This window comes from Coccinella septempunctata, chromosome 2, assembly GCF_907165205.1.
Source record: "Coccinella septempunctata chromosome 2, icCocSept1.1, whole genome shotgun sequence".
Taxonomy (NCBI): Eukaryota; Metazoa; Arthropoda; class Insecta; order Coleoptera; family Coccinellidae; genus Coccinella; species Coccinella septempunctata.
Window position 1 is genome coordinate 54,169,049 of NC_058190.1, and position 116,067 is coordinate 54,285,115.

Below are 116,067 nucleotides of genomic sequence, written 5' to 3' on the forward strand. Positions count from 1 at the left end.
TCACTTTTAGTAGAAAATTTCGTAAAAATTGGTCAACTTTGAGGAGCTGTAGCAGCCAGAAAAACAGAATTAGACATGTGCTGAATTTTTTTATGATAGATCGATCCTTTGCAAATAAAAAATTCTAATTTTCATGCATCTATCACGATCAGTTTCGATTTTATGATTTTTTCCGCGAAGGTCCAAAATTTCCGATTTTCCATCTACCATAACTTGAAAAATAAATCTTTTAAAAAATATCTGTTTGCATATTCGTTATCTACGACCTCGAATTAGTGGACAGTATAAATTTGGTTCTGATCGGAGACCAAAAATATTTTTCAAAAAATCGCAATTTTTTCCATGCATAATATGTATGGAAAATTTGAAAAATTTTTCGATCTCCCTGATTTCCCCCAAAATTGAAGTATTTACTAAATCGAGGGCGTAGATTACGAATATGCAAACAGAATTTTGCTGAAAGGATTAGTTTTCAAGTTATGGTCGATGGAAAATTCGAAATTTTGGACCTTCGCGAAAAAAATCATAAAATTTAAACTGTTCACGGTGGGTGAATGAAAGTTAGATTTTTCTATTAGCAAAGGACCAGTCTTCCACCAAAAAAATCAGCATAAGTTCAGTCATTTTTTTCTGGCTGCCACAGCTCCTCAAAGTTAACCAATTTTTCAGAAATTTTTCACTAAAATTGATTTATTTCCTAAAATACTGATCCTAGGAAAAATTAATTTGCAGATTCGTAATCTACGACCCTGAATTAGTCAAAAAAATAACTCGGGTCGATATAGTTCGAAAAATAAAAAAAATTCTGATTTAGAATAATTTCGACTGCTATTTGTTTACCCGCGCACCAACACCATGCGAACAAAAAATTATTCATTTAGCTATATCGACCCGGGTCATTTCATACACTAATTCGACATCGTAGATTACGAATATACAATTAGATTATTTCTAGGAACAGTATTTTGGGAAATGAATCACTATGCAGTTTTTACTTTTCTGTGTCTCTTCTTTAATTATACCCCTAGGAACGGCCCTGGACAGGAGAGCGGGCTGTTCAAAATGCGACCTGTTATTTCGACATCAGCCTGATAGGATAGGAAAAAAATGTCGATTGTAGTGCAATACATAAAAGTGGGGCAAGCAGTCTGGTTTTCGAGGTCGTTCGGAGATCCCGTCGTGCAGCCCTACCTTTAGCTCGTTGTCGCTTTCCTTTTCTAAACGCCGCGGTCCGTTGACGACGGAAAAGCACACCGGAGTTCGCGAACGGTTGGTATGAGGTAACAGTGGAAATACTAGAGTAGTAAAGAACGCACGTTGCTTCTCATTATCGCTTGATTAAGCCGCCTTCTTTGATCAATCAAGCCGGGGGCAACAGAATGCCACAGCCAAATTCACCAAAAATCGCCGATTGAAAGTGTTACGAAGCGAATCGTGGTCCGTTTTCATCTGTGTTCAGTTCTTGATGCACAAAACAGTTACCAGTGATAAATCGTGAAAATTGGATCAGTGAGATGATGAAAACTTACTTTACTACACCCAGCGATCAAATAGCGAAGAATTCTTGGGGGCAAATATTGCAAGAGTTGACGACAGACACCAGTAAGTACATTGATAAACGAGAAATCGGTAAATTTTCCACAGTTGCAATCGATTCGTGTATCTGTGATAACTGTGCATAGTAGGGCTTCTTTCAGACGCTACAAGTGGCGTCTATTTTCAAATAACCTGCTCACTCACAAACTTTCTCGTATCTCGATAGGCAATTTCAAATGTGGGTTAGTGAGAAGATGATGAAACTTTCATCAACGTCATGGTCCATCGTGTAGGTATACACCGTGTATACGAAGTAACTGACCCACCTTTTACTCATTTAAACGCTTCGCTCGGCTATTTAAATTTAAAAATAGGCCTCAGCATATCGCGAGATTATAGTGTGAAATGTTCGACAGATTTTCCTGGCACAAAACACGTCGTTTACAATCGGAAGTCTTGAAAAAAAGTTTATCTCGAAAGATTAGCGAAAACATATTGAAAATGAGGAAACCTCGCAGGAAAACCAGAAAAGAAAATCCTGGTTTTCCCACTGCAACGTAAATTATGCGCCATCAAATCTGAATTTTCAAGTTCGCAGTGAGTTTGGATACTCAAAAAAATATTCGAGAACACACTGTTCAAAATTTCGAAAACTGCATCTTTGGGAAATTCACAGGAAAACCGAACTGACAATCCTGGTTTTCCCAAGTCTAGTAGAAGCCTGGCTTTCAATTCGTCAATAAAAGGCATGAAATTTATCCGGTTTGGTTATGTTTTACAAGGGCAAATCTTGATTGATTTCAACAAGACTTTTATTTTACTTCGTTGAAAATTTTTTTAATCCAGAATCTGTCGAATTTTCGTTGATTATTCGATCAAGATAAATTTTTTCTCCAATGGAAATAATTTCAGGGTCTATTCACTTATTACCATTGAAACTTGAAAGTGGTGAGAAGTTTGAAGGCTAAATCTTATGAAAGTTTTATTTTGGCTCCTTTCATTTGCACTAAGATCGAATATGACTCTCAATCAAGGATTCAAAGTTGAAGAAGAAATTTCATCTTGATTGTTCGATTGTTCGAAGGCAAAAACTCTATTTTTTAATGAGATGATCTCAAAGGATCTATGCTGGCCTTGACAAGAGTCTAGCCAAGGACGAACTCATTATTTTATGAATAATTATCGTGTAAATAAGTGATTAAAGCTTCAAATTATACCGTTATCGAAAACTGTTCAATTCTCCGATCTACGTCTACAAAAATTGTGTTCGAATATTCAAAACAATGTATTATGAGTCATTATTATACAAGGTGGCGTTCATGAACAGCCCACTTGAAATATTTCCTACGAAAGAGATTTTTCCAAATAAACCCACAAGAAAAATTCGAAAGTCCAGAGATCTGTATATAGCATTTCGATGGAAACACTTCTGTGACAATTCCTGACAAAATGTCAGTCCAAAACAGCTCTCGCCTGACCAAAAATCACCATAAATATCTCACTTTTCCAACCGTTTCAAATTGCAATTTTGTTCGATGTGAATGGAATCGTATGCATCTCCTACAAACCGCCTCAATTTTAAAATTTCGATGTGATGAAACTATAAAAATCGCACCGAACTATTTCAAGGTCGAAACTATTAATTACACTTGAAATTCGCTCATACAACACTCGTTTACGATTCCATGGTATTTATGAGTTTAACTGCTTCATCATTTTTATGTTTGTGTGTTGATATTCGATTACTCGACTAGGAATATCTCGGTAATTCTGTTATGGATCTTATTTACGCTGTGAGAGCTAAAAACGTAGTTTCATATTTTTCATTTAGAAGTATACTCTTGTCCATTTGTAAATCATGCAACATTGCTTCAACGGAAAACAAGTTTCCTTTCGATCTCTTGAAAAATGTTTATAAAGCTTGATTTTTACGATGATGTGTTCGAATTAATTCATTTTAGTGCAACATAAATTCATATTGCCCTTCAAAACTGACACGTTGAAGTTGTTGTGAATTCCACACATAAAATACGGTCCTATAGGGTATGGAAAACAAAACACTGAGGACTGGCAAAGTGTTGAAAGATTTGGGTTCATATTTCCCAAATATATCAAACTCTTAGGGGAGAACTGGTCTTCTTTTTCAAGCTTTTGGGCATTAGAGTTAGTTAAACAATATTTTCAATACAGAATAAATAAATTATAATAATTAACATTTCGAAAAGTTATATAACCACATGGACAACAGTGAACCCATTTCATTTCGTTCATAATTGGTGAAATGATCAGACAATCGGTAATTAGTGCTTCCATCAACCTGTACCTACCTATTATACCCTACCACTCACCAATGGTGTTGAATACTGATAAAAATGTAGCCATAGTTATATTTGCATTCGATTGATTGCATTGCAGTGGCAGGTAGTCGAAAACCGTTACAGCCAGGTATGCGGGAATCGATTGTGTAGCGTTTCTCCCCTATTTTTAATGTAGATTCAACGAGCGGGGTCAAAAAATGTTTGATAGTACGAGGATGTATTGATATCTAGTTAGCCTAGACCAGTTCCATGCATGAAAAAAATATTGCGTTAACCAAAAGCGTGCAAGGGTAGAAGCATCGCGTTCGATCTGTTCTCGATTTGAAAACGATGTAGACTTCTTAAACCGAATTGTCACTATGGATGAGACTCGGGTACATTTCTACGATCCAGTAACAAAGTAACAATCGATGGAATGCCGACACTCTGATTCTCCAAGACCTAAGAAGTTTCGTGTCCAAAAATCTGCAGGAAAAGTTCTTGCTTCTGTTTTTTGGGATTGCCATGGCGTAATCATAATTGATTTTTTGGATAAGGGTAGAACAATAACCGTAGATTACTATTCGACATAACTGACCACTCTACGGGAAAAAGTTAAAGAGAAAAGACGCGGAAAGCTATCCAGAGGTGTTTTGTTTTTACAGGACAACGCCCCTGCACACAAATCTCATGTTGCCATACAAAAAATTCGTGATTAGGGTTTGAATTACTAGAGCAACCCCCTTATTCACCAGATTTAGCTCCATCCGACTATCATCTCTTCCCTCAACTGAAAAAAAGTTTGAAAGGTCGTAAATTTTCTTCCAACGAGGAGGTAATGAAAGCTGTGGAGGTCTGGTTTGCAGAGCAAGAAGAAACATTTTTTTTGAAAGGTCTATAGACGTTGCAGGTTCGCTGTAATAAATGTGTCCTATTAAGAGGAGAATATGTTGAGTAATAAAATATTTTGACATTGATATTTTGTTTGGTTCTATAGTAGGCTAAGAATTTTTCAATATATCCTTGTATAAGGAGGCCCTTCTGTTGCTTGATAATTAAACTGGATCTGATTTTTTTTTTCATCATAGTCTCTGGTTATATTACCTCATATTAAGCTGGTTCTTCCATTAGAACATACTTCATGGAAGATCCTCCTTGATAAAGATGATATTTTCATAACTTTCCTCCCCTCTTTACAGATTCAACATTCGGAATCAAACAATCCACGCCAAATCAGAATACCGAAATGAAAAATGAGGAACCCTTCAACGTCAGCCATCAGAATCAGAAATACGACATTCACAATTTCCTCAAGAATCATCCAGGTGGTCTCAACTACGTCAGGCCGTACAAAGATAAAGATATTACCAAACGGATGAAAGACACGCTACATTCTAAAGCCGCCTATTATTTATTAAGAGAGTACAAAGAAGATGGGAGAGATTTAACAAGTACAAGTGATTCTAGTGATTTAGAGGTATGTCGAATATTGGATCGTTTTTCCGAGAGGTTTGGGAAATTTGGAACTGATGTGGCAACGCTGTGGTTTGAGAATACCTATCTGCTATCTGTAAAAATATTGATATTTTTACAGATTTTTCAGAATGCCTGTAAAATGTGTTATTGTTATCAAGATAAAAAAGATGAAAACCAAGATGTAGATTTTGATAACTGAAATTTTGTGTTATGTCATTGAGGTACTATGTAACTCATTATAATTCCCTAAACAATGGAGTAGTAAAACACGTCACATCAGATTATGATGATTTTATTCAACATAATCTTATCTTCTTCAATCCGCTCTGTATAGATGGACGAAATCGATGTCAGACAGTCTCACCACAAAAATTCATTGTTGGAAGGGAACATCAACGTAAATTCATTTTCACCATCTGCCTCCTTGAAGGGGAGAACAAGAATGTAATGATCAGGTGCAAATCGCGGCAACGTTGCCACGTTTCTCCGAAAATCCCGGGCTTGACTAAAAACATATTTTTTTCTCATCACATTTTTTTCTTTCAGAATTTAGTAGACTGGGATAAACCAATGTTGAGCCAGGTAGCTGCGCTCGGGAACAAATACAGCGAATGGGTGGTACTGCCGGTCGACAGAAAACTGCGACTATTTGACAATCCCATTCTAGAAAGTTTAACTATCACCCCGTGGTACGTAGTTCCTATAGTATGGATACCTATTATTACATATTTCATTTATATGGGATTCAACAAATACGTCGAAATCACCAAAGGTAACTTCAAGATGCCACATTATTGTTGTTATAGCTTCTGTCGCAAAAAATTTTTCTGTATCATTATCGGTCTGATTCGTCTGGTGAAATGAAAGGGTCCCACAGAAAAAAACGATGAATACAACATTATGTTATAGCTTTTTGTCATAACTTCTCGATATAAATAGCTGAACTTGTACGAAATACCTAAATGGTAGAACATATAGAGTATGATTTTATTTTCCTCAAAATCTAGATACAAACCTATACACACGGCCATTTTTCTTGTAGAATCATTTCGTAAGATTATTAGAGGAATAAACTACAAAATTTAAGACCCTAAATCCCAGAATTCACGATATAAAAATAGAAACTGATAGATCTCGGATAGCTCCAGAAAAACCTAAATTTCAGGCTACATGCACAATCCCTGGATATTTGAAGTGTTTTTCCAAATTTGAAATGAATGGAGAGCTATCTGGAAACATCAATTCCTGCTTCAAAAGCTCTTTATCGAAGAAAGAATTACAAAAGAAACCACTCACTCCTTTTGTCTGTTTTTTTAACAAGATCACGAATTCGAACTGAAATCCACACTGAAAAAATTCAGTGTTTTGAATCCAACAACAGAGCGCACTCAAAGGTTGATCAATCGTGGAATTCAAAACACCATAATGTCAATTAAATGTTAATTGGTCGATTCTTGGGGTCCGACTCTAAAAACATCGATCGAAACAATCCTATAATGAAGTGCATACCATCGACATGAGCAACAAGTACAGTATAATTGATCATGAACTTGATTTGAGCTCCTGACCTCACTACGAATACAGGGTAGGGTTCAGTTTTGGGATTTCGATCTATTTTTTCCATAACATCTCGTGGGATTCTTTCATTTCCGGAATCGAGACCTCGAGAGCTTGATTTGTGAAAAATTGGATGAAACGTACGGCCAAGTATGTTGCTTGGAATGGCAGTCATGAATTTATATGTCGATCGTTTTCCAGATGTCAATATTCATTGAATGTTGTTTCCTCTTCAGCTTTTTTCGATAACGAACGTAGCTTCCTGTTTCCTACGAGTAATCCTGACGTCACGAATGAAAATCGAAAATTGTACACTAGTCCAGGTGACAGAATAGAGTTATTTTTTGATCTAACAAGTCATTACTCCTTAGCTCATCGGATTCATCCTTGTATTAGGAATTCCGATTTCTGTACATTAATGGAAAAAGGTTTTTCCGGGGAACTTCACCAAAATATCCATCTGGTGCTCACACAAATTGAAGTGTGTGATGACACAGGAAGATACAAACTGTATATAATGAAATTGATACAATTGCTTCTCACGCAGCTGTAAAAAGCTGGAATAAGCATTGTTTATCTTGCTTTCTTCATCGTTCTTCATTGAGAAAAGCTTCCAGGAATGGCTGTCTAATCACAAACCACCGCATTTCTGTAGATTATCTTGAACCTGTTTCATGTTCTTTTTTCTCATTTCATATCGAAAGATTTTTGTTTCGCCGCACATTTATCATTTTTGAACCTGAAATTAAATTGCATCCCTCAACTTTCATTGTTATCGAAATAAGTTGGGATTGGGAATCAGAAAATGGGACATTGTTAAGCGACAGCACGCACGCAAGAACAGTGTTGAACTTTTTCTGTTTTTAGATGAATCACCATCAGTGCCATCATTGATACGCATAGTAGGAGGCGTTGTATTATGGACATTATTAGAATATAGTTTACATAGGTGGATATTTCACATGAAAGTCTCAGGAAATTCTAAGATACTTATTTACATCCATTTTGCCATACATGGTTTACATCATAAAGTAAGTATTTTATATACCTTTCGCATCAGCTCGGCCTAGTATAATCGAGTTCTTAGGAAAGCCATTTTCGAAGCGTCTGATTGAAATCTGCGAGTCCTGAACTCGGAATTGTAAATTCAATTTCGTAATTCTGTGACGAACATTGCGAGATGGAAATGGATTATTTTATTCACTCCATTCAGTGACGAACGCTTCTTATAGTTCACTCCTACTGAAGGTCATTTATCATTATTCAATCCATACTGTTCACTTTTTCAACCTTGAAAAATGTCAGTTCGTACATCGTACTTTTTGTGATCATAGTACGTAGAAGAAAATTAAATATCAGTAAATACACAGTTAAAAAAAGAACGTGGCGTGATATGTAACAACATTTACCTTGAATAACTGAACACAAATCCCTCTTGATATATTTTATTCTCTCAGCAGCTATGAAAATGTAACTATTACGATTTTTCAGGTGCCCTTCGATCCTAGAAGACTAGTATTTCCGCCATTACCAGCAGCATTGATCGCATATGCATTATATTGTTTGGTTGCTGTTATATTGCCTGAAGAAGGGCGGCTGTTAATATTGGCTGGGGGTTTAACAGGTAGGAACGAGTTCAAAACTGGAAGTTTCAATGCCCTCCCTTGTATGTGCAACGATAATCTTGCACGTAGATCATGAATTTCGCCACTGTTTTCGAATGTGCGAAAATTTTCTTTGAATTCCTAACGTATGGATGGAATTCTGTTGAAAACATACCTATTCTAAGATCCACAAGACATCACCATTCTTGAAAAGTCATAACGATTATTATTTCAATATTGTTGTTCCAAATATTGGCTTATTATATGTCTAATTATCGTTCTTTTCACAGGTTATGTAATTTATGATATGATTCACTTCTACTTGCATTATGGTGCACCAAAAGAAAACAGCTATTTATATCATCTGAAAAGATACCACAATCACCATCACTTCGAGCATCACGATAATGGTGAGTGACCAGATGTTTTTTATATCTATATGACAGGAACAAAATCATGGTAGTGTGTGATACATATTCTGAAAGAGACTCTTTTACTGACAAATCTCGAAATTTCATCCATCTCGGCACAACTGTTCGGTCTTGAGGAAATTTTAACTGACCCCATCTTTTTGGAAATATTCAAAGGTCAACTTCGTATCTCCCAGGAAACCGTAGATCAGATCATGTGATACACATTCTGACAGAGCAATTCCTTTAGTAATAAATCTGAAAATTTCATCCATCTCGGTGCAACCGTTCGGTCTTGACGAATTTTTAACTGACCCCATCTTTTTGTGATGAATCTCGAAATTTCATCGACTTCAGTAAAACCTCACATTCGGTCTCACAATCACAAACATTAGTCACTGTAATAGAAGTTATTTAATCCTCTTTTATTTGCAGGTTATGGAATAAGCAGTGTACTTTGGGACAAAATTTTCGGCACAACAATAACCCTGAGGAAGTTACAATTCGGAATAAAATGGTGAAGAGGAAACACAATCATAATAATGTCTCACAGTGTGATTCTCAATGTGTCTTTATTTACAACGTACATTTTGACGTACTCAAATCTTCTAAACAGAATATAAATTATGTTGTTGATGCTTTCATTATTTTTGTGAAACCTGAATGTTTCTCTACGAATTATAGAGATTTATATTTATAATGATACAATAAATGATAACATTATATTGAGTTTATTTCCCACCATTTCCAAATATATTATCACAAAGAAAACAAATCAAACAAAAAAAAGAATGATGGAACATATTGTAGGTATCATATACCCTGAAAAAGTATGCAAAACGACATACTGCTCTTTCTAGAAGAAACTAACTGTCGAAAATTCTTGTTGAGCCAGAGGTATGAATTTTACATATAACCAAATGATACCAACGCTTAAAAAAGTGCTCTAGACATGCAGTATCTGTTAAAAAAAGCTAACGCAAGGATAACATAAAATATTGAATCATATAAACTTTTTTCTATTCATTAAGAAAATGAGAAACAGCTTCCAACCCGCATATGAATATTGAAGCACCCAAAAATTTCTCATCAGACCTATAAGTCCCTTTTGTACCGATGATTAAAGATATAACGATTAATAATCTTGAATTGCGAGTATTTCAGAAAATTTCACTTTCGTAGAAACAGTCAAAATTAGAGTAGTCTGTCAGAGAAACGTCAGAATTATACGACTTCATAATTATACAAATTTTTACACTTCCCAATCAGCATTCATTGTAGTTCTCTATTATGCGGAACTCAGTTATACGCTTAGGTGTTTTTTTAGAAACCCGATGTTTATAAATTGGTAAGTTTTGTCGCAATTCGCTCGAGGTCAATCCTTGACGTACTGTTTTCCAGCTTCCTAGTCCTCATGATTCTCAGTCAGAACATTCCTTCACCTACGGAAGCGAAGCCTTACTTCACTAAGATACATCGATTGAACTCAGTGAGGGACTTCGACGATATAGTGGACTGGACTTGCAACCAAAACGTCAAAAATCAGAAGCAAGAACCGAAAGGTTCCAAGCAGATAACAGACAATCCTTCTATACAGGAACGAAGTATTTCTTCAGAAGCTCCAGATGCAACCTCGAAAAGCGGCGAATTGATAGAGAAGAGGTCAGATGTTTCCGTCCATTTCGAAACAGGCGAAACGGCAAGAGCCACAGAAAGGATGCAGGTATCCATTATGCCATCACCTCCATCGAGAAAATACGCCTCAAGTGACACGGCAAGAGGCACAGAAAGAATGGAAGTATCGGAAATGCCATCACCGCCATCGAGGGAAGATCAAAAAGATGACAAGAAGAGATCTGAGATGGAAGAAATCAAAGATGTGGTAGACGAAAATGAAGATAACAAAGAAGAATTCGGTGAGGGGTTTTCCAACCTGTACAAGAAGATGAGAAACAAAATGAAGAAGAAGAAGTGTAAGACGTGCCTCACTAACATAGAGGAGGAGTTTCCGATGAAATTTGAAGACATAGAAGATGACAAGAGTAAAGTGAAATATATTCTACCTTACAGAAGAAGCGCTCCTTTGTGTCTTCTAAACGATCGAAGGGCTGCTGGATATTACCAAACCGCAGGTAAGATTTCTCATTCAGCACTCCTCAGCAATATTTCTGTAGTTTTTTGTGCAAATTTCGGATTTATCATTATATTATTAATACCAGAGACGAGATTAGTTCGCAAAATAACTGTTAAAGAACTAGGATGACATTTACTTTGAATCAATAATGTTCAATATCTTCAATATTCAGTAATAGCAAACCACCATATCAGAATTCTTCAAGGAAATGAGGGATATGAGTCCCCTTCTATACGATTGAAATAAAATCTGATTCAACTACCGGTGAAAAAAGTGATCAAAGGCAATTTAAACTCATAGTCATAGAAAACAGTTGGAGCTGAGTTCAAACAAACTTATAGTAAAAATTCAACACTTTTAGGTTTAAGACCGTGTTCCAAACTTTGCAATTCGGATATCCAGGATTTTCATTTTGGCATTCCTGTAAAATTTGAGTAGTGCTCTAAGACACATATTTACATGCATATATTTCACGAATTTTTAGAACAGTGGGAACTAGAATAAGTTATAAGGGATTTTTAAAAAAATCAAAATCAGAATATGTTATTCTCACTATTCTCTCTATATACATAGCCATAAATTCATATAAATCAAGTGAATAGAATATCCGTTGTATAAAAAGTAATTTCACCAAGACTATTATGATTCTTGTGGACTTGTCGAGGATGAGTTTGAAGTATCAGATACCACCAACCTGCTGTACAAGGACGTCGAATATGTTCAGCCTTTCGATTTTCAGCTGTTCCTGTAATTCGACCAGTTTTAATGAGCGCACCCCAACCAATATATATCCAGGGATCACCCAACGATGATAGGTCACCCCTTTACGAAGTTGAATGGCTTCAACACCCCTCAGTAGCAACGAGTGTGTTTCGAAAACGGCGCGAAATCGATAACTGGTACCCGAAACGGGCGTACCCTTTCATGGTCGACAGAGAATGTGACCACAACGACAAGGTGTCCCAAGCTCATAAGGAGCTCGTTTGCATGATACGAGCGGTGAAAAGCGAATTCCTGAACAAGAACAACCTCACCTTTCTTCCCATTCTGTTCGTACCGCATTGCGATAGTGCTAAACCATGTCCGGATATTCCGGGTTCTCCGGAATTAGGCCAACTGAGCTTTCAAAACGTGGATCCTTCTAATATGAAAGAAAAAGAAGAAGAACCGCACCAGTGTCACTGTGCTCATCCTAAGGATCCTGCGCCTAAAAAGGAGAAAAACAACGAAACAATATGTATCAACATAGGGCACATGACAATCATCCTTTTGGCGAACAACACTTTGAGCGTTGTTTTTCCTGCACCGAGCCAGGAACCTGAGATGCCTGAATGCCCTGAACCTCCCGATACGCCTGACAAACCTCAACAAGAAGCGCATTCACATCGTCCTCAACCTTCACAGTCTTGTTGTCCCCCTTTGCCACCACCATGTTGTCCCCCACCTCCACCGCCTCCGCAACCTGAACCTGTTTGTTTTCCTCCCTGTCCTAGCCCTTGCCCCTGCCCCTGCCCTTATCCATGTCGTGCTTCTGAAAAAAACACCCAATTCAAAAGAAATGTGATCGATAACTTGAAGCAGTACCTGGAGAACGCATTCAATTTCATCGACATCAGAAGAGTGCTTACCGAAGACGAACTCCACGACAGAACCTCAAGGGACACCTTCAAACGCTTTGGTAGTGATATCATACCAGGAATATTGCTTTACCCGAAGAGATACGGGCCGACCCTAGCCAAGAATAGCAGGGAAGCGACCAATTTCGATTTCGAAGAAACTGGTGCTCCGATTTCGGACTTTTACTGTTTCACAACGAATGGCAACTGTGGAGGAAAGTTCAAGAGGAGTCTCAATTCCAAGAAAATCGGAATCACAGAAGGTGACATCGCAGCCGAAGAGGCTCAGCTAGAAATCGAGAAAAAACAGGCTCAGCTAGAGAAGGAGATGCAGATAGATTTAAATTTGGATAAAGTGAGCGCCGAGTTGTTTCAATGATTCAAAGTCCTCTCAACGAAAAAAATGTGTTTTTTAGGAAGTGGTGGAAGCTCTAAATGTTGCATCGACAACCACCTCATTGGCTGCCTCAGAACAAATGAAAAAAGACGAAGAATATTTGGAGAAAGAAAACCAGGAAATGGTTCGTAACGAGCAACTCCTGGAAGCTCCCGATACAGGTGAAGAACCTACAGAACAAACTTGTCTTTTTACGGAACCCCTCATTACCGAGGAAATAGAACCGATATCATCAGCAACCGGTAGTTTTCCCGATAAATGTACAATATAAAATTACAATTTTTTTCAATAATTCATACACAGATTCTATAATCGAGAACATGAGTGCTGAAGCTTTGGCTATGGCTGAAGCTGGAAAGCATCTCGACGACGCAAAGGGACCCGAAGCTGAAGAGCTAGAAGCTACTGAAGAAGCCTTAACAGAAACACCTGTAGAATGCCCCGATCCATGTCCGCCAGAGGAATGTGGAGAACAAGAACCATGTCAACCAGATGACGAACCTTGCCCACCTCCTTGTAATGAACCCACTCCACCATGTCACTTACCTACAAGTGGTAAGAACCTCCAGAAGTTGAAACTGAAATTTCCTCTGAGAAAGTGAGGTATTGATAACAAGAATTTGTTCCAGATGAAATTGGAGTCAACCAAACGGATCTCGCTAATGGATCCAAGGGTAAAGCAACCAAGAGCGTGGCCGAATTCGAAAACGAGATGCTTGGCATAATAGATAATTCGAAAAAGGAAAGTCTGGCGAACGAGGAAAAACGTAAAGGCGTCTTTGACATAACGACGAAACATTCTTGGAAAGTGAAGAAAAAACGCAAGTCCAAAAGGGTCAGAGGTCTAAGGGCTGGTCAGAGAAATCGCAGGGATTTGAAAGCTACCATTCCATCGACGCCTGAATGGAAAGATCCGACGACGACATCAAAAATGGCCGTGAGGGATGTTGAAACGGAAACAACGGAACTCGTGAAGGTTACTTTCAAAGAGACCACAACTCCTGTAGCCATTTGCGAAGAGGTTGAGGACGTTACTGAGGTTTTGTTCACTACGAAACCTAGTCAGGTACACAAGTGTTGCTATATAATTGATTGAGAGTTGCTCTTTTATTGGCTCCTTCCGATGAGGGGTCTATATATATAAATCGATTTTTGTAGGAACAAATGGAACTGGAATGTAATGAGGTAAAAGAAGCCGCAGTGACTTCGAGGTCCACCACTCAGAAACTAGGTGTGCCGATCACGATAGTAATCACCAAATCTACGGAAGGGGTGTCCACTACCACCGAACTACCTTCTGTACTTTCGGAGTTTGTTCAACCCCCTCTAAGAGATGAAAATGACGAGACTGTAACTGAAAAACTTAATAGGCTGCTAAGAGATTTGGGACTTGTCAAACAAGTGCAGAGTTTTCTGCAGGGCATAAAAGATACGGGCTACGAAATTCGTGACGCGGTGAGAAGGAGGACGCAGAGGGAAACTCAGAACGATATCGGCGGGTTGGTTACCGGGAGAAAGCTATTTTCGATGGAAGTACATGCGAAATACTCCGAAACCAAAGGGCCGTTGCAACAGTTCAGAAGAAGGACGTACAGACGAAGATCGGGCGAAAGTTTCAAGAGGTATTCCCGTGACATTAACGACAACATAAAACTTTATCCGGGCAAGGCCAACATGGATCGAATTTCGAGTGAAAATAACGAGGAATCGAAGGATTTCACTGGGAGTGAGAAGAATCGAAGGTGGAAGAAGTACGCTGGAAATTGGGTCGAATGGGTACCCAATTTCGAACCTTTTTTAGAGCCCAATTATCAAAATTACCAGTTTTAAGCAGTATCGCATCATTTTTTACTTCGGACGACAGTCAGGGGACCATCAGGGATCTAGAAGAATCAAGTAATGAGGACGCAGAATACGATAACAAAATCACGAAAAGCGAAGATCAAATAATATCTAATGAAGAAGGAAACTTTTTACCGACCGAATCAGATCTACTGCTGTACGATGATCAGGGGAAATACGCAACGGATTCTAGAAAGAAGAGATCGTTTACCGTTCCGAATGACGTGAAGTCTCTCGATGATCCGGATACGACTGGAAAACATAAGGAAAGAAGAGCGTCGCCTTCGAAAGATGACATGGAGCTCGGAGAAATATCGAGCGCTCTAGAGGAAATGATGAGTACCAATTACCAATTGGAAAAACCTAACATAAACACAGATACTTCATCTATTGACGAGCTCATGACGCCGATCGAAGACTTGACAACTACAGTGCGTCATTTCACCCATTTCCATTTGAAAGTCGAGGAAAACTTCAAAGATATCCTGGACGTCGAGAAGAGTTTAGATACGACGATACCAGCCTCTACCGAAACGACAATGTCACCATTCTTGTTGACCGAGATTCCTCAGATTTCCGAAAAACCATTCGAAGTGGTTACCACGCTGGATGAACTGTTAGCGAGCGTTCCGTCACCAGCCTCTTATAGGGCACCAACTGTAGATCCTTTGTCGATCTTCGATGATCTCGATAACGAAGTTAAGGTAACCGTGGAAGATAACGTGCCAAGTGTTTCACCAACTACGACTTGTAAAGCGCCAAGTGTTGATGTGCTGTCCATATTCGATAATCTCGATAACCGTGTTAAGGTTTCCGTGGAAAATGCTGTGAAAGCCCCTAAAAAAATGTTGAAAAAATTGTTTGAAAAAAAGAAAACTACAACTACGCAAAGGACAACTACTACCACTGAGAGAGAAAGAATGCTATGGACAAATCAGGACGAGGTGATGTACCCTCTAGACATTGAAACTATAAAGCCTGGTCAGGAGGAAGAAGAAACGGTAACTTGTGTTGATAACGGAGGTCAGTGCGATATGTCACCGAGTACAACTCCAGAATGTGGATTAACAGCGAAAGGAAGGATAGCTCACGACGATATCAGGGATAACGAAACTGAATATTATGTGGATATAGTGATACCCTACGACACGGATGAGCAACAACAGTATATTGATCGATTCGAACAAGAAGAACCATCTTACTATAATGTCCTAGATAATTCCAGAAGAGTACAGAGGGAAGATGCGGATAGAAAGATATGGAAAGAGTTCAAATGGCCCGAACATAGAAAATATCAGGATTCAACCACAAATAGAGGAGCCCAAAATGAGATGTTGGTAGAGGAGACAGAGGAAGTGTCCAGTTCGGAATTGGGGCAATCTGATTCGGACGACAGGGAGATTTGGAAGGAATTTAAATTCCCAGAACATAGGAAATACGAAGGCTCTATAACAGGGTCTTCGACGACTACAAGGGAAATTGAAGTGCTCACTGAAGACGGCGGTTCTGCGATCGAAAAAACTGCCAAAGTTGAAATTGACGACAGTGCCGATGAATTCGAAGGATCTCTGACTACGACCGAAGATCAGATCGATGCGGAGGACACGGCAGAAGATAGGGAGATTTGGAAGGAATTCAAGTGGCCGGATCAGAAGAAATACAAGAGCTTAAACATCGAATCGTTGATATCGACCGAGAGGGAGCTCGAAGGTAAGACGGCGGACGAGAATGTTTGGGAGGAATTCGAATGGCCCGAAAATAAGGAACTGGGATCTTCCACTGAAAAGAGTACGTCAGTCTCGGACTTTGGCAAGAACATCTGGCGAGAATTCAAATGGCCTGAACATAAAAAGTACGGTGACAAAGTGACGACGGAAAGGGTGGGACAACCTACGATAAAAGAGAGCCAAGAATTCGACGAGTACGGAACGATGAGCTTCGCAGGTCTTGGCACTGAGGTCGCTCCTAAAAACACAGTTGGAGATTACGAATCCGAGCTGGGAATCCCGGAAATACCTCAACTTTCGGGTAATTCCGAATGGTCGCCTCCTGCCTCCAAAGTACCCCCTAAATTAGGAGGAAACACCCAGGCCGGTCCTACAGAAGGATCGGTGGAATGGAGTGAATTCAATTCACCATCCAACAAAACCACACCAAACAAATATAAGTACAAATTCGATGATCTACCGGCGAAGAAGAAGATCACACTGCCGGAAGGTGCATCGGTCAACACTGCTCCTATGGACGAAGCTGAAGCTTTCACGGATAACATGGAAAAAGCGACCAAAGAGGTTGAAGGGTTTAGGTGGTTGAAAAAAGACAAACTTCCCACTTCGGAAGGACCTCACGTTATGAAGACCGGCCTGTTGGAAGAGCTTCGTCTGCCCGTTCACGACACGGCCCATTTGAAGGTTATCTCACCGTCTACGCCGTGGACTGTTGAAAGTACTACCTACGACAGATTGGCAAGGAGCACAAGAGGAGAAATCGGGTTGTGGAACAGGTTCCAATGGCCAGAACATAAAAAGTACGTCGAGACTGTAGCAATCACCGAGAATGTTCCCCTGATGGAAACGGCGATCTGGAATAGAATGCAGGATTCCGCTCATGTCAGACTCGTCGAGAAAACCACCGAATCGAACAAAGAGGCCGAAATTTGGCGAAAATTCCAGTGGCCTGGTCACAACGAATACGCCGAAGGAAGAACCACGAGAGCGCCTCTCGTCACGGTGGAAAACAAGGAGAAATTTGTAGAGGACTCTTCTCAAATAATACGGACGGAACCTGTAAAGACGACTCGAAAGATCGAGACGACGGAAAGCGAAGACGAGGTTCTGCCGCATTTCGGAGGAGAGAAGAGGCACACGACGAAGATCATCGAGAAATCCTTCAGTCCCGAGGAACTGACCAGTAAAACTTATATACTGGAGGGCTCGGACAAGAAGACCACGACAGATATATGGGAAGCCTTCCAGTGGCCTCCACCCCGGACTCCCAATCCAGAAAATAGATCGGAATCGATTGTACAAGGTCCAATGGACGATTTTAACAAGATTGAGAATTTGACAGTCGTCTCCGACACGGAAGGCCAACAAGATAAACCAGATTCGTCGTTGGATCTATTCGCTTTTCCTCCTCACGACGCTAAAACGGAACATGACAACAATCTCACCATCTTGGATATACCGGTACCTCCTTTCCCTCCTCCGGAGGATTACGAGGAGTATTCCATGTTGACGTCGACGGATTCTTCTTGGTCGTACGACGACGTGAATCTCTTCTCCGAGCTCAATTTACTCCACGCGCAAGACATGAGTTCTACGGGAAGAGATACCTACGCCGATTTGATGGAGTCCTTGAGCTTATCCCCGGAAGGACTGTTTCCTTCCTCCGAGAGCCCCACAGAGGCCGCCTTGGAGGGTGGTACGACGGAATCCGATAAGAAGATGCCGTTTTGGGACCACGTGAAGAAGAAGATACATCGTCCCAAGACCACGACAACCGAAGGTTTTCCTACCAAGCACACCTCACCACCGACAAAATCCACAACCGTAGGTGAGTAACTGTGTATACGCTTGGGATGTTTGAGAAAATATTTGTTTTCAGGCGAACATTTAGAGCTCGTCGAAGATATAAGTTACAAGAAACACCATGGACCCAATACAGAACCATCCCTTAATGGTATTAGAGGCAGCTTTGCTTTTATAATGAATAAAATTAATATTTGACAATTTTTTCAGGCCCTATCAAGATACCGCAAGAGAGGACCATTCACACTCCAGGTATAACTTGATGCAACGCTTGGAAAATAACTTTGTCAACGTTATTAATATTTCAGTCAAAGAGAGCGAAGACGATGACAGTCTGTGGGATTTCAGAGTCCTCAGCGAAGAAGAGGTGGTCACCTTCCATTCCAAAACGAAGAGTAAGTAGGTGTGGTTTGAGAATCTCTAGAGTATCGATCGAAAATTTCAGAGCCCACCCACAAGAAGACCACCATATTCAGTTTCAAACCCATTGAGACGACCGCCGACGATTGGGAAGTCTTCAACGAGCCACCCAAGGAAGAAGTGACCAAACCACTAACCGGTAGGTCACCATCAGTTTCATTCTGCATCTTTGGTTCGAATTATTCGATGTTTCGTTGCAGAATCAACGGTAGCCAAGAAGAAAACCACCTTTTACGTCGTGATCACGAAACCAACGGAATCACCAGAGCCGCTCGAAGACGTCGGAGAGAAGGAGAAGCCGTTCAATTTGGAGCCTCCACCTCCCGTAGCTCCTCCGGGTGCCGTGGAGCAATCCACGGAATACTACGACGAGGAGGAAGGAGAAGAGTCTGCCACGCAGGACTACGAATCGGGTTTGGAGGCTATATTGTCCAAACAGGTCGAGAAAACGACCGAGCAGAAACTGGATACGACAGAGGAAAACCCGGATGTCACCGTGGGCAAGGTCGAAGACTTCGAAACGGTGACGTTCAGGGTTTCCGAGGTGTTCGTGGAGCGCACGGAACCCACGGAGTCGGAGATCGGCGAGGGCTCGGAGGAGAACGTGGAGCTGGTGACGTTCAGACCCTTCGAGAGTTACCCGACCGCCTCGATGACGGCCGTAGGCGAATCGGTCCAGGAGGTGATGGAAGATCTGAGGGAGCGGAACAGGGAGGGTTTCGTCGATTCGCTGCAGCTGGAGCAGGTCACCTTCAGGAAATCCCCCGTGGCGGAAGAGAAGGGATACGCCGAGCGTGTGATGCTGGACGAGGAGAGTCTGTCTTCGGAATTGCCCAAGATCACGCTTCCGGAGATGGATATAAGGAAGGGCGACAAGGATAACTTGCTGTACGTGCTGACGGAAAGATCCGAATCCGACTGGGACCTCGTGACAGGTGGGAAACCTTCGGTTACTGTCTCGGTGGGCGTGGGCGAAGGTACCACCAAGATCGTCGAGGGCGATCAGATCATGACGGAACCTTACGACCACCGGTCAATGTCCGTGCCCTTCAACGAGAAACTAGAAGGCGGGGCCGATATAATCAAGGAGATAAACAAGCCCAACGACCCCAACGAATCTCCTCCCTTGCCTCCGTTGTCAGACCTGGCCTCCGATTTTCTCAGGGAACAGTCAAGTTTGGGCAGGAACAGGGATCCGTATTCAGTGCTGGAGAGACCGCCGTACTCGGAGAAGGACATCGCGTTCGAGGACAGAGAACTGACGAGGAAGGAGGAAGATCAGAAGGCTCCCTTCACGGAGGAGAACGTGGAGGAGGATTACGCGACCGCGCTGGTGGAGCCCGACCTTCTAGGTAAAGTATACAGAATGTTTCGACACGTACCGCTCATAATTTTCATAGTTTAACCCCGTTTTTTCGGAAGAACCCGGACCAGCGTCCGAGGGCGAGGACTCGTGGAAGAAGTCCAAGCATCTGCTCGAAACCTCGGAGGGTTACTCCATGCTGGAGAAGCTGAAGAAAAAGTTGACCAACTATAGGGCCAAGCCTATCACGGCCGGTGGAGGAAACGAAGAGGGAGGAAGTCGCGGTAAAGAATTTCGAGTCAAAGGTGAGTGGGGATGACGTTTCGATTTGGGTTATTGCGAAAGGTTGTCTTTTTAGATAGAACGACTACCGAGAATGGTTCGTTTGGGATCAGCGTCACGTATCCTGAAGCCGTTGAAGCGGTCGTTGCTGTGGAACGCACCACAAAAACCCCCGAAACTCCTGGTGAGTATCGTTCAGGAGAAGGTGAGAGGAATATTTTCAATCAATCTTCCCATATCTGAAAGTAGAAGTATCCCTCTTCTTGACTCTACGCAAACCTTAAAGGCTCATACGCAGACCCAGGGTCGTTCCTAGGGTATACGCCGCCCGCGTCAGCCGCCCCTATGCCTACACATATAATCAAAGAGAAGACACAGAAAAGTAAAAACTGCATAGTGAATTATTAACCAAAATACTGATCCTACAAAAAGTCTGATTGCATATTCGTGATCTACGACCTCGAATCAGTCAGTAAAATGACCCGGGTCGATATTGCTGAATGAATAATTTTTTGTAAGGACTCATCATTTCTGTGGTGCAGCGCGGGCAAATAAGTAGCTGACGAAATTATTCAAAATTCTTTTTTTTTCATTTTTCGAACTATATCGACCCGGGTGATTTTTCTGACTAATTCGAGGTCGTAGATTACGAATATGCAGTTAGATTTTTCCTAGGGGCAGCATTTTCGGGAATAAACCACGTAAAGTAGGAAATTTCGAAAAAATTGGTCAACTTTGAAGAGCTATAGCAGCCAGAAAAAAGTCACTGGACATATGCTCATTTTTTTGGTGCTAGATTGATCCTTTGCGAATAGAAAAATCTAACTTTCATCCACCTACCGCAGACAGTTTAGATTTCATGATTTTTTCCGCGAAGGACCAAAATTTCGGATATTCCATCGATCATAACTTAAAAACTAATCCTTTCAGCAAAATTCTGTTTGCATATTCGTAATCTACGCTCTCGATTTAGTGAATACTCCAATTTTGGTGGAAATCGGAGAGATCGAAAATTTTTCAAATTTTTCCATACATATGTATGGAAAAATTGCGATTTTTGGAAAAATATTTGTGGCCTCCGATCGAAACCAAATTCATATTGTCGACTGATTCGAGGGCGTAGATGACGAATATGCAAACAGATATTTCTTGAAAAATTTATTTTTCAAATTATGGTCTATGAAAAATTGGAAATTTTGGACCTTCGCAAGAAAAAATCATAAAATCGAAACTGGTCGCGATAGATGAATGAAAATTGGGATTTTCCATTCGCGAAGGATCAATCTGTCATAAAAAAAATCAACATATTTCTTATTTTCTTTTTCTGGGTACTACAGCTCCTCAAAGTTGACCAATTTTTTCAAAATTTTCCACTAAAACTGATTTATTTCCTAAAATCGGGATTGCATATTCGGAATCTACGATCTCGAATTAGTCAATAAACTGTCGATATATTCGCACTATTTAATGAAACGGGATCGCGCAGCAAACCCACTAGGAACGGTCCTGCGCAGACCTTTTCTATCTCATTTCCATCGCCTGAAACAATTGTACAACCTAATTTTCCAGTTTCGAAACACGAAGACCATTCAACCGAGAAACACCTCAGAACCACACATAGAACGAAAGATAAATTCCTAGAGTTGATAGACTTGGAGAGTCAGTTGGAAAGAGCCGAAATGACCGAGAGTCCTATTGAAGAAGCTTCCACGATTCCTTACATGCTGACTCCAATCCCCGACATTGTTCACGGAGACAGAACCACTGAACTTTCCTCGTCCGAAAAGCTGTTGTCCGAGGGCATCGAAGAATCATCCGAGACTTCAGACGAAGAATCTAGTTCTGTCGGTGAACTTTCAACTGAATTATTTCCATCTGGAGAGGAAGTAACTTCTGAGATGGCTTTGAGTAGTGTAGAGTTGCCCCCTGACATTGAGGAAATCATAAAATGGGAGCATGACATAGAAACAACTGAGGTACTTGGTACTCCAAAGGAAGAATTATCGACTTCAGTTGGTACCACTCATCATGCAGTTACTCTTACCACGAAAATAGAGGAACCAACCACACTTGGAGACATCGAGAAGTTAATAGAGTTAGAGGGAGCTTTAGAAGAACCTAGCAAGATCGTATCGACGAGTCCAGCTCCTGTCGAAAAAGAATCACTCACAGAAAGTCCATCAGAAGTTGTGGAAGAGATTCTGAGAACCTTAGATGAATTCGAAATGTCTCCTGAAGTCTTCACTGAGTCGAGTACAGAAGAATTTCCGGTTTCTTCCACACATGGTACTGATGTTGTCGTCCCCGAATTGATAAGTGGGACAGAAGTAACTACGGAGGAAACAGAAGCAGCAACAGAAAGACCTATACCAGAATCAACATCTTTAGAGCCAACGTCAACATCATCTGATATTGTTGATGAAATATTGAGAACCCTGGATCAATTTGAAATTACTCCTCGACCAAACGCAACTTTGGTGACGGAAAAATTCCGTTCGACCCATGGCATTGATGAGGTCAACACTGAAGTAGAGTCCGAGGCAGAAGTACCAGAAACAACGATCGAAATTGAATTATTAACATCTACAGAACCCTCAGATATTGTGGACGAGATTGTAAGAACACTAGGTCAGTTTGAGCTTACCCCTGAAGATTACACAGAGTCAACGAAGAAAGAATTTCATTCGACACATCCCGAAGAAGAAATTAGCGCTGAAGTGACAATTAAAGAGCACGAAACGACGAGTGAAATGGAAATTCTTGAATTATCAACGTCCTCAGAAGCACCCTCATCAACGCCAGATTTGGTAGAAGAGATTTTGAGAACTTTAGATAAGTTTGAGGTGTCCGCCGAAAGCTACACAGAATCGATGAAAGAAGAATCGTTGTCGACACGTAGTGAGGTCAGTGACGAAGAAGTAGTTGGGACAACAGTCACCCTTGGACAAGCAGAAACAACTAGGGAAATAGAGGTACCGGATCTACTAACATCTTTACTATTTACTGAAGAGGATCATATCCCCACTTCTTCAGTTTCATCCGTTCATGCAGTGACTTCGAGTAGGCATCTGGTGACATCACATAAATTAAAAACGACACCAAATCTTGCAACTTCTCCTGCTTCGACGACCAGAGTGGATGAAGAAGAATTTCTGATCCCAACCTCTGTTACCGAAAAGAATACATACACACATACTTCTTCCCAACCAGAAAAAGTAAAAACTGTGAAAAATGAACAACATATAGAAAGTGTGAATGAAGAACAAGACGAAATAGAAACAAATTTAGCGCATTTACCGAAGGATAGGCATGAAACTAGTACCATATGCGAGATTTGTGACCAAACTGAGGAGAACGAAGTTTCAACGGTGATTCATAGGGAATTTTCTTCGGAAAAAATGCTCGAGCAAGCAGATGAAAAATACTCGGAAGAAGAAAAAATAGAAGAGGAAAAAGAAGAAGAACTAACTAGTTTAGTATCCATCGTGCATACCACAGAAAGAACAGCTTCGGTAGATGATGGACTCGAAGAATTCGATGCCAACTTGATGCATTTACCAAAAGAAACTCACGAAACTTCCACGATATGTGAGATATGCGATGAAGAATCTAGCGAAAGACCTGGTCATTTGGATGAAAACAACGCGAGAATATCGACTAAAAAACCAGAGAAATTGAAAGAAGTGAAGTTGTACACTTCCAAGCATGAGACGATGACATCTACGTTACCACCCAAAATTTCACATAAAGAAGAATCGGAACAAGAAGAATTCGATAGCAACATGCACCATCTACCGGAAAATACCCGACACGAAACCTCCACCATCTGCGAAATATGCAGCGAAGAGGAAATTGAGCAATTCTCCACGTCCACTGAGAAGAATATTGTTACTTGGAAGTCGCACCAAGTAACGGAAAAAATCCCACGAACCTCTGCCAGAGTAGAAACTACCTCAGAACTTACCAAGCACGAAAAATTGGAGCAGGAGGAATTCGAAAGCAACCTTCATCATTTACCCGAAAATCGCGTGCCTGAAACATCCACCATCTGCGAGATATGCACCGAGGAAGAAGAAGAAAGCATATCTCAGACGCCGTATCTCTCCAAAATTACCACATATGAACCCTCTGGTCGTGTAATCAGTGGTGAAGGAGAAACTACACTGGCCCAAACTACTATTCGAAAAAATATTGCAACTGTAGAATCTTCAAAAACCTCTGTCGGTCTTGACACCACCTCAGAACTGACCAATCACGAGAAACTGGAACAGGAAGAATTCGACAGTAACTTTCACCATTTCCCCGAGCAGAACCTACATAAAACTTCCACTATTTGCGAAATATGTACGGAGGAGGAAGAAGAAATAAGTGTTACAGACATACCTTCGTTTTCGAAGATATCAACAACTAAGGCACCTGCTCATGAGGTTAAGTCCTCTCAGAGCCCCGGAGAATCGGACAAAGGGTTTGGATTCAGTGAAGAACTCCCTGAAGGAATCACCGAATCTTCTGTAGTAACTGTCATTGAAGGAAACCTTGAAACAACCAAAGGATTAACGTATAAATTCGAAGGAGAGGAAATCCAGCAAACCATGCAAACGACCAACGGAAACGTCTTCAAAATGGGACAGCACATTCCAACTCTGGAAGGAGTCACTGGTGTAGAATCTGGCGTAACTACAGGATTCCAGACAGAAGGAACAACTGCAAAATACACAATCGAAGAAATAGGTATAACCGAGGCTCTGACTGAAATCGAAGAATCAACTTCCGAAGGGCATGTTTCTTCTGAACGCCCAGAATCAACTGCTGATGAAGGCTTGGAGGCAGCAAAAAATATTGAGCATAAGTTGGAGGAGACCATCAAGATACAAGACGAGTTAAAAGCTACCGAGCATGAGGAATTAGAAACCACAATTTCCGTGGAAGAAGAAACGGAAGAATTGAGAACAACACTAGTGGAAATATCTACACAGGGTGAATTTAGTACTGTGCTCGATCACAACGAATCCCACACAATTCCCACTACAGAAGAGGGCTTGACAGAAACCACCGAAATGCCTACAGAGACAAATTTCTATACAGAATTCAAATCATCAGTAAACATCGAGCTTTCGTCCTCTGAGGAAAATTTTTCAACTCATGAAGTTTCAACGCCAGAGGGTACGACAAAGGAAATGGTTGAAGTTCTTCAAGAAATAGAGAGTGTTGGTGAGAAATCGAGGACGAAAACTGAAGAACCCTACAAAATAACCACACCTTCATCGGGTGTGTCTACTGCTTCTTCGCAAAAGGAGCATACGATCTTAGAAGTTACAGAGTCTGGATTAGAGGATCTGGAAGAGAGGGGAACAACGCATCTAGCCAGTGACGTTTCCGCTCTATTAAAAAACATTGAGGATATCCAGGAAGAACTGTTCATTTCGACACTAGGAATGAAAGATTTCACGGAATCAGTGACTGTAGAAACATTGTTACATTCAACTGAAGAATCCAGCTTAACTGAATCGGAAGAAAAAACAACTTGGTCAGTAGAAAAAGAAGAAACTGTTCCTATGGAACATGGTGGTACCAGTTCTGAGGGAATAGGAATGAACGAAACAGTAGGAGGGGCAGAAACCACTCTCGAATCGATTAAATATGAATCAGAGGCAGTTTCATCCCAAAACGTATCAGAGGAGGCAACCTCAACCGACTTCTACACACAAATCCCTTCAGAACACTTTGAGTTAAGCACTACTCTCGAGTCCATTGGGTCAGAGTCAGTATCAACCTCAAGGCATAAAGGAACAGAAGAAGAAGGCTCAACAGACTTCTACACAGAAGTTCCTTCAGGTAACTTTGAACTGAGCGTACCTGCAGGAAAAGAAGAGACTACTCTGGAGCCAACTGAATCAGAATTGTCTTCAGAGCACAAAGTATCAGAAGAGGAAGCCTCCACAAAATCTCATACGCCTTCAGAACATTTCGAGTTGAGCACAGCTGCAGAAAAGGAGGACACTACTATCGAATACAGTGAGCTAGAGACGGAATCAACTTCGAAGCATAAAGGATTGGAAGAGGAAGCCTCCACAGACTTTTACACAGATATTCCTTCAGAAATTTCGGAGATCGAAGTTACTGAACAAAAAATAAAAACCACGCACTCGGCACAGTCAGAATACAAATCATCCTCGACACACACAGAAGGTGAAATTGCCTCAGATTTTTACACAGAGATACCTGTTGTAACCCCCGAATTGGAAATCACCAAAGGAATAGAGGGGACTTCCGTTGAGTCAATTCATTTGGAAACAGGGTCAACTTCAAAGCTGGAAGAATCTGAAGAAGAATTCACCACGGAAATAACTTCGATGAAACCAGGAATTACCAAAGGTGAAGAAGAAATAGAGGCTTCTCCTGAATCGACCCATTCACAATTACAAACAATTTCAGCTACCAAGAAATCAGAGGAAGAGGATTTCCTTGAATTGTCTAGAGAAATGACATCAGAATCTCAACCTGTAGAAAAGCCAGAAAAAGACATATCTACAAGCACTCCTTCCTCCGAGGCCAATATTCCTGAAGGTGAAGAATTAACCCATTCACAATCCCAAACAATTTCAACTACCAAGAAATCAGAGGAGAAGGATTTCCTTGAATTGTCTAGAGAAATGACATCAGAATCTCAATCTGTAGAAAAGCCAGAAGAAGGCATATCTACAAGCACTCCTTCCTCCGAGACCAATATTCCTGAAGGTAAAGAATCAACCCATTCACAATCACAAACAATTTCAACTACCAAGAAATCAGAGGAGAAGGATTTCCTTGAATTGTCTAGAGAAATGACATCAGAATCTCAACTTGTAGAAAAGCCAGAAGAAGGCATATCTACAAGCACTCCTTCCTCCGAGACCAATATTCCTGAAGGTGAAGAATCAACCCATTCACAATCACAAACAATTTCAACTACCAAGAAATCAGAAGAGAAGGTTTTCTTTGAAATGTCTAGAGAAATGACATCAGAATCTCAACCTGTAGAAAAGCCAGAAGAAGGCATATCTACAAACACTCCTTCCTCCGAGACCAATATTCCTGAAGGTGAAGAATCAACTCATTCACAATCACAAACAATTTCAACTACCAAGAAATCAGAGGAGAAGGATTTCCTTGAATTGTCTAGAGAAATGACATCAGAATCTCAACCTGTAGAAAAGCCAGAAGAACACATATCTACAGGCACTCCTACCTCCGAGACCCATATTTCTGAAGGTGAAGAATCAACTGCGATACTTTCCAGTGACATATTGTTATCGGAGAATGTCGAAAAAAAATTGGAGGAGTTGAATAAAGCAGTGAATGAGTTCTTAGTGACGACCCCTAAGAAAGGATCGATCGGAGATTTGGAGGAAATCAAAGATCAGATAACGGAGAATTTGATATTGGAGAAGGAGTTAGAGGAGTTGAATAAGGAGTTCAAGGAAATGATGCAAACGACCTTATCTGTTGAGGATCTTATCGAAGGACTGGAACAAACATCTCACAGCGTAGTTAAAGGCACTCTGGAAGAGTTTGAAATAACGACAGAGGCTATGGAAAAGACTGAAGAGATCACTGAGGAAACTTATTCTTCAGAATCGGCTTCAGGAAGTACTGAACACACGGAAATCGAAGGAACAACTATCGTGAGCACAGAAGGTGAGAAAGGTCACGAGGTTGCAAGTACATCTATCGAGGTTACAACTTTAGAAGAAATAAAAGAGAATAAGACGGAATTGAGTAGCGTGAGCTCTCCTGGAGAAAAATTTACCACGCCGATATCGTTCTCGGAACTAGAAATACAACCTTCCTCTGAAGAAATTGGAGTAAGTGAAGTTACACACAATGAAACGTCCAAATTGTTCACTGAATATTCTGCAGGGGAGGATGTGACTGCAACCATGCATCGAGAAGTAATAACTGAAAAATCTTCGTCTACTGAACATCATACAACAAAGGAACAAGAAATTTCGACGAATTTCTACACCGAGTTCGTTTCAGAATCGATTACGATGTCATCTTCTCCCACTGAGGAGTTTGAGGGAAATGAAATGACCTCTGTGAGTGAAGAAGTTCATCATCCAACTGAACAAACTCTCGCAACATCGCTTACATCCAGCGAATATGCTCTGACTGAAGGTTTGGAGAAAGAGCTAAGTGAAATTCCCACACTTCCGTCTACTAAAGAGGAATTTACAGAGTATAGCACAGAAAGTCGGGCGTTAGGGGATAAAATCGAAGAATTAAAAAAAGAGTTTGAAGAAATAATCAACGTCACTATATCTAGTGAAGAGCCTGGCATGGAGGAAGAGGAAAAAATCGCCGAAGAAAATCTAGCAACTGTTTATGAAGAAGAAAAACCTGAGGAAATCACAACTCCTTCAGCGATTCCTGAATTGGAGCTCACAAGTGTTTCTTCTGAATCTTTCGAGGGACTTGATGAATTTGAAGTGACTACGGTACATGAAGGACAAAGTGAAAAAGTCCTATCTGATAAAATAGATACGAAGTTGGATGAACTGAACGAAATCATTGGCGAAATCTTGAACGCCACATCTGCGCCCGAAAAGCATGTGGAGGGAGAGGTTGACCTGGAAGAATTTACAGAAAGTGACATACTTGAGAAAGAACTAGAGGAACTGAATAAGGAATTCGAAGAAATTCTGCAAACTACGTTGTCTTCCGAAGAAATATTGGAAGGTATTAGAGAACCAACTGAAACTGTTGGTGAAAATGAACCTAAACATAGTACCACAACATATACTGGTATAACACACGTGGCAACTGAGTCCACGAAAGAAGAACTGAAAATTTCTCTTGGTAAAGAGTCAACAATGTCCTCCTCAGAGGAGTTAAATGAAGCAACCCATAGTATGGTGCAAGGAACAACAGAGATAGAAACAACAGTAGAATCAGAATCAACTATAGGTGATGAAGTAGTAACAGAGAAGGAAATATCGGAAGACATGGAAAGCGGCACAAATTTTTACACAGCAATTGCAACTTCTTCATCAACTGAAACTACAAGAGAAAGGGAGAACATGGAAGAAAAAAGTACAGAAGTCCTTATGGCTGAAGAATCAGCAACAATATTTCCAGTTGCTTACGAGAAATCGGTAACAGACAAACTGGAAAAAAAATTGGAGGAACTTGACGAAATCATCAACGAATTCTTAACATCCACGCCTAAGATAGAGATAGTGGAAGAAGCCCTCGGAAATGAAGAACATAATACCGAAGAAGAAGACTTTGAAAAAGAACTGGAAGAACTGAAACACGAATTCCAATTGATGTTGAGTACAACTATTTCCCCTGATGATTTATTGGGAGCTGTTGAGGATGCCCTGTTTCCAACAACCGAAGGAGCTACAACATCGGGTGGCTACGAAACATCATCTGTGGCTGCCAGTACTGAAGGCGAAATTGGGACAGAAGAATTAAGTCATCCAACAGTGGTTGAAAATAATACTGAAACTTCTCACGAAGGAACAATTGGAGAAGAAGGTATAATCCATACAACGATGAGTGAAGCTGAAAAACATGAAGGAACTTCAGAAGGTGCAACAGTAGAAACAACAGAAGGTGAAGGACCTTTGGAAGTAGAAACCACGGGAAGTTATGAACTTGGGACAGAAGAATTGAGTCATACAACAGTGGTTGAAAATAATACTGAAACTTCTCATGAAGAAACAATTGGAGTAGAAGGTATAACCCATACAACGATGAGTGAAACTGAAAAACCTGAAGGAACTTCGGAAGGTGCAACAGTAGAAATAACAGCAAGTGAAGGACCTTCGGAAGTAACTCTGGAACGTCATGAACTTACCACAGTTCTAGGTCATGAAACAACTGCCCTTCCTTCCACAGATAGAGGTCCTGGAAGAGAAGAAGAAAGTACTCTCGAAATCGAAAGACCCACAGAAATAACACATCACATCGAGACGGTATCTGGAACAGCACATGTGTCCCATCCATCGACTTCGGAAAGTACGGAATTTCCAGAGAAAATTTCAACTGAAAAGGCGAGATCCTCAAGTGAAGGTGGAGGTGGACTAGAAACATCTGAAGTAACAATTGTAGAAGTTAATGAAGGAACAGTTGGCAAAATTACGGAAACAGAGACTCAGGAGGTGTCACATTATGAAATTCTCTCTGAGGAAAGTGTCCTAACGTCCTTCGCCAGTGAAGTGCATGAGGAAACTTCAACATTGTCAGAAGGAATATCTACAGAAGCAGAAATCTCTGGTACAAAATTCCCTGAGAAGAAAACCAAAGTGACAGAAAGCTTTGGAACTGAAAAAACAGTGAGTTATTCAAGGCAGAGTGAAAAGGTTGGATCAACCTCAGAAACAACAACCAGTAAAGGTCACGTCACGGAGGGTTTATCAAGCATATCTTTGCTCACTACTCTGTTGTTGTCTCTAGTCACTTCGACCACGCAAACTCCGGAGAAAAACAATACCGTGTCAAGTCAGTTCGCGCCAAACATCTCAGGGCCTCAAAACATACCCAAATGTCTGGTGGTGTTCATCACAGGCGAGAGTCCGCTTCTACCTTTGAACGGGACCAAATGGGTTCCATCGGAATGTCCACGTTTGGGTGAGGAAAGTACTACGTCTCATGCTCTCGACGTTACGACGTCAGCACAAGAAACAACATCGATATCCACCACTTTAGAAAGTGCCATAGGTATTTCTCAAACTCCATCTGATAACGAAACTCTGTCCAGTACCACAGAGCTCGTAACGACTACCTTGGTACCTGTCGAAGACCTGCCGGAGATCAGAACCAAGAATTACGTCGAGGATGGATGTGCTGAGGCGGATTTCGAAAATAACAACAAATGCTTCTGTATGCTCGATCTGACGGTCGACCACGTGGCTGTGGTCCTGGAAGGGGGCAACTCTTCGAAGACGAACAACGTGAAATGCTCAAAGTTCCTGAAGGTGAACCAGGGCCTCGTCATGAGAAACGACACGATGGCTGCGTTGAAGAGGTCGCGTAGGAGCTACCTCTACCTCAAGTATCTGAACAGGCAGAGGAGGGAGACGGTAGAGTATAACAAAATCGACGAGGTGCTGGCCAACGAACTGACCGCCACTTGCACCGGTGCGTAAGAATCGATGTTGGTATGCTCGAATATGTTGTGCATTATTTTTTTTAGACACCACGATATATAGCGCCACCGGAGGTACTGCTACCATACCTTGCGTCTATAAGGACGAGGTTATCGAGAGGGAGCACTTTATGAAGTATCTTTGGACTGCAGATGGGGACAAAACGATCATCTGTGAGTATACGCTCCAATTTGGTGAGGCATTTCAAGGCCTTCCATGTAGATATCAACTGGAATAATGTCAGGCTTAGTATCAATCGACTGTTCGTTGATTTGGTCGATCCAATCTATTGGCTTTAGGATCTTCAACCTGCTTATTGGCTAATTCCTTCTTGTAGTTTCGGACAGAATACGAGAGGCTACAGACGGAGCCCTGAAGATAGCCGAAGTGGCGGTAGATGACGGAGGTAACTACACCTGTTCCATAAACCGTCCCTTTGGCAACACTGACTCGGAGCACAAGCACTACGTACACGAGCTACTCGTCATCGAGAAGCCGATATTCAAGGTCAAATCGACCGTCATGTACGTGACCGACGATACCTGCTCGCTGAAGGATGGGGACGTGGTGCACGCCTACCTCCCGAAGATGCTGGAAGACTTGCTCTGCGGCATCCACAAGAGGGTCTGCAAGGTGGAGATGGAGCGACCTAGCTGCATCGAAGAGGTGAGTAATCGACAATCACTCTGGTAGGAAAAATTAGACACTGTTCATCCTTTTGCTTCTATAGGAAGGAACAACCTACCTCACTGTGAAGTACGTAGTTACTTTAGACGCTATAGCGACCTTAGTACCGTCGATTTCAAGCTCCGAATGCGACTTTAACTGCCAAATGAAAGTGATGGGATCTTTGGTATCCCTTCTTATAAAAAACGTTGAAACTACGAGCGTCCTAGATGGTATGTACCTGCGTCCATATAGATTCGTATGACTCTCTTCAATTTTCAGTGATCTCCGAAATACAGTCTTTCAACCACACGTTTAAACCGAGAGAGGTCAAGTTTCCGACGGATCGGTCGGCCGCTGAAGATGCCTCTCTACTGCCGAAACTGGTGATCGGGTGTCCCTCTGGTTTCGGCATCCAGAAGTCCACGAATAAGATATGCGGTGAGTAATATCTCTTGTTGTTAGATCTTTGGATTCATGAGAGATTTTCTCTTCGCAGTTGCCTGTCCTAGGAATACCTACAATTCCGAGAATAGCTCCATTTGTTCGCCTTGTCCCAGGGTCCATTATCAGCCTAAATTAGGATCTAGTAGTTGCATAGAATGCAAAACGCCGTTCGATGATAAGGCCTGCGTCGGAATGATGGTGGGTACGATAAGTTTTTATGAAATTGCTACCTATAGCTCTTTATTACCCATTTCCAGTTTGCCAATAAGACTTTCTTGATACTCTACGTGGGGTCCAGCATAGCAATCGTCTTCTTCCTACTTCTGTGCATTTTCTGCGCGCAGAATTCAACACAGGCTGCGTTCGGTGGTACTCAGAAGAAGAAAAGAGCTCAAACGCCCAAGAGACGAAGAATAGGCAGAAAAGACGTTGAAGATCCCGCAGAGAAGCCTTTGCTGCCCAAGGATCCCAGTATACCGAAGATTGTGAAAGGGCCCAAAGTACCACCGCCAGATTTCTGAGCAGAAAGTGGGGCGGAAATTTGAAATTTGTAGGATTTTGTTGTAGGGATTATTTTGGAATTCTGAGGTCCCCCTTCCGATTTTGAGGATTTTATGGATTATTCTACTCATATGGTAGCTGTAAGAGTGAAAATGTGTAATTTATACTTAGATCTATTTTTATTTTAGATATATTCAGGTTTATTTTTTTTTTGTATTTTTTATAAGTTCGAATATAAGCGCTCATTTTAGAAAATGTTGAGTTTTATTGCACACCCAAAATATCGTTGAATAACAAATGTTAGGGCCTAAATCGAACTATCAAACCACTATCACTGAGAGTATTAACAGAAATACGATTTCTCCTAAAAATCTCAATGGCATATAGCTTAGATATTCTAATAATCTTCACTTTCCTTTTTCCTTAAACCCTCGGACATTTAGATATAAATAAAAAAAAAATCAAGAAACAACAAGGTGAATATTTCACTCCTTTTCGATTCAACAAAGATTTATTTACAATTTCAAAAACTTCATTATTATCCCCATTATTTTTTCCTTGGTTGAAATCTGAAGAATTGTTCCTTCGCAATTGGAAATACTGGATCCCTAGTTGACCCAAGTTAACGTCGATACAGTAGTGTCTGCAGTACTCATATTCCTAGTGGGAGGTTCATATTTGAATATTATACTGTTTTTGGTTCCATTCACTTCATTCTTCACGTCTTGTCCATTAGAAACATTCATCTTCTTCCTGAATCTCCCTCTGGGTATCAGAGATTTGGGTGAGTTACATCCCAGTTTCTTATTCCTCGTCAAATCGTTCAGAATTTTCGATAGACGGTATTTCTTCGTTTTCGCCAACTTTTTGACCATTTCCAGATTCTTCTCGTGTCCAGGATTGTAGCCAATGCCGTTCAATTTTTCTATTTCGCTGGTGTCGTAAACACTTCTCAGTGCGGATAAGGCCCTGGACACACCGACCTGAGGGTGGAAGAAAAATAGCAAAAAAATCAAACGACCACAATCAACCTACGTTGCCGTGTCTCACGAAGTGTTCAGTTAAATCGGCGCCTAACAGCTCATCCTGTACCTCCATCCTTATCCTGACGAATTGATTTATGAGCCAGAGGAGGATGAAACTTGATAGTATCCCCCACGTCATCAGGCACAATGCTGCCAACGATTGAACGCCAAGAAGATACCAACCACCACCTAAGAATATTCGAAATTTGAGTAAATCCAGATGTACAAGGCAATTTCTACTTACCATTCAGCAGTCCAGATCTTCCACTTGTTGTGTCCAATGGATAAGGATTCTCTGCGAAAATTCCAACAGCTAGAACACCTGGGAAATGCCATTCTATATAATGCAATCAATAAATATTTACATTAGGTTTACCCCAAAGTCCCGATACACCGTGAACAGCGCTGGCACCTACTGGATCATCAATACCTGCCTTCGAATATCAGATTTAACTTGAGTATGACATCAAATAACCAAAAAAGAGTATTAGTTTTTGATGGAAAAGTAAGAATCACAAGCTATTAGCAAAGATTCGGCAAAACACCTACACCAATTTTGGATGTCGGTTACCTAACTTAAACTCGTCGTATCTTATGATATTTTTGTGGAATTTTTCATCGTTATAGCAGACAAAAAAAGCCACAGAGAAATACATAAAAAATCAATGCCTTGAAAAAAACATATCCACTCTTACCATATCGAAAAGAGGCATTGACAAGCAGGTGAATAATGCTCCTGCAGCTCCTACGATGATTGAATGCCAACCTAGATAATGAAATTTTGAATTTGAAGTCTCCGGGATTTATAAAATCTCTCCCTACCTTTGTAAAGGAAACAACCTGCTGTAACTGACACCAAAGAACCTAAGATGCCGTTGATAACATCCATAGCATCCAGTTTTCCTTTCAGACGCGACAACGAATATAAAATACTCATGGTTCCGCCCCCAAATGATGCCATCATTGTCATGACAGCTGCTCTAGCTGCGTAGTGCCATTTTTCACCACTGAGCTATTCAAAAGTCAAGATAAAAGTCGCCTTAAAGGAAAAAACAATAATTTCGAGACCTACCCCATATGTACTACCAGAATTGAAAGCCAACCATCCCCACCAAAGCACAAATAGACCCATAACGGCATTCACAGGATTCCCCAAAGGAAGAGGCTTGATTCCATTGTCGTAGCGACCTAGACGTGGTCCCAACATGATAGCACTGGCCATAGCGGAACTACCACCTGATGAAACAAAAGCTGAATTGAAAGCTCATACTTTATATCTAAAATTCTACCGATAAGATGAACAGCGCCAGATCCTGCGATGTCTACCACTCCCATCTGTTTCAAGAAACCATGTTCACCCCACATCCAGCCAGCTGGGATGCAGTATATGGCTGTGTTGAGGAAACTGAAGATGCAGTAAGCTTTGAAATTGCATCTGGAAGAGATCTCATAAGTCTTGTATATTTGACCATATCAAAAACTTGCTCCTTAACCAATTTTCGATCAGAAAAAATTCAACTATTATCAGTTACCGTTCAGCCATAGCTCCACTGACTATGGTAGTTGCCGTAGTAGCAAATGAAAGCTGAAATATGAAAGCTGCGTATATCGCTCCTTTCAGTTTTTCGTCCAAGGGTGGATCTACAAAGTAATCCCCAAAAGCAATAAATCCATTGTTCATGGGACTCCCTCCAAATGACATAGAAAACCCGAAAAACCAGTAGGTTAGTCCTATAACAGAATACGGTTGTTTGAAGGTAAAATTCATTAAACCTACTCACCACCAAGAACTATGTCCACTACATTCTTCATCATAATATTCACTTCATTTTTTATGGATACGCAACCTGATTCTAGCATTCCGAATCCTGAAAAACCAATAATTGATCCATTAAACCTTGAGTGTATAGAGGAGTTCATGAATTTTATCAAGTTCTTCTGATTATTTTTATGATGAATAAGTCTGGTGGATGCGCCAAATATGTGCTTCTTGCTGCCTCAAAAATTGCGAAAAATTAGAATTACTGCTTACCAGTTTGCATCGTAAAAATCATAAACGCGCTGGTAATTATCCAGTTCGTATCCTCCAAACTTATATCGTAGAGCCATGGTATATCTGTGTTGTTTTTCACTGATAGGGCCGAAATATTATTCGAACTCATCCTCAGCAGATTCATCTACTGATAATGTCCAAGAGATCGCAGTATTTCACACAGATCATCCGAAAAGTATGTCGTGACAAGATGTTTTAGTAAACAAGTAAATTTTTAAATGTTGACCTTCGTAAAATATTCATTGTCTTTTTCCCTCAATCTATGTGCATCGTGTCTATTGTGGGATAGAAATGTCCAATTTTATTTCCAATTGGACCTCTAATTGGAAAGTAATTTCTCGTCGTATGAATAGAAACATTCATGTATTTAGTAACTCTTCGAAGTTTTATTCGTGTTTGATGAATGATGATGATAACAGTAAATTATTCATCATTACTCAAAAAACTTTTCATTTAGATAATGAACAATGACAATAATTTCTCAAACGATTAATTTCACGAAAAAGATGCCTTTAATATTGTCATTACTTTTCTGAAGGTGCTTTTTTTGAACAATATCCAAAATACTCGATCTAGACAAATTTTTCTTATATTCTACGAGTTGAAAGTGTAAGGTGAAACTTTCTAATCATTGGCAAGGACGAAATGAGGGTAATTGTGTTTCTTGTTTTATTTCTACTCCTATTCATTTTATCCTTCAAGTTACATATATTCAGATATTATACGATGAAGAGCGTTTGAAAATGTTTGACCTGAAATGCGCATTCGCCATTTTTCGAAAATTCCTGATATTTTTTCAATGAATAATTTCAAGAAATTCAGTATTCATGCGCTTCTACTTTTATATCTGGAATATCATAATTCAAAGTAATCAAAATAGTCAGCTATTATGGATAAAAAATTTCCATTCGGGTCCTACTCGGAACAGTCGGAACGAGGCATCTGTCAAATAGTACTGAAATTTTTGACAACGTAAAGGCGGAAAAAAATTGAAAGATAAACAAAAACAATGCTGACTTAGATGAAATCCCCGATAGTCTTTAAACTTTGAGAGGAAGAGGGGATTTACAAGAAATGACTCAAAGGAAACCAACATATCAGATCGGAATTTGTGTATTTAAGCCTCCACTAAAAAAAATTTGGAATCTCGCCTGAATATAAATAAAAGATTACAAAGAAATTCAAATGATAGCAGATCATGAAGATGATAGTAGGAAAGGTAGTAGTTCTTGGCAGTCAAGGTAAGGGCTTTTGATTGTATATTGAACTCAGCTCTTTAAACTTCTGTTACAAGGTGTTGGCAAAACCAGTACATGCGAAAGATACATACAAAAACACTTCAATCATCAAACGTTACCAACCATAGGAGCTGCTTTTTACAGTACGAAGATCACAATTATGGACAAAATTGTCAATCTACAGGCGAGTTTCCCCCCTTCCCTTGGTATTCTCCTCCGGTTAATATTGAACTCATTTATTTTTCTAGATATGGGATACAGCGGGCCAGGAACGGTTCAAAGCCATGGCTCCCATGTTTTATAGGAATTCACAGGCAGCAATTGTGATATTCGACATCACCTCCATGGCTTCTTTTGAGAGTATGAAAGGCTGGGTGCTTGAACTCAAGAGGAATGTGGAAGAATCCATAGTCTTAGTTGTTTTAGGAAATAAGATAGATCTTGCGGAACAAAGAGCAGTAAGTTGTTTGGTTACCCTGTTATTGCACAAAATTATTATCATGAATCATGATAATAATTGTTTTTCAGTCTTCTAAACTTGAACAGTATCATAGATTTTCGAAATTCTTGAATTTGTCAATTATTCGATAGATGGCAGCACAGGTGAAATAACCTCTCCGAATAAATCCTTGAAAATTTTCACTCATTAATCAAAAAAAAAATCGATGAAATAAATGTACTTTTCACAGATTACTCGGTAATCTGGTGCATATCGTATCCTTGTTTGATGCATTTGAGGAGTCTTGGCCAAATTTCCATTGAGCAAAATGAAGACATAACCTAACTTTCAGGTACCTAGAGATGAAGCTTTGGGGTACTCCAAAACTATTGGTGCCCACTATTTTGAGGTTTCTGCTAAAGAAGACCAGGTTAGTTGAAGGTTCGTTGTGTAGATAAAGAGGTGGATGACTCTTATTGATTTTAGGGTGTAGAACTAGTGTTTGACTACGTGGCCAGGGAACTAGTCAAAGTATGCTCTAAAAACTCTCCTACTTTCCTCAAAAGAGACCACACCGACGACATAAACAACATTATGGCTTTTTCGAGTGAATTGGAACCTACCGATACTGCCAATGAAGAATTGGTGAACATTAGCATCAACCATATTGCACACGGGGATACAGTTTCTTCGAAATGCTGTTAGTGTCGTTAGATCAGTGGAACATGTGAGTTCTATATTCCTTTTTTACAGAATATTCATCAATTTTGACTTGTTTGATCATGTTTGACACATGTCGATCAGTCGGTTTTCAAGGTTTGAAACACATTTCACTACCTTAGATTACCAAAGAAGTCGCACCAAGGCAAAGCCAGTAGACGCAATGAACCCAAAAGAACTGAACAAGATGAATGACTTGATTGATTGTTTTAAATTGATATTGTTAACTTTTCGTCTCTTTTTGAATAACTGAAAAATGGAAGCGGAAAATATTTTAGGAGAGAAATGTGATATATGTGAAATTTCGCAAGCAGAAATGTTATTTATTTATGTAATATGACTGTACTATTTCTTTCCTTTCCTTTTTTCTTGTGAAAATTTTTATTGTGATAACTGGAGCTTTTCGTAAAGTTGTTAGCATGAAATAATTGCCATTTTCGATATTTTGTAAATTTTCTAATATATGATTGTCTAGAACTTAGTTTTCTTCATGTCCCCCTCGTTTTTGGATCATTATTTCAGATGAGGAAAATTTTGAATCTATCGGGAAAAAAATTATAACTTCGCAACGAATTCTTTCTTACTTCTGGACAGGGGTGAATTCTATCCATTAGCTACAGAGCTGAGCTGCAAAACCACCTTTTTTTTAGGAAAATGACTAATTTTTCTGGAAAACAGAGTTTCCTCATTTAAAAAAAATCGACTCCTTGATATGTCTTCGAAAATCGCAACGGAGCAAGAAAGCAACAGTTGTTTGGGTCCGAAAATCCTCGGGCCTGGATCGAGATCAAACGCGGTCCTTAAAACCGTCACTTTTACGTGTTTGAGCGATAATTTTCGAAGAAACAGAAAACGGTGCTAAAACTTCTAATTAACCGAATCGTAAATCTGTTATTTGTCACGCCTTTTCAAATATTTAGAGACATTCTAAAGGCGATAAATTCGGCGGAATGGTTCGCCTGCGAGATGCTGGATACAACAGGAATAGATGTGTTTTTTAATTGCTTATTATATTACCGGGGAGCACATGGTTCATCTCTGTTCCTCTTTCGTTTAGTGGAGAAGATCGGACTTGGGTTTAAGAATCATTTATAACTCCTAATGAGATGCTATCACTTATCTCGAAGAGGAAGGAGGAAATTATAGGGTGGTTTATGGATATTTTGAGGGGGAGTAATTGTATGATTGGTAACAGAAGTTGAGGACTTAATCAATTCGAAACCATGACCAGATTCTACTTCTTCGTTTTTTCTTTTGTAGAAATAGTACAGAATATATCGACCTGAGTTATTTTATTCACTAACTCGAGATCGTAGATTACGAATATGCAATTGGATTTTTTGTAGGATCAGTATTTTGGGAAATTAATCACTTTCAGTGGAAAATTCCGAGAAAATTGGTCAACTTTGAGGAGCAGTAGCAGTCAGAAAAAGAGACTAAGACATATGCTGAATTTGTTGATGATAGATTGATTCTTTGCGAATAGAAAGTTCCAATTTTTATTCATATCCCGCAACCAGTTTCGATTTTATGATTTTTTCCGCGAAGGTTCAAATTTTCCAATTTTTCATCGACCATAACTTGAGAAATAATTTTTTTAAAAAACATCTGTTTGCATATTCGTTATCTACGCCCTCGAATTAGTCGACAGTAAAAATTTGGTTTCGATCGGAGACCAAAAATATTTTTCGAAAAAATCGCAATTTTTCCATGCATATGTATGGAAAATTTGAAAATTTTGCGATCTCTCCGATTTACACCAAAATTGAAGTATTCATTAAATCGAGGGCGTAGATTACGAATATCAAACAGAATTTTGCTGAAAGGATTAGTTTTCAAGTTATGGCCGATGAAAAATTCGAAAATTTGGACCTTCGCGAAAAAATTCATAAAATTTGAACTGTTCGCGGTAGGGGAATGAAAGTTGGATTTTTTCATTAGCAAAAAATAAATCTATCACCCAAAAAATCAGCATATATCCAGTGACTTTTTTCTGACTGCTATAGCTATAGGATCAGTATTTTAGGAAATAAATCACTTTTAGTGGAAAATTTCGAAAAAATTTGTCAACTTTGAGGAGCTGTAGCAGACAGAAAAAGAGAATTAGACATATGCTGATTTTTTTTATGACAGATTGATCCTTTGTGAATAGAAAATTCTAATTTTCATTCGTCTACCGCGAACAGTTTCGATTTTATGATTTTTTCCGCGAAGGTCCAAAATTTCCAGTCTTTCATCGACTATTATTTGAAAACTAAATTTTTAAAAAAATATCTGTTTGCATATTCGTCACCTACGCCCTTGAATAAGTCGACAGTTCAAATTTGGTTTCGATCGGAGACCAAAAATATTTTTTTGGGAAATCGCAATTTTTCCATACGTATGGAAAATTTGAAAAATTTTCGATCTTCTCAAATTCCACCAAAATTTGTGTATTCACTAAATCGAGGGCTCACATCACGAATATGCAAACAGAATTTTGCTGAAAGGATTAGGGTTCAAGTTATGGCCGATAGAAAATTCGAAATTATGAGCCTTCGCGGAAAAAATCATAAAATATGAAATGTTCGCGGTAGGTGGATGAAAGTTGGATTTTTCTATAAGCAAAGGATCAATGTATCACCAAAAAAATCAGCATATGTCCAGTGACTTTTTTCTGGATGTTATAGCTCTTCAAAGTTGACCAATTTTTTCGAAATTTTCTACTGAATGTGATTTATTTCCTAAAATACTGGTCCTAGGGAAAATCTAATTGCATATTCGTAATCTACTTGCTGGGAAATAACTATCTTCTACTACAGTGGTACGAGAAAGTGGTTTTTCCGCACTAGTGCACGAAACTGATACTTTTAAAATGAGATAATAAACATAAAATGGAAAAGAAAGATGGTCGAAGAAAGCCCAACTTATGCGTGGAGGGCAAATTATGCTTTCGGTATTTTTCTTTGAATTTTTCATAGAATGAAGCAAGAAACCATCATGCAAATTCTAAAATAGAAACGAAGGCAATAGCGTTCATCTGAATATTAAAACTTTAGTCGATTCTTTCAAATAAAGTAATATAAACAGATTATACTGAAAGACATAATACATAAATAGCAAATTGCATAATCTTGACTGTCAATTCACATCAATTTGTCGAAATATTGAGCCAAACTCGAACTTGAAACTTGAAAAATCGACACATTCATAACAGAGTAGATCTACAATAGAGTAGAGGCGCAAAACATATCGACAGTTCATGGGAAAATGGGATAAACACGGCCTCGGCAACGCCCAGTTGTGGAACAAGAGACACGCATGATTAAGATTTTCTTCCCACATGTTTTGCGGCTAAACCAGAGGGATACATAACACCTCAGCAAGAATTTCAGCCGTTTTGGCGCCACTCATTAGACGTAATAGGGCACATCCCGTTCCCGTTAAGGAAAATAGGGAACGCTCTGCTGAATTTGGCAGGTCGTTTTCATTCATCGGGCCATCATGACCATCCTATCTATACAAGAGGCGACGAAGGGATGTCAATTTCACGATTTTTTTATTTATTTATGAAGGAATAAGTTTCTTCCTCTTGAACACCAGGGAAAAAGGTTGAAATGACAGTTAGATGTACATATTATTGAAGAAAGATTCATGCTCAACAGAAGCATAGAGAGATCGTCACTTTTACACCTTTTATATCAGATTGAAGCGAACAAAAGTGAAAGAAAAATGGAAATATCTACGACAACTGTAACAAGTTTTTGCTCGCGTTGAAATTTTTTTATGGGTGGCTTTTTTTACCTTTTGGAATTATTGGAGAGAACTAGCAATTTTTTTTGTTGATTGCCTTCTCGCCACCACAGAATTTTGCTCAATTTCACTTCTATCAGTGTTCAGATAGTTTTTAATTTTTGAACATCAAATTACTCGAAAACGGCGCATTGTATGAGAAAATTTGAGGAATACTTTTATTTCACAAAATTCAAATATTCATTAGGTAGCTTCCAACTTAGTTTCAAGAGTTGCGTTCTTTGAATTTTTGGTATTTTCATGGTACGTTATGGTCATATTGGGAAAACTGGAAGACGTGGGTGATATCTTGTGTTCAGAAAAGATTCATCAAATAAAAGAAAATCTATATTTCGAAATTCATTTCATTCAATGAAACCGTTTGTGAGATAACTAAAAATGATATTTTTTATGGTTTTTCAACAGACAATATCTTTTAAACTGAGCCTATTTGGAAAAATGGTAAAGGAAAAAAGTGTTTTTTCTTATCTCAAGAATCTAACTGTTAAAATATTTGTAGGTACAAGTCATATTTTGTATCTACATTATGAATTAGAATGAAAAACCTTCAGAAAAAGAGCGTATAATTAATATTTTCTAATCAACAGGAATTCTTCTTTCGAGAAAAGGGAACTAGAATAACAATACATTTGTTTTTCTGTAGTTGCTTTTTAGTTAGCTAATTATGAATTTTCGAAATGTTTATGAACCATTTCCTTCCATCTCGAATATTTCTGAAATGTGGCCATAACCCTTGGCCTACTGCCTGACACCCCAGCTAAGTTAAGATGCACCTGTGAATTTTAGAGGAGTCCGAGGGAAAATTAATGATCATTCGACAAATGTAGGAGCACCCTCCAGGAAATAGATGCCCGCAAATTAAAATCGCTGAAATTTTGGGAAGGAATCGTGGCATTCCACAAAGACAGACATTTAAGTGTTGGCATTTCCTTTAATAGTTCTACAAAATTTTATGTTAGTGGTTGTGGGTAGTCAAATATAAACTTCTTTTTACTGAAATGTAAATACTTAAAGTGAGAGTAGTAAGTACCTTCCTCTTATTGAAACTATCGATCATATGCTTATTATCTGTTTATTATTATTTTCTATTTATTCTTTAACATAGGCAGGTAACTGAATATCCACAAATTTTAATCAGATTAAGTATGGAAGAATATTTAAGGGTGTTAAATTGTGCAGTTAATTCTGTAAAAAAGCTACATTAGTCTACCTTCAAAGTTAACACAAAAAGAATATAGAAAAAACGTCTACTCATCTCTGAAATTCTTACAGAAAATATTTTTGGCGCCTATATGAATATTGAATTCTTTGAATTCACAATTTCAAACAAAACTGGTTTAATGAGTCTTGCCACATCAACTAATTAATCACGTTTTTAAGGGATGTTTTACAAGAAATCGCACAATAAACCTTGTGGATTCCGATATTTTTGTTTGAAATTATGTTTTTCCTCGTTTTGACCTGTTTACTAATTGGCGTAAAAAATTCTTATGGTCCCAAATTCCTACTTCTAGAGTTCAACGTCCAAATGGACGCCTACAAATACCCAATTAACAAAGCAAACAGTCAAAAATTCCCATTTAATAGTGAATCATTGGCACAAAAAATACAAGAACATATGAACACGAAACAGCTTCATAGTATATTAATAACAGCCTCGTTAAGCTATTGCCCGGTAACGCCCAAATTACCAAAAGACGAGGTCCCATTGGCTGGTTTTAATGGCTCAGTAACATCAGACTCCACCCACGCTCTCACCAAATGAACACATCGACAGATAATTGTCACTAATTTGAGTGCAGTGGTTTGCCAAAAGTCTCATCTGACACCGTCTAAGCGCAAATTGAGGATGACCGAACAGAAGACAGTCGAAGTAGATTTGAAATCCGCGAAATTTTCCAGTTTTTCCATCGACGCGCTTTTGTCAAAAAAGAGTGAAGACGATTTGAAAATTGTGGAAGCTTCAGGGGAAGTCGGAGGAAATGAAAATGCGGAGGAGATGCACAAAATCCAAAAATTGGTTAACGTACAAGACAGTGGGCTTAACTTTTTTGGGGGTAGTGATTGTGTGATGGGTGGTGTGAGTGGAAAGGGATCTGACGATTACGAAAGAATGGATGATAACGTTGTGTCTACTTCTGATGAATTCTTCCACTGTTCAAGAAGCCGAGAAGAAGGTGGGTTTAACCATTATTATACTTATTTTGGGTATCTTTATCTGGTACGATGATATATTGAAAAATTCTTAGCCTACAATAGAACCAAACAAAATTTCAATGTCAAAATGTTTTATTACTCAACATATTCTCCTCTTAATTGGATACATTTATCACAGCGAACCTGTAACGTCTCTACCCTTTCAAAAAAAATGTTTCTTCTTGCTCTGCAAACCAGACCTTCACAGCTTTCATTACCTCCTCGTTGGAAGAAAATGTACGACCTCGCAAATTTTTTTCAGTTGAGGAAAGTGATGATAGTCGGATGGAGCCAAATCTGGTGAATAAGGGGGGTGTTCTAGTAATTCAAAACCTAAATCACGAATTTTTTGCATGGAAACGTGAGATTTGTGTGCAGGGGCGTTATCCTGCAAAAACAAAACACTTATGGATAGCTTTCCGCGTCTTTTCTCTTTAATTTCTTCCCGTAGAGTGGTCAGTAATGTCGAATAGTAATCTCCGGTTATTGTTCTACCCTTATCCAGAAAATCAATCATGATTACTCCATGACAATCCCAAAAAACTGAAGAAAGAACTTTTCCAGCAGATTTTTATACACGGAACTTCTTAGGTCTTGGAGAACCAGAGTGTCGCCATTCCATCGATTGTTGCTTTGTTTCTGGATCGTAGAAATGTACCCAAGTCTCATCCATAGTAACAATTGGGTTTAAGAAGTCTACATCGTTTTCAAATCGAGCACAGATCGAACGCGATGCTTCTACCCTTGCACGCTTTTGGTCAACATTCAAACATTTGGGGATCCATTTTGCTGCAATTTTTCTCGTGTCCAAATTGACGTGAACTATATGATGAACGCGTTCGTATGAAATATTCAGTGCTTAAGATATCCGTTTCAGCCCAATTCGACGGTCCGATGAAACCCTGTCATGAACTGTATCGATATTTTCGGGGACTGACACAGAAACTGGCCTTCCCGATCGGTCATCATCTTCAATGGAAAATTTACCTCTTTCGAAGCTTGCAGTCCAATTTTTCACGGTCCCATACAAAGGACATTTATCACCCAAGATATACACTGTATAAATTTCCTCAAACATCTTCCTATTCGAAACTAGCATACTCTGATTTATATTCCTTATCTCCGCTTAAAAATAACCAACGCCCAAGACAAATTCGAAAATTCCAGCGCGGACGGTTATCTTGGCACAAACCAGCGAGCGTACATAAATCGGGAGGGAACGGGGGCCACGCGGGCATGCACGTCCCGAGGATCATACATCAGCGCGTAATTGACAGGGAGTGTTTCCAGAAGACAAAGTGTCCCTAAACGCCGTCTAATTACCGAGTATGAGGAGGTTTAAATGGCCGCCGCCCCCCTTGCCCCCCCAGCTCCCCCCGCTCGATTTCCGCAGCTATTTACATCGCGTTTATCGCGCTGTTTCGCCGTTTTGTCGAAAACTGGAACGTCGGAAGCCGCTTTGATCGGTTTTTGGCAAGAATTCGACGACGACAGCTGAAGATGATGGAGAGAATTTTTTTGACGAGGGAAATCGAGAATTTTTCAGTGGGGAGGTTCACGAATACGGAGAATTTTTGTATTCTTGAAAAAAAATGCAAACCAGTATAGTAGGAGACATAAGGGATGCTCGAAGTTTCTCAGATAGTATACAGGGTGTATTGAAAGTGAGGCTTTTTTCAACAGAAGGTAGAATTGGTCAAAATGAAGCGTTTCACCAAAAATCACCTGTACAGAACTTTCAAAATGACTGAGTTGAAAAAAAAATTGAAAATGATTACTGAAATAGTTTCTTATAAGACTCTAGACCGTTTATTAGCTGAATTATAGCAAAGCAGTGTGAAAAATCTTATCTCCTGATTAGACCATGAGGTTTCGTTTAGGATATTGGCTCGTTCGATATTTACGTGGTAATTAAAATGGAAACTTAGGATTGCCGAATTGTTCTCATTATTTTTTAGTGACTTACACGATTTTATGAAATTTCTCACTTCGATACCAACCGACAGAAGAGACTCGGGACACAAGTGTAAAAAATAGAATAATACATCAAAATCTCACCAATAAAATTCGTCTAAATCATTCACGAATTTTTTCACAATGGGCATCACAATCTTCTTATTCGAACATTCCAACAATCGTCGTAAAAATGGGATGAAATGGCGAAACATTAGAGCACTTTTTCAACATAACTAACATAGGCACTTTCAAGAAACTGCCTAGATTTTTTACATCTTTTTTCCACCCTTAATTGCACGATACAACAATGATTCTCCCAAAAGAGACCTTATGCATCTAATCCGATGAACTTGGTACTGAACCATTCATTGTCCAGCCATATGTTCATGGTTTGTCTCGTTTTTGCTATGCCGGAGTCACCTTCCACAGTCCCCTACTTGAAATTCAATGAAATTTTGTCATATTTCTAGGGGTTGTATCTCAGCCATCTTGGATATTTTATATGGACAATTTTTAGTTAAACGACTTATTTTGATGAGTTCTACCTTCTGTCGAAAAAAAGCCTGAAAACACCCTGTATTTTCCTTCAGGGCGCGTGCCATCAATATCAAAGAATTATCACTGGTTTCCATTCATTGATTCAACATATGTATTTGTCACTGATATCACTAATATTCGACAGTTTGAGGTATAGTTACATTTCACAGTTCAATGTATTCCACTCCAGTGAAAAGCAATCTGCGCATTCACCATTTTGCAACGAGTAAATAATGAAGAGACATTTATATGCATATTTTTTTAAATCTTCTTTTTTCAACATTGTTTTTTATACCTTTTAATAATTCCAAAACCAATACTTATGAACAAATGAAAAAATATGGCCCAATATTCACATATTGATCATGGTAAAGCCGCAAAATGTGCTACAATTTTTCTCGAGATGTTTCCGATATTTCTTCAGAGTTTGTGTCCGATTCCCCGAGATATTTTTTTCCATGCTCGAGATGTTCAGAACCACCGAAACGTCGAATCGCAAAAAGTTGAACAAGAACAGCCTGTAAGAACAGTAAAAAACTCAAATCCGAAACCAGCAATGCGTTCGTTTTAATTGCCTCGAAAAGCGAGTTTATCGTACCCGATCTGAGGGTCGGAAAGATTTCCTGTCGACTAATTGGTGGTACACGACACTTCTGTCTAAACAGAGATTAATTATCATATCCCGAGTTGAGGTGCGGAGCGGCGAGGCCAAAAATAATTTTCAGATCTTTCCACTCCGACGTGCACAATTTATCCGACTGTAACTCAATACTCTTCATCTGAGACCTGGTGACACAACCCGATAACGATCCCAGAAGGTGAAACCGACGACTGAAATTTCATAGTTCCGAAACGATGAATTATTGCAATTTCGAATATTTAAATTTGAATGTTATTGGTCTTAATATGAGACGTCGGAGTCGCTTCTTTGAAACGGGATAAGAGAGCTTGACATCTGGATGGCAAGTTGGAAGAGATGTATCTGAGCTTCATAAGAAATACACTGCTCAAAAATGGATACTTGGGTACATGTAGGTACCTAATGAAGGCAAAGGGTAAATGATTTTGTAAATGTTCCTACTGCATTAAATGAGATGTCTACATAAGGTTAACTTCGACATTTCATCCATCCCAGCGCAACCGTCCGGTCTTGAGGAAGTTTCTACTTCAACTTTTTGGGTAGTTTTCGAAGGTCCTTTTTAGAGTTATTCATCTTTCAGGAAAATTATCCTGGATCTGAACGTGATACATATTCTCAAAAAACAACTCTTCTAGTAACAAATCTGAGAATTTCATCTACCCCAGCGCAACCATTCGATCTTGAGGAAGTTTCAACTGAACCCAATTTTTTGGAATTTTTCGATGGTCATCTTTAGAGATATAAATCTTCCAGGAAAATCATCGTAGATCTGAACATGATACATATTCTGAAAGCGCAACTCTTCTAGTAATAAATCTGAGAATTTCATCTATTTCGGCACAACCGTTCGGTCTTGAGAGAGTTTTAACTGAACCCAACTTTTTGGGAATTTTTCGAAAGTCAACTTTTGACACCCGTATATCCCAGAAAAATTATCGTAGATCTGAACGTGATACATATACTGAAAGAGCAACTCTTCTAGTATCAAATCTGAGAAATTTATCCACCCCGGCGCAACCATTCAATCTTGAGGAAGTTTTAACTGACTCCATCTTTTTGGGAATTTTCGGAGGTCAACTTGCGAGTCGTTTTTCTTCCATGAAAATTACCGTAGATTTGAATGTGATACATATTCTTGAAGAAGCATATCTTGTAGTAATAAATCTTGATATCTCATCGAGCTCGATGGTTCGTAGTACTCTTACTTTATTTTGCATTTTGTCAATAAGGTAAATATCAATGAAACTTTGAGTAATCTTTTGCCAAATGTCAATCAAAGCGTTAGCAAGCCATTGTAATGTCTGCCGTTGGTCATAAAATGTTTCATAAACATCTTCAATTCTCACAGAAGCGAATTGCCGAGATAAGATAAACCCTAAACCACAAAATACGACAGTCACCTCAATAATTCACCTCATTCCTTCTCTGCTAGTTCATTAATCAAGTGGTAAGTATGGAGGCTCTTTTTTAATGTCAGTAATTTTTCAGTGCCTGCCAGATCGTTAAACGTTTAAAATCTAATTTCGTCTCATGTGGCGCAAATTAGCCTCCGTTTTCGTGAGGCGTCTCTGCTGCTCTCAAGACATAAATTTGGTCACGGCAAATTGAAAACAACTGTTTCGTTGGAACGTCGCGACGATTCAGAGAAACGCTCAAGATATTCGGTCATTCTGTACGATGATTTCTTCTTGATTTGCAAGATTTCTAGAGACATCGGAAAATGAGCATGGTAACACTTCGTTTATTGAAAATTTTGTGTTTCTATAAAAATGGTGGATGCGCAAATTCACAAAATGCATATTGAAGTGTCCTGCTTTCAAGTGGGAGTATTATATTACTGTTTTACTGCAGACTTTCTGATTTCATCTCTAGAATTAGTAGACTGTATCGTTATAAATCTTCTACAATATAAATTGGAATTTCTGTTTTCCCAATAAACCTTCAACAGTGAATATTTCATTCATTCATTCATTCATTGCCGTATCCCGTTACCGGGAATAAATCTACAAAAAGAAGAAGATGAATATTTCACTTTCTGAAACACAGACATTTATTTCAGATAGCCGTTTCGACGACGATAAAAAGAAAAGACCTAGAACAGCCTTCACTGGTGCTCAAATAAAAGCGTTGGAAGCGGAATTCGAAAAAAACAAGTATCTTTCAGTCGCGAAACGTTGCCAATTGTCCAAAACTCTAAAATTGACGGAAACTCAGGTTGGTATTTTCTATTCAAAAAAATGAGGTCTAGAAATCATCGTCAATCATTTTTCAGATAAAAATATGGTTTCAAAACAGAAGGACGAAATGGAAAAGAAAATACACCAACGACATCGAAATCCTGGCACAGCAATATTATTCTTCCATGGGCATTTTGACCCCCAGACCTATTTTCATAGGTGACAGACTTTGGTAATTTTGATTCGATTTACTATTTACTTGTTCGTTAACAAATACCCATGAAACCACCAAAATTCCACAAATTAACTTAACAACGAATTTGTGGAACATTTAGTAGGCAGGATTTTAACAATGTGATATGTTCTGTAGGTTCTTCAACTACCCAGGAAGGCCAGGATTGTCCAGTGTTCCTCCAATGGCGCCCAATATGCCTCCAACAGGTGGTCCTTTCATTCCCCCTCAAGAAGTCATGAACCAGTCGATTCCAATTCATCGAAATGAGTACAATACCCCCAGTTATATTCAGTATCATGAACCTACACCTACCCCCGAAGGCGCGATGACTTCGTCACCTATCCTACAACTACAAAATTTCGGGAAACACTTTGAGGCCTCGTAGTCTAGTCAGTTTTGGAAAAGAAACAAAAAAACGAAGAAATAGGAACTATATTAAATGTTGTTGTTTCATCGAATATTGTGATCTCTAAGAACGGTATCGAAATAGATATTTTTCTAACAAGTGCTTTATATACTTTCCCGCGAGTTTCTACTACAGTTTTATGATTATCTTTCTATTTAAGATTGAATGCACATTGTTAAGTTAAGCCTTTGGGATTGTACGATAATCCTGTTGTATTTTTTCTCAATGAGTTCATTTTATATCTAATATTACGCTAAGGAGGATCAATATTGACATATATTCACCAAATTTTTGATTATTCTCAAATAATGTAGTCATAAAAGCTAACAAACAACAAGATTCCTTAAAAATTTCACAGCCTACTCGAAGACGAATATTTTGGAAAACTCTCCAAGAACTCTCTCCAGAACTCAGATTTTGTTCTGGTCAATATAAAAAATATTGTACATAGTATTTAATGCCATTTTAATTCTACCAAAGGTTACCATGTTATTGAATGTTTTGTTAGATATTTAAGTTTGTGTATAGTTAAAAATAGAAATTCTTTTTTACTACTTAATTTCTTTTTACCTAACATATCAGATGCGACCAGTAGATAAAAACTGGCTGCGATCCAAAAAAATTTTTACCAGCGCTAAGCCAGAAGCACAGTTCCACAGATAATAGAGCTTTATTGCTGCAAACACCTGCTGAAGGCAAAAATTATAGAGTTAGGTAGTTCTATAATCTTTGGTTAAAGGTATTAGAACAAAAATTTTATCCATTTCTCGATTCAAACGAAATATAATGTGGAGGGTACAGATCTCTACTCCTCCATACAAACAATTAGGTACTAATTCAAGCTATGCACACTAGATGGCGCACCATGAAAAGATATAAATAACAGAAATCTACCTATTAGAGCATTTTCCAGAAATCTATTTGTGGAGAAAGAAATCTAGGATTGAAACGATTCTCAAATCATAGAGGGATTTTCAAATCTAGGCTCGAATTTCAATTCTAGGTACGACATAAAAGATTAGGGAGGTATCAAATCGTTGTACTGTAGCATCATCTCTTTTTTTTTAGCGAAAAAAACATTTCTTCTTTCAAAACCTAAAGTGAAATTCGTTCTGAAAATGTTTTTTTTTCAACCTTGTTCAGGGAAGATCCAAGAGTCAATGTAATGTTGAGGAAATAATGAACCTCTTGGAAAGGGATAAATAAAAAACTCAAAGCAAAAGTAAAAGAATTTAATATTTTATTCAATCTCCTAAATATTCTTGAGAACCTGACGGAGATATATTCAAAGCTGAGTTGTCCATATCTTCATTCCTCTCAGATAATGTGCCATAAAGATCATCATCATCTTCCAACAGTTCCATCATCCTCTTCTTATAGCTGAAAACCAATCAATATCATTAGCACGTAAATTATATTTTGAATTCGAACTTACACTTCAGAATCAGGATTATTCTCAGGATTCCTGCATTTATCCAGTTTCTTTTCTAAAGCTTGATAGAGAGATTTATCAGGTCCATTATCCAGCATCTTCACCATAGAACGAATACCTGGATAACAAATTCAGAAAGAATTAGAAACTGCACAAAGAGGCTTCATATCATACTCACTTCTTACTGCTTCAATCAAGTCATGCAATCTACTAGCTCCTTCTGCGCCAAGCAATGTGTCTGTCACGTAAGAATCCAAATTTTCATGAAGTTTCGAAGCAGCATGTAGGATCGCAGCTAGGGCAATTTGACTAGGAGCATACAAAAGTATAGCATCAGTAAAGAAAGCTTTCTCTAAAAATTCCTCAGTGCCAGGCCTCAGTCTTTCTGGATCATTCAAATTGGATCTAGTCTAAGAAAAAAAAACATTGAATTGTACTTCACTTGGGATCTAGTAAAAATTTCTCTCGACTTACTTTTATATCTATCATGAATCCCTCAACAGGTCTGAATGGGTTGTGTATGGCTAAGTGAAATTTTATTTCTTCCATTAGCAACATCTCATTGTTCAATATTATATCACTAGCCTTCTCTCGATCACCTTTTATATTTGTAACGAATTGGGTAATTGAAACATTAAATTCTTCTACCTTACAAGCTAAATATATACAAGTAACCCTGTAATTCAATATGTTTAGAAGTGAATAAGTGTTTCAATCCAAGTACTTACATGATCTCTTTGGGGTGATAATTCATAACGGAATTATTGATGTAAAATCTCTTAAAATAATGGAAAGAAGTTCCTATAACACATTTCGGCATCTGTGGTTGAAACCTCTTACAGAAATCCCTGAGATGTAGTTCGTACTTCCTGAGCATAATTTTTTCTTCCTCTGGAGTGAGAAAATAGCCGTACCTATCAGCTTCCTGCAATCAAAAAGAATAAATGATACTTTTAATTAGTTCATGAACATAATACCTACCGGAATTTGTTTCCCATATTCTTCGATGTGCTTTTGATTCGCTTTTTTTCTTAATTTGGTCAATTCCTCTTCATCATTAAACATCCAATGTTTCATCTGCGACGATGTAGAAAACATTTTTGAAAGGAAATGTAATATTCACAATGGAATTGAAAAAACTTTGTTCAGGCGATTTTGAAAGTCAATGGCGGTTAAAGAGAGATTTAAACAAATACACAAATAACACACTCCAAACAAATATCAACAAGAAAACCACAGATTACAGAGTAGAATAGATCTGACACTCACGTTCTACGATGAAAAATACAGTTTATCCCGCCCTCAGCGCCCCCATGCGCTTGCCACCCAACTAACCGGGAGAAATGTCGGTATAACGGGAAACTGCAATCGCATGGCGCGAAATTTAAATTAGCCCATTCACTGGTATTTTAGACGTCGATAGAATAATATGGATTATTAGGGCGAATTTTAAGGAGAAATAAAACTTGTCATGAACAATGTACATATATTGATATACCCAGCACAGGAAAAAAAAAATGGAAATACATAAGCTATAATTATGGCAATGAATATATGAGCAGAGGTAAAATGTCAATAGGGTCACATATCTTCGTAAGACAATAATTATAATAAACAGTAATAATATTGTTCATAGGAAATGAGGTTGAAATTATTATTTCTTCAGAAATCTTCAACATTATCCAAAAAGGACAAAATGTTTGTTGGGAGTCGGCAATAGAAATCAAAAACAGCATGCCAAAGCTTAGCATGCATTAATAATTTGGAAAAGAAAAAATTAGTTGCCCAAAGACCTATGTGGATTTTATATTTTCCTGCAGGAAAGATTTCAAAGTCTCTAAACAACGACTCCGTTTTATCTTCCTCACAGTTAGATCCCCAGGAATGCACTGACATAAAATTAAATAACTATAGTTTTGAATGATGAAATAAAGTGTTCAACATTTGGGTCAGTATTCCTTACTCCATGTGCTCTAATGTACACAAAAAGGTTTTCCAAATAATCTTGATTGAAAGCCCCAGTGAGAATATATTTAAAGTGATAATCACTGAACAGTTTTTGCCTAAGGTAAAGGAATGCTTTCAATGTTGTCACTATATTCTTCAAAGTGGGCACCACAATGGATCTTTTCTTTCGAGGGCAATAAAATGAAATACTGTTGAAAATTTGTATCGCCTGCTCCCAACAAACATTGTGTTCTGTTTGAATACTAACCGTCTTCTTTGAGAGTTTCGCAGTGGATGTGCAAACTCTGGATACATTCAACGAATCAAATAACTCTTCCAAGAATAGTATAGAGTCAGCAGTGTCGATAGCCTCTCTGGGAAGCTGAAGCGGATGCTTGATTTCTAAAAAGGAAAATAGTAAATTTTTGTATTATTATGTTTGAAAAAAAAACTTACCCTATTGAGAAATGAGCTTCATCATTGACCCCACGGAGTGGCTTAATACCTGACTACACAGTTTGACTTTCATTTCCATTAACACAATTTTTAAAGGGTTTGGTTGGATTGGTTTAAGTATAAACGATTAATGTTATAATTACGTGGTTCTTTGAATCAAACATTTCTTACAAGAAAATCGATTTCCTGATAAGACTGTCGAGTTCAATAAATGGGTATTTTTAATTTACTCTCGTATAAGATCTCGTTTGTAAACAAGAATTTGCATTAAAACATATTGACATTGACACTGTTGGCGTTCACAAATCCAATATGTCAGAATACAGTAATCTGTGGAGAATATGATATATATTTTCGTATGCAGAGTCACATAGCGACTGATTGCAGAACTAAAAACCGTATTTGGGGTGGGGGTAAGGAAGTGTCAAGCCCCTGAAGAAAACGTCAAAAAATTCCACGTGCGTTTGAAATTTAAATGTAAATCTATGATTTTAGTGCAGCATAGAGTAAGTTGTTTTTCTGTTCTGGTCATTCTGATTTTCTGGTGCATAAATTTTTTTCGAACCGTCATGAACGTTTGTTCCTATTCAAACATCATTCAAATGAAGAGTTCGGTTAATGATTATTGATTTAATTGAGCGACATGAGATAATGTACTAACGTCGACATTTATTATCGATGCAAAAAACTGTGTCTAGGCAACATTTAATACAAGTGCCATGTATTTTGTGTAGAGCTCTTCTGGATAGAGCACCATCTATTATCGAATGACGTAAGATTGGTATAATAGAAACAGTTTCCTATTCAAGAATTGTGGCTCCCTCTAGCAGAGGAAATTTTAGTTCAATGGAACTCCGCTAGATGACACCCAATATCAAATAATTGACTTCTCATTTGGAATTTTGGCTACTTTTATAAACTAAATAAATGCATTCATAATATCCCTTAGATTATTCACGAAATTACAAAATTTCAAAGCAATCAATGATAATACAATGATGATTTCTGTTGAAGCATTGATAATCTCTTTCTTTCTGAGAAACATATGAAATTATTCATTGAGGAAATGAAAAATATTTCAATAATAATCATGAATCTTGATTTTCGAATGGAATATCCATAAGAGGCACTTTATTGAACCAAGAAGAGATTCGATACCTTCTTCCAAAATAAAAAAACACCCTTTCAAGCTAGGTCAACTATAAATAAACAATAAGAATATTTTTTTCGTTGAAATTTATGTCTTGATCGAAATCCATGGGAACGTGATTCGGACCATACAAAAGATACCATCGAAAAATACCCGAGGCACATCCAAAGTCTCATATGTCAATGTGTTCATGAATAATACAAGAATCGACAACATTCGGTGTGTGGTTCTTTGAGTGTTTTTATTTCCTATCTTAATCATTGTAATTTCAAATGTATAATTATAAGTCTCCGGAATATTTCTTACATTATACATGCTACTGTGCGCTCGGGCGGTCCAGCTGTTTCATCGTGGAAGCCTTCGCTCGACGCGGCCACTAAACGTTTCGTCCGCTGTAAAGCCCCCAAGTGATACAGTTTTCTGTCTTTATGTGCCATGCTGAAATCTAAAGAGCTGACTTACGAACGGTACGTATTCATATTCATATGGATTTTCGCCCAAAGGCGTATTGTTTTACATTAACGTGCAGGGAAGGATTCGAACCTGATTTTAGACGATAGCTACACCCAGAGACCCTTTCTCTATGGCTACACCTATATCGTGATGCCATTGAAAATTTTTGTAGAACACAACTTCTTTTTGACCAAGGAAATTCTTTCAATCTCTACTTCACCTATTTTCTTGGGTAAAACACCTTCACCCACCTGAAGAGGCTACCGTGAGAGCGAAACACGTGTCGTTGTTGAACACTCGTGTAAGTGAAAATCAGGTAATTCAGATTTTAGTTCTCTACTAGCCATCTAAATTTTGAAAGCAGAAAAATTTCAAACATGTTGATAGTTCCCTTTTTAATTGTGCTGAATGAATAAGTCCCATAATCCAGTGAAGCACACTGTATACTCTGTTCTTATATTGGTCCATTTTTTATTCAAAAGATTCATTATCATGAACCAATAAAGTGCTTGGCACACATGAAGAATCTGTGATGGTGAATTACTACGAATTTTGCAGTGGAGATTATTTGTAGGAATTTTAATATGAAAATGCAGATTGCCACGAAACTCCGGTGCTGGTTTGCGGATTCGAAAATACACGTACCGGCGGTACGTCAGGAGAACAGGCCTTTCTAAATCATTTTTATTACACCGGCCGGACTGGCGGAGGGATATTTATTTATGGATTTTTCTGAATTGGAAATGCGGCACAGAGTAAAAATTTGCATATTATGACGTTATCGGACAGCTCGACACGCCCAGCACTTTATTGCGATATTTTATGTTTCTGCAACTGCGAATATTCATTCCCTGTAGACTGCGGGCTGTCTAGGACTATTCCTCTGCAGAATATGCTAAAACTTAAAATTACTCTCCTCATATAACGTCAGTTCTTTGTAGGTATCTACCTTTTGATATTTTTTCTCTGTTTTTAAGGTAATTTCGTATATTTCGATGAGCGAATCAATTCAGTTGATGAATTAAAACCGCCAAAATGAACTTTAAGAAGTTAAGAATCACGTGTAGACACAGAATGGTTTGATTTTTCAAACTTCTGAAGTGTGGAAAGCTGGTTCGCTTATCAAACATGGTGTCAGATAAGAGGTTTCGTGTTTTTAGGATGATATTTCCCTTGCATTCCATCATTCTGATTTAAGATAGTGTAGGGTATGGTATAATCAATCTATCTACAGATTTAGAAATTTTCAGGAATTACTGAGTAGTTTTCAGCAATTCTCTCTTGGAACATAACTTCAATCCAGAATACCCAGTTGTCTGACTGGATTTCTCGATGAATTTCAAAGCACGCATTTGGAAAATTTACGTCTGGAGTTGAAAACTATATAGTAATCAACTTGTATTTCACGTCCTTTTATACTTATTCTAAACAACTAACAAAACTAGGTAAGATACAGCTTTAATGATCTGTTTGTGTTCTTGTTTCTATTATTCCTGTCTCAATTTTTAGTCTTGAGAAAGTCGAAATATATCGAATTTGTTTCAAAAAGTTGTAATTGTTCAGTCTTAAACCCGTGAATATCCCCTGAACTATATAGGAATGATATCCTGAAAAAACTAGCTGATATACTTCATGGGGTGCTGATGCAACTATTCTTCGAAAGGCAGCCCTAGGTTTGGTTTCCTCGACTGCTGAATATTGTTGCCCCTTTTGGGTTAATAGTGCTCATGTGCAAAAAATTGATGCACAGCTCTTTCCATGAGAATTATAACTGGAACTATAATTTTCAACCAAGAATTAGTAAGTGATCCCTCAAATAGAGTCTTCCTGGCTTTGTTCTCCCAGAAAAATATAGAACGCTGCAATAGTATGCTTTCCGATGGAATTCATTTGAAAGCCCTAGTTGTGAATGCGGGGAACCAGAAGAAACCATGAATCTTCTATCGTGTGGATAATCATTGTCCCATTCATAAATTTTAGGATGGTTTTAGGGGCTATACATGCAGTTTCCGAATCTTTTGTGGATTGTGTTGTGAATTTCAGATTAATTTGACATATTGAACTTAATTTTATTATTTCACCTTCTTATCTCATCATCTGGCAGGTATCTACATACCTATAGGTAGATTGAATGACGACATGGGTCATCCATATGCAACAAAATTCAACTCTTCCATACCTGTACTTACAATAACCCCCGAGTGTTACCATAAAAAAAATGGTCTTCCATCAGGTGAAAAAATCCAGGCACGCACCTAAACGCGCGAAGCAGCATGCAAAGATTATTCGCAATCCACCTTCTGGTTCGTTATCTATTGTTAGAGTAAAGAGCCAGGCACTTTATGGTAGCTGATATAGTCGGCCAAGCAGAAAATTCCAGAAAATATGCGATGCGAGTAGCAAGTAGCCTTATACGTTTTATCGGGGCAAAGTAAATGTAAGACCGGTTGGGGGCCCACATAGTATGGCCGTCTCTTGCTGAAATTCCGAGTAGCCCCAGGTTAGGGCGTGGCAGAACGCCAGCTTGGGCCATACCATGAAACGGATTGCTGCGAGACTACAACATTTCTTCTTACGGCGCTCCTGGCGAGGTTGCTGATAATGGTTTTTCAGGTAAACACTGATTTCTACGTTTTGATTCCGAATCCTTCGATCTGACCCTTTCGCCAGAGGAACTTCTTTCTTATACATTCGATGGTCGTTACTGGGTACCTACTCAGATGTAGAATTGGAAGGCGGAAAAATTTTTTCACTTTTGAAGAAATATCTAGGACTATGGAGTTAGACTATTCACTATCTGTGTCTGTGTAATGAAATCTTACAACTATACTCCATTTACTTTTATTTTAGCAGTCGGTTGGCCATGGAAATTTGACACATTTCACTCTGTATGGTACGAAAATATGGGGTTATGACGCTTGTCAATACATTTTTGGGTTTTAAATTAACGCTGTGTTGCCCGTTCTATGTAAAAGTTTCTGTTATTACGTATTTTATCACAATGTCGAATCTCTTCGGAAAATATGTGACGAACATAATTGAAGTTTATACAAACTAATTGAAGACATACCAAATCCATTTATTTGCATGGAAAATATAAGAGATCAGTATAATATCATAATATGCACTAGCTTGAGGAGAGTTAATGTTCGTTATCTTCTTTGGCTAAAGTTTGAAGGCGTTACCTCAGTCGTAGATTTCAAAAATATTAACCCGAAGATGAAATGCATATGATGCAGTGGTTGGGAATGGGTATCTCCCGAAGAAATCAACAGATAATTACAAGAATGTTAAATTCTTCAACAAAAATCATCCTGCATCAATATAAGTAAAAGGAATTGAAGGAAGTTTCAAGTCAGGATGAACTCCACCTTTGAACAAAAATTTCACATGAATAAACAATTAACAGGACAACTGAAGCGTATTTGTAGCTGTTCATCTTAATACATTGATATAATAATGATAATTAGGTATTTATTCCTACCTTGAGACATTTATAATGTATAGGACAAGTCAAATGAAAAATAGAAAAATCAATTTTCGGGAACTTATTCTCCGTTAACATTAATCGAAAATCCTGTAGTACACTTTTCGCATTAATTTACTCAAACATAAAATTCTCAAATGCCACCACTTTTTTGGGTCTCCCAATAGAAGGAAATTTTTTGTCATCCTCTTCATTCACAATCTTTCTGATTGTGGAAATATTCAGCTGAAATATAAGTCGTTTAGATTCAGATGAAACATTATATAAATTCTCTTACATTGAATATATGTTCGCTACCGTCTGACGTATTGTGGATTTTAGAATATCAGGGTATAACTATTTGAATGAGCGGACCTGAATTCTAAATAGCACTTCCTGAAATCCTGTCTCTTTTTTCAATCACTTTCGGCATTTTCGTAATAAAAATTTATATCACTTGTGGCAACGGCGTTATGACATTAACGACATTTCATGAGTGCCAACCTTACTCCGTTCTAGGTACAAAAACTTGAGAAAATTATTTCATGGCCAACCGACTGCTAAAATAAATGTGAATGGAGTATATGCTGCTGATTTTAGCAGGGTGATTCGGTTGGTGCAGCTTTAAGCCACTGGAAAAGACAATTCTGTAAAATTTCCGAAAAACCAAATGTGCATGTGATCTGCTGAAAAACTAGCAACTCCCATTTGAATTGTAAAGCAGCTGATCAATTTTCAAAGGGGAAATATCATAGTTTAATTCGTTTAAACTCGCATGAATCATTTCATGCAGGTAAAGAGCAAGTAATAATTCCATAGCCCCCTATCAGATTTTTGTACTGCAAAGTTGCGTGTCTGCTGGGTCTTATCAATAACATAAAACCCTGTGGTTGAACTGTTTCCCTCCATTCAATTATTCAGAATTTTCCCTGGATTTGGCTGACGGCATGGCGCAGAAGGGTTCTCGGTTGTTTTCCAAAGGTTAAATTCCATTTTGGTAGAAATGTTTCGATATATATGTAGCTTTTCTATTGGATCAACCTGAAGCAGGGACATTCTTATAGCACCTAAAGTTCTGTAGAAATTCAATAATGTCCACATCATCTTCTTTTTGAAGGTGAGAAAATGAGAACATATATACAGTGCGAGTTTTTACTCATACAAATGTAAACAGTAGATATTTGAGGTCAAAAGAAACACTTTTTTCCTTTACCATTTTTTTCGAATCGGCTCGGTTTGAAAGATACAGGCTGTAAAAAAACCATAAAAAATTTTATTTTTAGGTCTATTCCACAAACGGTTTCATCGAATGAAATGAATTTCGGAATATAGTTTTTCATTTATTTGATGAATCTTTTTCGAACACAAGATATCACCCACGTCTTCCAGTATCTCATTATGACCATTACGTACCATAAAAATACCAAAAATTCAATGAACCCAACTCTTGAAACTAAGTCGAATCTGATGAATACTTGAACGTTTTGTAAAATGACAGTATTCTTTATATTTTCTCGTATAATGCGTATAATTTTTGAGAAATTTGATGTTCAAAAATCAAAAATTATCTGTGAAATTTGAAAAATAGGGTACTATGCCTGAATACAACTCTGTTTACAAGAACCACAGATGTGTAGTGTCACAGATTCAGCTAGTTATTCTGAAGGTAATTCTGTTTTTCCAGGGATGGCACAGCTCATTATGAAAACTTAAAATGGCTACCTATATCTTTTAATCAGGGACGAATTGGAAAAAATGGTACTGAAAAAAGTGTTTCTTTCGATCTCAAGAATCTACTGCGAATATTCGTACGAGAGACTCACCCTGTATACGAGATTGGGTCGATTTATCTGAGAATAAAAATTTCTATGACCTTTTCTGATTCTTCTGATTCTTCTTAGCAGAGCAGAGCTTCTAGTCTTCAATCACAAAGGATGTTGCTTACTAGGTACAAGAAAATATTGTTTTCTGTGGATTGGATAGCTTCATATTTCGTTAACCTTTCTCATTCACTTATCTGAGATCTTTGTTTGAAAAATTGAACTTTTCCTACTGATTAAGATGAGACTGTTCGTTGCTAGAAAAAGTTCCACTGATGAAGGAAGATAACAAAGTGCTATCTTCATTTTGATACCATGCATGGAGGGTTATCTGCGTTATCAGTTCGTTTGTATACAGGGTGTACATGAATAGTTGCGAAACAATTTAAGGGATGAATCATTGTGTAGTTCCCCTTTCATTTTGAGCAGTATGTAGAACTGGTGATATTTTATATATCTTTGAAAACCTGTAGACGCTTTTTCCACAGCTGAAATTGCATATCTATACTTCATTCAAATTTATTTTAGCAGTCGGTTGACCATGTAATAATTTTCTCAAGTTTTTGTAACTAGAACGAAGTTAGGTTGGCACTCATGAAATGTCGTTAATGTCATAACGCCGTTGCCACAACTAATATCAATTTTTATTACGAAAATGCTGAAAGTGATTGAAAAAAGAGACAGGGTTTCAGGCAGTACTATTTAGAATTCAGGTCCGCTCATTCAAATAGTTATACCCTGATATTCTAAAATCCACAATACGTCAGACGATAGAGAGCATATTCAATGTAAGATAATTTATATAATGTTTTCAATCAGAAAGATTGTGAATGAAGAGGATGACAAAGAATTTCCTTCTATTGGGAGACCCAAAAAAGTGGTGGCATTTGAGAATTTTATGTTTGAGTGAATTAATGCAAAAAGTTCACTACAGGATTTTCGATGAATGTCATCGTAGAATAAGTTCCCTAAAATGGATTTTTCTATTTTTCATTTGACTTGTCCTATACAATGTAAATGTCTTGAGGTACTGATAAATACCTATAATTATTATTATTACATTAATGTATTAAGATGAATATAGCCACAAATACGCGCAAGTTGCCCTGTTACTTGTTTATTCATGTGAAATTTTTGTTCAAAGGTGAAGTTCATCTTAACTTGAAACTTCCTTCAATCCTTTTTACTTCCATAGATGCAAGATGATTTTTGTTGAAGAATTTAACATTCTTGTAATTATCTGTTAATTCTTTCGGGAGATACCCATTCCCAACCACTCCATCATATGCATTTCATCTTCGAGTTATTATTTTTGAAATCTACAAATGATGTAAGCCAAAGAAGATAACGAACATTAACTCTTCTCAAGCTAGTGCATATTATGATATTATATTGATCTCTTGTATTTTCCATGCTAATAACTGGATTTGTTATGCCTTCAATCAGTTTATATGAACTTCAATTATGTTCGTCACATATTTTCCGAAGATATTCGACATTGTGATAAAATACGTAATGACAGAAACTTTTATGTAGAACGGGCAACATAGCGTTGATTTAAAACCCAAAAATGTTTTGACAAGCGTCATAACCCCACATGTTCGTACTATACAGAGTGAAATGTGTCAAATTTCCATGGCCAACCGAGTGCTAAAATAAAAGTGAATGAAGTATACCTACCTACATCATAGAACCTTTTTTTCTTTCTACCATGTAATCTTCAAAATCCACGACGCTCGAGTAAATCCCGATGCAGTATAGACCGAGAAGGCAATAAAAAAATTGTTAGGGTGCAAGGGTAGAAAAAGTCTTTTTATCATCACAGAAATATACAAGAGAACTGAAACCACGATCACGTGAATGACAATTTTCAAATGTATTCAGACGCGATCGAATTTTTCCTCGAAAAAAAAAACGATTAAGAAAGAGAAGGACGCTTGGAGCGCATCGCAAAGATGACCAAACAACAACAACAATTGGTCGAAGAAGACCCAAATTACCATCAACCACCATAATAAGCAATTTACGGTGTGCGGCAATCAACCCAAATCGTTCTCGATAGCAGGTTACGACATAATCAAGCAATCCGTGGGAACGCCGCTTTATCGTCTATTCGAAACGCGGCCATATTTAAAGAGTGTAGTTAAAGTGAGCAATGTAATTTTATAATTTTCCCCTTATTTCGTCACAAATTACCGGCAGCATGTTTTAACGGACTACTTTAGTTCAATCGTGGCGGCCCTGACGATAACAATGCCTGCTTGGGTTTTTCTCTGCGAAAAATCACCGAAATTCCACCGAGGAAAATGTGTCAGTGCGTGTGTGTTAGATGCGACATCTGTGATTTGATGCGGCTTCTATGTTCGCGTGTGTGTCTGTGTCTGTGTTGTGCCATGACGTGCCGGAGCCTGCTTGGATGAAGGCAGGTGCCTATATACAGAACCTTGAAGATGGAGTAGGAAAGGAAGTTCCCAATGATCAGCATCGCCATCAGTCTACTTTGAGATAAAAGACTACGTCTTGAGATTTAGGTATATAAAATTATGTCACTTCTCTACTGTCAAATCATACCAGCAGATAGGTTTTTCCGTATATCTCGTCAGCTATAGCTATAGTCAGCTCTTCTGGAAAATTTTATTCGTCAAAGATTCTGCATAGACAAAAAAGATATCAATTCCTTGATGATTCTGCAACTCCTGCATTTCGAATGACAGTTTCCTCTTCGTTCGTGGATATACAAAATTTCCCAAGTTCTGAAATTATTCCATAGAATTTCCATGGCTCAAAATTAGCCAGAGGCAGGTCTATAAATTCCTCCATAGGCAGGTCTGAGAAAAGTCACTACAGAAGGGAGAAAGAAAGATGCAATCCAGATATTAACAAACATAAGGAAAAGTAGTGATATTCGTGTAGCAAAAGCAGGGACAGTAAAACAATAAGTACCTAATGCAAAAGTCTTGATGTAAAAAAGTAATGTATTGATAAATTTGGTAATACAATTCAGCTTAGGCATCTTAGTACCATGTATCCTAAAAACCCAAGATCCTCACTAAGCAAGTTACCTGCATATATTTAAACGTTGATGAGATTGACCTATACAGGGTGGTTTTTTGACTCGTACAAATGTTTTAACAGTAGATTCTTGAGGTCAAGCTTCCTTTTTCTGAATCGGTTTGGTTTAAAAGATACAGGCTGTTGAAAACCATAAAAAATTTGAATCTCACCACCGGTTTTATCGAATGAAATGACTATCGGATATAGTTTCCCATTTATTTGATGAATCTTTTTTGAAAACAAGATATCACCCACGTCTTCCAATTTTCTCATTGTGACCATAAAAAAATCAAAAATTCAAAGAACCCAACTCTTAAAACTATATTGGATATCTAATGAATAATTGAACTTTTCGTAAAATAAAAGTATCTCTCATATTTTCTCGTATGATGCGCCGTTTTCGAGTAATTTGAAGTTCAAAACTAAAAAAATATCTGTGAAATTCGAAAAATTGGGTGCACTTTGGCTGAGTGCAACTCTGTTTAAAAGATCTACAGATGGGTAGTGTCACAGATTTAGCTAGTTATTTTGAAGGTAATTTTAATTTTCCAGGGGTGGCATAGCTCATTATGAAATATAAAAATGGTTTCATCTTTTTATCAGGGCCTAATCCGAAGAAATGGTACAGGAAAAAAGTGTTTCTTCTGTTAAGTTATTTGTACGAGTCAAAGAGTCACCCTGTATGATTTTATGATCTAACGCTAACCATATACATATACCATAGACTCAAAGTAACTCGAGAAAAAGAATCTATTGCCAAATTTTCTGTAATATCTAAGGTTTCTAGATTGGAATCTTGGAAAGCCCAAAATTTATCCCAAAAACTTGAGATGTGTCAATTTCTGTTTGGCTGGAATGTAACTTGATAAGGATAGATTAATGGCCTTTATTTCATGCAAATTTTATCGAATAATTTCATATAGATATTGATCGTATTGGAAGTGAATATTTGACAGTAGTTCCTTGGAATTACTTTAATTTTTCTAATCAAAGGGCAGGAAGGCATACATGCCCATGATCATAAATCATAAGTTGAAATATGCAACGTGTCAATCGACCAAAACATTCCCTTGTGATTTGGACGTTTGAAGTGAAGGCCCAAGAGCATGCCCCACATAAATATCGCGGAACAATCCAACAAATATGAAAAAAAAAATCGAAACTTTACCGAGAAGCGCTCTCGATTTTTCATGTCGGAAAACCCTTTAATACGATTATAATGGCCCGTTCAGAGTGGCCTGATCACAAAGCAAACCTCCGCGTAGAAAGGGGACGAACGAGATATACGAAGTCTGAGAGGAATCATGAATAAATGTATCTCAGACTGATAATTGTCGGGTGCGTACGTTTGGGCGCCGCGGGCAAAATGGCGCCGCGGACAAAGAACTCCTTGCCTATGGTAGGTATATAGGTAGATGGTGAACATCACTTGCTCCCGGTGGTTGTAATGAACTAATTGTGGAATGTCCGTATTAATTAACGGTTTGATTCGAGGCAGATCGAGGTATGCTACTGTTGCCCCCGAGGTACGATTCTTATATTTTCGTTCATTGTTTTCATTGACCGTTACGGGGTTTGAACCGACCTTCTTCGATTCATGTGTAATTTGGAGCTTAAAGTGAGACATACGAGGATGTATTGAAAAATTCTTATGGGATCTGGCATTATCGTCCATAAAAATGAAATTTTCACCAATGTATGGGGCAAATGGCACTACATACTCTTCAAGAATGTTCCTTATATACTTATCAGTATTCATAGCTCCATTATCAACGACCACTAGGTCTGTGCGAGCAGTCAAAGATATTCCACCCCATACCATAATCGATCCTCCCGCGAAAACCAGTAGTATTCAGGAAATTGCACTGAGCATATCTTTCATGTGGACGTCTGCATACAAGGGAACGTCGATCACAATGGTAGAGGCAGAATCTAGACTCATCTGTGAAGAGAACTCTATCACAATCGGCCTCTTCCCAATGGATATGCTCTCTCACAAAATACAAACGCGCCCTTCGATAGGCTGGGCTAAGAGCTGGGCCTTTTGCCGCGACACGAGGCCTTAAATCATATTCTCTGAGGCGATTTCTTATTGTCTGAGTGCTAATTTGCACCTCATGAGTTTGCTCAAGCTGAATTTGAAGGAGGCGAGCGGTTGCAAACCGTTGTCTCAACGAAGAAACTCTCAAGTAACGTTCTTGAATGGCAGTTGTTACCCGTGGTCTACCCTGCCCTGGTCTTCGGACATTCATACCTATCTCCCTGTATCGCTGCAACATTCTAGACACACTTGTATGGGAAACTCCAAACCTTTCTGCAATTCTTGTGTATGTCCACCCTTCTTCTCGCAAAACCTCCGCTTGGGCACATTCCTCTTGGGTCAAATTGCGTGTTTCGCGCTGCATAGCGATCGAGTGTAGAAAATCAAACGAAAGAAAAACTATTGATCACTAGAATTGATCGAGAACAACTGATTTTAGAATGGAGCCAATACATTCAATATCTGATAATATCATCTTTTTTTATTCCTGCTAGGAAAAAACATTTGTGTTGAAGAAAACCGTTGAAAGTGGATAACATATGCACACACATACTTCAACAGTAGAATGTTGAGGCCCTATTTTTCAAATTTCACGGATACTTTTCAATTTTTGAACATCGAATTACTCGAAAACGGCGCATTATACGAGAAAATATGAAGAATACTTTTATTTTACAAAACGTTCAACCATTCATAAGATAGCGTCCAACTTAGTTTCAAGAGTTGGGTTCTGATTATGAAAAAATCATTCATGAGAAAATGAAAAAAAGTTCCTGATTGTGCAACATATATTCCTTCTAACTCAGGTGTTTTTTAAGGTGGGCAAACGTAGGAAATTCTGGAGATAAAATTTTGGTACCAATTGATTTCCATTATAAATTCGATAAGAAGCTCAGATCAAGTATGAGTGAAAGCTCCTCTTCAAGTGATATACCTGTCCAGAGAGCATCCATATCCGACATTTTTCAGTGGCAGCATTATTTTATAAACCAAGTACAAATTGCTATACTTATCGCCCGATAAAAGACTGAACCGTGTTATTTTCGACATATTTGCGACCTTCTTATTTTACATCGGACACAATGTATTTTTTTCTCGCAGTCCGCGCCGGGCCAGACTATAAATTTCTGTAATATATTTCTGCCACACCCACATTTTATTAAAGTGGACCGAATTTAGCGTGGGCAGGGGGCGTCCAGATCTACACGATAACTAGCCATGGGCCACTGTAGATTCCCTATCACATTTATGAATAAAGAATGGGAAATTTTCCGATGAATAAGATTTATTGGGTACGTGTCAAACTGTGTCTAATTTATTTGAAAAGAGCGGAATAACATTACGGATTTATCGATGATCTCTTATAGGCGTGTGTGTGTTGCCCGGACATGTGTGCTGGTGGTTCTTAATTCATCTTATCGATCCTGGTCTTGCTTTTTCGTCTTTGCCCGGGGCCTTTACCAGTGCCTGATTTCGTGGTACCATCGGCTGTGTCGAACGTTTTGGCCTTTCTTCTTTCGGGAATATTGTCTACATTGATCCATCAACCTTAAATATTTATTGGGTTTTGAAAAGAGTTCAAACAATACAGAGGGAAATGGAATGCTATAGAATAGAGATGCTTCGAACATCTTTATAAGGAAAATATAAGTTTTCCTAGCAGAAAACAACAGAAAACATTTAAATTTTATTATTGGAAAGATTTCCAAAGAAACAGCTAGAGCTAATGAAGAAAAGGTAAACCCTGAGGGAGTGCATTTGGCTCCACGATATCACATCATCCGACAAGTCAACTCTGACAAAATTTCCACCAAATCATACGAACATTTCACGAGATAATAACGTGACTTGAAAAGAATTCATCTTTAAATAGATTATGGAGGATACGAGGATGTATTAATATCTAGTTAGCCTAGACCAGTTCCATGTATAAAAAAATATTGCGTTACCATAGCAACGAACAATAACTCATTAGAAGGGTCAGTGTGAAGTTTGAGGTCAAAAAAGTAAACCAGAGTTACGCAATAAATTAAAAGAAAGAAGATGTTCACCGAAATTGTGAAAATCGAAAAATTGGAGTAGGTATCGTCGAACCATCATCAAGTACCTGTATTTAAAAGGGCTAAGAGGTAAGCAGCTTAATACCGTTGGTGATCAATGTCCTTCGTATGCGACCGTGAAAAATTGGACTGCAAGCTTCAAAAGAGGTGAATTTTCCATTGAAGATGATGACCGATCGGGAAGGCCAGTTTCTGTGTCAGTCACCGAAAATATCGATGCATAACATGATTTTATCAGACCGTCGAATTGGGCTAAAACGGATATCTGAAGCACTGAATATTTCATACGAACGCGTTCATCATATAGTTCACGTCAATTTGAACATGAGAAAAATTGCTGCAAAATGGATCCCCAAATGTTTGAATGTTGACCAAAATCGTGCAAGGGTAGAAGCATGGCGTTCGATCTGTGCTCGGTTTGAAAACGATGTAGACTTCTTAAACCGAATTGTTACTATGGGTGAGACTTGGGTGCATTTCTATACGGTCCAGAAACAAAGCAACAATCGATGGAATGGCGACACTCTGGTTCTCCAAGACCTAAGAAGTTTCGTGTCCAAAAATCTGCTTGAAAAACTCTTGCTTCAGTTTTTTGGTATTGCCATAGAAAACTTATAATGGCTTCATCTTTTTATCAGGACCAAATCGGAAAAAATGATATGAGAAAAAAGTGTTTCTTTAGACCTAATGAATCTACTGTTGTCAAAGACTCAACCTGTATATTAAATTTATAGTTATAAGTACGAAAGTTTTGCGATGCACTTCGCCGATATTTAATTTGCTTTCCCAGTATCGTGCAAACCGCGAAAAGTTCAAAGTTTCTCCTGACCCACAATCCCTAATTGGCGGTTGCGGCGTCTACCCCTGAGCCATCAGGTGGCGCCACCGTGAAAAACAAAGGAATGTTCGATTTCGTAGCCACCTCTTCGCGGTTAACTACCCATTAACTCCTAAACGTTAGCTTTTAATTGTATATTATAGCGGGCTCTGTGAGCTACCGCGCTATAGCCGAAGAGAGGGGTGTGTTCACGAATGTCTCTGCGAAACTGAAATATATCATATCCTAATCCTTAATTGATGCCTTCCGACCGGCGTCCGTAATGTTTTAATTGCCCATTGTCAAAATTTCATGTTCTACCTTTCGACTAATTAATATAGAGGTGCGCGCCGCGTATATCCCCGCGGCTGAGCGTAAATATCCGCCCTTTGGATGGGGGTCCTGTTTTTGTCCGAACCGAGAAAATATGAATGGGTTTAGGTGGGTCAATGGTATAACAATGGATATTTTTCTCTTAACTCGAATTCATTGCAAAACTACAGCAAATAAATAATCAGATACAAGGGTCACATCTTAATTGGTTGAGAAACCACAAATTTTTTTTCTTCGAAATCAAACGATCAAAATTCATTAGTAGAAGAGTTGCTTTTTCAGGATATCTATCACTTTTAGCCGTACGATGAAATCTGGGAAGGATTAGATCAGAACATTTTAAGATCACTCATTTTGAGTATGAACCGTCGTTGCCGAGCTATAATTAACGCAAGGGGTGGAATTATCAAGTATTAAATCACTTATCAGCATTTCAGTATTTTGAAAATTGTTCATTTCTCTTCTTTCACATGAGATTCGGTGAAATCCTGAATTTTTCTTCCATTTAATGTGTCTTGTTTCGTTCAAAACCTTCCCGAGATAACATAAAAATAAAAGTTATGAAGTCAATGTAGAGTTAACTTTCATTAAAATTGAGATTTTCAGAATGTGCGTTAATTTTTTTGCGCAGACGAGAATATTATATTTATTATTCATGCATTTTCAAGTGCATTTTGTCCAGGAAAACTTCTAGAACCCTTCTGTTGGACATAATCCCCTGTATACATCCTTTAGACTTCAGAATCTGTCCGTACAAAACACGGGATGGACCCCACAATGAGGCTCTCGCCGTTCCTTGACATCTCCGGTCAAAATTTCACCGCACCTGTCGCGGGCGACGGCCGGATACGTAAAACAGTCCCAAAAACAATAAAAACGCATTCGGTCCCTTGTGCGACCATTTCCGGCATAAAAAATATTTAATAACACGCGCGCTAGGGCCGCCGAGACGTAAGAAGAAAACACACAAGTAATAATTATCGGGCCGCGTTGTTGAGTAGGTCCGTCGGACCCCGGAGCGGGGCACCCAACCGCTCTGTCATTTCGTCGATTTTGGCGCCGGTCGGGGCGCGCCGCTAATTTCGGTAATTGGGGTTGATTGCGAAATCTGGGGGTTGAACGGGGGATAATTCGCCGGTTTTTCGGGCCCGCGGGCCGTCCGCGAATGGTTCCAGACATCGGGGTGAATTTTGGCAATTATGAAATTGGATCGACCGGTGGCGATTTTTTTTTTTCGTTTTAAGTGGGGCAGGTTGATAGGATGGGAATGGATATGGGCAGATGTTTAAGCGTTGAAAGAATCGGGGAAGATGCGACGTGTTTGTTCGATTACCATCAGGGCGATCACCCATCCAGGTACCCAGTTTGCCCATCACTTCTTGGTCTCTTGAAGATAATAGTATATTATGCAACGAGTATAATATTATGATGGCTTTATTCACGCCACCATGTCAGATGATAAATCAGATAAATGAATAATATATCTATATAAATATATACAGTTTGAGTCTCTGAATCGTACAAATATTCCAACAGTAGATTCCTGAAATCAAAAGGAACACTTTTTTCTTACACCATTTGCACGATACGAGAAAATGTAATACTTTTATTTCACAAAACGTTCAAATATTCATTAGATAACTTAATTTCAAGAGTTGGATTCTTTGAATTTTTGGTATTTTTATGGTTCGTAAACGTCATAATGAGAAAACTGGAAGACGTGAGTGATATCTATCTATTATCCATATCTATCTACGAGGATGTATCAATATCTAGTTAGCCTAGAACAGTTCTATGCATGAAAAAAATATTGCGTTACCATAGCAACTAACAATAACTCATTAGAAGTGTCAGTGTGAGTTTGAGGTCAAAAAAGTAAACCAGAGTTACGCAATAAATTTAAAGGAAAGAAGATGTCCACCGAAATTGTGAAAATGGAAAAATTGGAGTATCGAACTATCATCAAGTACCTGTATTTAAGGGTTAGAGGTAAGCAGATTTACGAATATATGCTTGATACCCTTGGTGATCAATGTCCTTCGTATGCGACCGTGAAAAATTGGACTGCAAGCTTCAAAAGAGGTAAATTTTCCATTGAAGATGCTAAGGTCAGTTTCTGTGTCAGTCACCGAAAATATCGATGCAGTTCATGACATGATTTTATCAGACCGTCGAATTTGGCTAAAACGGATATCTGAAGCACTGAATATTTCATAAGAACGCGTTCATCATATAGTTCATGTCAATTTGGACATAAGAAAAATTGCTGCAAAATGGATCCCCAAATGTTGACCAAGGGTAGAAGCATTGCGTTCGATCTGTCCTCGATTTGAAAACGATGTAGACTTCTTAAACCGAATTGTTTCAATAGATGAGACTTAGGTACATTTCTACGATCCAGAAACAAAGCAACAATCGATGGAATGGCGACACTTTGGTTCTCCAAGACCTAAGAAGTTTCGTGTCCAAAAATCTGCTGGAAACGTTCTTGCTTCAGTTTTTTGGGATTGCCATGGAGTAATCATGATTGATTTCTTGGATAAGGGTAGAACAATAACCGGAGATTACTACTCGACATTACTGACCACTCTACGGGAAAAAATTAAAGAGAAAAGTCTCGGAAAGCTATCCAAAGGTGTTTTGTTTTTGCAGGACAACACCAATGCACACAAATCTCATGTTGCCATGTAAAAAATTCGTGATTTAGAGTTTGAATTACTAGAACTTCCCCCTTATCCACCAGATTTGGCTCCATTCGACTATCATCTGTTTCGTCAACAAAAAAAAAGTTTAAAAGATCGTAAATTTTCTTCCAACGAGGAGGTAATGAAAGCTGTGGAGGTCTGGTTTGCAGAGCAAGAAACATTTTTTTTGAAAGGTCTAGAGACGTTGCAAGTTCGCTGTATAAAAGTATCCGATTAACAAGAGAATATGTTGAGTAATAAAATATTTTGACATTGAAATTCCGTTTGGTTCTATAGTAGGCTCAGAATTTTTCAATATATCCTCGTACATGCCATTTTCGAAGGAAACTTGCAATAGTAACTGAATTCCATGAAACCCATCAGCACAATGGAGTCGTAAAACTCGAGTCTACATACATCCTCTCCTCTAATTGTTACAATTATATCCGAAAAAACCGAATAAGTATACCGATCCTTGTTCTCACGGTACCATCGTGTGAGACACACGGCGTAGTATCACATCTACGAGGGGCAAAAAAGAATCGAATCCATATGTTAGAAACGGGGATATCGTTAATTAAAGAAAGTCGGTTTTGCCGATACGTGAAACACCGTATATTTAACGGACAGAGCTGTGATTAGTACGGCGAGGGGTTTCATTACAAGTGGAACACATAAATATTCTCCATCAGCATCAACGGGCAAGTGGCATTCGGCGAAATTGATGGGGTTGAGGTGTTGAGTTCACGGATTTTTTTATGAGCGAGTGGAAGAGAACAATTCTTCCATCTCTAACCTAGCCAGTTATTCCACCTTATGACTGTATGCACTCGAATTTCATCTACGTTTGTTGAAGAAAACGTGATATTTGTCTCATTTTAGCTGAGAACAGATTTTTTGAAGCCCAAACAAAGACTTGGAGCTTTTAAAATATCACCTAAAACACTCTTACTAGTCTACATCATCCTAGATGTCCCTAGTTTGACACATAAATGGCAAAAATGTTGACGTATCCAGATTTTTAAATGCTACTGACCTTCAAACAGTATACATGTCAAATTTCATGGCATTCTGACTGCTAGTTCAGAGGCTACAGTTGTTCTTGTTGTTACCCCAGCTTTGTTATTTTTCAATTCAATGAATATACAGTAAATATTCTGCGAATACTGTAAGAGTACCAAACTAAACTTAACCCCTAGAGTTCAATAGAACGAAGAAAGCTACCAGAACATCTTGAGAGTCGATAAATTGGTAATTTTTCTAACCTTTTGTCTAACTAAAAATATCATTTTTTATGGTTTTTCAACAGCTTGTATCTTTTAAACCGAGCTAATTCGGAAAAAATGGTAACAGAAAAAAGTTTCTTCTGACCTTATGAATCTACTCTTAAAATATTTGTACTAGTCAAAGACCCACCCTTATACAGAGTGGGTAATTGAAAACGAAACAGCTGCTCTGCAAATCTCTTGAACTTTTTCAATGAAACGCAAGTTTTATGAGAAAAATCTAAGAATGTGATTGATAAGTAAAATTTTATATATACGAATCTCGAAAGCACATTTTTAGATTTTCCTCAAAAATCTCGCGTTTTATTAAAAAATTTCAATAGAATGGGCTCTAACGTTTCAAACAATTTTCCAGGTATTCAAAAAGCATTGTGGGTCAGTAAAAAGTAAAAAGTGGGGATGCTGTTGCCCAAATAGGTATCAAATTCAGTGATTTAAGTAGGTATGACCGAATTCTGTGAAAAGGAATGGTTATTTTTAGGGGCGGAATTCAAGGAGCTGTAAGAGCAAAAATCAAAAATGGGTCTCCTAATTTTGCCTCTAGAATCTACGGCCAAATTTAGTCCTTTTGATCTTCGAAAAAAATGTTCCAGGCAGCCAGCTCATCACAAACGTACGAATATGGAATCTCCTCCTTGCCAGACCCAGTTTTTCCATGTTTTCCTCACCCCCAAAGCCATTTTTTCCTTCTTCAGTTGCATGTCCTGCGAAAGGCATGCGTGTCCTGAAAATTCACCGAACTTCCTGCGCCCGGTCGTGGGGGGCAGGTAAGCATTAATCAATTAGATCTCCTGGAGGTCGAGTAGCAGATATTTCCCTCGGAAAATGAGAGTGGAAAAGCGGCCCCGTGATGGTGAGATGTCGTGACGGAGGCGCGTTAGTCCCTAGGGGTATGGCCGCACCGGAAACCGTCTCCGACTCCAGGGAGGCGTGCAATCCGGGAATGGGATGCCTTCTTCCTTTCGCCGAATGGGGTAGTTGAAAAATCTATTGTCAAAACTTTTCGGGTTGGACTACTTCGCCTCTAAACGGTTTTTAATCTTTTTTTCTGTAAGAAGGATCGATACCATAAATACATAAACAAGTTTTTCGGGAATTTCCGATTTCCACCAAAATCCCCAATCAAAATTGCTTCCGGTATGAATTATACATTGACACGATTCTTTTTACAGATTTTGAATTGAATTGTTCGAAATGTTCTCGATATCTGACACCTTTCATATTCATTGAAGAAAATTTAATATATGTACACAAAAATAAAAACTTATTTCAGCTACAATCTGATGTACAGGGTGGGCAAAATTCGTTGTCTACTGAGGGAATCTTCAGAACTATAGCAGCTAGAAGAAAACAGATGACACATTCTCGAGCTCTCTTTTTTTGAGTAACTCAAAACTGAAAACAAAACCGGCCTATCATTTCTAGATTTTGAATTATGAACAAAAAGTGAGAAATTTCAATTTTCAATAATGCTGAAGTATAAATAGATGCATAGGAAAGGTGATAACAGAGTATTTAGTCCACCTATGTAGTTTGGCGACATATTTTGTGATAGAAAGATTTCGCAAACAGCGAACCTACATGAAAAAAGTTACTTTTTCATTATAGAGAACATAAAGACCTGGTGTTATCTAAAATAGAAGGCGTTGACCGTCAGCCAGGCGAGCGTTCATAACTCGCCTGCTCGAAAAAAATTCTGTGTACATCGAGTCCGTCAATAAATAATTCAAAACGAACGTAGGAACTTCAGTCGCGATGATTGATTGCTTCGAAAAATTGAATTAATCGATGTAGGCGGCGTTTGAATGTGTAAATATTTATTCCTTGTCCCCCCCGTCACTCCCCCCGCCCTTGTCTTGTCCAACGATGAAAATAATTTATGACGACCAGCGATCCACCGTCGTCTGGGAATTTTCATTAGTCGTTAGGAAATTTCCGTTTTTCCGAGGATGAACTGGATGAAATTCTAAACGCTCGGGCTATATTATTCAATGTATTGGTGAAGAGAGCTTGATCTCATGAAAAATTCATGGGCCATTTGATAATGCTTCCAGCTGAAAGTTTTCCTATTAGTTTAGCGGGAGAATAATTCGAATTTATGAAGTATGAGGAGGATTACAAAATTTTCGTATGTTGTCGTGTGTTGCTTGCAGAATTTATTCTTCGATACTGTTAACACACGTTAATGGTGACAGGGAAGTTCCTAGTGTATATGTATATATAGGCTGCCCGAGTCAGCTTCAGATTTTTCCGCTCCTATGCCTAAACATATAATTAAAGAAATTGCATATTCGTAATCTACGCCCTCGATTTAGTAAATACTCCAATTTTAGTAGAAATCGGAGAGATAAAAAAATTTTCAAATTTTCCATACATATGCATGGAAAAATTGCGATTTTTTCGAAAAATATTATTGGTCTCCGATCGAAACCAAATTTATACTGTCCACTAATTCGAGGGCGTAGAACACGAATATGCAAACAGATATTTTTAAAAAAATTTTCAAGTTATGGTCGATGGAAAATTTGAAATTTTGGACCTCCGCGGAAAAAATCATGAAATCTAAACTGTTCGCGGTAGGTAAATGAAAATTAGATATTCTTATTCGCAAAGTATCTATCTATTATCAAAAAAATCAACATATGTCTATTTCCCTTTTTCTGGCTGCTATAGCTCCTCAAAGTTGACCAATTTTTTCGAAAATTTCCACTAAAAGTGATTACTGAAATATTTTGTATATGTGCACGCGCTGCACCACCTCTAGGATCAGTCCAATTATGACATAATCGCCTCTTCACAATGAAAAAGACGTTCAGTATAGCAAAATATTCAAGGTGTTTATTAAAGATGAGCAAAAAAGAAGTGAGAGATTCCTTTTGTCCGAAAATATCAATAAACTAAGGGATATAGAGAACATTTAATGAATTTGTTATAAAAATTTATTGTGTACTTAGGGTGCTGTCATTTAATAGGGTGCTAAAATAGCAATTCCTAGAACATAAGTCCATGAAACTTCCTTGGGATACCAACTTCATAACGAAAATATTCTCTTATTCTAATGAATTATGTTCAACACAAAACACAACGAATTAAATATGGAAATGTGGCCAACCATGAAACCCAGCAGACATCGGCACCCTCGACCCATTCCCCCCGCTCGTGGAACCCCAAAAAACAATCGTCGGAACCCGGACTGTAGGCCCAATAAAAAAGATATTAACAGAAACGTGAGCACGAAACGGAGCGGATTCTTCTGATGTATTTTTAATGGATTTTTTTCACCGGTCTGGTCTCGATTCGTGTGTGGGTGTAACCGCGGCTGGATGCGAAGAAAAGGTACGCGGCAAGGGGGGCCACGAAAAGTCATTGGTGGAGGTGGGTCTCTGCCCTGAGCCTCCAATGATATTGTTGACCGTTTCGATTATTCATTTCGTTCATTGTTGAGGGAATCCCGCGTTATACTTCTTATGGGTCGAAGATGGCCACAAAAGTTCATGAATGTCCATCGCACGGGGGAATACACTGGCAAACAAAAAGAATTTCAGAGTATGGGTGCTGTAAGCATCTTATCCATTAGATTTTCAACATAAGCTGTAAGAAACTCATTGAATATTATCTCTAAATTTATCCAAAATAGCTTCATTCCAAGATTTCCACGTGAATCATATATCCCAGTTCAACTAAACAAAATTGAACCGACAAAACTAATCTAAGGTCAACTTACAACTCAGCTTGAACCTGAACCGAGCAACTGGACCTTCTACGGGGTGTTTTCAAAAGTGAAACTTTTTTTGGTAGAAGGTAGAACTCATCGAAATCAGTCGTTTAACCAAAAATTGTCCATATAAAATATCCAAGATGGCTGAAATACAACCCCTAGAAGTTCGAGAAAATTTCATTGAATTTCAAGTACGGGACTGTGGAAGGTGACACCGGTATCGCAAAAACGAAACAAAACATAAACATATGGCTGGACAATGAATGGTTCAGTACCAAGTTCATCGGATTAGATGCATCAGATCACTTTTGAGAGAATCATAATTGTTGTATCGTGCAATTTAGGGTAGAAAAATAATGTAGAAAATCGAGGCAGTTTCTTGAGAGTGCTTATGTTAGTTATGTTGAAAAAGTGCTATGATATTTCCCCATTTCATCCAATTTTTACGACGATTGTTGGAATGTTCGAACAAGAAGATTGTGATGCCCATTGTGAAAAAATTCGTGAATAATTTAGGCGAATTTTTTTGGTGAGATTTTGAAGTATCAATCTATTTTTTACAATTGTGTCCTAAGTCTCTTCTGTCAGTTGGTATCGAAATGAGAAATTTCATAAAATCGTGTAAGTTCCTAAAAAATAATGAGATTAATTCGGCAATCCTAAGTTTCCATTTTCATTACCACGTAAATATCCAACGTGCCAATATCCTAAAAGAAACCACATATGGTCGAATCAGGAGATAAGTTTTTTCCCACTGCTTCGCGAAAATTCAGCTAACAAACGGTCTAGGGTTGTATAAGGATCTATTTCAGTAATCATTTTCAATTTTTTTTTCAACTCTGTCATTTTGAAAGTTTTGTATAGGTGATTTTTGGTGAAACGCTTCATTTTGACCAGTTCTACCTTCTGTTGAAAAAAAGCCTCACCTTCAAATAAACCCTGAATATAGGAATATAATTAGAAATTGTGGAATTGGAAAAGACGATATTTTTAATTAAATTCTGATACTTTTGCAGATCACAAGCCATGCTCCTCTGTTTTGGTATTCGACGTATGTATTTCAGAACATTTCAAGCACTTCATATTCGTAAATATTACAAGCGTGCAGGACAATAAATATATAGGGTATCCCGAACTGTTTGACTTTGGCTGTTTCTGGTACTTCTAGACTAGATATAAACGAGTGGAAAAGAGACCTGATAGGTTCGATTTTTGTGAAAAGTCCATTTGTGGAAACCGCTTCACGATATCTTCATTTGTATTGAAGCAAAGTTTGATATGCTATAACTAGTTTATTTTAGGAAATATCTAAAAATGTTAAGAACAAGCAATTTGGATTAAACTGTACAATGTTGTCCTCTGGTGCTCTTTGTTCAGTAACCTCAGACGGTCCATTCATTTTGAAGACAATGAAGTCGATTAGCATCTGTCACCCAAAATAGGCATTTGGTGATACAATTTTTATTCGTCTCAAACGAACGAATTTGGGATCAAGTAGCAAAGCTTCTCCCACATTTCAGGAATGCCAACCGATCAACTACTAACATAATATCTAATTGAATATCGCAGTTTCGTGATCTACCAACAACACACGTCAACTGACGTCATCAGATCGTGATCGACAGGATTTGTTCCGTCTTCAGAGCGCATTCTACGTCTCTCGATATGATACATCCCGATCGGGGAACACGTTATACCGTCCATTACAGAACAAAAAGCCGACTTTCTCACAGAGTCTCACGATTCCTAGAAAACTGACACACTAAACAGAGAGCAAAATGGTCAGACTCACGTGGAAACACGCGATGTACACTCCGTTATCGGAAAAAACACGAGAACAACTACGCCAGTCACGATATCTGCCAAGGTACACTCCGACGACGATGGAATTTGCTTTTTTTACGATTTCTTTGAGGGAAATGCAGCTGTAGGTGCTCAAGTCGAGCGTAGAACACGAATATGCAAACAGATATTTAAAAAAAAATTATTTTCCAAGTTAGGTTCGTTAGAGATTTTGGACTTCCGCAGAAAAAATCATAAAAACTGAACTGTTCGCGGTAACTTAATGAAATGTGGCTTTTTCTATTCGCAAAGAATCATTCTATCACCAAAAAAATCAGCTTATGTCCAGTTCCTCTTTATCTGGTTGCTACAGCTTCTCAAAGTTGAACAATAGTTGATTTTTTCTTCGAAGGTCCAAAATTTCCGATTTTCTATGGACCATAACTTGAAAACTAAACCTTTGAGCAAAATTATGTTTGCATATTCGTAATCAACGCCCTCGGTTTAGTGAATACTCCAATTTTGGTAGAAATCGGAGACATCGAAAATTTTACAAATTTTCCATACATATGTATGGAAAAATTTTGATTTTTCGAAAAATATTTTTGGTTTCCGATCTGAACTAAATTTATACTGTACACTAATTCGGGGGCGTAGAACACGAAAATGCAAAGAGATATTTTTTTAAAAATTTATTTTTCAAGTTATGGTCGATGGAAAATTCGAGATTTAAGACCTTCGCGGAAAAAATCATAGAAACTAAATTGTTCACAGTAAATAAATGAATTATGATTTTCTATAGTCGCAAAGGATCAATCTATCATAAAAAAAATCAGCATATGTCTAGTGCCTTTTTTCTGGCTGCCACAGCTCCTTAAACTTGATCGATTTTTTCGAAATTTTCCACTAAAAGTGATTTAATTCCCAAAATACTGATCCTAGACAAAATCTAATTGCATATTCGTGATCTACGATCTCGAATTAGTCAGTAGAATGACCCGGATCGATATAGCTGAATGAATAATATTTTTTCGGACTTAAAAAAATTTCTTGGTGGAGCGCTGGTAAACATGATAAGCGAGCGCGGGTAAAAAACGGTTTTTTCTGGCCAATTTGCGCACATGCACAGCTTTCCATCATATAGGTAAAATCTGCAAGTTGCAGGACTATAGAAGGTCCATAAATCAGCGAAACGTCCCAGGGTGGAAAAATGCCCCAAGATTTATGGCGTATTAGGTGTAAATTTCCGTATAATCGAGCCTTTCACATTACCGAGTTTCTGTGGATGCGGCCGATCGACCGAACGGTATTTTTCATTAACCGAAAAATTTATGACGCGTAATTCGTTTCCTACACTACGATATCGTATATATATACGTCAAAATACCGTTTTATATGGTAAGTCGACGGACGATTGATGGGGCGCTTCGTGATTAGTTAATTTCGGAAATGGGGTGAAATTACCCCTCCCAACGATTTATTGCGTAGAGCCGGGCATATCCCCGGGGATATGCCTCCATCCATTCATTCTATGGTTGTATCCAATGGGAGGAAACTGAATCATTTTTGGTGTTTGCTGTGCATGTGATTTTCTTGGTTTTCCATCATTGCAAGCACGGCCAATAAAGTATACATTTATAGGGTATATAGAATGTCCCATGTTGGGTAGCCTATTAGACGTAGGATGAATCATGTTGCAACGTTACCATTTATACGAAGAAATACTACAAACTTCGTTATTTCAAATGGAACACCCTTTTTTCGCTTCTCTATTCCCATCTGAGTATTTTTCTCAACTTCTCCTCTCCCTATTGCTGATATTTTCGGAGATATTAACGGTTTTCCAAAAAAAAATTGCCAAAAAAATGGATCCAACAAATTAGGCATAGAAAAGATATTTTTCATCTCTTAGGAATCTGAAATTTTTGAAAAAATAGGTCACTGAGATACTGAGGACGAGTTTCGTAAAGCAAAACCTTGGTTTGTGATATACAGGGTGTCCCAAAATTGTTCGTCCTCTCACTCCTATATAAAAACACCTTACTTTTCCTCTGTTATTTCCATAGAAAATCAAAATACGCATCTAATGATGTATCATAGGCTAGGACAAAGTTCAACTTGCGAATTTTCAGCAGAAATTTGTGCTTAGTTTCCCATATACTTATACTTACGTCTAATAGGATATTGCAGGGTATCACCCTGTATATCTTTCTCGTATCGCGTTGTGTTCATTATTGATAATCCTTTTTCAAGTTTTGTCTTCAATCAGAAAACTTTATTGATGTTTTAGATCAATCTACTAATAATATGTTGTTTCATATGGATGAATATAGATTGACATTTAGAATTTTTTGATTTCTCAACGACTCTTACAACAAGAAAAAGAATTTTTCATGTTCATCGAAATTTTTGGTGTCAATTGCTAGTCAATCAAATATTCTGAGTAGTTGCTTTATGTTTTAAACAACTATTTCATAGAAGCCAATTGAAATTAAATTTTAGGGGAGAGAAAATAATTTTATTGAATTTTCATTACTATCTCTAAATTTTTTTTATACCCATTCAAAGATTTTACTATTAGAAGATAAGTTTATTTTTTTCGTTTTTTTACAGAAAACAATCAGGAAATGGAAATATGGGTTCCTTAAGTGAAGAAGTAGTCGAAGCTCTATGGAAATTTTGATGAAGAAGTTCATCACGGAGAATTTCAAGAAGAATGGAAATGTTGAAAGAGAAAAAACCCCAATGGTGTTGGATAAATAGCCAATAATTGCAATTTGAGCAGGAGAAAGCTATATTTCTGCATATGGAATTTTCTGTATCACACTTTCAAATGACGTTAATTCAGTTGATGAATAAATACATCTAGAATTTGTTTTAATTCAATTTAACTTTGGGAAATATTGTTATTTGTGGAAAATTATCCATTTCGTATAAATAACAAGGTATGCGACTATCAAATATTTCATTATCGTGAATTTTATGTGCTTGTACTCTTCTTCAATCAATTTTATAGTAACATTTTTTCACTTGGAGTACCACAGTGAATATCAAATTATATCCACGAGCAAGAACATTAATCAACAGCTGTCTCATTCATCATCCAAGTTTTATTATTTATAGGGCAGCTGTACAGCTTATATAAATTAACTAGGTACAATAAAAGTCTTATGTACGTGAAGCTTTCCATTTTTATTTCATTTTCCCACAACCAATCATCCTTCACCCTTCAAAAATGAACAGAATATCATCAGGAAAGTTTTAGATCAATAAATTGTGTTGAAAATAATGGAGTTGTCTATTCTGTTCATTATCCTCCATTAATTTGAGAAATATTTCAGGAATCAACTTGGATGGAGCAGATACTTGATATCACTAGTTGAATCTAATGAAATCAAGACTAGAATATGAAAAATTAAAGAGAGAGATGTGATGCAGAGAAAGAGAAGAACATAAAATGAAGAGCGTAGAAAGGACATATTTAGACCCCATTGTCTCAAGAGTTCGACAATGTAGGAAAAAAATATAACTGAATAAGCGACTTCTGACACCTGTACCCTCCGTTATCGGCGAGATCTCGATCCTCGCGTGACGTCTTCAACCTCTCCGCGATCGGAGGTGATAAAAAACAAAATTCCTAGACACCAAATCAAAATTTCGTCCTAACCGGTCGACGACTTTTACGTCTGTTTTTCCTAAAAGGGGCTCCTGAATAATTCAATTTCTCGGCGAATTAGCATCAAATCCTCGTTCTGCTCCGATATCGGAGTCCGAATCTGTCCATCTTACCGAGAAACGAGCCAGGAGAAACTGAAAAGTATGGAAATTGTAATATCGGCCTTATAGCGACTGAATCTGTTATTACTATAATTATAGCCCTAAGGCCAGTCCCGTCTGTCCGTCTGTTCGCTTATAACTACAACATTTGATGCCTGCACTCCGCTATAGACAACGGCTTCGACGTTTTCTCTCTGACTTTAGGTCACTTCGTTTACGGGATATCCTATATGATTTTTTTCATATTTTTTACATCCTATAGTTGGGTATATCATTGAAAGTCGTGCTTCATGGATCCCTTGTGAGCAAAAACTACGAATTTGGCTAGGAAACACTGCTGTCAACTGCCTCGTTCGTCGCAGACTTCATAGACAGCCATTTGTGTCTATCTCATCAAAATAGTGTATTTGTTGTCCTTTATAAACGAAACGCTTTAAATTTTAAATACCCATTTTTATTTTTCATTTTTAAGTGCTTAAAATAATTTTTTTTGGGAAACGGATGAATGGTTATTTCAAAATGTGAGGTTTCAAAGATCATTTTCGTCAGAAGGAGTATTCCCTATCTATTGAATGTCACCGGATTTCTCCGGGTATTCGTTGCTCTAGTTGTGGCAGGGTGTATGGACCATGTCAAAAGACCTTATCTTTAAGGTAGCCTCAAAGAAATAAGTCGCAGATGATCAAGTCAGGCTGAAGGAAGGTTTCTAACATCGAAACATAACGTTTTTTAAGGTCAAAAGAAACACTTTTTTGGCCTACCATTTTTGGCCAGGTTTAAAAGATACAGGCTGTTGAAGAACCATTAAGAAATTCAATTTTAGTTTTATCTCACAAACGGTTTTATCGAATTAAATGAATTTCGGAATATAGTTTCTCGTTTCTCATTTATTTGATGAATCTTTTTCGAACACAAGATATCACCAACGTCTTCCAGTTTCTTCATTATGACCATTACGTACCACTTCATCAAAGTTCCATAGAAGAAAATTCGCCTTTGATAGAACTCCAATTTTCTAGGAATGGTTGGGTGAAGAGTCATTCGGGGTAACTGAGCGCAGTCGGTAAGTGAGCGCAGTGCGTATATCTCGACATTCCGTCTGTTCCGATATTCCTGAATAGTACTGTCAGTATTTCAGAAACGATGCCTATTGGCCCAGTCGTTCGAGTTCTATTGTTATTCGATTGCGGGCCAGTACTAACAGCAATATCGGAACAGGCCCTATGCAATATATGAAAGAGGGGTTCATTTGGGTGAAGCAAGGGCGCAGAATCGCCATTTTGCGACGTTTCTTTAACTTTTTATTTGCAATCAATCAAATTCACTAGTTTTCTTGTTAATTTTTAGCATCTCTGCCAATTCTGCCAGGTCCAAGTTCCGAGTCCCTCAGTGTTAAACAAAATTTTATTTGTTCATGGGCATATTAATCTAAATATATAATGAAAAATTTTAGGTTCTCTTAGCTGCTCAACTCTATAAGAACGTCAATTCAAATTTTGGCTTACTGGGGAAAGTGTGCGCGGGTAAGTGTGCGCATAGATTCATTATATGGGCATTAGTTCAGTGAGGAATAAATTATGACATTGCTGATTTTCTTGGTTAAGACTCGATCAATATTGTCCTATTTGTTCAGAAAAATTTGAAGAGCCACCAACAAGGGAATGTATCAAGTATTGTGTTCACCAAGAATTGTGGCAGGAACAATAATGCACTGCTTGTAAAAGGGCGCTTCTATATTGACAATAAACAGCATTTCTCTAATATTGTAACATTTTGCTGACATTATTTTGTGATTTGTTTTGATTGTGTGGTTCTCAAAGCACTGCGTTCACTTACCCCGTGAGGGTGCGCACACTTACCCGCAATACGGGGCATGTGACCGCACTCCGACTTTTTCTATTAAATTCTTTTTTACGGAAAAACTTTTGTTTATTTGCTTTTTGATGTTTTTTTATAAATTAGAAAATTCTTCATCTTATGAATATGTTTTAATTTTCCTAGCTTCAACATTTGAAACAGGGTATGGCTTGAAAGGCAAAAGTGCGCACAGTTGCCCCGAATGACTCTAAGCATTTTTTTGGTTTCTAAAGCTTGACCATAAACGGGGGCCCCCCAACAGTCATCTCTAATGCAACAAAACGAGCAAGATTTACGCCGTATGAGATTGAAAAGTCGGATCTTTATGGACAGATAGGTAATTTATACCCATAATTAAGCATTGTTCAATCCGACCTGATTCATCATAACACCATTCCGATCCGAGAAAACCATCCAGATTTGTGATTGATGCCTTATCCTCGACGTCAAACGCTATTATATCTACGTAGTATATATATACGATTCCCGTCCAGGCTCGGTTTTAATTAATCCACGGAAATATTTTAATCGAAATCGTCCAGAGCATCGGTCGCTCTATAAATTCGGGATTGACGGAGGTTGATTTATATCGATTGATCATTTAAAAGTTGATGGGGTTGGGAGGTTTATTGGTTCGGTTTGTCGGGAGACCTGTTTTTCTGATGGGTGGTTTCCACGTAACTGGGCATTGCGCGATATTTCACTGTCAACTTTCGGAAATTGATGAACAGTTTCTGTACAGGCTGAAAATGGAATATTTCTTATTTTCACGCGCGGCAGATTGGCTTCGCTTTATAAGCTAATGAAGAATCGATACATATTTTAATTGATGAGGCCGATACCATAATAATTAAACTAGAAACCGAGTCACATGGTTTCGAATTGCTAATTTTTGATCAGATTATGGCCCAGTTGTTCAGTTCGGGATTAAAGTTGATCCTTAATTAATTTTGACTTTTCAGTTCAGTTCTGTCAGGTCAATCTAGGATCATCTTTGATCTTGGCTCAATCCTGAACTGAACCGAGCCTAAAAGTATGTTCCACTATTTATACAGGGTGAGTCTTTGACTCTTACAAATATTTCAACAGTAGATTCTTGAGGTCCAAAGAAACACTTTTTTCCTTTACCATTCTTTCCGATTTGGCTCGGTTTAAAAGATACAGGCTGTTGAAAATCCATAAAAAAAATTATTTTTAGTTCTATCTCACAAACGGTTTCATCGAATGAAATGAATTTCGGAATATAGTTTTTCATTTATTGGTGAATCTTTCTCGAACACAAGATATCACCCACGTCTTCCAGTTTTCTCATTATGACCATTATATATCATAAATCATAAAAATACCAAAAATTGAAAGAATCAAACTCTTGAAACTTTGGATGCTATCTCATAAATACTTTAACGTTTTGTAAAATAAAAGTATTCCTCATATTTTCTCGTATAATACGCCGTTTTCGAGTAATTTGATGTTCAAAAATAAAAAATATCTGTGATATTCGGAAAAGTCCTTGGCTGAATGCAACTCTGTTTGAAATATCGATAGATGTGTAGTGTCATAGATTTAGCTTGTTATTCTGATGGAAATTTTCTCTCTCTAGTGGTGGCATAGCCCATATTGGCTATATTTCATAGTGTCGTGAATATTTTGAACAATAAAGGAATTTTGCTCTCGAATTTGAAAACTCTGGAATCATTACTTAGTATTCATATCACTTTTTCCTATTTTTTCCCATAGGTACAAGATTTCAAATGCACGAAAAAATAAGTTGCATGTTTTCATCGAAAATCTTAACACAATGATCGAGAGCAAAATTCTTCATTTTACTCTCTACTGCAAAAAACACACCAAGACGAACGCACTTGGTAAAAACTTTCTGGGTTTATGTGAAACACTGGTGGTCTTTGATAAATTTCATAAATATTCCATTGATTTTTGTGCGTTCACTCTGAAAAACTGAATGGATCGTGAAGTGAAACAGCTATGTGGCCCAAATTAAAATACGATTTAACCAGTAGGGACCTTGCGTTTTGTTATTTTTGAGGAACGACTTGTTAGTTAGTATTCAATGATAGTATGGTGATTCACTGATTCATAACTATTATAAGGAACGAAATATAGCTATAGGACCAAATATGCCTTGAAAAGCTTTTGCTGTTATCGAGCCATCAAACTCCATCAAGTAGAATAGTTATTTTGTTAATTTCTCTACTATGCTATCGCTCTGAAGCAGTCCTTACCATTTTACCCAACCTAACTCAATAAAACAGTACCTGCTATAGGTAAAATTAAGTATTCACTTCAAATTTTTAGCAGTGGAATTCAACAGATAAGGAAATTAGTTTTCGTCCTATATCCCTCCTACTCATCTAAAGAAAAACACAACTTTTCCTGATATCATGTAATTTCAAGTTCGACTATGTTTTTGTAGCTTCAGAACAGACAACTCTCGTCGGTATAATTTGCACGCATTTCATGACAGGATAACTCAATAAATCGATAACGTTTCCATCATTTCGAGGTGTTGAAATCATGATAGGTCAATCAACAACATGCTCGCAATTAACAAATACCAGCATGAATCTGTGACGTGTAAATACGACGAATTCACTCACATATTTTATATGCGCCATTATGACACAGGGAGCGAATTGATGAATGATTTAAAGTGAACACCGCTTAAAAATACGTTATTCGATTTGCTCTACTGTGATTAAATCCGGCGATTATAGTGATTATAATAAATTTTCCGTAGATAAATTATCCCTCTGCATTAACGAATTACTTTTCAGTGTTCGTAACTAACATAAATCATTGCACCATTATGGTTTAGACATCTGATTGATATCTTTTGTTTTGATTCGTCCTTTCGTGCGGAAAATTGAATTGTGTATAATTGGATTAATGATAACACACTGTACATGCAAAATTTCCTGTTAAGTATATGTATAACTGAGAACTCACTTCGATATGGGTTGCAATTTTTTTTATACAAACTATGTAGTAGTTTCCTTGAAACCACCTCAAGGTTTCGAAAACATGTAATTTTCCGAGGAAGCGCAGGATTTTTCGAGAAAAATCCGGAAATGAGTTTAACAGATAGAATTCCAAACGAATCTCGAAATCATTTTTTTTAATTCAAATAATTTTTTCAGGGGATGTATATTATGATGCGTAATTGGTTTTAATTTTTAAGCTTTTCGTATTCGAAGGTATTAATATAAATTTTAGGGAAAATAATCAACTTTTTTGAGCTTCACGGAATGGACTATACATTTCCATTGCCTATGATCATCTTTCCCTTACCACCACCTTGCCCTCAATGTCCATAAATAATGTTGGACGTGTTGACCATATACGCCATTTCATTGGTTCCCCTCTGGTCCGCCCAACACCCACGCATCATCGTCTTTATTCTTTTCTTACTGCGATGGTGGTCCACCATTATACAGGCCCTCTTTATGGTGAAGGTGTCCCATGCCAAGAATGAAGTCGAAAAAACTGAATATCTTCGAAACTGATGACATTTCTGGAAAACTGGCAACGGGATGTTCTTCGACGAATCAAAGGCTGAAAAACTGTATTGAAAAATATAGGGTGTCCCATTTAAAAAACACCGACTGTCCTCTGAATCTCTGAAATGGTCAATAATTTTTATCACCCGTTACGAGTATCATATGAAACATAAAAATTACTGAAAAAATTGTTTTGGAAGTTTTTGATTATCTCGAACATAAACCAAGATATAGCGAAAAATTTGAAACAGTCAATTTTCAGAAACACTCTGTAACTCGAGAACGAATAAAGATATCCTTAATCTGCTTTTTTATATCTAATTATTTCGAAAAAGAGATCGGGGATGTTTCTTTTTATAATCTAATTTCTCCTATCTACCTGAAAATTTTTTATCGAGACTTTTGTATTCATTTATGTTATAGCTATAATAGCTACGAAATTGTTTTTCAACTGTTTGCTCTCATTAAATTCGATTCAAAAATAATTGTTGTCCATTCTCAGGATTCTTATTGAAGATTTTCAATTTATTCACTGATGAAGAAGTTAGATTATTTTTATAATAATTTTCTTCAATATTTTTTGCTAAGCAATATTTTTGCTAGTGCAGTGTATATCGTACTTTCCACCATTTTGGGGTAGGTATTATGTCAAATTTAAATATTTCAAGGAAGAGAGTGAATGAATGCTACATAACAAATCTTATATTTGATCAGAGATGTCCTTTGAATAATATAAGTAAGTATGTAGATATACATATTTTTTTCTACCCTTCAATGATAGATTCAACAAAGTAACTAACGTATTTCATAATTTGAAGACGAAGAATGGTGAAAGAATATAGGAATTCCTATTCCACCTGGTTAAGATTTATCGCTAGTTCATTGAGACGCATCGTCGTTTGTGTGAAACTGAAATTTATCGTTAGAATCCCGATTAAAAAAATCTATAAGGCCCGAGCTGAGTATGATACATTACGGACATGGAGCCCTCTACTCCGACCGACGTCCAAGTTCTATATTTCATCGATAATTAGGGTATTTAGCTGGAAATACGTAGGTATGTGCGACCGTTATTAAAGTCCACGCTTTTAATTCATTGCACGGTGCGATTTCGGCCATTTTTCATTGTCATGTTAAATGATACACGCCACCTCGTCCTGAGCATCTACGAGCTTTTTTCTTCACGCTCTTTCGATGCCACGTTGCCGCTTTTCTCATTTTGTACTGGCAGATTCACAGAACGGTCAATAAGTGTTTAGAAATCTCAAATTTATTCTACAACTGAAGGTGTTCTCGATGATTATTATTATTTTTATCAGAATTATGCATGCATATGTTATCCACTTTCAACGGTTTTCTTCAATACAGATGTTTTTTCCCAGCAGGAATAAAAAAAGATGATATTATCAGATTTTGAACGTATTGGCTCCATTCTAAAATCAGTTGTTCTCGATCAATTCTAGTGATCAATAGTTTTTCTTTCGTTTGATTTTCTACACTCGATCGCTATGCAACGCGAAACACGCAATTTGGCCCAAGAGGAATGTGCCCAAGCGGTAATTTTGCGAGAAGAAGGGTGGACATACACAAGAATTGCAGAAAGGTTTGGAGTTTCCTATACAAGTGTGTCAAGAATGTTGCAGCGATTCAGGGAGACAGGTATGAATGTCCGAAGACCAGGACAGGGTAGACCACGGGTAACAACTGCCATTCAAGAACGTTACTTGAGAGTTTCTTCGTTGAGACAACGGTTTGCAACCGCTCGCCTCCTTCAAATTCAGCTTGAGCAAACTCATGAGGTGCAAATTAGCACTCAGACAATAAGAAATCGTCTCAGAGAATATGATTTAAGGCCTCATGTCGCGGCAAGAGGCCCAGCTCTTACCCCAGCCCATCGAAGGGCGCGTTTGGATTTTGCGAGAGAGCATATCCATTGGGAAGAGGCCGATTGGGAAAGAGTTCTCTTCACAGATGAGTCTAGATTCTGCCTCTACCATTGTGATCGACGTTCCCTTGTATACAGACGTCCACATGAAAGATATGCTCAGTGCAATTTCCTGAATACTGCTGGTTTCGGGGGAGAATCGATTATGGTTTGGGGTGGAATATCTTTGACTGTTCGCACAGACCTAGTGGTCGTTGATAATAGAGCTATAAATGCTGATAAGTATATAAGGAACATTCTTGAAGAGCATGTAGTGCCATTTGCCCCATACATTGGTGAAAATTTCATTTTTATGGACGATAATGCAAGACCCCATCGTGCGCGCATCGTTCAGGAGTACCTTGAAGAGGTTGAAGTCTCTCGAATGGAATGGCCAGCAAGAAGTCCAGATCTCAATATGATTGAGCAGGTTTGGGACAACCTCAATAGAAGGCTGAGAAGTTCAGAAAATCATCCAGCTACTCTTAATGACTTAGGAATCCAACTCGGAGAAATCTGGGAAGGAATAGATCAGAACATTTTAAGATCACTCATTTTGAGTATGAACCGTCGTTGCCGAGCTGTAATTAACGCAAGGGGTGGAAATACCAAGTATTAAATCACTCATCAGCATTTCAGTATTTTGAAAATTGTTCATTTCTCTTCTTTCACATAAGATTCGGTGAAATCCTGAATTTTTCTTCCATTTAATGTGTCTTATTTCGTTCAAAACCTTCCCGAGAGAACATAAAAAATAAGTTATAAAGTCAATGTAGAGTTAACTTTCATCAAAATTGAGATTTTCAGAATGTGCGTTAATTTTTTTGCGCAGTGTATATATATAGTTTTGACTACCGTTAATCATTTCATTGACCATTTCACAGAACTGGAGACGGAGATCGGGATCATCCTCATTCAATTCCTGAACCAGTCGTATCTTATAAGGATATGTTGTTTAAGAATTCCCATAATTGTTGTGCGTGAAACACCAGATACATCGGACAATTTCTTAGTACTTAAGGTCGGATCATTGCTACATGACCTAAGACAGCCACGTCCCTCGCTTCGTCTCTTTTGATGTGTCTGAGCTATTTTCATTTTAAAGCCGGAAAATCAAGGAACTCTAAAAGAAGTTCTTTTAGACTTCACTGTCGAATCCGAGACTTCCTTCCGGCAACAGCGCCTGTGTTGGTCCATAACGTCATACTCGAATATATATACGGACGGACCCGTATTCTATAAATCCCGATTATAGGGCCAGTATAATGATTACACGTTCTGATTTTTGTAATGCAACACTCAAGACATCGTAATCACTGCCCTCGGGATCGGGTGATATATGTGAGAGCATTGTGGTTTTCCTCCATCTCCGCTCGCATGCACGATTTACGATGATGCGCGAGATGCTGTGTATGGACCGCCGCTGCCGCCGCGTCTCCCTTTTTTCTCTTTTTTCTTAACGTAATAACAAGTTTTCGCCAGCGCTATCCGACGAATAAACATTGGAGATCGACTTACAGCTTTATTTATGAATATTTATTGGTTCGTATATATAGCTTCAACGTGCTCATTATACACAGGGATACGGGATTTTTCTCCATCTTTTTTTTCAGGAAAAATCGAGAAATTTTATGCCTATCCAAGTGCTCAGTTAATTGCCTATTAGTTTCAGGAGAACCCAAGTGACAAAATTATCTAGAGAAGGTATATACCTATATACGCCTTCTGTTGCCTCGATGTGAATTGAACTACTGAAACTTTCCTGGTGGTTTCGAAGAACGATCAGATATAGTCATGATTAAAAAGGAGAAAAGTGGTCCTTCGGACCTCAAGAATCTAGTGTTAAATTATTTGTACTAGTCTCACTTTGTAGGGGAGACTGGGGAGGGTTGATACGTTTTTTGGAATTTTTATTCTGGAAACTGAATTATATGAAGAAACAGGACTTTTCTTATATTATATAATTCTTCAATTAATCGTTCAACAAAATAAATATAGAAGTCGCAAAACATGAACATCTTATTCTGTACAGAACGTTGAACACAAAAACATGCAAACTGTCTCAAGCCTCCCCACATATGGGAGGATTGATACGATGTACTGGGAGAGTAATCGAGAGGATTATTCAGCGCAGTAGGTAGGTCAGCAATGATACTGGCTTGCTTTGGTCCTATAGGTGTAGAAAAATCAGGAAATTGTCAGTTAGTCACTTCCACACAAGAAAAGTCGGCCTCGTTAAATACATGGGGATTGTACGGTTTTTAAAAATCCCTTTGATATGTTGGATGGTGAAGACGCCTTCATGTAGGCCTATCCAACTAGCTACGGAATATTTTTTGAAGATTATACATGTATCAGGCCTCCCCACGACAAATGTCTCAAACCTCCCTGAAGGCAATTTTCAAAGTGATTTATGTTTTCATCTTATACCCATATATTTTGAAAAGCGAATAAAACTGTAAATTGAGTAGTTTTATGCATATTTCCCAGTGAAATGTTTGTTTATGCCGAAGAATTAATGCATGATCATAAAACCCTTAGGTAACTTGAGTAAAAACTTACAATTTCTCACCTCGAAACACTCTTCGTTGAATATTTCATAAACAAACTACTGTTAGCCTTACATATTAACGTCACGCAATGCCCCCTGCCAAAGAATAGTGTTCACTAGTATAATACTTTTGAAAACGGCTACAGATCGCGGATATAAGCCTGTATCAAGCCTCCCCATGTATCAATGCTCCCTAGTCTCCCCTACTCATTACTATTCATCTCAGAATCCGGTTATACGAACATCACTGAATTTGGCACACAGGAGTTTCATGATATGCTACCTATTTTGGCGTTGAAACTCCTTAAGACATCTTTTAATGGGCAACAATGTCTTTGGAATCACTGAACATCAACCTCGTGTTTGAATTCCTCGAAAATTGTTAAAATCCGGACAATGGTTGATAATAATATTTAGCAAGAATGGATTTTCTAACTCAAAATTTGATATTTTAAGCTATTTCAATCAGACAGATGAAAAAATACATGTTTGTTTTTGTTATTTGGCCAATACCTTCTATGAGCTTTATCGAAATGAGTCACTTATTCAAATTTTTGATCTAAATGAAGGCCGATTGTCAATTTTCATGTTGCTATGGCGAAGATTATGATAATTATAGGAATTTTTCAATTTTTGTGAACAAACTCTCACAAACCGTATCTCCTGAGCTAACAACATTTATATGGGACAATTTTAGCTCAACATTCTTATAAGTAGTTTCTGGATTTCCAATCACCTTAGTTGGTGAGAGTCTGATGCATAAGGATTCTGTTATATTGATTCAAATTTTGATTTATTGTAGTGGTTTCAGTAGTTAACTTTTTGCTCATCAGCATCCAGATATTGTTAATGATAATGTGCGTAAAAAAATTGTCATCAGGTTTAGCTTTTCGTGGTTAGGTTGAGCCCATCAATGAATTTCCAGCAAAGAACCTTGTAAAGGTACTTCGAATACTTTAGGAACATTGAATCTTTGATCAATTTTTTGTCGTACAAAAAAGTCAAACTAGAATAAGTAAGATGGGTAATATCGTCCTGATTATTTATTAGTTGGTCGTTTTTTCAAACGTTTGTTGGAAAATTACAATGAAACCTATAAGATTGAAAGTTCAATGATGATTGGCTATGAATGAATAAGAATTTGATATTTGGAACTCATATCTCATATGTGTAACTTGATAGATCTTTTTAGAATGATAATTAGAATCATTATCGATGATGCCAAATCTCAAGTTACGGACAGGATGTATATAACATTCTTTACATCAATAAGGCAGGAATTTTTCGTAGCACATTCACGGTAAAAAACAGTCCCTGATTAACTGAATTTACCCAAGTTAAAGAATCATGAGTTATGAATATGGAACTGTAACTGATATAACTTTTAATAAAAAAATGAGGTAGATATGCCCATATTGAATAACAGTTAGCTAACTACGAAATTTATAAGAAGTATAAATTCCTCTAATCCATCGTGATCGAAAAGTACATTGTTAGTGAAAGTTGTCGACCAAATACCCACCAGTTATAATGGACGTGGAATTCGGTGGGACCACCCGATCGCCTCCTCCTAGACACGTCCCTGATAATTTTCCAATTACCCAGTCTTTACTAGAAAATCAATCCGGATAGAGAAGTACCACCGATAATTTGGCCGTGGAATAATAACGACTATTACCGGCTAAATCGTCGGAAATTGAAGTTGTTTAAATTTAAAAGTCGAATTACTGTCGAACCATGGAGATGTTTACCATTCGGTTATTTATGGTTTATGGAATTCCTTAACGACATATTAATTATGAGCGGGTTTTCTTATCCGATAGGTCGTTAGCTTGATAGCCGGACATTAGGGCCATTAACTGGAGTATTACTCTTTTCAACTCGACACTTTCTGATTGGTTGATTAGTTTGATCTATATTGGTTCAAACGATGGGGAAGTTTTTAGCTAGTAAGGGCGGGTTTGAGCGCAGAAACTCGTGGGGGGTACCCCATGAGATCATTCGAGGACCCATTTATTTGTCGCGTCTTTGGTGACATCAACTCGATGTTTGTTTTGATTCCAGTAAAGTTAGCATTTGCTACATTAGCTTTCATGGTTGATCTGCAGATCTTTAGATGAAATAATACCTACAGGGTCTTGAAATCAAAGACCTAGATAGTTTTTTATCAAGTAGGCCTACGTCAAATGATAGTATTCACCCTATCACTGTATTTTCAAACAGTATATCTCGTGAAATAGTAAGATTGGCTCAATCGTCATATACCTGTACCATAATATCTCGTTTTGAATTACCCTGTATCCTGTATTCGCACCTGACATTGATGGCACTGACGAATCTAGTCACCATAGCGTATAAGTGTTTAGTGAACTGCTTTTTTCATAGTTTTTATTACATTATTTACCTATACTCCATTCACTTTCATTTTAGAACTCGGTTGGCCATAGAAATTTGACACATTTCACTCTGTATAGAACGAAAATGTGAGGTTATGACGCTTGTCAAAACATTTTTGGGTTTTAAATCAACGCTATGTTGCCCGTTCTACGTAAGAGTTTCTGTTATTACGTATTTTATCACAATGTCGAATCATTTTGGAAAATATGTGACGAACAAAATTGAAGTTTATACAAACTAATTGAAGGCATACCAAATCAAGTTATTTGCATGGAAAATGCAAGAGATCAGTATAATATCATAATATGCACTAGATTGAGGAGAGTTAATGTTCGTTATTTTCTTTGGCTAAAGTTTGAATACGTTACATCAGTTGTAGATTTCAATAATATTAACCCGAAGATTAAATGCATATGATGCAGTGGTTGGGAATGGGTATCTTCCGAAGGAATTAACAGATAATTACAAGAATGTTTAATTCTTCAACAAAAATCATCTTACATCAATATAAGTAAAAGGAATTAAAGGAAGTTTCAAGCCAAGATGAACTTCACCTTTGAACAAAAATTTCACATGAATAAACAATTAACAGGATAAATGGCGCGTATTTGTGGCTGTTTATTTTTAATACTTTGATATAATAAAAATAATTAGGTTTTTATTGGTAGGTACCTTAAGACATTTACAATGTATAAGACAAGTCGTATGAAAAATAGAGAAATCAATTTTGGGGAACTTATTCTACGATGACATTCATCGAAAATCCTGTAGTAAACTTTTCGCATTAATTCATACATCAAATTCTCAAATGCCACCACTTTTTTGGGTCTCCCAATATAAGGAAATTCTTTGTCATCCTCTTCATTCACAATCTTTTTGATTGTGGAAATATTCAGCTGAAATACAAGTCGTTTAGATTCAGAGGAAACATTATTATAAATTCTCTTACATTGAATATGTCCGCTACCGTCTGACGTATTGTGGATTTTAGAATATCAGGGTATTACTATTTGAATGAGCTGACCTGAATTTTAAATAACACTTCCTGTAACCTGTTTCCTCTTTTTTTCAATCACTTTCGGCATTTTCTTAATAAAAATTGATATTCTTAGTTGTGGCAACGGCGTTATGACATAAACGACATTTCATGAGTGCCAACCTGACTCCGTTCTAGTTACAAAAACTTGAGAAAACTAATTCATGGCCAACCGACTGCTAAAATAAAAGTGAATGGAGTATACTCATTAGACATCGAATAATTCTTCTTAAAGAAGCGATTATTCCCCATCAAGAAGCGTCGTTTTCCCCAACCTCTAACCGAAAAAAATCGGCAACTTTCCCTTCAGTCCCGAACAGGCGATAATGACAGACGTCAAGGTATCAATTTAATCAACGTGGGCATTACACACAAATTATTCGAATCGTTTACTTCACTTCTAATAGGATAATGATATAAACAAAAAAGTCAACGACTGCTTGATTGACATGCCTAATTTCGAGCAACTCGCCTAAATGGTCAGTTATTATTTGGTGCATACTGATAGCGGTTAATTACTGTAATCTCGCGGTAATTTCGAACAATTATCCAGATTTTGCGTGGGAGTTCGAAGGTGTAGAGCGCTGTATTTGCCGAATGCAGGCAACTGTATTGCGGGAGAGCGGGAGGCGTCCAGTTCTTTGGGTGTCGGATAGGTGGAGCCAGTTGCTTGATCGTGTACAATCCGGTATGTATATTCATTTTATTCAGTTTTGGATGTACATACGACATAGGCATAGACTTATAAATAACATGGACTCCGCATGTGAGAGAGAAGTCGGTTGGTTGAATAAGATGGAGAGTTTGTGGGCAAGCTGTCAAAAGGTTATAGAACACAAGTTTATGCGAAAATTTTCTTCAATAAATTTTAAACAAGCTTCCGAGAAGACACACAGAAATTCCATAGCATTCCTTCGAAATCAATTATGTCAAAAAATATGTGAGTTTTAGTCAAAAATAGATGTAATGAGAATAATAATCAACGTATCAACACCTTGTGGGCAAAGTCTGCGAAAATTGTAAAAATTTTCCATAATAAATGTTCAACAAGCTTCCGAGAAGGCAAACAGGAATTCCTTAACATTCCTTCGGAATGGAAAATTTAAATTATGTGAGTTTCATTCAAGAATAAATATAATGTGAATAATACTCAACGTATGAACACCTTGTGGGCAACGTCTGCGTTAATATCCATCATATGATTTTGACATTGCCCACACGGAATCAGTTCATCTCTTTCTTGTTCGATCAAAACGCATAAGCCCTTCTCTCTCTAATGCATACAACCCCTCGATCTACTGAAAAGTCACGTGACAGTGAGTCCATGTATTATAAGTCTATGGACATAGGTATCGTTTCTATATAATTCAGTTTCGTTTTCAATGACCCACTCTACAAATATTGTATTATATTTTAGCTTAATTAACTTCTGTTATTGGCATAGTAGGCATCTTATCGATGTAAGTTTATTTTCGTTGGTGTTTTCCATTATTTACGACCATGCATTCTCTATTTTCATTCTCGAGGAAATGTCCTCTCTATAACAATAATAACCTGGTCTGCAATAAAAATCCAAGACAACGGATGAAATACACGATCCAAACAACAAAGACAGGAGTGGAATACGATTGATGTTCAGATAAAGGTGTCCCACAAGTCACTAGACTTCCGTCGACTTGAAACAGGGAGCGGTTTCCTCCCAGGGGCATTCCTTAGTTAGATAACAGTTCAGAAAGGAGTTGTAACCTGTTAGAATTGGAAGATCTCACCAGAAGCTCTAAATTTTGGAGTTGATACTCATATAAAAACTCTTCTCCGGATTGTATAGTCATCAGGTCAGGTGAGGTTCGAGTATCTCTATCGCCACTGAAAAAAATTCCTCTCTCTGCGAGTTGGAGCTGAAAAAAACTGTAGGTAGCCGAGGCGAATGGTCCATGGGAAAAAACGGCCACTACGCGAACATTTTATGTTTGACGCGACCAAGAGGCGCTAGAAAGGACGTTGCCTGGACTCTTTTAACATTCCTTTGTTTATGATCTTGATGCGTCATTCGCGGTAACGATGGATCTAGTGAGCCGAAGATATAATAGCAGAGAAATGTAGGAATCAGAAGTCGTAGGTAATGAAGGGTATGGGAAATCTTGAATAAGAGCAGATAAGACATCGAGGGATTGCCTGAAAATCAGGATGTTCTATTATACAGTCTTAGGATATAGAGTGCACAGAATTTGTTTTAAAGATTCTAGAAAACCAAACAGTTGATGATTCAATAGAGAATTGCACTCCTGAGAGCTCTTCGAAGTCAACTCGAAAATGAAAAGTGGAAAAACAAAAAAAATTTTTTTCTCCCATACAGGGCCAGATATTGAAAGGTATAGTATGAAAATATAGGTTTTCAAACACGCTGAATCTATTGAAAGCAATTTTGAAAGCCTATCTCCGTTCGTTTGAATTTTCATCTTGGAAATGGCATTTTTTAAAAATTGCAATTTTCAATCTGCGATATCTCCTGTTATATTCGTTTGATCCAATTGAGATTTCCGGTTATATAATCAGCGTTGCCTAGGCTTCCACCCTTGCATGAAAACTCGATTTCGAAAATATGGATTTTTTGGGTCAAAAATGAGCAAGGGGTTAGACCCCCCTAAAATGACCTATTTGCAACTCTGTCTAAAAATCAGGATGTTCTATGACTGTCCTAGGATATGAATTGCCAAGAATTTGTTTTAAAGATTCTAGAAAACCAAACAGTTGATGATTCAATAGAGAATTGCACTCTAGAGAGCCCTTCGAAGTCAACTCGAAAATGAAAAGTGGAAAAACAATAAAAATTATTTTCTCCTAAACAGAGCCAGATATTTGAAATTGTGGTATGAAAATATAGGTTTTCGAACACGCTGAATCTATTGCGAGCAATTTCGAAAGCCTGTCTCTGTTCAATTAGATTTTCATCTTGGAAATGGTATTTTTCAAAAATTGCAATTTTCAATCTGCGATATCTCCTATTATATTCGTCCGATCCAATTGGGATTTCCGGTTATATAATCAGCGTTGCCTAGGCTTCCAACCTTGCACGAAAACTCGATTTCGAAAATATCGATTTTTTGGGTCAAAAATGAGCAAGGGGTTAGACCCCCCTAAAATGACCTATTTGCAACTCTGTCTAAAAATCAGAATGTTCTATCACTGCCCTAGGATATGGAGTGCATAGAATTTGTTTTGAAGATTCTTAAAAACCAAACAGTTGATGATTCAATAGAGAATTGCACTCCAGAGAGCTCTTCGAAGTCAACTCGAAAATGAAAAGTGGAAAAACAATAAAAATTATTTTCTCCTAAACAGAGCCAGATATTGGAAAGTTTGGTATGAAAATAAAGGTTTTTGAACTCGCTGAATCTATTGCGAGCAATTTCGGGAGCCTATCCCTCTTATTTTAGATTTTCATCTTGGAAATGACATTTTTCAAAAAGTGCAAATTTCACTTGAGAATTCGTCAAGACCGAACGGTTGTGCCGATATGGATGAAATTCTCAGATTTATAACTACAAGAGTTGCTTTTTAAGAATATGCATCACATTCGGATCTACGGTAATTTTCTTGGAAGATAAACGACTCCAAAGGGGACCTTAAAAAAATTGCCAAAAATATGGGGTCAGTTGAAGCTTCCTCGAGACCCAACGATTGTGCCCAGATGGATGAAATTCTCAGATTCATTACTAGAAGAGTTGCTTTTTCAGAATAATAGTATAGGAAAAAACTTCCTTTCGAACACAAGAATCTATTGTTGAAATATTTGTACGAGTCAAAGACTCACCCTGAAAATTGGTAAGTACGTTCAAACAGAGTGTTTCACCCTACTTAAAAAGACGAATTTTGCTGAACAAGGTACTCGAATTGCCCTTCACGATAGACTCAGACCCTCGAAACAATTACATAACAATTACCCCGCAATTTTTGCCGAACTTTTTGTGCGTGTCCATCTCGCAGCAGAAGGCAACATTCGAATCCTCCTTCGGTTTTCATTCCTCATTAAACGTGAATTCCTCCTTTCCGAATCTTCCCTCTGTGGAGTGAGAGAGCATCGAGCGAGTTTCCGCTCGTTGAAACAATCGACGACGACGTCGACGACGGTGCATCGATGCGTAGATGATTGCGCTGCCTGCCTGCCGAGCCCCTTGCGCGCAACGATAGAACCCCGATTTAGCTGGAGACAATGCACCGGAGTCAGGAAGTTACCGACACAATGTGTTACGTAATGCGTTTCACGTCACTACTTTGTCATTCCGTATCGGTCGTTGGACGTTTCCACAGTTTTTCATGTGTGAAATGAAAAAAGACTCTTCATTTATGTCAAAATTTATACCGTGTTCTGCCAATTCCCAAGAAATGATGTGTTTAGACCTTTATATGTAGCAGCCAGAAAAAGGGAATTACACACATGCTGATTTTTTTGATGATAGATTGATCCTTTGCGAATAGAAAATTCCAATTTTCCTTCATCTACCGCTAACAGTTTCGATTTTATGATTTTTCCGCGAAGGTCCAAAATTTCCAATTTTTCATCGACCATAACTTGAAAGATAATTTTTATTTTAAATATCTGTTTGCATATTCGTCATCTACGCCCTCGAATTAGTGAACAGTATGAATTTGGTTCCGATCGGAGACCAAAAATATTTTTCGAAAAAATCGCAATTTTTCCATGCATATGTATGGAAAATTTGAAAAAATTTCGATCTCTCCGATTTCTACCAAAACTGGAGTATTCACTAAATCGAGTGCGTAGATGACGAATATGCAAACAGAATTTTGCTGAAAGGGTTAGTTTTCAAGTTATAGTCGATGGAAAACCGGAAATTTTGGACCTTCGTGGAAAAAATCATAAAATCTAAACTGTTCGCGGTAGATTAATGAAAGTTGGATTTTTCTATTCGCAATGTATCAATCTATCACGAAAAAATCTCTTTTCTGGCTGCTCCAGCTCCTCAAAGTTGACCAATTTTTTCGAAATTTCTCACTAAAAGTGATTTATTGCATCTACGATATTCGCAATCTACGACCTCGAGTCAGTCGAAAAAATGACCCTAGGAACGGCTCTGTGTGTGCACCCCACAGGGTGTGGGTGCGTGTGTACGCGGGTGTGCGTGGGTGTGGGTGTGTGCGTGGGTGTGGGTGTGTGTGTGTGTTTGTGCGTGTGCGTGGGTGTGCGTGGGTGTGGGTACGTGCGTGCGTGTGTGTGTGTGCGCGCGCGAGTTACATATCCCACACATTCCAGCACGTGGCAAGGGTGCTGACCAAGCACCTACGGAGTATCCGTCCATGGAATCTTTCCGTTATCGAATTATTATTCATTGTCATTATAAATAAGATTCAGGGCCACTAATTGAGCAGTCTTGACTTAGTCTTCGCGAATTATTGTACGAATCATTCGTCACAATTATCATACATTGTAATATTTGAAATAAAATAATTTTTTCTAATTACAGTCTCTCCCACAAAACTTAACTGGCGCAGTCGACGGAGTTTTTGTGACGTTCTATCCAGAAACCTGCAAAAATCCGAACCTATCATCCATTGGGTCCATCCAGGAAACCGCATGGAATTAGCATTGTTTACTAAGTGGTGAGTTATACTGATATATTGATTCTTTTGCATTTTATGTCAGACTCCTCTAAAACACGGTCCGATTCAATCATTGAAGACGATTCTGATTTAGAGCAAGATTTATTAAACTCTTTCAAAAATCTTAGTATAAAACCAATTTCTATTAATTTAAATACAAATAAGATGGCTACTGTTCCGAATTTTGATTCGAAAGATTTGAGCATTATTCCTGATTTCGATGGAAATCCTAACAAACTTCATAGATTTATTGCGGCCTCGGAAGCCTTATTAGGTCATTATTTTGATGTAAATAACACCAATAACTTTCAGAATTTGCTTTTATTGAATGGAATTCTTAATAAATTGCATGGTCGAGCTGAAGAAATAGTAGTTATTTATGGGGCTACAAACAACTGGATTGAAATTAAAAACGCTCTTATTCAAAATTTTAGTGATCAAAGAGATGAAAATAGCTTGAACCAAGATTTAGTTAATTCTCGGCAAAATTTCAATGAATCCCCTCAAGAATTTTATGAAAGAATTTTACATTTATTGAACACTATTTGCAATTATATTGACCTTCGGTGCAGAGCCGAAGATCAAGAAAGTAAAAGAGAATTTTTCAAAAATCAAGCTTTAAAAACCTTTCTGGCAGGATTAAGAGATCCTTTAGGCCCTATTATAAGAGCTATGCGGCCAGATTCATTAGCACAGGCACTTCAATTCATCCTTGAGGAGGACAATATCAAACACCTTCAAAAATGTAATAATTTTACTATTCCTAAACGCCCAACCCAAAATAGAGCTAACTTTAAAACATCTTTCAACATGAATTCACGATTTCCATCTCCCCATTTTTCGTCACCTCATTTTCCAAGACCTAATCAATTTTCCAGTACACAAAATGCACAAAGATTTCCAAGTAGACCAATAAATTTACAACGAAACCCAAATTATACTCCTTCCAGATTTCCAACCCATTCTCAAGTTTTCAAAAGACCGGCCCAAACCTTTCCGACTCCAATGAGTATTTCTACGAATAATACTGCTTCCAAATTCCGTCAAAATTACTCTACTTCACGCGATTTTCCAAACAGATCCCGTAATCCAGATTTTATCAGCGAGGAATTATTCAACACCGAAAATTTGAATTACGAAAGTATCGAATCGGAACATACTACTGAAGAAAATTTTCGGACTTTACCAACAAAAAACCCATCGAGTTGATAGAATATCATGTTTCCAATAAACGAGAACTGCCTTTCATATCTATTCAAAATCCTCCTTTGAAACTACTTATAGATACAGGTTCCACTAAATCTTTTATTAATCCTAATCTCGCAAAGCAGTTTTATTCCCACTTCATTTTCCGGAAACCATTCATTGTATCCACTGTCCATCAAACTTCACACCATGAATTTTGTGCTAATATACCGATTTTTCCTGAATTTAACCGACGTGGCGATTTCGAATTTTACTTATTCAAATTTCACACCTTTTATGATGGCCTTATAGGTTTAGATAACATAAAACTTTTAAATGCAACTCTGGATTTTCAAAATTCTAAGTTAATTACACCATCTTCTCTTGTAGCGATTCATTATCATGAAACCGCTGCGAAACTTCCTTTCAAAATTAAAGTTGATTCCAATTCAACAATTATCACTAAAATCCCTGTGAAACCATTATCAGGTGAAACCATGGTTCCCAACCAAATTATACAAAATTGTGAAATACCTGAAATTTTAACTTTTTCATGCAATGGATTGGCTAACGTAGAAATTTCGAATAAAACTGATGAAGATATAATATTAATTTTGAATAATCCAATAGACTCTTTTCCTTTTATTGCTGATGATTTCGAAATATATCAAATAGATACCAACATTTGCTCAGATAATAGTGACATAGAAAAACTTATTAGAACTGAACATATGAACGAGGAAGAAAAATTTCATATTCTTAAATTATGCAAGAAATATTCCGATATTTTCCACAGAGAAAATCAAACACTTTCATTTTCGAATAAAATTAAACATTGCATTAAAACCAAAGATGACATCCCCGCTTATACGAAATCTTACAGATACCCGTACGTTCATAAAGAAGAAGTAAAAAACCAGATAAATTTGATGTTGAAACAAGGAATCATTAGGCCTAGTCAGTCTCCGTGTGTTTGGGAATCTAAATTTCCTAGTTCATAAAACTATCAATAAAATTTTGTTATTTGTTTTTATGGGCCAAATTAAATTAAGAAGTATTTGTTTTCCGTCAATAATTTTCGAATTTCGCGGTGATTGCAAGTTACACCACGAAAACATCCGCAACTGCTGTTTTTTCGGACATATGTGGAATCAGTATTGTTCTTACGGCCGAACTAGAGAGTACTCTCGCTCGATAAATTATTATTAATATTTACTACGACAATCAGAAAATACGATCCATTGCTGTGATCCATAGCTACACGACTCCGAACATCCAGGAATCAAGAAAATAACGAGGTAAGCAGTTGCCCTATTTTTTTTCTCTTCGAGGTGTACTTGCTCGTATATTGTTTCATAATTATTCTCTTTCTTTTTTTTTTAACCAGCATTCATTCCTACGTTGACACTGGTCCTTCGTTGCCGGGTTGTTTCCTTCAGAAAAATTCATTCATAATTTAATTTGGCCAAAATTTACCTTTTTTCATTTATTTTTTGCGACATACGTCTCTTGTGAAAATCATTTCATTTCACGGGCAGACCGGTTCAAGGTCAGGGTCACAGCGCGCATGGTGCATTTTCATCTTTGTTTACAACGGGAATTATAAAACGAATGTTTTCAATTTGTCTTCATCTTTTATAATATCTCTTCATTCAAACAGTGGATGCTATTTTGATGACAAATTCAATATTTTCAATTATTCAGTTCAACATTTTGTTGCGGTCGCTGTATTTTGCCTTCGGGAGCTGTTTGAAGTGTATTATTTACATACTTTTCAACTTATCTTTACTTCCTTTCGAATATTATTACTTGCTTTGATATCAATCGTAATTACTGGGTAACAATTTTCGAATATCATTCATTATTGACCCATATTTACTGCAATTCATCACGTACTTACACCAGATTTCATTTACTATTGTACATTTTGAAAATTTGTAGATCATATTGTATTATTCAACTGTCGACCATAGTTTTCCTTTTCCACACATTTATTAATACACGTTTCATAAATCTAGCAATCGATTTACATTGTTCAGTTTTTTATTACCTCGGATATTTATTATATCAGATTATTATATTATATTGATTCATAATGTCCAGCAAATTAACTAGAGCTAATTTACTGCGCCAAACAGCCTATTCGCGTTTAAAGGAAGCTCAAGAAATAGGCATTCAGGCATCAACAAATGAATCTTATAAATCGCAGTTTTTAGCCAGAGCTGATGAAATAGAAGGCGCTTATGAGGATTTTCGATCATCACACAATACAATCATTGGTTTAATTTCAGATGAAGAATTTTCAGAGTACGATAAACTCAGAATCGCGGCTGATCAGGCATATTACTACGTGAAATCAATTAAACATGATTTGTTATTGAAAAATTCTGCGGGAACCTCTTCAAACACTTCATCAAAAACTAGTTTACAACCTTGCAAGCCTTCAGCCAGAATTCCCAAGCTTTCTATTCCAACATTTTCAGGCAATTTTCGAGATTGGCCTAGCTTTTTCGACTTATTCAAGAGCATCATTCATGAAAATACTGATTTGTCTGATGTTGAAAAGTTTCGTTATCTTTTAACATCCCTTAGTCACGAACCTTTAGCACTTATTAAAGGCATTCCTCTCATTGATGCAAATTATAAAATTGCATACGAAATTTTAGAGAAAAGATACCAAAATAAAAGAATACTTGCCAGTCAGTATTATAATGATATTTTCAATGCCCAACCAGTACAGAAACCGACATCTGTGAAATTAAGACATCTTTTAAATATATTTACGGAAAATGTTGCCGCTTTACGTGTTCTCGATTTCCCTGTCGATCATTGGGATTTCTTATTATTTAATATGCTTATGAACAAATTAGATGTTAAAACACGTACTGACTTCGAGTTAGAAAATAGTGTAAATCATGAGATTCCTACTTATCGACAGTTGGTTACCTTTTTAGAGAGACAATGTACAGCTTTGGAATCTGTACAATTCACTACTTCCAATTTGCAATATGCAAACAGTGGGATCCCTCAGCGGGTTTCCCGAGCCCCTAGTAGAGGGCCTGTGGCTAGCTTCGTTGCTTCCGAGTCCCAGCCTGGTCCATCTGGCCAAAGCACTAAGTGTTTTTTATGTTCGTCTTCTCATCCCTTATACAAATGTCAATCATTTCTAGCCAAAACTCCCCAAGAACGTTTTTCTTTGGTCAAACAACATAATCTATGCGTTAATTGTTTGATTTCTCCTCATTCTGTCAGAAATTGTAGTTCTAGTCATAAATGTAGAATTTGCAAATTACCACATCATACTACTCTGCATTTCGATAAATCATCAAAAGGTTCAAGTCCTTCACTTCAGCCATCCAATCAGAGTGAACCCGTCAACTCGGTGGGGGAAACTCAATCTATTGTTCCAACATCTCTCGTCAGTACAAACTCTTCTACGGCTTCAACATTAACAACGATTTTATTATCTACTTGTGTGATACATGTTAAGGATTTCAACGGAAATTTCCAGAAAATTCGCATACTTTTGGATACAGGGTCTATGGCAAACTTTATTTCCGACACTTGTGTTAGACGTTTGGGACTTCCTCGAAGAAGGATATCAATACCTGTGGAAGGGCTAAATGGGATGACATCATCCACCACTCAGGGTACAACTTCTTGCCTTATCAAGCCCTGTGATCAGTCTGGTCCAACTTTCTCTCTTGAAGCCATTATCATACCCAAGGTTTGTTCGAACCAACCCAAATTTCATATTAATCCTCGAGATTTGACTCATATTCATGGGCTCAAATTAGCGGACCCTAAATTTTATCAACCAGGTCCTATAGATATGCTTATAGGAGCTGAGTTAGTTCCTTTCCTTTTGAGGTCCAAACGAATTTTTGGTGGACCCAATCAACCGGTAGCCTTGGAGACCATCTATGGATACGTTCTTCAAGGACGAACCTCTACATCTCCTCAAAAATGCCATTTGACATCTCTTCATTCGTCTGTGGATTTAAATGTGGATCATATTTTGCGAAGGTTTTGGGAGGTCGAAAATGTCCCTCAACCTCCTTGTGTATCACCTGAGGATGAAATTTGCGAGAAAATTTATTCTTCCTTGACTTTTCGGGAGCCTACAGGCAGATTCTCAGTTCCTCTTCCTTTCCGAATACAGAATCCGTCTTTCTGTGATACCTACACTCAGGCCTATAGAAGATTTTGTATGCTTGAAAATCGATTCCTGAAAAATCCAAACCTCAAAGGAAAATACGTGGAATTCATGACAGATTATATCAACAGAGAGCATATGAGTCCAGTCCCAACATCAGAATTTAAATCCCCTACTTCATACTATATTTCACATCATGCAATTTTCAAAGAACAAATTGAAAATTCTTCCGTTATTTACAAAATTCGAGTAGTATTCGACGCCAGTTTACGTGACGTTCAAGGTGTTTCTCTGAATGATACTCTGTATACTGGACCCAAGCTTCAAAAAGATATATCTTGTCTCCTACTTAATTTTCGCTACTTTCGTTACTGCTTTACTTGCGATATCAAACAAATGTACCGCCAAATCAATGTAAATAAAGAGTTTTGGCAATTTCAGAAAATAATTTGGCGATCTGATCCTTCTGAGCCTTTAAGGGAATATTATTTACGAACAGTCACTTACGGTGTTTCGTGTTCACCGTATCTTGCTTTGAAAACGTTACAGGAGTTAGCCAAGTCCGAAAAGGCACGCTTTCCCAAAGCAGCCAAAGCCTTAGAAGAGAATTTTTATATTGATGACGGGCTCCTCGGTAGCGATTCCGTCGAAGATACTCGCGCTCTTCAATTGGAGCTCATTAATCTTTTAAGAGAAGGTGGTTTCGAACTGGGCAAATGGGCCGGTAATCATCCCAGTCTTATTCAAGATTTTGGGTCCGATGTGTTGACCGACTGTACATTCGATAAAGATGAACCTTCTTTCATCAAAGTCCTAGGTCTTAAATGGAATCCCAAGGCGGATGTATTTTCATATTCATACTATCCTCTCAACAAAACCTGTAGCAAACGGTCGATTCTTTCCGAGGTTAGTAGAATATTTGACCCTTTGAGTTTCGTTTCTCCATGCTTGCTGCTTGCAAAGCAGCTTCTCCAAAAGTTGTGGCAATCCCACGTATCTTGGGACGAAGAGCTTCCTGAACACATACAGCGAGTGTGGCAACAATTCAAGGTAGAACTACCCGGTCTCGGTAATATAAAGATACCACGATACTTTGGCTTCGATAGGACTTCTGAAGTACAAATTCACGGTTTTTGTGATGCGTCCGAAATTGGCTATGCCAGTGTGGTATATCTCAGGTTCTGGAATTCCAATAGTTTTAAAACCACCCTTGTTTGCGCCAAATGTAGAGTATCTCCTCTGAAAACTCAATCAATCGCAAGATTGGAACTCCTAGCAGCTCTTTTACTTGCTAATCTCATAGCATTCGTGATAGAAAGTTTCAAAGGCATATTCACTTTCAATGACATATATGTCTGGTCAGATTCCATGATTGTTCTCACTTGGGTTACTTCGTCTCCGCATAGATGGAAAACATTTATTGCCAATCGCGTGAGACATATCCAAGAAATAATCTCCATTTCATCTTGGCATCATGTGCCTTCCCATCTGAACCCGGCAGATTGTGCAAGTCGTGGTTTATCACCGGCGCAACTTTCGCAGTTTTCCCTGTGGTGGGATGGTCCAGAATTTTTGTTGAAATCTGAAGAGCATTGGCCTACTCAGAATAACTTTCATTCTTCAAATGGTGTTGAAATTCCGGAAGAAAGAGCGCCCACTGTTTTGTTGTCAAAACTCATTACCACGGAAAATGTTATTCTCTGTTTGCTTTCAAGATTCTCATCTCTTCCAAAAATACAGAGAATAACAGCATATATTTTGCGCTTTGTATCAAACGGATTGAAAAGGAATGATATCTCAATGTTTAACCTTTCTATTAGTCCTCAAGAAAGTGATAATGCGCTAAAGTATCTCATTAGGGTGGTTCAGAATGATGTTTTCGCCGAAATTAGGCTGAAGATTAAACAAAACGAGGTTTTACCAAAACCAATACGCAAGCTTGCTCCATTCATTGATCAATATGGTCTTTTAAGAGTTGGGGGACGATTGCAAAAATCACCATTTTCGTTCGACGTTAAGCATCCTTTACTTTTACCTAAAGTCCATAGACTCACGGATCTAATTATTGAATGGACTCATCAAACTTCTTTACACCCGGGCTTAAAGACAATGCAGTATTTATTACTTCAACGCTTCTGGATTCTTTCCCCTAGAAGTGCGATTTACAGATGTTTGTCAAAATGCATTCGTTGTTTTCGATGCAAACCCAAATCCTATAATCCATTCATGGGAAATTTACCGAGTGTAAGAGTAACTCCCTTACGCGCTTTCACCTCAGTTTGTCTCGACTTTGCCGGACCTTTTCCCTTACTGATGAGTAAGACTAGAGGTGCAAAAACGTACAAGGGCTACGTTTGTGTTTTCGTGTGTTGTAGCACAAGAGCCATTCATTTCGAGGTAACTTCCGACCTCAGTTCCGATACATTTTTGGCGGCATTTAGGAGATTCATATCTCGACGCGGACAATGTTTGTCAATTAGAAGTGATCAAGGCACCAATTTTAAAGGAGCTTATAATGAAATGATCAACCTAGCTCAAGTCACTGCTGAAACCCTCTCAATTACTTGGGATTTCAACCCACCAAGCGCACCACACTTTAACGGCTTAGCTGAAGCTGCGGTAAAATCTTTCAAAACCCACTTTTATAAGGTCATCGGTACCCAAGTTTTGAGTTATGAAGAATTTTACACCCTTATGACTCAGATAGAGGCTGTGTTGAATTCTCGCCCTCTTTGTGCGGTTAGCACAGACCCAAATGACCTCCAAGCTCTAACCCCAGGTCATTTTTTGGTTTTTGAGCCACTGGTCAGCTCCATTCCAAATCCTGACCTGAGCTCTTTAAATATAAATCGACTAAATCGTTGGCAGTTAATCCAACGCATTCAAGGCGATTTTTGGAAAAGGTGGTCCAGAGAATATATTCATTCGCTCCAAGAAAGATCAAAATGGTCTACATCCAACCCCTCACTTAATGAAAATTCGTTGGTTCTGATAAAAGACGACCAACAACCTCCTCTTCGTTGGCCTTTGGCCCGAATCATGAAATTACATCATGGTGATGATGGTGTTGCACGGGTTGTTACACTGAAAACAGCGTCCGGCGGCACTATGCAGCGTCCAGTGGTCAAAGTATGTCCACTGCCTGTTCATTAATCTGGACATTCCTTTATTTCTGAAAAATTAGTTATTTTTCATTATTTATTTCGTGATTGTATTCATTTTTCGTTGAATTTGGGATAAAAACATTCGTTTTTGGTGGGGGAGAATGTTTGGGAATCTAAATTTCCTAATTCATAAAACTATCAATAAAATTTTGTTATTTGTTTTTATGGGCCAAATTAAATTAAGAAGTATTTGTTTTCCGTCAATAATTTTCGAATTTCGCGGTGATTGCAAGTTACACCACGAAAACATCCGCAACTGCTGTTTTTTCGGACATATGTGGAATCAGTATTGTTCTTACGGCCGAACTAGAGAGTACTCTCGCTCGATAAATTATTATTAATATTTACTACGACAATCAGAAAATACGATCCATTGCTGTGATCCATAGCTACACGACTCCGAACATCCAGGAATCAAGAAAATAACGAGGTAAGCAGTTGCCCTATTTTTTTTCTCTTCGAGGTGTACTTGCTCGTATATTGTTTCATAATTATTCTCTTTCTTTTTTTTTTAACCAGCATTCATTCCTACGTTGACACCGTGGTCATCTCCTATTTGGGTAGTCCCTAAAAAGACAGATGCTTCTGGAAAGAAAAAATGGAGAATTGTTGTCGATTTTCGGAAAGTCAATGAAAAAACGATAGACGACAAATATCCTATCCCTAATATTAATGACGTTTTAGATAAACTTGGAAAGTGTCAATATTTCACTACATTAGATTTGGCAAGTGGTTTTCACCAAATAGAAATGAATCCGGAAGATATTTCCAAAACAGCTTTCAATGTTGAAAATGGACATTACGAATTCTTGCGAATGCCCTTTGGCTTAAAAAATGCTCCTTCCACTTTTCAACGTGTTATGGACCACGTTCTTAGAGGTTTAGACAATTGTTTGGTCTATGTTGATGATATAATAATATTCTCAACTTCTTTACAAGAACACCTTGTCAATCTTAATAATGTTTTTCAAAGACTTAAAGAGGCAAATTTCAAAATCCAATTAGATAAATCCGAATTTTTAAAAAGGGAGGTAGCATATCTAGGGCACATAGTCACCCCGGAGGGAGTGAAACCGAATCCCGATAAAATTATAGCTATTCAAAAGTATCCCCTACCGTGTACAACTAAAGAAATTAAAGGTTTTTTAGGTTTAGTTGGTTATTACAGGAAATTCATTCGAGATTTTGCTAAAATTACCAAACCGCTAACCTCATGTCTGAAAAAGGGTGCCAAAATTGAGCATACTCCTGAATTCATCAACTGTTTTGAATATTGTAAGAAACTTTTAACGAATGAACCTATTCTTCAATATCCTGATTTTTCCAAAGAATTTATTTTAACTACAGACGCGAGTAATTTTGCTCTTGGTGCCGTTTTATCTCAAGGTAGTATAGGATCCGACAAACCAATTGCTTACGCCTCTCGAACATTGAATGATAATGAACAAAATTATAGCACTATTGAAAAAGAATTATTATCCATCGTTTGGGCAACCAAGTATTTCAGACCCTATCTTTTTGGCAGGAAATTTAAGATTATTACTGATCATAAACCTCTTCAATGGTTAATGTCGCTGAAAGAACCAAATAGTAAACTTTTACGATGGAGATTGAAATTGGAAGAATTTGATTTTGAAATCATTTACAAAAAAGGTAGTTGTAATACTAATGCTGACGCACTTTCTAGAATTGAAATTCACAACAAAGATTTTTTTGAATATATGGAAAAATTTAACGAGGAATTTTCCAAATTGAATCCAAGTACTGATAATGAATCTATGATTGTAAATTTCGACGACTCGGAAATTCCTGAACAGGATGAATATCAAAGTTTATCATTTGAAAATTTTCTGAAACTCCTTGATTCCAATAACATTACACTTTCACCTAACATAGTGGAAAGAGAGGGTGATTTATTTACGGCACCAGAAGCTTATTCGTTGGCTCATTGTGTATCTCAAGATTTTCATATGAGTAAGGGTATTGCACTTTCATTCAAAGAAAAGTTTGGTAAAGTGGAGGAACTGAAATCCCAAAATAAAAGAATTGGCGAAGTAGCCCAAATTGAAAGCAATAATCGTCGAATTTATTACCTTGTAACAAAAGAATGTTATCATCACAAACCCAGGTATGAAGATGTTTTTCGAGCTCTTTTGAATCTTAAAATATTATGTGAACAAAATAGCGAAATATATCTTGCTTTACCAAGAATTTCTTGTGGATTAGATAAATTGGAATGGACAAAAATTTTTAAGATGATACATTATGTTTTCATGAATTCAGAAATCCAAATTGTTATTTATCAGTTTTCTCCGGAAGAAACAATCAGTGTTGAAGAACCCATTAACCAATCTGAAAGTAATACGATACATTCAAATTGTGAAAATCCAATTCAAGAAATTCCTATTTCCGAAAAGGTATTGAACATATTTGACAATCAGGTAGTTTTAGATTTTGTTTTGCATTCCCCAGCTGAGGTGAAACTAGAAAGAATTTTTCCAAACAAGCAAAGAATTTTTGTCCAGCTTGCAACTGATGATTTAAGTAAAGCTGTTATTGAATTTTTCAAGAAATACATACGACCAAAAATTCTCTATGCCCTTCATTTCAAAAAAGAAAATTATTATTCCGAAGTTTGTGAAATCCTAAGAAAAACATTTAACCATTCTGCTTTTAAGCTAGTGAAATGCAATGATATATTAGAAGATGTAACGGAAAAAGATCTTCAAATTCAAACTATCCAACTAATGCATGAGGGTAAAACCAATCACAGAGGAATAACCGAAACAGTTACTAGAATCAGAAGGACATATTATTGGCCAAGCATTCAAAATGACGTTACTGAATATATTAATAATTGTGAAATATGTCAGATTAACAAATATGATCGAGATCCTCCTTGTCAAAAGCTTATGCTCACACCAACACCTTCAAAGCCATTCGAAATAATTCATATCGATACCTTCCAGGCTCAAAATAAAAAGTTTCTCACAATTGTTGATGCTTTTTCCAAATATGCTCAGGCTTATCCATTGATTTCTTTAACAGGTATTGAGATCGTTCGCTCACTTTTAATATTTATGACCCATCATGGTTCACCTACAACAATAATTATGGATAACGGAACAGAACTTAAAAATGGTGTAGTTACGGAATTCTTGAAAGTCCATCGGATCACTCCACATTACATAACTCCTAATAATCCTCAATCGAATGGATTGATCGAAAGATTTCATTCGACATTAATTGAACACTTGAGAATAGTGAAAATCCAAGAAAAAGAAATTACTAATATTGAAAATTTAATGCCTTATGCTATTTTCGGTTACAATAATTCCATCCATTCCTCCACTAAACAGAAGCCCATTGATGTTATAAACGGCCATCTTGATACTAAAGATCCCCTCGATATAGATATTAATGAAAAATTGATAAATAATTATATTGAAAATCATAGAGAAAAAACTAAGGAGATTTATAAAAAATTAAATGAAGACTTGAAAAATAGAAAACAACACATCATAGACAAACATAATGAAAAAAGGCAAGAACCCCTCAATTACGAACCAGATTCTGTTGTATATCGTAAAGTTAAGTCAAATATTAGAAACAAGCTTACTCCCAAATTCGCGAAGGAAAAGGTCTTGAGTAGCAGTAAGATTAAAATACAAAGTGATTCTAAAATAATTCACAAGCAAAATTTGAAAAAACCAAGAATTAAAACCAAAATACTTTTACAGGATGCTCCTAGTGCATCTAGTAGCAGCTCAGGAGATAGAAATAATGAACCTCCGAGAGAATCCAGGGATTCTTCCGATATACCTGGGCCAAGCTACAATTAAGGCAAAATTTCACGATTTCATACATTATTACGATATCAAACCTATCCTCGAGGAACTTAATTACCTTCAAAATCAATATTTGGCTGTGAAAGATGTTCTTCTTAATCAACCCAAAAGTATATTTTACACCGAATTGGAAAATGAAGGAAATATTTTCGAATATCAATTTAATGTTGCTATACAAAAATTGGATAGCTTAATTCCAAAAGGAAGAAAGAAGAGAGGTCTTGTTAATGGATTAGGTACAATCATTAAAAGTATAACTGGAAATTTGGACGCTGACGATGCAGTTTATTATGAAAATGCTCTCAGAAATCTCCAAGATAAGCAGAAAGAAGTTATAACTAAATTAAATTCTGATATTTCTTTATCGGGAGAAATAATTGAGAATTTTAATAAAACTTTTTCGATACAGAATCAAAAAATTATCACTTCTCAGTTCGAAAAAATCTCTATAAAATTCAAAAATCTTGAAGATAGTTTTTCTGGATTCATGAGAATCAAAGATATTATGGATCAAACTGGAACATCAGTCAATATCGTTATGACAATGATCGATGAAATTGAAAACGCTATTAGTTTCTCCAAATTGGGAGTTTTACATCATAGCATCATCAAATTTTCTGAATTGAAATCGATCATTGCGAAAATAACGAAAAAATACTCTCAAGATAGTTTAATCTTCAAGAATGAAGATGAATATCATAGTTTTTATGAACTGATCAAAGTAGATGCATACCATGCCCAATTCAGAATTGTTTTCATTCTGCACTTTCCAATTATCCTCCCTCAATTATTCTCCCACTATCATCTTTATTCTATTCCGACAATCAATAATACCATAATTCTACCTAAAAACACTTATCTGACAATGAATGGAAAGTTTTATCAGTATACCTCTTCATCTTGTGTAAAATTGCAAAAACAATTCTATTGCGAGGAGAACCACCTGGTTAAGGGTTCCAAAGTGGAAGACTGTATTTTTCAACTAATGCAGTTGAAGAAACCAATTGTAAACTGCCAACATCATTCAGTAACAGCCAATCAAAATTTCATTCAGAGGATAGACAATTCAAAATTCATCGCAATAATCCCTGAAGAAACCAAAATTCAAACGTCGTGCAAAAATCAAGACTTTACCACTCTCAAGGGAAACTATCTGATTTCAATTCCAAAAGGATGCTACTTCGAAACCGAAGAAAGAAAATACTTCAACGACAAGGAAGTAACTGCCACACAACCGATGCTACTCCCAAAAATAATAACCAATTGGACTTCGCCAAAAATGAATGACCTCAAAATTCAATTGAAAAATGTTCCACTAGACCGAATCCATAAACTTAAGAAGAAACAAGAGGAAATTCAGCCACTAGTATTTAACCACGAGACCTCACGATCATCCCATGGAACATTCATCACAATACTCTATTTTATTCTGATATTAATTATTCTCTCTTTCTGTTCCAAAAAAATGAGACAATGGCTGAAGGACCGAAATCCAGTAAACCAGGTCGAAGCCCAAACAACACGTTCAGAAAACCAGGCAGAAGCCCCAACAACTCAACCAAGAGTTCCATTCTTCACCCCATAATGGAAGTACTGAGGAGGGAGGAGTTACATATCCCACACATTCCAGCACGTGGCAAGGGTGCTGACCAAGCACCTACGGAGTATCCGTCCATGGAATCTTTCCGTTATCGAATTATTATTCATTGTCATTATAAATAAGATTCAGGGCCACTAATTGAGCAGTCTTGACTTAGTCTTCGCGAATTATTGTACGAATCATTCGTCACAATTATCATACATTGTAATATTTGAAATAAAATAATTTTTTCTAATTACAGTCTCTCCCACAAAACTTAACTCGCGCGTGTGTGTGTGCGTGCGTGTTTGTGTGCGCGTGTGTGTACATGTGCGTGCGTTTGTGTGTTTGTGTGTTAGTGTGTGTGTGGGCTGCAGGGTGTGTGTTTCG

At 37.7% G+C, this 116,067-nt stretch overlaps 8 protein-coding genes and 1 long non-coding RNA gene across 9 annotated transcripts; 7 read left to right on the top strand and 2 right to left on the bottom strand.

Moving 5' to 3' along the window:
- Nucleotides 1-1,270: 1,270 nt before the first annotated feature.
- Nucleotides 1,271-9,603, top strand: LOC123306466 (fatty acid 2-hydroxylase). The gene is made up of 7 exons (XM_044888486.1): nucleotides 1,271-1,602; nucleotides 5,033-5,310; nucleotides 5,856-6,081; nucleotides 7,734-7,897; nucleotides 8,358-8,490; nucleotides 8,761-8,880; nucleotides 9,316-9,603. The coding sequence occupies exons 1-7, from the start codon at nucleotides 1,515-1,517 to the stop codon at nucleotides 9,399-9,401; spliced, it is 1,095 nt and encodes a 364-aa protein (XP_044744421.1). The 5' UTR covers nucleotides 1,271-1,514; the 3' UTR covers nucleotides 9,402-9,603.
- A 496-nt stretch (nucleotides 9,604-10,099) lies between these two features.
- LOC123308409 lies at nucleotides 10,100-14,955 on the top strand. The gene is made up of 7 exons (XM_044891038.1): nucleotides 10,100-10,228; nucleotides 10,282-11,012; nucleotides 11,754-12,985; nucleotides 13,047-13,269; nucleotides 13,331-13,582; nucleotides 13,657-14,093; nucleotides 14,186-14,955. Exons 1-7 carry the CDS (start codon nucleotides 10,215-10,217, stop codon nucleotides 14,855-14,857), a joined length of 3,561 nt encoding a protein of 1,186 aa, XP_044746973.1. The 5' UTR covers nucleotides 10,100-10,214; the 3' UTR covers nucleotides 14,858-14,955.
- A 210-nt stretch (nucleotides 14,956-15,165) lies between these two features.
- On the top strand, nucleotides 15,166-33,408 carry LOC123307192 (titin-like). The gene is made up of 15 exons (XM_044889409.1): nucleotides 15,166-18,424; nucleotides 18,476-18,550; nucleotides 18,610-18,651; nucleotides 18,708-18,794; nucleotides 18,845-18,958; nucleotides 19,020-20,171; nucleotides 20,242-20,427; nucleotides 20,481-20,588; nucleotides 21,974-31,531; nucleotides 31,587-31,712; nucleotides 31,877-32,205; nucleotides 32,270-32,438; nucleotides 32,488-32,646; nucleotides 32,705-32,850; nucleotides 32,910-33,408. Exons 1-15 carry the CDS (start codon nucleotides 15,166-15,168, stop codon nucleotides 33,171-33,173), a joined length of 15,774 nt encoding a protein of 5,257 aa, XP_044745344.1. The 3' UTR covers nucleotides 33,174-33,408.
- Nucleotides 33,409-33,645: 237 nt separating this feature from the next.
- Nucleotides 33,646-36,405, bottom strand: LOC123307824 (putative ammonium transporter 2). The gene is made up of 11 exons (XM_044890272.1): nucleotides 36,211-36,405; nucleotides 35,960-36,046; nucleotides 35,711-35,909; nucleotides 35,468-35,613; nucleotides 35,251-35,414; nucleotides 35,001-35,190; nucleotides 34,874-34,944; nucleotides 34,555-34,612; nucleotides 34,423-34,500; nucleotides 34,189-34,367; nucleotides 33,646-34,136 (listed from the first exon to the last, which is right to left on the bottom strand). Exons 1-11 carry the CDS (start codon nucleotides 36,353-36,355, stop codon nucleotides 33,762-33,764), a joined length of 1,692 nt encoding a protein of 563 aa, XP_044746207.1. The 5' UTR covers nucleotides 36,356-36,405; the 3' UTR covers nucleotides 33,646-33,761.
- A 792-nt stretch (nucleotides 36,406-37,197) lies between these two features.
- Nucleotides 37,198-39,105, top strand: LOC123307291 (ras-related protein Rab-31-like). Its single transcript, XM_044889536.1, has 6 exons — nucleotides 37,198-37,472; nucleotides 37,526-37,653; nucleotides 37,718-37,927; nucleotides 38,261-38,338; nucleotides 38,395-38,635; nucleotides 38,751-39,105. Exons 1-5 carry the CDS (start codon nucleotides 37,430-37,432, stop codon nucleotides 38,611-38,613), a joined length of 678 nt encoding a protein of 225 aa, XP_044745471.1. The 5' UTR covers nucleotides 37,198-37,429; the 3' UTR covers nucleotides 38,614-38,635; nucleotides 38,751-39,105.
- Nucleotides 39,106-44,227: 5,122 nt separating this feature from the next.
- LOC123307800 (homeobox protein ceh-19-like) lies at nucleotides 44,228-50,953 on the top strand. The gene is made up of 4 exons (XM_044890238.1): nucleotides 44,228-44,597; nucleotides 49,809-49,963; nucleotides 50,022-50,158; nucleotides 50,297-50,953. Exons 1-4 carry the CDS (start codon nucleotides 44,270-44,272, stop codon nucleotides 50,544-50,546), a joined length of 870 nt encoding a protein of 289 aa, XP_044746173.1. The 5' UTR covers nucleotides 44,228-44,269; the 3' UTR covers nucleotides 50,547-50,953.
- An 832-nt stretch (nucleotides 50,954-51,785) lies between these two features.
- LOC123307294 (cyclin-H) lies at nucleotides 51,786-53,227 on the bottom strand. The gene is made up of 6 exons (XM_044889539.1): nucleotides 52,981-53,227; nucleotides 52,728-52,924; nucleotides 52,474-52,675; nucleotides 52,178-52,409; nucleotides 52,003-52,117; nucleotides 51,786-51,947 (listed from the first exon to the last, which is right to left on the bottom strand). The coding sequence occupies exons 1-6, from the start codon at nucleotides 53,095-53,097 to the stop codon at nucleotides 51,812-51,814; spliced, it is 999 nt and encodes a 332-aa protein (XP_044745474.1). The 5' UTR covers nucleotides 53,098-53,227; the 3' UTR covers nucleotides 51,786-51,811.
- Nucleotides 53,228-55,720: 2,493 nt separating this feature from the next.
- On the top strand, nucleotides 55,721-82,247 carry LOC123307876. The gene is made up of 2 exons (XR_006537018.1): nucleotides 55,721-56,019; nucleotides 81,680-82,247. It is a non-coding gene; the product is annotated as an uncharacterized LOC123307876 (long non-coding RNA).
- A 19,132-nt stretch (nucleotides 82,248-101,379) lies between these two features.
- On the top strand, nucleotides 101,380-115,820 carry LOC123307193. Its single transcript, XM_044889410.1, has 3 exons — nucleotides 101,380-101,745; nucleotides 113,991-114,530; nucleotides 115,628-115,820. Exons 1-3 carry the CDS (start codon nucleotides 101,720-101,722, stop codon nucleotides 115,818-115,820), a joined length of 759 nt encoding a protein of 252 aa, XP_044745345.1. The 5' UTR covers nucleotides 101,380-101,719.
- The last annotated feature ends 247 nt before the right edge of the window (nucleotides 115,821-116,067 follow it).

Coding starts and splice junctions, on each gene's coding strand:
- LOC123306466 (XM_044888486.1), top strand. CDS start 1,515: ATGATGAAAACTTACTTTACTACACCCAGCGATCAAATAGCGAAGAAT. Junction 1,603..5,032: donor AGAGTTGACGACAGACACCA/GTAAGTACATTG, acceptor CCCTCTTTACAG/ATTCAACATTCGGAATCAAA. Junction 7,898..8,357: donor TACATGGTTTACATCATAAA/GTAAGTATTTTA, acceptor ACGATTTTTCAG/GTGCCCTTCGATCCTAGAAG.
- LOC123307824 (XM_044890272.1), bottom strand. CDS start 36,355: ATGAATCTGCTGAGGATGAGTTCGAATAATATTTCGGCCCTATCAGTG. Junction 35,614..35,710: donor AGTGGAGCTATGGCTGAACG/GTAACTGATAAT, acceptor GATCTCTTCCAG/ATGCAATTTCAAAGCTTACT. Junction 35,191..35,250: donor ATTCTGGTAGTACATATGGG/GTAGGTCTCGAA, acceptor ACTTTTGAATAG/CTCAGTGGTGAAAAATGGCA.
- LOC123307192 (XM_044889409.1), top strand. CDS start 15,166: ATGGAGCTCGGAGAAATATCGAGCGCTCTAGAGGAAATGATGAGTACC. Junction 20,172..20,241: donor GGTGGAGCCCGACCTTCTAG/GTAAAGTATACA, acceptor TTTTTTCGGAAG/AACCCGGACCAGCGTCCGAG. Junction 32,647..32,704: donor GTCCACGAATAAGATATGCG/GTGAGTAATATC, acceptor TTCTCTTCGCAG/TTGCCTGTCCTAGGAATACC.
- LOC123307800 (XM_044890238.1), top strand. CDS start 44,270: ATGACCGAACAGAAGACAGTCGAAGTAGATTTGAAATCCGCGAAATTT. Junction 49,964..50,021: donor TAAAATTGACGGAAACTCAG/GTTGGTATTTTC, acceptor ATCATTTTTCAG/ATAAAAATATGGTTTCAAAA. Junction 50,159..50,296: donor TTCATAGGTGACAGACTTTG/GTAATTTTGATT, acceptor TATGTTCTGTAG/GTTCTTCAACTACCCAGGAA.
- LOC123307294 (XM_044889539.1), bottom strand. CDS start 53,097: ATGTTTTCTACATCGTCGCAGATGAAACATTGGATGTTTAATGATGAA. Junction 52,925..52,980: donor AATATGGGAAACAAATTCCG/GTAGGTATTATG, acceptor TTTTGATTGCAG/GAAGCTGATAGGTACGGCTA. Junction 52,118..52,177: donor CTTGATTGAAGCAGTAAGAA/GTGAGTATGATA, acceptor TTTGTTATCCAG/GTATTCGTTCTATGGTGAAG.
- LOC123307193 (XM_044889410.1), top strand. CDS start 101,720: ATGGAATTAGCATTGTTTACTAAGTG. Junction 101,746..113,990: donor TTAGCATTGTTTACTAAGTG/GTGAGTTATACT, acceptor ATACTTTTACAG/GATGCTCCTAGTGCATCTAG. Junction 114,531..115,627: donor CAAAAAATTATCACTTCTCA/GTTCGAAAAAAT, acceptor CAACACGTTCAG/AAAACCAGGCAGAAGCCCCA.
- LOC123307291 (XM_044889536.1), top strand. CDS start 37,430: ATGAAGATGATAGTAGGAAAGGTAGTAGTTCTTGGCAGTCAAG. Junction 37,654..37,717: donor ACAAAATTGTCAATCTACAG/GCGAGTTTCCCC, acceptor TTATTTTTCTAG/ATATGGGATACAGCGGGCCA. Junction 37,928..38,260: donor ATCTTGCGGAACAAAGAGCA/GTAAGTTGTTTG, acceptor CCTAACTTTCAG/GTACCTAGAGATGAAGCTTT.
- LOC123308409 (XM_044891038.1), top strand. Junction 11,013..11,753: donor TGGATATTACCAAACCGCAG/GTAAGATTTCTC, acceptor TTCGATTTTCAG/CTGTTCCTGTAATTCGACCA. Junction 14,094..14,185: donor TCACTACGAAACCTAGTCAG/GTACACAAGTGT, acceptor CGATTTTTGTAG/GAACAAATGGAACTGGAATG.